Here is a 144,179-nt window from a genome sequence, read left to right as displayed (position 1 = left end):
CTTATTTTTCTTTTTCTCTCACTTAAGTAACCTGAAAGTATAGAATATCCAGAACTATACAATCTAATTTCTCCAACTCTACTTTTTACAGCTATCTAAGATAATAACATACTTCCAAAGACTTCTAATATATCTCTATCTACCTCTGCAACTTACTATTTTGTTTTTACTTAACCCCAGACAGCAACTAAGCACCACACAGCTGCTTGCTTACTCATTCACTCCACCCCAAGGGGGATAGGGCAGAGACTCAGAAGAATAAAAGTTAGAAAGTTTATGGGTTTGGGACACAAAAGGAAGAAAATAACACAAATGTTAATGATAACAATAATGATGAAAGAATTATAACATACAAAACAAGTGATCACAACGCTCACCACTGGCTGACCGATGGCTAGACACTTCTCAAGCAGCTGCACTAAGCCAGCTTTCCCCTCAGTTTATACACTGAGCACAACATCAAATGGTCTAGAATATCCCTTTGGCCAGTTTGAGTCATCTGTCCTGGCTGTGTCACTCACAACTTCTGTCCTTCCAGCCTTCTTGCTGGCAGAGCAGAAGAAGCTGAAAAATCCTTGACTTGGTATAAACACTACTTGGCAACTAAAACATCAGTGTGTTATCAACATTATTCTCATACTAAATCCAAAACACATCACCTACTAGGAAGAAAATTAACTCTGTCGCTGCCAAAACCAGGACATACTGGAAAGATGATGTAAATGTAAAATCCTAAGTAATGTGTCCTTTCTAAATTTTTTTAGTCATTTATTGTGTACATGAAAAAAAAAAAAAAAAGAAAATGGGTTTTATTACTATTTCATGCTATCAAAAGAAAACTAATGTAACCTGAAAAATCAGAGATTAATTCTATTCTATAATAGGAGATAATATAGAAATCCTGTTTAACTTTCAACTTAAAATAAAATCATTTTAAACAAAATTAAGTTTTACAAGACCAAAGGAGGTCATCTTGTCCATCCTCCTGCTCCAGGTGCAACTACAGAAAACATTAGATGAGCTTAGCTATGGCTTTGGCTAAATCTTGAAAAATTTCAATGAAATTTCACAACTCATTCCAGTGTTTAAGTGCCTTCTAAGCTGTCTTTCAATTTTTTTCCTTAATTTCCAACCTGAACCTCAAAAACTGCAATGTGTGGTCAATCCTTCTGTGATATCCTCTGACAGTACTGAAACACAGCTTGGCTTCCACCTGCCAAATGTATTCTCTACACTGCTATTACATTCTGCTTCCAGGATCCTTCTGTTTTCATTGACCATAAAAAATTAGCTTTCTACTCCAATTAACTCCACCTCCACACTTTTGGTAGCACCAAACCCATCACTGAATTGTTGGCTGAACCAAAAATTCCCACCTCCTGATTTTAAGATCCCTCCTTGTTGGTCATATGCTCTAAACTGCTGTCTCTCCAGTCCTTCTCCTTCCTTTCCCTTTTCTCTTACTTTTTCCACCCACCTTCCTTGGCTGTTGATAAAATGAGTTTGGTCTTTGACTGCACCATTCTCCTGAGAAGTGTTACACACAATATCTTGCCATGAACAAAAGGAATATACCTATATACAGAAATACAGAACCAGTAATCTTTATTTAGCCCAACCAATGTTTCAAAAGCCAAAGAAAAATAAACCAATTATTAGACAGTTAACACTCATAATAGACAAAAAAAATGCCTAATTATTAAAAAAAGATTTCATAAAAAATAGAGGGTTTGATGGGGTCAATTAATCATTAGCATCCTTAATTCTTTCAGTGTTATTGATGATTTTGTCCTCAGAATGAGGTTTTTCTTGGGTTACATATTTAGACATATAATATATATTTAGACATTATATGAGTTAATGCAAACTAGCGCTGCTTTCGTTCAATAGATTGAAAGTCTGTTAGCACACTGAGTTTATTTTCTAGTTTGATGTTGTCAGAGATGAGCCCAAAATGCACCCTCACTAAGGATACAGCAATGAGAAGTCAAGTAGGATAAGTATGGACAACTGAGAGATCCAAAAGCACATCTCTGATCAGAATTAAATTGCTAATACACACTCACAGGGTGTCCAGTTTAGCTCTCAGATATTAGAATAAATCCCTATGCCTGATTGCTGAAAAAGCGTATTCACTCATGTAAATGGCATACTTCATAGAATCACAGAATATGCTGAGTTGGAAGGGTCTCACAAGGATAATTGAGTTCAACTCTGGTCCTGCACTATCCCCAAGAGTCACATTATGTGTCCAAATTGTCCAAATGCTTCTTGAACTCTGCCTGATTTGCGTTCAGGCAATATAAAAATTTTAGCTAATCATGTAATAGCAATATAATAACAGGAGAAAGCTAATTGCAATTTGTATTAACACAGATAATAAGAGTTACTAAAAATCTAGCCTGTAGGACCCTTGAAATTCCTGATTTATCACACTTAAGAGCTATTAAGATTGATTAATAGTGTTCTCAAATGTATTTAGAATCCATATAAATCTCAATAAGATTTCTTTAAAAATTTTAACTTATGCCAATATTACATTTCCAAATAATGAAAGCATGTTATTTCATTCAAACCCCTCAGCTCCCAAACATGCTGCTCCAAAACTCTGTTTGTTTAACATTATACTTGAAATTTCTACAGTAGTTAAGTCAATATACTACCCATCATTGAAAAGGGAAAAAAAAAAAAAAAGAACTCCCAAACTAATTATGTCTTATTATTATGTATTCAAATGTTGGCATCAGTCCTGTGAATAATTTGGCACCTATGTAAAGGCTTTCTATGGGACAAACACTAGAACATTATGGAATATTATGAAAGTGTAGACTGTTTTCTATATCGATAGATATATATGAGGGAAGAAAAGACCTTCAAGAAGGACAGAGTACAGGATTGAAGTTCTGGGCATTTTGAGATTTTAACAAAAAAATTCAATCTTTTAAAAGTAGCTATGACATTTGGCACCAGAATGGGGAGGAGAACAAGTTCTTGAACACAGCTCTCTTCTACTTCATGGTCTGCACAACACATAAAAGTTTATTGAATATTTAAGCTAAACCAGTGACATGCAGTGTTGGAAGGCTGTGAGTTAACAGTATGATTTTTAAGAGATTGTCTACTGCATTACCTTTTATATTAACACAAAGTATATATTTTTCTAGAATTACCTTCGGTTGGAGGGAAATTTGTTTCTATAGTGATACCACATCAAAAAAAACCCAAAGACCATGCTGCAAATTAGATACCTGGATTTTCTTAAGCCATAAACACAAACAGTTGAATTTGTATAGAAATGCATCAAACTAATATTTTGTTTTAATATTTCATACAACACACATTTGTATATATGTATACGTATACAGGGAAGGCTTCAAGACCTCTTGTACTTCAGGAAATAACAAGAATCAAAGCAATTTCAGCTGGTTTCACATCACAGGTCTACAACATCCTTTTGTTTTCCTTCAGTTAGTATAACTATGCTTAATATGCAAGTAGAGACAAAAATTTTTAAAAAATCCACTAGCTGCAGAGAAAAAAGTATGATCTGACCAGAAGTCCAGTATCTAAGCAGAACAGAGAGGAATATAGTTTTTAGGGTGTTCATATTTTCAGCTTTGATTATTCAAACTATTCTATGAAAATAAGAGGCCACAAGTACAACCAATGCTCTTGAATTTCGTATTTGTTTCACAACTAGCAACAAGCAAGAGCAACAGGAAAAGGAGGCATTATGGAATTGGATTTTACTATATTCTTCCTGTTCAGAAAGTGGAGTCTAAAGCAATGCAGAATTCATCACCTTTACTCCTGGAGATCTATAGTGTATGAAGGCTTTACCAACTCTGATTTTGTAGTTTAAGCCAAGAACAAAAGACAGGTAAGTAGCACTTTGGAAAGATTTGTTTTCTTGGAAGCTGAGTGTTTAATTTGACAGCAGCACTCTTAAGCATTCAATCAGTTAGATCAAAGCCACATGGGTTTTTTGCAGACAGAAGATGGAAGCTTTTATTAAGATAGCTCTCCTATTGCAGAAATGAGAATTGAGGAGAAAATACAAAAAACACCTTAAGACCTTTTAGCCATAATTCCTTGAGGTGTATCATACACATATGTATGTGTACGATACATACAGGGGTAAGTACAGGTAGTGTGACTCAAGGTGACTTCAGTTTTTATAGTACCTGTAGATGTACCTGTAGACCTGTAGATGACATGCTCATATTTTCCCTCCAATTACGCTCAGTGCATGGATAGGGTTGATCAATTTTAGTGTGTCTAGTTCCTGTATTTGTTATGCTTTGTATATCAGAGGTGGCTTGCCTATCCAGAGGGACTCAGTACCTGAGGCCACCATGAATAAGACATTAAACAGCTGTTAAAGGACCCACTGATGATGTCTATATAGAGATGCTCTAGGTAGGCTTTTTGCCATAAAGAGGAGAAAGTTTTTTCTAGAATTGACAGGAAGGATAATTTTATAGAAAGCCAAATTACTCAACAGATTAAAGTTGTAAGAGGAAAACAATGTCTCAAAGTTAGTAAGCTGGGGCTGTAGAGAGGACAAGGAATAAAAATATTTTTCTAGACAACATATACGTGCAGAATCCTATCAAAAGAATTATGAAAATATAACAGATCCACCATATCCAGTATTTTCACTAGTTACACAAACAAATTAAGATGCAAAGATACGTTTAAAGATAACTAGGTATTCTATTCTTCCCATACAGGACTGGAATTTCAGCCTATTCAGGACTCATTATTGTTGAGGTTTATTAATTTCCCTCTCTTCTATTCTGTCTTTAATGTAAAGCATAACTCCACTGCCAGCAAGGTGCAGTCTGTGCTCCCTATACACTTTGTAGGTATGGTCTGCAGTGCCTCCCCTGATTACCCTTCTTCCACCAAGTTTGTGATAAGCCTGACAGGTCACCCAGGGCCACCTTCACTCAGTGCTGTCCACCCTATTTTCCCATCTTATTTATTTAGTTTTAAAACCATTTGCCTTCCCTTATGACTCTGATTGAGTTAATCTCTTCTGGACAGATGTTTCTGGAACTTCCTGGGAAGTTTCTCTAATTCACAATACTTATAAATGTATTATCTATTTCAGCACCTGCATTTCTCTGCTGTCAGCCTTTAATAAATATTATTTATGTGCTTAATAAAAGCAGAATTCTCATCTATTTCATTTAACATGACATTTTTATATGCAAGTCAAACTAGTAACTTCCAATAATTCTTTTGATGTGTTAAAATTACTTGATCAACTTGTTCTTGGACTCTTCACTACAGTTATGTAAGATCCATTTCAAATTATGCTCACAAATCTGGAAATACTGAGTTTGGTTGTGGAGGGTGGTTTTTGGGTTTTATGGGTTTTGTTTTGGTTTGGGGCTTTTTGTTTTGTTTTTTGTTGCTGTAGTTTGTTTGCTTGCTTTTTTCTTCTATCAACCCCTAAACACTCTAGATTTCCCCCATGTTCTCTTTTTTTTTTTTTCTCAACCTAAATAACTAGGAAAAAAAATTACCAGTAAATTATTTTTTCTTTCTAGTAGATAAACTGAGTTGCATGCTGAACATTTGTTCAAAAGGCAGTAAATGTTTACTGCATATCTCAGGTCTAAAATTAAGAAACTACAGACATAAAAGTTCATAAGGAAGAACTGTAACTGGAAAGATCAAAACCCAATAAGATGGAATAACTTATTTAATCTTTTCCTAGGCTAAGGAACAGAGAAGAGGAATAAAACACATCAACATTGATGAAAGTATTCAAGTCAAAAAAGGAGAAGAAACTTCAAAACAAGACTGAGCCATTTATGTCTAATTCCTGCTCCCACCATTCAGGCAACTGAATTCTGACTTCCCTTACCAGGTTTCAGATGCACAGAAAGCTGACCCTTAGTTCAGATTACTTAATTATACTTCCACTAAATTAATTAGCAAATTTACTATCAAATTAGGAGTTTTGAGGTATTTTGACTTGTTTGAAAAACAGAGCTGATGTGGGTCCAGAACACACAGGAAACATATCTCAGACACCAAAATCTTACAGCAAGGACATTTCTAGTTTCTAGACTTGAATGTTTTATTCCAGAATTCTACATAGTCCCCACACTGTGAGGACACATACCATCCTCAGTGAGAGGATGGGAGAGCCCATCTTATGTTCAGTCACAAATTACACAATAATATACAGTGGTTCTTACATCAGAAGTCTAATGTCGAAGTGTCTGACTGTAGCACAGCAATTCTTCCTGCTCTGGGAATCTACACAGAGCACAGCTAATTCATGGACAAGGGAAAAACTTAGTCTAGAGCAAGGTCTTCTGAAGGCCACAGAGAAAGTAGCACATTACTACCAACGCTTGAGACACAGCCGCTGCAGACAACATAAGAATCAAAATTGTTTCACTCATCATGTAAGAACTGATAAGTGATTTTGAGGTTTTGCTTATCCGTGATGCAATTTGTGACACACTATTCTTCACATATTATTCCTCAAATTGACAAATATGGTACTTGGCTGCCTTGTACATAGAAGTTTGGCTTTCCTTGGCAAAGGCTAAATTGTGCTTGCATCAAGCCTACTGGAGTCAATAATAGATACCATTTCTTGAGGCCAGTAGAGCATTTCTTGAAATGCAATGTCCAAAACTTGCTACAGTGTCTCACACAGTGACTCAGCACTACTAATGTAGATTGAATAAACTACGAAAATTGATTGATGCCTGACATTCCTATGTTGCCATCCCTCATTCAATGCATTTAGTGCAAAACTTGGCAACAAATAGTATGACTTCATGTGCCAATTATGCCTGTATTCCAAGAAATGGGTTTCTAATTTACCTTAATTAGAGGTACCATGCTAATCACCTGAAGCTATTTCAATCTTATTTCTGTCACAGATAAAATAATTTCTATTTCTATGTCTCATTACCACTGCTAATTCTTCTTTGGCTTCCATTTTCTTTCCTTTACATCAACATCAATAAGAAATTAAAGACATACCATGAACATTTCCTCTGCTTTTAGGTAAAATCATGCCATAAATTACCAATGCATCTTTATATGGGCATTTAGACATAAATTCATATCTATACACATACACAGAGTTCATTGTTACTTTCTTCAAGCTTTAAAAGTTGGTTATGCATTGGTTGTGTTTCAGATAAAGAACTGGTTGTGCTTCAGATAGAGTACCTCAGAGCCTTTCTTACTGAACCCAAAAAGGTTCAGAAATATGCATTTAAACAAGAGTGCTATATTAACATTAATATGTCTTTATAAATACACATCAATTTACATATAAAAACACACAACACCACGTAAAATACAGCTGGGTTACCTCAGGATATTACACTGAGGAAGCTTAAAATGCCTTACTTCACTGATTCATATACATAAAAACTGTAGAAGAAATAAACCTATTAATTGTTAACCCAACCTAAAATTTTACAATTTGTTATAAATTTACAGTATCTAAACAGCCTGTAAGCATTCATATCTGGAATTTATTTCCTTTGAGAGTTCATACTCAGAGTCAGCACTTCTTTGTTTTCTGATAAAAAAGCTGAGCAGTTTCAATGTTCCTGGATGAAGCCATGCTCCCATTGGAATTGAAAGGAAAGTCACCAGCAACTACAAAGAGCTGGAAATTATTTCTAGGGTTTTGTGGTTTATACCACCAACAAAGATTATGACTTCTGCTTTAGGTATTCATCTTGACTGCTTCATCTGTTTTGTAGTCACAAAAAGAGACTTATGGAGCTTTAAAATCCTGTGGAGATTGAGATGTGAAATAGGAATGCCACAAAAACATTTTCAATTGTAAGAATAAAGAAAGACTAAGGAGCAGATTCTCATTCCTAGCCAGATTTAAACTGGATAATTCTACTGGTTTCCATGTTGTAACTCCACTTTTTCATTGCTTTGACTTGTATCCTAGTCAGTTGCATCTCAGCTGCAAATGGTCCTTCTACCAAAAAATTCCACTATGGAATTCATTATTTAGATGGTCACCTCAGCTGTCCATAAAACAACACTCCAGACCAGCACACAGAGTAGGAAGATGTTTGCCAACAGAGACAACAGAGGAACAATGAAATCAAAGAAATGTCTTAACTTCCATACTTTCCCAGGGTTTGGCTCTTTACCCAGGATGAGGCAGTGAGAAGCTTACTTTACTCAGGATTCATGGTCTTGAACATGTTCCTGAAAATGGTTTTTATGGCCTGCATTGCTGTATCTATTGGCTGATTACTGCAATTCATACGGGATTTTTTCTTTTAGCTTCTGAATGTTTTATTTAATATTCACTTCATATATGTACATATTTGTGTGTGTGTCTGTGTCTGTGTATGTCTATATACTTCAAACAGCTAACACTTTTAGACCAGGACGTGCATGGTTTTGGGTACTACCAAAGAACTGATGCTGCACAAGAGGAGCTGACACTAGGAGGGAAACTTACAGCATTGGTTATGGTATGTGGCTGCAGTTATGTGCAGGAGTTGGCAGCATCATTCATTTCCAGATTAATTAAATAATAACCTGCACTGACATTTCACCATGAAGTAAGCATGGTACATAGAATGAAAAGTGTATTCTAGATCAAGAAACATTTATCTGTTTCATATATGATCAAGATCCATTCTGCTATTAAAAATCTTTCTATCCCTAAACTTCCAACTAGAAGTCTGTTCCAGGTCCTCACTCATTGATTACTAGGCAGGAAACTAGGAAAGATATTTTAAGTTTTTCCATGGTTGTTGTTTCTCAGGAATACTTTTTGAAAGTTTCATGCATGTACTAGAGAATTCTACTGAGAATTCCACATTATTTCAAGCAATCCTCCCTTCTCCATAGTTCTCTATCTCAAGTTCTGTGCAGCAGACACAAATTTGCACAATCAGAAGACAGATGCTGATCTGGCTACTGATTTTTTCAGTCACATATCCACTTTTAATGTGAATCATTGTAATAAAAGGGTTATCATAATTACAGCTTATTGAAGGCCATCTTGCTGTCAGATTGCTGTCCATTTGCCCAGAGAGATTGTGGAGCCTCCATTCTGGAAGATATCCAAAAGCTGACTAGACAGGTCTGAACAACATGCTTCAGGTGGCCCAGCTTGAGCAGAGGGGCTGGACTGGATGACCTCCAGCAGTCCCTTCCAATCTCAACCTTTCTGTGATTTTGTGATATCAGATTGGTGAAGCAGGGATCTGAAGATACTACATGATGACAAACAACAAAGAGCACTGTGCAGTTATTGGTTCAACCATTATGTGACAAAGGAAGTGGCAGGACTAGCCAAACCTACATAGATTAAAGCAAAATCCAATTAAATTAAAAATATGTATAATTAGTGGTACTTTTAATACATTTTTAATGTAGAAAATACTTGTACTCTATCCTTACAATAGCAACTTTTGAAAGTCTACAAAATACACTTGGAACTCACATGGCTGGACAAATGATCAGGAATGTTTTCCAGATCATTTGTTTTAATGATGGGTTTGAAACAACTTAAATGTAATCTCAGACATTCTTCAAAAGCCTGCCATAAGCTCTGAGGCTACTAATGTTTGCATGACATCATTGACATTACAATCCTGTCTCTCACTCAGTAACTAAATAAACTGAGGAAAACATGAAAAAGAGTTTTTACTAGCATCCTACTCAGGTGTAAAATTTCAAATTCCACTTCAAAATCTGGACATTAGCTCAGAGGAAAATACACTAAAATTCAAAATTCTTTCATGCAAACCTAGCCACACAAGTGTAATCAAGCATTCCTCTTCAAAGAAGTAGTTTTACACCCCTAATTATCCTTGAAACACCAGAGGAATGGATTTTTTTTCTAAAACTGAAACTTGTATCAGAATTTAACAGCCTCACATTTCTTCTTTTATTATTCCACACTCAAATGACTGAACATGTTTACTCAGAGTATACTGTGGGATTTTTTTACCAAAACCCAGATATTCTCATGGAATTTCCATATTTAAAATAATCATTTCATAGACATTAGTCATTATGAAATAGTCAATAGTCATTATGAAATGATGTCTCACACAAGACAGACAATTATAAAAAGAGTAAGCCTTTTGTATGAAAGTATTTCTATTACTTCCTGCATTCAACATTTTCAAAACAAAATGCAAAAGTAAAAGCAAATTCTCAATACGATTCATCCTGAATAGTGTTGTTTCTGTCCCCATATGATATTGACAAAATTTTTCCAAGTGGCATAAAGTCCGTATTACAAAAGCTTTGAGAAAGAACAACTTCTTTTTTTTTTTTTTTTTTAATTAGGTGTTAAGTACTGATCACAGAGGCCCAAAGCAGCATAATTAAGTAATTTCTGCCTGGCAGATCTAGACCCAGTTTAAAGTAACTGCAGGTGGATATATTTCTTCACTGTACCTACATATACAGTTCAAATTATCACCATAGTTTAAAATATTTTGAAATAAAATGTAACAGATTCATTGCTAAAAGAAAAGGGTATAAAAGCAGACATATCATTAAAACATTTAGCAAAATTATCACAGTGGCTGGTGACATCCTAATTTTTGCTTGATTTTAATTTACTTCTGGGTTAACAGTTTAAATAAAGAAAATGAACAATTATTAGTTACAAATCTTCTTAATATGCTTATACAAAAAAAAAAAGTACTACTGAGATGTAGTGAGTTTATTTAAATGCATTTTTTTCTAAAATGCCACCAATGTAATTTTTAAAGAACATTAAATTAATGGAAATGCTAAAAACCCTCAGTTCTGCCCCACTCTAAAAAGTATCATATGATCTTTTTATGTAAGTTAAATTCTCCAAAGCCTCTTCATATTTACTAATGACATTTAGGACATGCATTCTGAAACTTATTAAAGCAAAAGTACAATGATTAAATAAAAACAATTCAAGATGTTTATCAATCTCGCCTAAAATGGTAATAAACAATGAAATTGTTTTTGCATCTTCCATAAACATATGTATGAAACTAAGTTTAACCTGAGATTAAAATTCAACCTTATACATGAACTTCAGAATTGTACCTTCCTAATCACAGTAACAGAAATGTAATTTCACAAAAGATCATTGCACTAGTATTATATTATCAATCTCCCAAAGAATTAAACAGATTCCACTTTGTCAAAAATACTTCTGGATGCAACTACTGAAAGTAATTCTTAAGATGAGCTTTGAAGAAGAGGAGAAGCCAAATGTGTTTTCCATATGTAATGAAGTACAGTTGCTGGCAGCCAAAAACCATAAAACAATGAGATGTCACCACCAGAAGAAAGTACCTTCCCACTCCTTAGTGATACATTACAACTGTCTGTACATGAAAGAGACCAGGTGACTCATTAGCAGCAGTGTGAGTGAGCCCTTATAGCCCCCACAGGCTCTATTCTGAGAGTCACGGGCTATTGTCACTTGGAATCTAACACACTAAAAAGCATGGATAAGTCCTAAATCTGAGGGCTTTCCTGCCTTAAAATGGGAAAGCTCTCTTGTCAAAAAGTGGAAAATTATTTGTTACAGCGCAGGCAGCTAAAAGGCATCTACAAGTCTCTACAGCAGGATCAGCTGCATGACATGAATTTTCCATTCATGATCACCACAGTATGTAAAATCATCTTGAGGAGAGGGCCATAATTCATTTCACTTTTTCCATTCAGCAGATGGTTATTTTAAAATTTTTCAAATAGTCTTAATATTTTGAGATTATAATTGTTGACATTAGTAATTACAAGTGGGCCAAGATGCAAAGTTTTAATGGCAAAATAGGGCTCAACTGTGGACATATAAATGTAGATGACTCTTGCTCAATGGAATTACTCAAAGAAAATGAAAGACCTGGTATACCACTCAGGATATCACAAGAGAGAAAGAGCGAGAATTTACACGCAGGTAAGATATTTCTAAAAGTATTTTCTTGAACTCATAAATTTATTCCAAGTTTCATAATATAATACAGAATATGAAAAAAAATCTCTAGTCCTGTTGTGATCATATTTAATTTTATAAAGAAATTTTTAAGATTATTGAAATCTTGTGCAGATTCACTTTAAATCTTGTACATCTGTATTCTAAGTCTTAATGACTAAGACTTAAATATGTCTCTTCAATAGTTTCCTATTCCTGTAAAAATATTTGATCAGGGTGTACATATTTCTTTACCTTGTGCTTTTAAAAAGAGTATATCATCGCATCTGGAATACTCTTCACTTCTCCACCAACAGATGCAAGCAACAATAGAAGGAAAATGTGAACTGATTTCACTTTTCACTTTCCATAGTAACTTTATTAAAGTAGGAAGTTTAATCTTTCTGGTAGCTGAAATAAACTTGCCAAAGGTGCAATTTTAAGATTCCTGACCACTGCAATTTTATAATGCAACAGTAGGCTCTACATGTGGAATTATTTCTTTCACAATACGAAGATGATTTATAAACAATTATTTAGTGTTGCTTGCTGCTGTTTGGGAAATGAGGATTATATCTGAAGTTCCTACAAATGATAAAATTTGTTTTTCATCAGTTCCTCATTAACCTGGTATATTTTGGACAGCATATATAATATATCACAATGAAAAGTTGAAATGGAAATTTTTTTGTAAAAATGCAAAAAATTTATTTTCTAGCATGTCATTGGCAAGTATGCAGATTCCTATTTATGTTTTTGACTATAACCCTATAAAATATGGAAGGTCCTAAATATGCACCATTATAAATATTCCCTCTATCTAGCAAGTTACACAGAGAACACAGATTTTCAATAATCTAATTTCCAGAGCACTGAATATTTACCAATTTCTGTTAACTTTTCAAAATTGCAAATATGAAGAAATGTTCTGCAGAAAAAAATGCAACACCACATTGCAATTAGGAACAAAACCAATTACTAAAATAATATACACTCACAAAACGCTCAGAACACTAACAGAAGACTAACCAGAATTAGCTTCCTGGAACTTCTTAGCTCACAAAGGAAAAACAGTAGAGAAACTAGATTAATAGCTTTCTTAAAACGTGCTTTTCTTAAGTGCACGATTTGTACAGCCAAATGAGAACTTTAAATGTAACAAGTCAAGTAACAAGCTTATTTAGTGTTCTCTACCTCAAATATATATATAAAAACATTTGCATTAAGTAACCCAGGGGGTGATTCGACTGCATACATTAAATTTAACCAAATTTTTAAAACAACTGTAAGTCTTCTAAGGAGAAGTCTGCTATTTTTATCATCATAGAAACAAAAATTAAGAACTTGAAGGCATGAAATTTAGGATATGCCTGTACTGGGAAATGGACCATGATGTGGTTATCCCTCAGTTAACAGAGAAACAAGGCAGTGTGTCCACAGAGTTTAGCATAAAGCCACACAGTCTTACTTATGTGAGCTCACAAGCAATGTAGCCATGTTGGTTTGGTGTGACCTTCCAGGGAGATAGTAAGGTTGACAAGAGTATTAGCTCATTTACAGTGCTGGAATAAAAGTTTAACTGCCTCACACCACAAGCTGGGTTGTTAGAACTCCACTGATGAGTTTAAGCCTAGTGTGACTAAAGCAAGGCTGGATCCTTTGTGTGCATCTACATAAATATCACAGAGCCACACAATCACAGAATAGGTCAGGCTGGAAGGGACCACAGTGGGATATCTGGTCCAACCTCCCTGCTCAGGCAGTGTGATCCTAGAGCATGTGGCACAGGATTGTGTTCAGATGGCTCTTGACCATCTCCAGTGAGGGAGACTCCATAACCTCTCAGGACAATCTGTTCCAGTACTTGGTCATCGGTACAGTAAAGAAATTCTTCATCATGTCCAGGTGGAATTTCCTGTGTATCAATTTCTGATCATTGCCTCTTTATCTGTTGGTTGGTACCAGCAAGCAGAGCCTGGTTCCACCCTCTTGGTGCCCTCCCTTCAGATACTTATAGACACTGATGAGGTCCCCTCTGAGTTGTCTCTTCTCGAGGCTGAACAGGCCCAGGTCCCTCAGCCTTTTCTCTTAAGTGGATGCTCCAATCCCTTAATCATCTCTATAGTCATCTGCTGCAACTGCTCCAGGAGCTCCATGATTCTCCTGTCCTGAGGAGCCCAGAACAGGACACAGCACTCCAGATGTGGCCTCGCCAGTGCTGAGTACAGGGGCAGGATTGACCTCCTGGCAATGCTCTTCCTAATGCACCCCAGGACAGCACTGGCCTTCTTGGCCACAGGGGCACTGCTGGCTCATGGAGCCTGTTTGCACCAGGAGCCCAGGGCCTTCCCCACAGAGCTGCTTCCCAGCGGGCTGGCCCCAGCCTGTGCTGGTGCATGTGGTTACGCCGCTCCAGGTGCAGGACCCTGCACTTAACCTTGTTTAATTTCTGAAGGTTCCTCTCTGCCCATTTCTCCAACCTGCTGAGGTCCTTCTGAAGGTCTGCACAGCCCTCTGGGGTATTTGTCACTCCTCCCAACTTTATGTCTTCAGTGAAATTGCTGAGGAGGCATCTGCCTCTCCATCCAAGTCATTAATCCAAGACTGGACCCAGTATTGAATCTTGGGGGACACCAATAGTGACAGGCCTTCAGCTACAGCCTGTGCTGGTGATTATGATACTTTGGGATCTGCCATTCAGCCAGCTCTCAATCCACCTCACTGTCCACTCATCCAGGCCACAATTTCTGAGTTTGCTTACAAGGATGTTACTAGACACAGCATCAAAAGCCTTGCTGAAGTCAGGGTAGACAATATCTACTACTGCTCTCCACTAATACATCCAGTTAGGTTTTTAATCACAGAATCACATGTAGGTCAAGCATGATCTATCTTTAACAAACCCATGCTGACTGCTCCTGGTCACCTTCTTGTCATCCATGTGGGCAGAGATGGCTTTCAGAATGAGATATTTCATCACCTTTTCAGGGATTGAGCTGAGGTTGACTAGCTGGTACTTCCCTAGGTTCTCCTTCTTCCCATTTTTGAAGACTTGGGTCATGCTTTTTTCCACTCCTCAGACACCTCTGCTGATCTCCATAACCTCTCAAAAATGCTTGTGAGTAGCCTTGCAATGGTGTTCACCAGCTCTCTCAGCACTTATGGATGCATCCTGCCAGGGTCCATGGACTTGACGATGTTAAGTTTGCCTAGGTGTTCTCTAATCCAATGCTCCTTGATCAAGGAAAAGTCTTCCAACATTCCTTTACCCTGAACTCCTGACTCAGGAGGGATAGGGTTGGGGCGTCTCTCCCTACCCTAGTATTGACAATAAAGGGAAGTCATATATCAGTAATTTTAAAGTGGAGTAGTCTGCACAGACATTCATTCGTGTGCCAACAAGTACTGAAGACTAGAGATATCCATGAGGTTTCCCTGTCCCACTATCTGAACCTAAAAGAAAAGATGAAGAGAGGGCCCCACCTTCTTGGTTACAAACCCAACTTTTCTCTTTGAACAAGGGCCAAAGAGAAGGAATGTAGCTGTGAATACAGATAACAATTTCCTAAGAATTTTCCTCTCACCATCCCTCTGGTTTTTGAGGAAATAATCTTTTCAACAAGGAGACTATCACTGCATTCTCAGGATGGCCTCAGGCTTTGTCATTCCTAGCCTATTGAATTAGACAAATTCAGAGATATTAGAAGAACATATTCACTTTAGCAGTTGCATAATTTTCTATAAAAGCACCTATCTTAGACTGCATATACACACATCACTAGCTTAGACACTCTTCCAGAATTTACTTGGAAGTCCCTTTGGATTGAGCTGACGTCTTGCTGCTGAAAATTCTCTCCAGCATCTTCACAGCAGATATGCACAAAGCTGGTACTACTTTGGAGAGGAATATAGTGAAAGCCTCAAGAGTAATCATATCAGGAAAAGCAAATATGCAGCAGTTCTTTTTTAAAAAAAAATTTAAAAAAAAAACAACTGAATTATTTTTCCAGGAAAGACAGTAATTACCAAAAGGTCATTTTTATTAAAAGAAGAACATACTAGACATTAGACATAAAAGGTTCACAGCAGGTTGATACCCCTCTCTGTGAGGGAGAAAGCACCAATTGCTCAAAGTTACAAATGTCAGTGTATGAAAAAATTCAAAAATCTTCCACAAGAGTGCTGAGCAGACACTGATGCCAAGTGCATCTTCACACAGTTTACAGAATTCCTCATTCCAAATGGGGAACAAATGGGTCTTCTGGGATTGAAATGCATCTGATTATGTTCAGCATTGTTATGCTAGTCCTCTTCACAATGTATTTTTAGTTTCCTTTACATTATTAATTATGTGCCAAGTAAACTTGCTTTAACCCTCAGAGTCATACAATATTCCTTGGAGCAGATTTACAAAATTTGTATCAAAGATTCATTCCAATCCATTAAACAGGTCTGGACTGGTAAGCAGCCCTGAAATCATGACATCTCTACCATGCAGGTGAGAGAATTTTCTTGAAAAAATGATGCCTTGCTTTCCTCTATATTTGCTGAAGGAAAAAATCTTGACAAAGCAGAAACAAAAGGACTATATTAGAGCTTCAGATAAAAACAAAAGATAGAACCAACAAGGAATCCTAAACTAGTCCTGGAGGAAAAAAATTGGCATCTTCCTATAAGTTGTCCTGTTGACAGAAGAGATAACAATAGAGGAAAAATGTAAAAAGGTCAATTATGGTTGAAGCCACAGCTAGCAGCAAAAGCTCCAGGCATCAGATGTTTCAGGGGAAACAGAGCTCTGTACTTTTTCTTTCCTTTATACTCCCCTGAAGAGTTGACACATAATATACAGAAGCACTGAGGTTTGATCCAAGTTATTAAGAACTTCCTGAGCAGCCATGCAGAAGGTGAGAATGCCTGGACCAACTAATCCTTGAAATCTAAAACCAAATTCTCTACTAAAAACACACACATTTTTCTCAGTAACTAAATAAGAATCCAAAAAATGAACATACATGAGCCCCTAAATAGAAAAACAGTAGACAGAATGTCAGTTTTTCCTGATATTTCTGCCTGATTCAGGGTTTGTAAATCCAAATGCTTAGCTGTATGTGTTCCTTCTTTAAAGAGTGGAAGTGGGCTCCCAAACCAGAAGTACAGGTGAAGCTATCAGTCCATTGATGTAGGAGACAATAGGAGGTCAACAGTGAGATGTCAAGACAGGCAACATAATCAAGACCCAGAAACTAATGTGGAAGATGAACATGTAGAATATAAATAAAATACTACATCAAAAGAAATTTACCTCTGCTGAAGAGTTAAGAAGAGATGTAGTACCTTCTCTCTGAATTTCAAAAAAAAACAATGGAAAATTAGGAACATGTCCTGTGGTAATGTAGAGATTATAAAAGCCTAGGGTCTTATTTGCTGCCAAAGTTTGCAGGTCAATTTTTCATTTTATCCTTACACATCTAAGCTTTTCAAGTTAATTGACAAATACAGAAATGTGCATGAAAACTCACGAAAATCAGTTCCACTCACCTATGTGAAATATTTACACAGAAAATAACTATAAAAATCTTTCTTCAGACTTTCAAGATGTTAACATTTTCTTGAATAGGTTCTGAGAAAAACCCTATTGTATATCCACCTTTCCACAAGAAGCTGTTAGTGTATTTGTGTTACTCATTTATTGTATTATATAACATCCTGACTGTGGCTTTAGGTATTACTCCAGTAGGCTTTGCTACAATTTGTTATCATTTCATGACAGCCTCCAGACACAACACTGCTCCAAATGAAACAGATGGCTGTTTCCACTAATGCCAGTCAGAGCTAGGTCCATTGTTTCAATCCTGCACTTTGAGCACACAAAACATAAAAACACACTTGCCTGTATTTTAAAATCACTGTCAAATTAAGTACATCTACAAATTAAGTACATCACTGTCAAATTAAGTACATCTACGACTAACCTTTAAACAAAGTTCTGTATTTAGAAGTAGATCCTGTCTCCAAATATCAAGATTTTTCACCACACTATATAACATCCTAGTTAGGCCAATCAAACCCCAAGTTCTTGGCCTGAAAAGCAGACTCCATAGCCAAATAAAATAGCACTCGGGATCTGTTACAAATATTTAATGAAAAATTGTCAAACCCAGCACTTTCAGTCCTGTAACTATATCATAAAGGACTAAAATTCTTTTTATAATTTATTAAGCTATTTTCCAGTTTTTCTCTAAATTTTAACAAGTATTTGAAAATGGCTCTGGTATAAATTAATAATATACTATATCTTTTAAAAATAAAATACTTATTAAAACAATTTCCTTCCCAGAACACGGATTTAAAAATATATTTTTATAAGCCTGGAAAACTGCATCCACTCACAAAAGTATGTGTGACACTACAATCACTATTAGTCCATCCTTATGTGCAGTGATCAAGAAAGTCCTTTGTATCTTACATGCAAACAACAACAGGCGAATCCACTGATGCATAACAGAAATTTTCTCCCACACACCTATCAGAGCAAATTTTTTTCTGTTTAATTAATTTTGCTATTTTTTATTTTATATCATTATTGTTATGAAGTTAATATTCAATTTTTAATCAATTATTATTTCTTATTCTTGTTGAAATGCATTACATTTCTAATGTCATTGTCTTGCAAATACAAGGCATATTTCTTTTATATTCACCTAGTATTTACTGATGCTTCTTAATATTTTTTCACTACCCTTTCTTGTTTTAAGAATTTTTCATCTTATAAAAGTAAATGTTCATTCTACCCTTTCCTGCAACTTTATAGCTTTGCACTAGAATTGTGTGTGAATACACAATTTCTTCTTGTTTTCTTCTTTCCTTCTGGATTCTGTTCTACTTCAATTTCTTTTTTTGTTATGTTTTGTGAGTTTAATTGTATATAGCTATTTTATATAATGGTTTAGTAGTGTGGTGGGATAAATTTCTATTACTTTTTTTGAAGTTTAATTTTTACTCAATTCCCTGTCCAATATAAAAGCTTGTGATCTCAGTATTTTTTTCTCTGTAGTTTTGCCTGAGTAAGATTTCTCCTCTAGGTCATAGACCAATCAAAATCAGAGAAAAATCTTATTATATTTTTACCTAGTAAATGTATTTCTTTCAGGAAAAAAAGAATTTTCAAACAGAAAAAAAAAATCTTCTCTTCCTTTTTTCAAGGGCCAGTATAAAGTCAAAACCATGAAACTGTCAAGGTTTGACAGGCATGTCCAGTGCTAATGTGTCACTTTCCAAAGGTACCTTTTGAATAAACATATGCAACAAGATAACTAATATATTCCATATATAAATATAGGGTAGGATGGTGCAATTACCCTTCTCAAAATCTACTATTCCGTATGGGAGAACATAAAGTATAACTATTTTGGCATGTAAAAATCTAAACACTAATGGCATAAGCTCAAACTAGAATTGTATACATAAAGCAAATCCTTTGCCTTTGTTCTTATTTCATTTGAAAAAATCAGAACTTTAAGTCGTTGTAAGACTGATGGGTCACTCTGAAACAGCATATCCTTGGGCTGCCATCATTCCTATAAAATTTAGTCCATAAGGAATATTATATTGTCCTACACAGTTAATAAAGAAATTTTTTTGAGAGACTCAGACTGATGTATGTTAAAATTGAGAGGAAAACATTCTAAAGACTTTTAAAGAAGACAACTCTCCTCTATCCGCGTCCCCAAAAGCATGAGTTTCACAGCACTTTGCAAGAAGATACATAATACCCAAAAAGATTGAATTTAAAAAACAAATTGTAAAGATCTATCTGCATTTTTCATGAAAGATTATCTTTTACACATTTATGAGTACAGACCTCAGAGGCAAGTTCTACAGAAGATAAAATATAGGCTAACAGGAATTGCAATTGAAGTACCCTTGACCTAATGACAGACCAGGCTTGTTTATTATGTATGTAGATGAAGGAGTGACCTGGCTAACTGTGTTCCTTCAGCTGAGCAGATTAATTGAAAAGGTTTACTACCTTGGTTAAATAATACTTCCTTTCTAGCATGAAATTTCGTGGTTTTAATCCCTACAGTTTCTTTCCTAATCATCCCTATTTCTCCACAGTATTTTCTACTTTTCTCTTAACTTTTCTTTTCCCCTACTGCAGTGCTTCCTTGTCAGTTGAGATATTCCTCTTCTGTGCTCCTTCCCTTGCCTCAGAGGTCCAGTCTCACACATTAACTTCCTTTATTCTCTCCATTACTTATTAACATATAATGTCATCTGGCTCTTCCTCCTTCCAATGTAAACACTCCTTAGTTTCTGTGTCCTTGAAAGTCCTCCTGTTATCCACATTTGTTTCTCCAGTTACAGATCATCTCTCATTTACTTAATAACAAAGCATGAACTGTTTAGAGTCAGGTTTGGTGAGGGCTTTTTTGCAGTCCTCTTGTCTAACATACCTTTTGCCCTTGAATTTCACTGAAGCAATTCCTGATATTTTTTCCAATGATCTGTTCCTAGACTGACAATAAATGTGTCATCTGTACTTGCTTCTATCTATCAAGCTGCCTTCAATGCAGCTAATAATGTTTTTCCTGGACTTTAGATCTCTCTTGGATTCTATGTTTCTTCTCTGTCCTGATTATCTATTATCAGTCCCTCACAAGAGCATACCCAGTAAGTTCCCCAACAACATTTCACAATAGTCTTTTTATGTTTCTCTTTCCCCCACGTACAAATTAACTTTAAATAAAATCAAACCACTATTTCTCTAAGCACAACTCAGAGTTAAACCTCTCTTCCAGACCAATCTCCATGCCAGTCTAATGATTCACCATTATTTCAACTCCAACAAGATTACAAGGATCCTTATTTCTCCTTCATTGCAATTTTTGCTCAGACCTTCTCCATCATTGTAGACAGTAACTTGTCACTGTGACATGTAAACTGGAGATTATCTGCAAGTTAAATTTCCTTCTACATCATCACCTCTAGGTTATGTGCTAGTCCTACAATTTTTTTCTGCTTAGGATCTCAAGGATATGGTCTTCCACATTATTTTAAACAGCTAAAACATTTATCTAGGTCTAGGACTCATTGCAACCCTGTCCTTTTACCTCATCTGGTTAATTGCTTTTATCCTTCCTTTTTTTCACCATTGTCACCTCTTAATTCAAAATGAAACTGTGACTGCATCACCTTCACTTCATTTTTTTCACTGCAAGCTAAGAATTTTCATTACAAAATTTTCAAAGCTTGTTCCTCCATCAAGCTTTGAGCATCTTGCTTACAGGAGCACAACTCATCTGTGTCAGACAAAAATGCAATAAATAATTCCTTAGCCTGCCGTTACATTCAAAACAATCAAACAGCTGTGGCATGCTGCAAAGTGTTAACTGGTACTACATTAATGTATTTTTACTTGCATGGATAGATATCTGAAATTCAAAACTAAATTAATAGGTATCTTGGGAAAACAAAAAAGATTATGCTTGAGTGCCAAAGAAAATTTCTTCCAAAGAGTTTATAAATGTAATAGTCTTTGGGGTTAACTGTCAGGGTAGTATAATGTAAGAAAATGTAAGGTATACTGTTAGTCTTTGAAAGTATTAAATCTTGAAGGTTATTAAGAGAAAATATCCATGTTTGGTAGAGTTTTTTCACAGAATGACCAAAGCCTCCATACAGACTTACAGACAGAGAAATTCTTAAATGTTTACTCTGAGCAACATGACGAAGAATCAATTGGAGGCAAGTGGAGGGAAAATAATTGTGATTTAAAAATGTAAAGAGACAAATATTATTCTTTTATAATAATACTATTCTTGAAATTATTTACTATTTTCAAAACATTTCATATATAGTTATATATAATCTATATAGTTATATATAATCTATATGTTATATAGTCTGTATATAACCTCTCAGTTAAAAAAAAAGGACCATATTGCATCAGCAATAATAATTTTACTTGCATACCTTCAAAAAATAGCCCAAAATGGGCATTCAATAACAATTGCTAATGCCAAACACAGATTAAGATTCTTTGGAATGTAAAGATTTAGCTTTGGAAATGCTCAGTGTGGGACAGATGTGAAATTCCAATACTCTCAACTGCCCACACATTGACCATAGAACTGCTCCATAGCAGGAGATCATCTATAACAAGTGAGGGTAAGCAATCTCTGAGTGCTGTGACAAGCAGACACATAATGAATGTTCATGAAGTAATTTTTTAAAAAATGTATATATTCTTACCTTTTTGCAAACTCTCTGGCTCATCTGCTGGAGGTTTGGAAAATTTTCTAGTGCTTGTCCAAAAGAAATACATCCTTAAAAAATGTCTAGAATTCCATGAAAATAGATATTTCTGTTCACTTTATTTTCTCTGCGGGTTCACGTGGTTTTTTTATTTCCTTGCTCCATCTTTCTTACCTACATTTAATTCACTGTCATCCTTCCTTCCCACTTCCATCCTGTTCTACTTCTGACTCTGCACCATACAGTTTCCAAAGCAGTTTCCATGCACAGTTTCCTTACAGATACAAAGCTGTGCAGAAGCCTAGATGGTAGCTCTATTTCTGGCAACATCAGTGCCCTGTCAATAATTTTGACAAGCATGCAACACTTGACAAATAACAATTTCTTCAGAAAGTTGGCAACTCAAAAGTGTTCCATTATCATTATTTCTGCATAGAAAATAATTAAAAAACAAACCAGCAAAGAATGAAATAGCAGTTTGGTTTTGCTGCAAATACTTTTATGATTGATCTTTTCTGATATAAGGCAAGGAACAAAATTAGAGAGTGCTGATAACATCAGGCTACTGCTCATTATTCATCCTCAGCATCCATAGTGTTAATATGAGACAGAGACACATAAGCTACTCTGCAAATACTTCACTTTCTGAAATATTTGTTTGCATGAGATCTTTTAAAAACCTACTACTTAGCTGGAGGATGTCATCAACAGACCCTGAAAGAGTTGCAATATTGCACCTTTGTAGCACTGGCAAGTGATTTTCAATATGGACAGTTATAATCAGAAGCTGTATTGTTAACTAAGTCAATGTATACTTTCTTTTCAAACTGTATTTGGGAGTATTTGTATTGACTTACAGAGGTAAGACAAAAATGACATTTCATCATTGCTGAATTTCCAAAGCAAAGCAGTATTACATAATGTCCAGCTGAGCCACTTACTAATAAGAAACTCCTTGGAATTACAATGGGGCAGCTTGGATAAGGACACATGGAAATCAAAAAGGGTTGTCAACAGTTCCACAAGATTTAATTATCCACACATGGTATCAGATCTAGCTGTGCAAAAAATATTTTTTCAGCTGTACTGAGAGGAAAAGATTGCTGCCTAATTTGACTCTCATTTAGAAATATTCAAACATGTGAAAGCACAAAAATATCATTAATTTGCTTTCATTTACTTCAATTCCACAAAAGAATTCTTTGCCATTATCCATCAGAAGAAGGGTTTTATTTTGCTGGAAGAGTTAATTAACTAATTTAAAATATCTGCATTTCTTCAATAGTATGAGGAAATAAATGTCTTCAATGACAAGTGACAATGTTTATATAATCACAATTATAAGCAGACTATAATGGCAGACACAAATGGTTCAAGGTACTGAATACTAGTTAGACCTGAAGCTTTCTTCAGAATAAGATGGCAAATTATAGATTTTCTGATGATCTCTAGAAGTGTGTGTACATATAGAAAGTCTTACTTACTCATGTACCATACATGAGTGATGTGGATTCAAAATCAAAAGGACATAATTCACTCTTTCATCAATACTAATATACCATCCAAGAAATCAATTATAAAATCAACCTGCTGTGAGGAATTGATTTCAGATTCACATTATGAATTTTGGAAATAAATGAAACCAAGAGCTGATTTTTCTGAATTCTTTATCAAGCAAACTTGCAATAAAATCAAATATGCTTTCAAATTTTAGCTTGCAAATTCAATGATCAATGTTGACCTAGAAACAACCTTTCACATTTGGAGCCTCATCGACTACAGTTTTCTGAACAGCAAATGACAGCAAAAAAAAAAAAAAAAAAAAGAACCCTAATTGCAGCTAAAAGACAGACTTCACTAGTCTGTCTCTATTCTCATATTGCTAGGGAAGTAGGGGCATAAGAAAAAAATGGAAGAATGTTACAGATTTCAATAACTAAATAGGCTGCTTTATATTCTTGCATAACTAACTATAAAAATTACCAATAGCTCACTCCTAACTGCCCTTAAGGCCACTTTGTATGTCAGAATTAATCAATACTAATGCAGTGCACTTTCTTGTTTCTTTCTTTGTGATCCCTTTCCCCCCCCCCCCCAAAAAAAAAAAAATTGAGGAGTGTAGACTCTTTTCAGATTTACTGAAAATATGCAGCATAATGAAGTAGAGAACTGCAACAGTGTCTTCTAATAAACTAATAAAAGATACTTCATGAAAACACTCTTGCTATGATTGTAGCAGATATTTCATGTTACTGTAACATTTTTCAAGACAGACAAGAGCAAGCACACAAAAAGTGCAAAGAATGTCTTTTTACTCATTTATTACTTTAAAAATATGAAAACACTTTTTCTTGAGAGCTGAGAAAACATGTGTTAATAATTTGCCCATCAAGAAGAAAAGTCAGAAATTAGTAAATAAATGACACAAATGACACTCTAAAATGAAAACATCCACAAAACTCTAGTATGATTCAGCCCTAATAGCTGTTTATAGCAACATGTTTTTCTGTTTTCTTAATTTGTTTCCACTTAAAACTTTTTTTTTCCAGTTCCTGAATTTGCATTTTATAAAAAGAAAGATGTAGACTGCATTTAATGAAGAATAAACATATAGTACCCAGACTAATGAAAAGAAAAAAAAAATGGCTACTTTGCTGGCTTGTCATGGCTAGATTTCAATTTGCCATCTCTGGCATAAATATATTAGCATAAACAACTAAGAACTGATAAGTGCATTAGCATATGAGGAATACATGGAAGGCATTGAAATCACAAGCAATAGAAGAGATTATTAAACAAAGGCGCTGTACTACTGGAAGTGTCATTCTTAACAAAAAGTCAACAAAAAGAAGCTCTCCTTTAATAAGGAGGTAACCAAAGTGATTAATTTCCATACCAGAAAAACATAATTCAAATCAACATTTCTCCACAGCATTTTGGCACACAAATTTCTTTCAACATCAAAGTTTGTTAAAACTCTGTGGTTCGGCAATAGAGCAGCACAAGGGTGCAACTGTATACAGTGTTGTGAAGTAAAACCGTGTTCTTTCAAAAGAATGCAACTATACCAATTAATGCAAGGAGTTTATTTATTTCTAAAGATATTGCAAGATGTGTAATCAAATATTCTGATCTTGCACTTCTTTATCACAATCCAGGAGCCATACCTACCTCCATAATTATAAACTGAGTTGTAAACGCTGATTTTCTTCACTGAAATATAAAAACCCAGTTTACCAAAATATGCCTGAAAGTGAGACTGCGACCTGTGAGACTGTTTCATGTGAAGATAGTAGATATGCAGCATCTTCTTTTCCTATAATGTCTCCTCCCCAAATGAGTGGCTGTCACAAGGCTAGCCATGCTTAGCAGAGTTAAACAAAGAACACACCTATAAACAGAGCATTACACTCATTCAAGGCATAGTGTCTTCCTGAAACTGTCCCTCCCAGGAAACTCTTGGACCACCCATGATACATCCTATTGAGGAGCTATTTGTTATTGATGGACTCTCCCAGACTGCCAATGTATCATGACCACCTATTGTTGGTTTGCTTGAGGAATGCGACTCAAGCCATTCAACAACAACAGTAAGAGCCTCTATGAGTTAACTTAAAGGACTAAAAGCTCAAATACTGAATAAAAGATCTAACAAATGAATAAATGGTAACTAAATAACTGACTTAAGAGCAGCTTCCAATTCCATCTTCAGAAAGGATCTGTAAGCTAGAAGCCTAAACCACTTGAGTGTTTTTATATGCTGTTATTTAGTCCATGAGCCAACATCCATTGCAGATACCTTACACTCTTTATGTATGAAAGCCTGAAAAAGTACAAAAACTTCTGATTCATTAATATTGGCTGCATGTTTTTGCAATCTATTTACACTTCCAGACTCCAATATCACTATTAATAAAGAGCCACCATTGTCTTTGGAGTATCTGTCATGAGCATTGCTGTATGGTCCAGCTACACTCCAACAGGATATTGTTCCCACCAAGTACTGTATAGCTCTCAATCACTTTTCTGTTCACTTAGTTTTAACTGTAGCAGAATTTATTTTTACTTTCAGATCTTTCCAATTCTTAAATCTAGAAGCTTGCAACTTAGAAGCATGGTGGAAAAGAAAATGAAAGGATGCACATTGGGCATGGTTTGAATATCATCCATTAATGATCTCTAACTTAAATTTATCTCTCAGGAAGCCCTTCATTCTACATCTATAACTGATGGACCCTCTTATTTGTTCTCCTGCTGAACTGTAAGCCCATACTTTGGGTCCATCAGGCACAAAATAGAAAACATGCAACCAATCAAATAACGTCAGAAATAAAGGCATACATGGCTAAGTTGAAAGGCATTTTGCCATCCAATACATAATCCCCTACTAAATTAAATTAAGTGATTTTCAATACTGTTTTTTATATTCTGCTTATTGGCACAACTTCTTTGAAACCATTGCATGTTAAAACTCCCAAAATAACTCAATGGAACAAAAAGTGTTTACAGAAGTGGGACCTTTAAAACTATGACAGTTTTTCACTTCAGCTGTAAGCACTTTGGCAGGCTGGCCAGCTGTACTGATGTTAATCAAATGGACGTCAGATCTGATATAATATAGTTTGTTTACAAAAATTTTCATTGAAATAAATAAAAATCTGTCTTCTTTAAAGTTTCCCACGTCACATAAGTTAACAAAAAACCTCTTCCTCTTCTAGCATAATTCTTAACTACATAATTTAACAAATATATTAACATTTGTTTTCTTTAACTTGCTCCTGGAGAACAGTCCCTTTTCCTTTAGATTCTATCACATTCTCTTTTGTTCACATTTCCTTCTTAAAGAGGCCAGAAATGCTAGCTCTAGCTAATTGTATTACCTCTCCTGACACGCAAACAGAAGATAATATGACTCATTTCAGTACAAAACTCCATCACATCGGTCAATCTTAATATATTGGTTACATATTAAGGATATTTTCCTTGAAGTTTAATAATTACTTTTCCTTTTAAAATAACATATGTGTAAGATTTTAGCCATTCTAATACATACCACAGTTCCATAATACACAACCTGATTTAGACAACAAGGGGTTTATTAATCCAGCATTGCTTCATTTTCATAAAGGTTTTATTTTCCTCTGGATGGTACTGATCCTCTGTGGCTGAGAGATTTACAATGTCTGTATGTGCCTGGATAATACAGCCTGGGACTCAAAATGTATTTTGTTCATTAATTATTCCACCCTATGTCTATATGTCTACAGAAAGTAAGTTCATTTTATTGCTGGGTATTCCACCTTTTTCTGGAATATATTTTCAGATAGCAAACTCAAAAGACAAACCATGGTCTTACATGCCATATTGCATATTTAAATATTTTCAAGAGAAAATGATATGCTGTTTAAAAATAATAAAGGCATATAACTCACACTTGAAGAAAAAGTGGAAATATATTTATTTCATACAGACCTTTGTATTTTGAAATATTGCACTTAACTTCCATGAAGGACCTTATTATTTATCAGATGTTTTAAAACTCTTTGTCCATATTTAAAGTAAAAGTAACAGGAGCTGTTCAAGTCATGGGATAGCAATGCTTGCATAACACTTGGTAAGTCAGCAGGAAAACTAGCTAAACATGCCAGGCTAGCAGCTTCCTAATGGAGAGTGTATCATATTCTGCAGTGCAAACAAAACATTTTGAAGTTGAGTCATTCATGGACAGAATTTGTTCCAACCTTCAAATATAGAGTAAGTCTGAAGTTTGGAAAGAGAAGGCATTTGAAGTGAAAAACACTTCTTTCAGTAAGTATCATAGCTGCTTACATAAATTATTGATGGAAAAGCCTTCATTTCAGAGGAGATGCCTCTAGCTAGAACCTATTCAAAACTTTCAGATCACATCTAGATTACAAGCAAAATAAAAGACAGTCTTTATGTTCTTATTTCATACTAAAAAACCAGTATTCTGCATGACAAATAACGGATTTCAGAAATCCTTAAGAATTCTGTAATGAACTACAGCCTGGGTGTCCCTCACTAGGTACTTTTTTATCCTTAGGATGAGTACTAAAGGTATTTCTTTAAAACTACGCTATGAAAAAATTATTTTTCAACACTTTGCTTGTAACTATTATTTTTTGGCATGACAGACATTTATAGGAATCTATTGTTATAACTGATGTATTCCTATAGACTTTTGGACTGCTTCTCAAACAAGACAAAAAAATTTCTTAATTTTGTATCAAACTTCGTATTAAAACAGTCATGAAGACAGAACAGAAGGAATTCAACTTCTAGTTAGAATCACAGGAGAAAATGTAATGTTCTCCAGATATAATAAAATGCTGCCATGTATAGTGTGAATTTTAGTTTACAGTACATCTTCTTGGAAGTTCTCAAGATTTGCCTCATGGTTCTGTGTATTACTCCTAAGGAATTCTATCTCTAATTCTAATTCTAACTCCTAAGGAATTTCTAATTCTAAGAAATATGTATCCTTGAAAGGGTAGCATTTATGACATACTCTTCATATAAACTGTAATCTTCTCTATGCCTTTTCTTAGAATAATAGCTCTACAACTTCTGTTTCATTTTTTTTATTTTCATACTATTTATTATATTTGGCATCATACACTTATTTGAAAAATTCTTTAATATACGAAGGTTAGCTAAAAGCTGATAACTAGAATCAGATGTTGCTTTTAACTACTACAGACTTCTCACCCTCAGTGTTCTGTCCAAAGTCAAAGTAGGTAATTACATTTCAATTACTCTGCTCTACAAAGGCTCCTATCCTACACTCATCATGCTATCTCAAATCTAGAACTTTAATTGTAAAAAGCATCATCTCATCTTGTAATGGCATGCGTCACATTTCAGCGTGATCTGTTTTAAACCAGTGAAGATCAACTGGTGCCATTGCAGGCCCACTGCTAAGACAGAGCTAATGAAGGCTCACGGACTCAAACTGCCTACATAGGATCAGCATTTGTACAAGATATCCCTCACCTAAAACAAAAGATTTAATATTATATATAATTTTTCACTGCCTTCAGTAGGCCAGACTGTATAGGACTAGGGGAAAAAAGTCACATGGAAAGGCTGGCTTTCAAAACTTTTGAACTGCCATAGATATTCAGGAATAATTCTCCCTGTGGAATCCATCACTCATCCTGGGAAATATGCTATCAACATACCAATAATTTTTCTTTTAACATTTTTACCAGTGAGGAACATTTTTGTATTCATAGTAGATCTACTAATTTTCACCTTAACTATGAAGTTTTTGAACACTAAAATATCTCCAGCAAATTTCAACATTCTGAAAGGTCCCTCTTATTTTTTTTTTAAGTGCTTTAAAATGAGGAAAAACCCAAAACACAAACAGACTTAAAGATGAGTGAAAACAGAACTAATGGAAGACAGAGAAGAAAGAAGTTCCTTAAATCTTTAGATGATACATAGAGTTTATGTCTGAGAAAGCCATACTTGACAGACTTGTGTTACAACTCAGGAAACTTCCTATCCACTAATTACAATGCAAGGTCTAGTCCTAACAAATACTGTTGAATTTATGGCCATGAGTTTTGAATATATACTGTGAGACCATAGATTATTTTGTCTTGACTGTAAACAAGGGGGAAAAAATCTATTTCTGCTGAATATACAAATTTATAATTTGAGATTTAAAACAATGAGCACTCTTATCAGCTTTTGGATACACTAATAAAAAGCTTTTACCAGAAATTTATCTTGGCGTAACAGTGAGAAATAAGATTCATATTTTGCTAGTCAGTTTTTAGGACCTGTGTTTGTAAAAGTTGCACAACAAAGTAATTTTATTTTCCATTTGTTTTAAAATTTCATATTTAATTAAATTGCTAAATTTGAAAGTAAACATATTATACATGTATTAATAAAACTGTTTTCTCTAATCAGGGTCAAGTCTCTGTAGAAGTAAAACAGCTTTTTAAAAACCAATTTTCCTGGCACTATTAATTCAATGTAGAATTTCACAGATTTCACACTTTATCAAAAAAGTGCTTCGTTCATTAATTTTAAGGGCATTTTTAATGTGTCTAGGCATAATGGATATGGTACACATAGATGATAAATATATACACCTATTCAGACAAATCTGGGTAGAGCACAATTCCAGCTATTTCTTTAAGATTTAGCTGTCCTTGTCATTTCTCAAAGTCTCTGCATCAGAGCAACTGTATTTCCCTTGAGCAAGTTAAGTAATTTTCTAAATGGATGCTTGAGTTTCAAATTGTTAATAAGCAAAAGGCTTCACTTTGTCCCAAAAATTCTAGATAAAAGATAGTCCTATCTTTAAGCATTTTTGATACAAAAATAATTCCTTCACTTTAGAAAGACACAAGATAGAGACCTCATGAGAGCAAAGTCTATAGAGTCATGCCAAGAGAAAAACTGGCTTGTAAAATAAATTTTATCTTATATAAAGTTATACTCAGTAATCCATAATAATGAATAAATAGATTTTAACACATTATTTGGATTCAGAAAAGACCACTAAATGATAGGATTTGACATGTCGGCGTTAGCTGTAGGAAAACTTGAATAATCTGAATATTGTGAGACAGTTTTAATTCTTGTGAGCATTGGCTCTGAAACAGATTCAGAAAGACAAAAGAAAATAAATAAAAATCTTGTTTTCACTTGTAATCTTTGTGACGTGTCCTTGAAAGTGGTTTTGGAGCTGAAAACCCCAGGCATTTCAGGCAAATGATAGTCTCATCTTTATTCAACTCATGGTGAGTACAGGAAATAGAATAAAATTGAATAATTATGTTATGTTATGCCTGGAGTTATGCCTAAGAAGCTCTGACCCAGTTTGAGGCATGAATAGAGCAGCTATCTGCAGGCCCACCAACGAGGCCACAAGTGGACACACCCACAGCATCGCTCAGACAGGACTGCAAGGCCCAGGATGAGCTGAAACACATCCCCTGTGTCCTGCGCAGGGCACCATGTGGTTAGAGGCTCCAGAGAATGCCAGTCCCAGCCCTAGGAGGCCTGCACTCTCTGGATCCAGGCAGGAGCAGCTCTACACCACTCCTAAGTTTTCCTTTAGACAATGATGGCTGACCACTTTGAAGAAGAGCATTGGGCCAGTAGACGTCTGGCCTGATGAGCACTGTTGTTCTCAAGCTCTCTTGTTTTAGCTTTTTTTCCCACAGAAAACAGGTCAGGCATTTCTAAAACTGATTACAAGGAAAAAAACATCCACAGGGAAATGAACAAGTATTGGTATTGCTCACCTCAAAAACATTTGCAACCATTTAGTTCAGGAGCACTTTGTCTTTGAGCCTTGCAAGTGACAGAGATGCAGGCCTTTGACATCCTGTGGAAACCCAGATGAATTTGATGAACACAAACTTTAAAAAACCACACTTTTCACATGCTTTTTTGCAAATTTGTTCAGTCCTTCAAATCATCATATGACGATCGGACCCATCAGAAGGTTCAAGCACCTTCCCACAAAGGGACACAGCCAACACCTAGGCTGAAACATGATTAGCTATTCAGTCCCTTCTACTAATGCAGGGCTGGGAAGAAATATGAGAGATTTCCTCAGCATGTACTGCTAGGGAAAGGAGGAGATAGAAACAATAAAATTCAAATTTAAATATGAATTAGAAATTTAATTAGAATTAGAATTAGAATTAAATAGAACAGAACAGAATAGAATTAAAATGGATGAGACCTACAAGAATCATCTAATTCAATTCCCTGATCACTTCAGGGCTGACCAAAAATTAAAGCATGATATTCAAACATGGTGCGTTGACCTGTTCCTGTGTTTCACCACCCTTTCTGTAAATAAATGTTCCGTCACGTCAACTCTAAACCTCCTCTAGTCGATGTATCCTTGAGCCGTTCCCACACGTCCTGTCACTGGACACTAGGGAAAAGAGATCAGCACCTTCATATTCCCTCCTCATGAAACTGTAGAGCGCAATGAGGTCACTGCTCAGCCTCTTTTCTCCAAACTAAACAAGCTTAAAGTCCTTAGCTGCTCCTCACAGGGTTTGAAGATCTGCTATGATGGAATGACTGCAATGGTCCACAAGGGAAAACTGACTGTTGTCATCCACCTGGGCTCATTTGAAGGCCTTTGACAAGAGCCCACATGACATCCTCATCTTTCACCTAGAGAGACATGGATTTGAAGGTTAGATAAGGAATTGGCTGGATGCCAGCAGGTCAAGGAATGTGATTCTTCACCTTCACTCTGCTCTCAAGGAAACCTGGGATAATGCATCTAGCTTTTGGGTCCTCCGCACAAGAAAGATGTGGACCTGTTGGAGTATATCCACAAAATGATCAGAGGAGTGGAGCACCTCTCCTAAGACAAGCTGAGAGAGCTGGACTTGCTCATCCTGGGTGAAAGGTGGCTCCAGGAAGACCTTATTGTGGTCTTTCAGTACTTAAAGTTTTATAGAAAAGGAGAGTGACCCTTTATACATTTGGATAGTGATAGGACATGGGGGTATGGTTTTAAATTAAAAGAGAGATTTAGGTTAGGTGTTTGGAAGAAATACTTTCCTCAGAGAGTAGTGAAGCAATGGCACAGATTGGCCAGGAAAGCTGTGGATGCCCCATTCCTGGAAGGGTTAAAGACCAAGTTGGATGGGGGCCTGAGCAACCTGGTCTTATAGGTGGCAACCCTGTCCATGGCAGAGTGATTGGAAATAGATTGTATTTAATGTTCTTTTCACCCCAAGACATTCTATGATTCAGGTTGAAGAATCACATACATATTACATTGACATTTTAAAAGAGTCTTCATAATTGCAATTTTTCTTTCTCCAGATCTAGCTTCTCTCTGCAATGAAGTGTTGGTCACTCATTGCTTGGTCACAGAACAAAAAGGCAGTGGCAGAGTCAGTGTGATTTTCCCCAGCAGAGGAGAAGAAATGAAGGCATTAACTGTTGGAATAAGTCACAGATTTGTGTTTGTTTCTGGTGTGGTATGATATGGCATGGCATGGTATGGCACGGTATATCAGCAGGGAACTTATCTATTTCTTTCAAGAAATCTTCTTACATGGGCAAATAACTAGCTGGATAGAATACAACTACAATTCTGCAAAAAAAAAACATGTCACAGTGTCTCAGCAACTAGAATATTCCAGGCAGAAACATTGTGAATGATTTATGAAAAAGCATCAATTAACCAGTCCCTTGAGGTGACAAAATTAGCATTTTAATGCATGTATTACCATAATTTTTTAATATTTCAAACACCACTCAAACACCACAGCAACCAGTGGCGACTGCAGGTGTTGAATATTTCTATGAGATAAGAGAAAGGGGCACAGGATCCCGTTATCAACATGTACTTTTCCCTGCCTATCCCACCACACAGCACAGCCCTGAAAGCAAGAAGGCAAAACAAAAGTCCCCCCCAAATGCCAGATCAGCTCACAGGAAAGACTTGTTAGGGAGTGCAGAATCATGCACTTCTGGGACTGCTGTACTTTATGAAGTGGACTGAAAGAAGAGAGGCTCAAAAGGCAGCTTTAAAGAATTTCTGATTTGTGCCTTTCTCCCTTTATGCTGAACACAATTCAGATACAGCCAGGAGCTGGGCCAAGATATTTGGTGTGGCTATATCATACTCCAGCAGTCAGCTGGAATCATTTTATGTTGCTATTTTTATTTAGGACAGAAGTTGAGTCTGGTTTTCTTTTCATATTTAATCTGCTAGCTAAGACTTAGCTTTCCCTTTTCCAAAAGCCCATTTAGAATGCAGCTTATTCCACACTTCATTTTGCTTGTATTTCAGCTAAATATATTTTTAATGACTGAACTCTGATTTGTTATAGATCCACTATACATTTGTATCATGACTACCAATTAATTTGGCTTTAAATTTCTCAAAGACTATATAAGAAGGGAGAATCTTCCAGGAATGCAAATGCCTGAATTTTAATTGAAACGGAGGAAGAAGCTTTGTACCTGTTCTTCATGAAAAGCCCAGAAACTTTAGAACTGGAACTTCCCACAGAATGGTTTCTAGTATCAGCAAATGTTTAACTGCATTCTGTCAATGCTATCTGTTGAGTGAGTTAAATACAACACCTTTCAAGACAGAGAAATAAGATACCTTGACAGCTTCCTAAAGTGCTACATAAGATAATTAAACTGTAAATTCTATTTCTCTATGAAAAATGTAGCTGAACAAACTCCTAACCATTAGTCCTTTAGTTCTTCCTGTTTGGCAGATCTTCCTCACTTCAGCTTCTCTGGACAGAGGAGGAGACTGTATTCAAAGTATACTTCACAGAATACTTTTCTACTCCCTTCATGGAGAGTGAAAAGCAGATGCTCACTTGCTTATCCCCTTTCAATATTGTATTATTGGCTCTTACAAGACAGTTGTGTAGTGTGTAAAGGGAGCAAGTGAGGCTTATCTCATCTGGAAGCTTCCCTTTATTTCCTTTGAAAATATGGGGTTTTTTTCTGAGATATTGAACACACGAATTTTCAGAACTGTTAAGAGCAACCTCTGGTTCTCAGCAGCTCTGAAAACAAGGTCACAGGCATCTCACTTTTCCTATCTCTTTCTGAAAAAAGGCTTAACTAGAAGTTCAGAAACTATAATTCCTAACCTTGCAGCTTTCAGCTCTTACTTAGGGCTTTTGTTCCCTCCCTCTAGGCACTCTCTTCATCTCTCCAACATCATCACTTCACTCCATACATACGTTCTTCTCCTCCAGTTCTTAGTCTCCCCCATTCTCTCTTCACTCTCTATCTGACAATTTCCAAGAAGCTGTCTGTTCTCCAAATTATCCCTATGACTACAGTTAGTGCCTTTCCTTCCCACTCCCAGCCAATCCTCTCTCTTTCCAGTCCACAGGGAAGCCTGTCTAGATAGTTGGTAAACAAAACTCACACTGAACAGCAGAGTAACCAATTGTTCCCTACCAGACCTTTCAGGCTAGCAGTGCCATTCAATAAATTATCTAACCTTGTAAGAAGTACCATAAAGATTTTATGACAAATATGCTATGAATTGAGATGCTTGCCTCTGCAAGAATATTTATCTAAAATCATGTGGTGGACAGCTGTTTTTTGCTGGCAACACACTTAAAATGCATGGAGTATTCAATGATTGAGCTGAATTATATTGTCCTTTCTAGTTTATGGAAGGCTCTTTCCCTCTCTTTAAAAATCTGCCATGCTTCTTCATATGTTTTTCGTATTTATTTGCAATATTTTTTTGGTACAAACAATTTTTTGCACTAAACAATATCAACTCATATTTTAATATATTGATACACACAGTATTGGAGTTTGTCAGAAACTCCAAAAGAAATTATCTTTCTGCTATAAACAGCAACATACATGCTCAGTGATGAACTCAATTTTGAATTCTCAGGAATAGGAATAAATTCAGTAGGACTACCTGCTGTGTCACACTAGTAGCCAAGTTATCCACAGGCTCAACAACCCTTGTAGCAGGAGAGTGGAACAGCCCAAAGCTCTGCATTCTTTTCTGTCAAAGCAGTTTTTAAGTTGACAAGGGCCAAGATCTGCAGACATAACCACTAGCTTAAAGGAAAGGCAGCAGCCAAACAAGACATTGTAGCCCACTTTGAGAATCTCCCAAAGGTGGGTAGAGCTGAAGACCCTCTTTTCCCCCAAGATACTTAGACTGGCACTTATCTGCTTTGACACAATTTCTAAATCCATTTAACGGTTGAAAGTTTGAAAGTTGAACGGTTATGCATTTCTCCAAACCTGAAGACTATCTCAAGATTTTTAACATGTAGGCTTGTATACGACACAGTTGTATCAGTCAATGATTGCTAATAATTTTTTTTTAAAGCACCATCTTACATAAAAAAAACCCCTAAGTTTAATTCATGCCACAATGATTTGTTTGCTCAACAATACTCCAGGTGTTGTTATCTTTTGAAGAGATCTTTTTACACTAATTTCTACCTCTCATAAGCCTCAGAGTCTTACAGAATAAGAAAGAGCACATGCAGTTGCCTTGAACTGCTTTACATGAGTATCTTGGTACCACTTACAAGTTGATCTGTAATAACCCATGAAAGATTAGAACAAATTGCATTAAATGCTGTCCCTCCTTTTTTTAATAATACCATCACAATAAATCTGTACATTTGAGGATGAAAAAGAGAAGGATATTGAACATGACGGTGAATAAAAATAAAATATTGATACAATTTAATCAGACTGATACTTCAGTAATTTGAATAGAAAATTAAATCAGTTTGTTCATTCAGTTTAGGAAATTTCCACTCCCTATCTTCATTCACTTCACTCAGATTAACCAAATGTGAGTGCACAGATTTGGCTAACAGTTCAAGACAAGGACAGAAATATATTCGTCCTCAGAAAAGGTCAGCTGGAGGCTCTATTTTTTATTTTTTTTTTAATGCAACTGTCTCCTTTGGCTGAATGTTGGTAAAGGAAATATCTTCTCACCAGATATAAACTGCAGTACAGTCTTTGGCCCAAAGACAGTCTTCCTACAAAGACTGCATTATTCCTAAACTGTATAAGGAATATTTAACAAAAGAGAACAGGTTTATGAAATGAATCTGTTTAAGAGAGTTTAAGAATTGATATCAAGATGCATGAGAACATGCTGGCTTCTCTTTAAATAGGAAGAACATTAAATAGTCACTCTCTTTCTTGGTCATCTCTGATTTGTCACTCAATTTTAATTATACTGTGCTGCAGAAGGTTCTCAGCCAAGCCAGTTGACCAGCTGTGTAAGCTCAGCTCACCAAAAGCATGAAACTACCTCTCAGTGTATCAATAGGTTGCGAGCAATGTACACTGATTTCAAAGTCCTGATTCTGTCATGAAAAAATAACTTCCATCACAGCATATACCAATATTCAACTTCACAAAACCAGCACATGAGAACAGTGTCCCCATTTGCTTCAAAATCACAGAGGTTACTTATTGTTTCCATATTTGGAAGATAAGACTCACTCCTTTTTTAATTTAGACTGACTCAAATGTGTTACAGTTAATAATTACAGTTACTATAGTTAAACACTACAATAACCCTTAATGTATACTCTCTAAAATAGATTGAAATGCTACTAATGGTTTTGGTAAGATAAATATTCTTCCCTACTTAAGTTTTGAACAATGAGTGAAAACCAGGAAGTGACAATAAGGAGCCAAAACTGAGAAATCATCTTGAAAATTAAGATAAATGCAAATTTTCTAACTTATTCCCCTTCTCCAGCTTTCATAGCCATCATTTCATACATTATTGCAGAGTACCATATGATGAAAGTAACAATGCCCCCTTATAATAATATCATATCCATCCAGGGGTTTTCCCTCTTTTCTGGAAGAACACTTATGCAAGTGAGAGTTATAAGAACGGTTGGAATAAGCAACCTCATGGACAGGTGCTGGGCAAGCAACGACTGAACAGGAACACTGACTGAGCACCACACTTTTGGCTGGATGTTTCCACAGCAAAAAAATATTAGCTATAATGTCTGAATTTCACTCATCAGCCACTTTCTTTTTTCTACCCATTTCTCTTTCTCTTGACAGTATTTTCCTTTGAATGCAATGGGGCTTTATGCAGTGGCTGTTCAGAAGCCAATATAATAAATCTTAATTGCATTCATTCAAACATTGGGTGAAATCAGAATAGAGTCAATTTGAAATCCCTAACCAGTAGTAGAAATGGATACAAAAATCTTCCAGTACTGGAAACTCTGACTGCCTAAAACAAAGGCTTTCTTTCAAGGTATGGGATTATTCTTTTCTGATTAATTTATGGTTTTCTCCTTTTCTACTCTACATGCTTATCATTGAATTGCTTAGCAATTCCTAGTGCCTTGGAATGTAATTTCATGCTAAATTCTATGTTGGAAAGCTCAGGTAGGTTTTCGGGTTTTTTTGGTTTGGTTTTTGTTTCTGTAACTCCTCAAAAATAATTACTTAGAAAGCATTTTGCAGTGCATATCATGCAGAATTATTTGGTTAATCAAATTTACATTTAGTCTGTAAATTTGCAGCAGTTTTACATATTCCTTGCTATTTAGTAAAATGTTTCTGATAAAACCATCTTTGAAATCTTTCCCCACAACAGTATCTACAGGGGGAGAGCCATCAGCTGGTTCAAGACCACAGTCCGGGTTTCTCAGGAAAAAGCTCTTCAAGAAAAGGGTTTGTGGCTCTTGAACTTCAGATTTGGCTCTAACTATAATACTTAATTGACTGTATAATGTTTGATAAAATTCAGTATTAAAGGGTTTGTTCCCCAAGGCACACTCTCATACCAGTCTGTCTTGGACCCAAAACCAAAGCTTATTTTACATCATTTGTAGATTCTGCCCCCTTGATTAACAACTGATTTTCCTGAACTTAATTATTTCCAAGTCTTGATTCACACAACTGCTGCAATTGAGCATCTAGACTTTTACAAATTGAACTCTAATCAGACATTTTCCACCAAAATGCATTCCAGCAGCTGGACCACAGATCAGAATTCTGCAAGACTACAGTCAGCTCTATTCTTATAGTATACCTTTTTTGCAGAAATATGTTCAGTGCTAAACCTTGCACTACACTTGATTTGGGTGTAAAGTTTAATAAACCATACCATTTGTTTGAATATACCATTGTTGAATCCAAAGACCAGAAATACATAATGTTCACCCTAAGACAGCAATCAACAATTTCTCAGTTCAAACAATATATACATAAAGAATAAAACTTCCAGAAATTCTAAAATCACAGAAGTGTTAGCATCTATATTTACAAATGGAAGGACATATATAAATGTTACAATCCTCCTACAAGTAAAGGAATTTTATTTACTCCATAAGTATCTTTAATAGCAACAAGTACAGTCAGTGGTGAGGAGGCAGTGAAGCTGCTGTCCACTCTTACATAAATATATATAGTGACCATTGTTGTGTCTTTAAATTAAGGAATAAAAAAGTAGAAAGTATAAGGCTTCAATGCAAATTCAATATATGAGAACAAAGAAGGTAAATCCACAGGATTAAAAACAGCATACAAATAATTCACATGATAAACTAAGTGCAGGGAAGCTTGGGTGTCAAAACTTAGAAAACAAACCTCTTTGTATATATTGCTGCACTACAATTAAACCATTACACTGAAATATGATGTTGATGTAGTACTCACTACTGTGATGTTAGTGTAGTGATCACTAAACAAATAGAAATTGTTACTGCATAATGCCTAACTTCTTTGAAGCACTTTTCACCTATAGATATCTAAAAGGCTCAAAGCACAACAGTAATAGCTTTTCAAAATATTATGATAAAGCTACTTCAATAGCTATTCTGACACAGCACACTTAAAATAATGTTGATTTTTAAATCTTTCAGGCCTTTGAGTTATTTTACATGCTTTCATTACAAAGAGGAAAAAAAAAAACAATGGCTTACCCGTGGAGATGAGGGATTAAAACTGACATTGATTACAGATTCTGTGTGTCTCCCCAGTTTTTGTAAAAAAGTGCTTGAACGCATTTCATATATGTAAGCCTAAAAAACAATGAGTTGATATTTCAGTATTAAAAAAACCCCACATTCTTGAAGCATTAGATATAGAGTATAGAGTAGTAACATTAAATATATAGCCTACAAAGAAGTTAGAACATTTTAATCATTGGAGTTATCTTATTTAGAAGGTATTAGATTCCACTTAAAAGAAAGGATTTAAATTCCAAAGAACATAATTTAAAATATATTTTAAAAGGGTAATTTTTTACCTGCTTCTTGAAGTACACCCAAAGTTTATTTATTTATTGGGGAAAGAGTGCATTATTCTTTCTAATTTTATTTTTTTTAATTTAAGTTAATTTAAGCATTTGCTAAATTATCGCAAAATATAGAAATCGGTTCTAAGATATCGATTACTTTCATATCTGTTTAGCTCTTGTACTGCCCAGGGCATATCCTTCGAAGGCCTTTTTAATAAATACCTACTTGATTCCTTTAACTCTGTCTAGCCTCTGTTCCAGGTCAGCCTCTTTAGGCTTCAGTTCCCTTTTATGGAACGAGGAACAGAGAAGAGACAAAGTCAATAATACAAAGAACCAAGAGCACAAAATGCTCTGATTCACAAATAAACATGCTCCATCTTTTAACCAAGAGAACATATCACAGAGAGGCATGGTTAATGAAGCTGAAATTTTTCCATCATAACCTAGTGCCTTACAGAACTTTGCCAGAATTATCCATTAAAAATTAGTTTTCCATTCCAGGTCCTCAGTTTAACTTGGGAAGGACCATGTTCATTTTTGGCTTAATCTTTATGTCCCTCTTCCAGTCTGTAAGATAGATGTGATAATATTTCGTTATTTTTTGAACAAAACTCCAAAGTTTGTTAAACCCAGGTATTCTGGTAATTTATGCTCTTCCACACAGTTTCTAAATCAACCATTTGTCTCATACCTTTCTTTCAAAAATGCTGTGAAGCAGTCATGCAGCTTAATTATAATCTAGTGAGAGTGCATTTGGTGCTGTAGTCACACTTCTCTGCCTAAAAAGCACTCAAACCCTTACCTCCCATCTTTCAAGAAATTATTCTTAGCCCTGAGCTAGAGACTAGGCTGGGATGCAGCACTTTTCCAAACTGTTGCATTGTCACAAATTCATTGGATCAGAGGAAAGTCATGATAAACAGCTACTGGTAGAAGCCCACCTGTAGCTAACCACTGAAGCATCAGAAGTCATGGGAAAGACTACCAGATATGGGAAAGCCCTTTCCTCTGACCTTTACAACAAAGACTCTATGCTCATATTGAACAGCTGCTAGGCAAAACACACAGACCATGCCAGGGAACACAACCTGCCCATTGCACGTCACTCTTACAAACCCATCCTCATGGAGCTACTGCTAAACATCTTTCCAATACTGTATTCCTAGCCCCATAAATTTTAAATATTTAGGTGTAATGGTTCAACAGAAAAAGGGGCAGAGTCTCTAGCTACATGCAAGAATAGTTTATTACATTGCAGCAGGTATCATCTCTTCCAATAACTGAAAGGAAAAGTAATAGTAATTTTCTGAGTAATTTTGACATGCAAGACAATAAAATCTGATTAAAAGAAAAACATCATCATATAAAAGTGGATAAAACCAGCTTCTGTTTAAGTCGCTCTAGCCATAGGTACTTAAACTAGCCAGTGACAGTCTAAATTCTGAGAATAAAAGTTACCTTGGTTAAAGATTGAAAGCACAATTATTTTTTACTTCAAAAGTTTAAAAACAAAACATAAACCCCAAAGAGAATTGTATTTTAACAGAACTAACACTCATAAGAAGAGGAATTACTCCAGTATAAACATTCTTCTGCTATAGTCTGCCATTATTGTAGTTTTGCTGTATTTTCTGATGTCATCCAAATGGTTTTTCTATTCTATACTTACTAGATTATTTTAGCATAGTCTTCTCTACAGAAAAAAAAGAAAATAACAGAAACCAAATAATAAATTATACCATTAACACTAGCCACAGAAGAATAAAAAAAGCTTGAAAACATTAAATCAATGACAGAGGAAGAACAGATTTTCAGCAAACCAAATGTAATGAAAAAGAAAACAAAACACTCAAGGAAGCACTCAGCAATACCCAAAATGCGTATGTGCATATAATGTTTTAGACTTTAGCCAAAGTCAATCCCCTTTTTTAATATTAAGATGAATTTTGTCTAATAAAAATACTGATTCAGTAGATATTGGTATTTCCTTTCCAATTCTTGCTGAGGGTCAGCCAAAAGTAAAAATAATTTACCTGTACCAATAGCTTCCAAAGAAGTTTCTTGGCCCCATAACCACATACTTACTTGTATTTCCTTTCACTAGACATTTGAAGAACACTTGGAGTAGTCAGTTGTCAGTAACCCAGAGTGTGACAGTGTATTTAGCACCTTACAAGTATACACAAGCTTCTGCTTTCTTCCCTAGACTTGTACCAAGAAACAGGGAGGAAGGGCAAAAGGCCCCTCCTTGAGTGGAAGAATTTGTATCCAGATGGAAAATTACTTAATTCTACTGCATTGGTAGACAGAGTGTGCTAGATAAGTTGACGCTTTATCTGCAGAGTTTCACTGTAAATTCTTTTCTCCGTTTTCTCACATTCTAACTTCAAAGGAAACTTGTTCCCACTGCCCCCTAGTCCAACCCATGGCCATAAACATTTGTGTCAAGCTACTTACACTCCTACAGCCTCCTAATATAGGAAAGAGGGGAAAGCAAATTATAAGCACTTGACTAATAACAGAAGAATTCTCCTTGTTATCAGCTTTTGCACAGGGATCAGAAAAGCAACACCCATTTCAAGGAAAACCCTTTGTTGCTGCTGTGGCTTTAAGCTGAAGCACGTATTTTACAAACAGATCACAGGAAAAGAACACCACTAACAAACAAACAGAAAGACATTGATATCTAAGATACCTAATTTGGCCTTACACAAATAGAGAAGTTTTCCTCACATGTTTTGCATGGATTGGCCAATGTCATCACTTTTCTGTGATTTTTTTTGTCCTAATATTTCAAATGAGCTACAGAAGAGAGAAATGTTAAAGTCCCTTAACAGAGGGATAGAGTCCCTTGATAATCTGACACGTTTTTATAAAAGATATCTGCCATTATTAATAAGGCATTATTGGCCATTTGCTTACATCAGTGCCATCAAATTTGATGCATAAGCCCACAGTACATGATATAAGTGTTTGACTTGCACTCCACCACTCCTTATTTATATTGGGGCACATATTCCACTGAACCATGTATTTTTCCTCAATTTCAAGCTAAAAAAGCTCCTGAACTACTTACGCTAAAGAAAAATAACAATTAACCTGAAGCAGACATCAAGCATGGAAAGTTTTAGCCCAAAATGTTCTTACTTATAAGCAACTGAAAACAGAATTATAGTGGAAAGTGTTAGACTACCTTAACTATAGGTGTTGATGCCAAATCCACACATAATAAAACAGATTTCACAAGTATCCTAAGCATTGATTAATGCCCTTCAGTCCCAAAATACCTTATACACTTACCACATGGTAGCACGGAAAGCCTAATCAAGCCTGACACCAAAATGTGAGTACAGTACACCCTCTCAGAGTCTCTCTCCCTTTTAATGACTCTTATGGAGGCTGTCTTTCTGGTAGCCACAGGAAACTTCCTGCTACTGTAAGATCCCAGTTTCCATATGATTTCTTTTGACATAACTAAAAAAATGAGTGACAGTGAATATTATTTATGCTCTTTATTATTAAAATGGTTCATATTATAGATATCAGTCATCTTTCAAGATGTAGGGGATATTCTTCAAATGTATCAATCTTCTGGCAGTTATAGCTAACACATGTGAATTTTCCTCACTAAAAAAAATTACATAAACCATATCTGACTTCCCTCTCTAAGCCACCCTTCTATGAAGCTTCCAAATTGAAATTTTTGCCAATTCAGTTTCTATTTAATTTGCTAATTTTAAGGCCTAATGTATGTGATTGTTTTTGTTTGTTTTAATATGAAATTTATGCAGCACCGTGCACCACTGAATTTAGGTTGCCTTACTGTTAGAACACACACAGTGTTGTCAGAGTACAGAATTAGAAGTTGAAGACTTTATTCTAAGAATTCACATCTCACTATGAAGCAGCATGGTTGTATCACACCCACTTTGGCTCTTTTCTGACTGCTGCTAGGATTCTCCTCTGTATCAACACTACCAATAATTGCATTTCCTGCTTGTGCGCTGGTTTTGACTGACAGCAGTACTGAAAGATTCAGATGCTGCAAAGGACCTTCAACCAGATTTTTGTACCAGATGTACCAATCATACCCAAAATTCAACTAGTGTCAAGAATTGAGACCAAGAGGTACACATATAGAAAACACATATAGAAAGCCCTGTGGATATAAAACTATATATATCCACTTTTAGCACCTCACTGCTGTATGCATTCCAAAATGAACATTGGGTATCCATATCTACTTCAGCTTCCTGTTTTGTCTATAGTTGAAGATGGAGTATCTTTCATAAAATTAATTTATTTACCAAAAAAGTAAAGCCAAAAAGGCTAATTTCTCACAGTTCCTCCTATCTCTCAAAAACATCAGCAAAATTCAATGTTAACACAGTAACAAATTACAGAGTCATAAAATTCATCTGAAAAAAAAAAAAAAAAAAGTTGTTCAGTAGTAGTTAAATAACAACACATCTATAGCCATCAGAAAATCCTCCACCTCTCTCAGCTGCTAATCTGGTTTTGTGGTGGTCAGGTCTGAGGCATAGTAGCCTAGATAAGCAATAGCCTGAACTGACCAAAAAGCACACAAAAACAATTAATGTGCTCATATTCACAAAACTCTATGGTTCATAAAATAACCGACAAAGGCCGAGATTTTCAGTCATCTTCAAAGATAACATCCAGAGAGACAGTGAAGTAATAGCATACGCAAAGTCATGACTGTATGATCAAGAAAGCAATATTTATCTGTTCACTTCTAGCATAATGGGCCTAACAGCCAACCACGTTACCAAGGAATCCAAAAAACTCAGGTTCAAGACTGAAACAAAACTGTGTTCCTCTTTGGAAAGGGGTAGATTTTTTTCCACCAACAGGTGGCAGAGAGGCTATCGCAGTCTGTCATTCATTCTCTGCTATGGATTTTGTTCTGCCAAGCAATGTCAGTCCTGCCTTCCCCACAGTAAACATTACTAATGCTGTTTTTTCCAGATGTTTCCTGTTAAAGCCTATCTTAGTTAAACAGTATGGACACATAGGATAAAACCTGAATAATATATAATTGGAATACCAATCACACTGAAAACCAAAATACTTCAGATTGTTGCTACCACTGCATTCTGTTTTGCAAGCCTTCTGGTATGAAGTGTAGACCAAGACAACAAATATGATACTATACCAATATCATACATTTCTAAAAGTAATTTTGCAATTAAGAAAATATCCTTCTCTTTTCTCCAAATAAAGTATTAAACTTTATCATACATCAAATATACATAATTTAAACCTCAGCGATGCCTCCAAGATACCCTCCCAAGAGATATGAAACAAAGCATTCTAGACTATTAACTAGTCCTATCTCTTCCATTCACATACAACTATATCAGAATATCTTTGCAAACTCCCTCATTTGTAGTCTTTTACCTAACATTATTAGTACCTATAAAGTTCAAATGAAGTGGGCTATTAAAGGGAGAAAATCACCACATAATTTTATTGTTCACATTTGGGGTTTCCTGAGCTGTTTCTTCTTTGGTATCTAGATCATTTTATGCCATTTTTAACCTAATCAGATGCAATTTTTAAGTTTATCACACCACAGACACACAAGGATGGAAGTATTTCATATAAATAAGATCAGAGCAGCTGATCACAACAGTAACAAACTGAGGCAGGCCTCATCTAAACTCTTAGACAAGAGGAGAGAAGAAAGATACCATTGCTAATCTCCATTTTATAAATCAGATCTGAGCCACAGAAAGACTAAGTGACTAATAATATATTTATGGGGGTTGAGAATTACAATCTTCTTGGCAATGATTACATTAGGACGTAGTGCAGTGCAGGAGGAGTAGACGTACAGAACAAAAGAGTGCTGGCAGCCCAACTCCCAAATGTATTTTTCTGGTAGTAAAACATTACAGTATACTGCTCAGCAGCACTGATATTTCATTTGGAATATCAATCTCTGTAGCTACTTAAACTAAGTAGTCATCTGTAAACAAGTTTGTGTAAAGCCTGATGCAGAATCTTGTATCTGAAAATAACTCAGTCTGCTAACAATATCAGGTCTGGGTTTGCATCCATCCACCACTCACAGGTTTGCAAAAGTCTTTGAATTTGCCCCCAGACCAGCATCACTTTCCAGCATCACTTGCATAATGAGAACATACTCTAAAACCAATTTTGCATGAAGGTTAATATTCAGGGACTCACAAGTGGTTATTAGATTGATGCTATGTATAAGAATCAAATTGCTTTATCCTGTCTCCTGCTACTCCTTTCAATGATGATGCCCTATGGGTTACTGCTTCAAGCTTGGGTGCCTTCACAGTTGGAAAGCATAAATTTCATATTGAATTTAGAATGTTTTTCAAAGACAGTGTTGTAAGCAAAATCCTAGACTTTGCTGAAAAGTGTAAAAAAAAAAAGGAAGAGAATCTCATACATTACCCATGTTTTTTTTATTATTCATGCAGCAACCTGCTATGCTGAAAAACTTCTGGGTTTGTAATAGGGGTCAATCCGTGTGAGCCATGAACACAGGCTTTGAGATTTGGCATGGACAGACAGTTTTATCAGCACTAGGGTCAAAATGTGCCTCTTAGAGTCTACAGTTCAAAGAGAGCTAGCAAGAATGAGCCTGAAAACAATTAAAGAGACAAATATTTATTTCTTCATTCCCTACTTCATTTCTGGAAACATGGAAATTATTCAGAGAGCCCTAAGGTTCTCAAAGACAAAAATTAAGTGTCTAATTAGACATAAAGTAAAACAGCTAACTAGAACTACATGGCACAGAAATAAACAGAGTTATTTTTATTATAAAAAGTAGCATTTCACACTGTCCAGATATTTCTTGTCTTTTTACACAAAGATTGCTTCAGTAAACAAAACTTGGGTAAACAGTTTTAGGTAAACAGTTTTGTACAGAGTCCAGCAAAACAGAAATCTAAACCCAGTTAAGGTATATTAAGGTCCAATGTCCTTGATAATATCGATAGTCAGAAACCTGAGACTGTCCACTTGTAAAATGGTTAGAAATTACAATATTATGTATAGTCAATTAAGCAAAAGTCAACTAAATTCACTGGTAACCTTAGGCTGTTTAGGATGCAGAGACGATTTGACATTAGAAGTGTTAACATTTTATAATTTCTAGTCACAACTAATTACAGAAACGACAATCACAGTCCAAAACCAGGATTCTGGTTACCTGCTTATCAGACTGTCAGGTCCTACACAGGTCTTGGTAAAGGTTCTCTTAAGGAAGTTGGAGTAATCACTTAGGGAAACACTTTCAACCCCAATTTACAGTACAAATCTCACACTAACATGCACCAGAGCAGTTCAAATAAAACCACATGGCTACTTCAGCCACAGAGAAGCTACATCAAGCTCTTATATAAAACAGGTCATACACCCTCAAAGTAGATAAAAAGGCAGACAGAATTTTCATCTCTTTTTTATAATAACATATTTTGGGTTGCTGTTTCTATGTCCTGTAGGAAAGTGATCATTGTAGACAAAATACTCCTCTTTGTCAAATACTTCAGATATTGTGAAACACAAAAGGCAGTTTATGGTCAACGTCTTTCAATTGTATTCCAATTATGCCTCTTTTGGCTTTAAAATAAATCACGTTTGTTAACCACAGGATGGAAGAATTGCACTTGATAAAGTAAACTCCAAGATGACTGACTGCAGCTGCTTCTCAGTGGAAAGGTACATAACCTATTTCCAGAATGTTCTTTTTGAAGATAATGCTTTGCATCCACACTACTGATTTTTTATGCAGCTTATTCCAGTAGACATTCATTCATACAATCTTGAGAAATATGTGACTTCTTGATACTATTAAAACTGTCCCAGTTGCACATTAAGCCATCTGTCAGGATGCAATTAGTTGAAAAATATGAATGGACTATTCAGTGCAGCATTCAATTTTCTGTTTCAAAAGGAAGCACAGAAGTATATCCTGCCTCAACACTTCAAAGGGAAGCTTCCTAAAAAATGCCCCAAAACTGCATTTTGTCCTAACAGTACAGTATAAGCAAGAGTCCAAAACTTGACTCAGTTTTCTTGAGGGGACAAGAAGAACAATGAAAGTTCTCTACAGACATAGGATGCAAATTAAGCAAAATGCCAACCCAGGAGTCACACTAAAAAATATTGACTGTGCCCACCAGGGACCACATGCCAAATGGAGCAGGATGCATGCCAGCTATTCAGCTTCCTTTGATCATCCCACCACGTCCCAAGAATTTGGAGTTAGGACAAAATCATGCTTTCTTTTCTTGAATCAGCACTAATTCCAAACAAATACCTTAGTGCAAAAGATAAGACAAAAAGACCTTGTGACTGCACCTATTTTTATACAATTAAAAAGCAACTTTAATTAGTAGCCTTAAATAAATATATTAGTATATAATATATATCATGATCTGAGATGAATATTAGATGCATTTCTTCACAAAGCAAAAAGACCTTTTTTTGTATTGCAAGCTACATTTTGAAATGCTATTTACCAGAAGCTTGAAAAATGTTTTATCATGAAAATGTCAAGAACACAACACCTATTGCCAAACATCCAGCAATCTGCCAATAAAATCTCTAACCCTCACACATTATTTGAGCCAGTATTTCAAAACTAGCCAGAAGAGTAAATTCCTCTTGCTATGAATTTGAAGTTGACCAGAAACTCTGTCATGTTCTGATGATTAACCTAGAAATACCTAAAATAAATTTCAACAGCATTCCTACCCAGCTGTTTTGAAAGGATGTGTTTGCAATGAACCCAACCTCAGTCCAATTTCAAAGGCCTATAGTACAACTTAGAATCTTCCATCTCTTCACAAACAGCAAGACAAACATTCTGATAACATTGCCGGCATTACTGAGTTACAATAAGCGCAAACTCAAAGAGGTATCAATATACATTTACTCAGGATTCATCTCTAAATAATTAAATTTTATTGACATTGATTCAGAAGAGAATCTGTCTGAGGAGAAAACACACATACAAAGGGTCCAGAAGTGCTTATTCCAGTTGAATGACTTCTCATTTTTTATTCAGCTGATTGGTTGATAAGAAAGCCATACTAAAAGATTCATCATCCTGTATTTGGGAGCTTAAGTAAATTACTTTGCATTTGCTATAGAGTTCCTACTGGTCAGAGATATATATGATATATACACAATACATAAAACTGTGCTACAGGGAACATCATTCTCCTCATCCTTGATGGCACACGACAATTCAAATATTATGGAAACCTATAGAAGAATCTTCTAACAATTACTTTGAGTGCTAGGATTTAGCTGCTCTGGGGTTTTTCAGACAAAATAATCATGAATCATATGTAACTGCTACATGTGAATGAACTATATGGAAGTATCATAGATTCCAGTAATGCACATTAAGATGAATCCTAGAAGCCTCCGAAAAGACTCTTTTAGATACAATATGAGTAGTTCCTGCAGTTTAGGAGGAAAATAAGCTACTTACGTATTTGTCATCTGATCCACTGGCTATAAAGCGTCCACAAGGAGACACTGCAATTCCACATGGATAGCAGCGGCTACTGTGCCCTTCAAAACGACGTTCACACCTACAGAGAAGTTTCAGTGTTATTAACACCAACTAAAAATTACTTCTTTTACTGCCATTTTCATGAAATCCTCCTGGTCGCATGTTTTTTTTAGTCTACAAATTCACTAAGGCAAATCCACCAGTTAAGTTTTAAATATATTGGCAGTAGGATTTTCTCAAAACTGGAAGACACTGAAGAAAGAACATTAATGACTACTAATCAAATGAACAGACAAAATTGCCCTAGGACAATGACCTTTGGCCTTGTTTAGTTTATAGGGATAGAAACATCATTAATAATTAGAAAGGAGGAGCTGTGATGCCTATCAGTTAGCTAAGGGGAAGGTGTTGTGAAAGTCTGCTCCATGAAGATTTATAAATCTCCCTCAAGTTATTTATATCAAATGAAGATGCAGAATGTAGAATCACGACATAAATAATTATTGCTTGCTTTTCTCACACCCAAATCTGGATATAAATATCCAACCTTTGTTGCCTATTTACATTTCTACTACATACATTAATTTATTGTACATGGTAAGTGAAGAAAGACAATATCCAAACATTCCAAAGTGAAAAATATATATATCTCTCTCTCTGTTCCATAACTGTAGATAACTTCTTGCCTATCTGTGTTAAAACAGTCTAAAGGAAGGAATGGATTTAAAATTAATGCAAGGAATTATTTTCTTACTTTTCATGTCTATATTGCAAGAAGCATCATAGAGTAAGTTTAAAATAGCTGAGCACACTTGGGCCATTTAAAAATAACAATTTTTTAATGAGATGAATATCCACCTAAAACGCACCACATGGTTGTAAAGGACCATGATAGCTTTGCCATCAGCACAAAACTAATGTTAAAAAAATATTATTTAATGTTTTCCTCAATATTAAAAGACATTTTAATACAAGTTTCAACACCATTCAGAGCTGTCATTTACCTATGTATACCTCATTTCAGAAGTTTACTTTTATACCTTTGAGATATTATTTTAAAACAGACTTATAATAACCTATATTCTTCTTTTCTATTTATTATGAATGCTGTCAACCTACCCTTCTTACAAAACACATTCACATACTTCCCCATAATGGAGATGTCATATATTCTTCATTTTTAATGTATGCTAGGTCCAGGAGCAAATTTGAAATCTCCTACTAACTCCTGTGATATACACGTTTTCCTGGCCAGTGAAATCACAGAAGCTATGTAAATTCAACCAACTGATCCTATGTGCAGAAAGCTCTAAACTTTTATACCATATTGTTCTGTTGTAGACACACCTGTATGTGTAAGAATGTGCTAAATGCCAAGCTGGTTTCATTCACCCAGGTGAAACAGACATAGTTAAACAAAAACACTACTTTGTGACTGATCTAATAGCTATCACTTCTTAAAGCATAAAAAAGATATGTTTGAATGCATGAAAATACATCATTTTATAGAGCCTAACTCTGAACTTTACTGTATTCTGTATAATAAAACTACTGATATTAACAGACCTTTTGATCATACAGTAACCAGACACATCACTTCAGACAAGTTTTGTCCTGAAACTGCCAAAATAACCCAACTTAAGAGAACACTACAGTTCAAGAGAAGCAACTTATGAAGACAGCCAATTACTGTGACTAAGGTGTAAAAATATTTTTCAACTTCATTTTTTTCACATTTTTTTTTCAGAGACTTTCAGTAACCAATGGACACACTTGGTCTATTGAATAACCTGCCTCTGTTCAAGCTTCCTATTTACAGCAAAGGAGAATACTAGATACCTCAGTCTCCTCAGCATTTTCCTCATCAGTTAGGCATCCAGAATCATTATTCATTGTGTAGAGTAAACTTCTACAACTTAGCCTCAAGTCCCAGTTGCACTGCTTGCAAATTTCAGGGAGATTTTTTTTTTTTGAGTGCCTTTTCATAGAGAATTTGAGGAAAAAAATTCTCTTTAACCTTATACTTGTGAGATACAACAGCATTATGTGAAAGAAATTTCTTCATGAGAAAAATAAACAAAATTCATATCCACTGTCCCTCCCAAAGGTGTCTTCAGGTTCACCATTCTTCCTTAAGTAGAGCACTGGTCATCAGGACTACTTCTAAATGTTTAAGATCTCATTGTCAGGGCCTGTGTAAGATAATTTACTCAATGGGGTCTTCTTCACAAAAAGGACTCCTAACACTGCAAAAAACATTATTTCAAAAGAAACATAAGAACTAACAGGATTCCAAGGTTTTCACTGCTATACTACAGCAGTATAAAGCAATGTCTCAGTCATAGGATAGTGTCCTTTTCCTTGTGCTAGCGCACCCACAGTAATAACCAATACCCTGGATTCGATTTTCTTCATTGTTTTCTTGTTCAACTTTTCCATTATATCAGGATATATATTACATTACAAGTTCAGCTACTTCCCCAGCCTCTCAAAATCCTACTTAAAAAAACATTTTTTAAAAAAGTGTATTCCAATTAAACTTTCCACAGAATTAAGTTGACATTTTTTTTTACTCAATCTATTAACTCCAGATATCTACAGGTATCACAGCAATGGGAAAAAAAGTGGACAAAAAAATCATAGCATTATTAGATACATACTATGTGTATGATTTTAGTGTATTTTAGGGATTGTCCTCTTTCAGGCATTTTTTTTTATTCTACTTTTTTTAAGTAGGAACAGGTGGTGATTGAAATTATTTTGGATATTGCAGGCTTTACGTGGCCAGCTGGCATGCTCTCCAGCCTCCAAAGAATGCTTTTCTGGTCAGAGCTTTTCAGGGGTTACCATGACAAACATCTGGTAATTGCATGGGACAGCATACAGCCAAGTTTTCTCTATGTTCTTCATTGTACATCTTTTAGTCTGCATTCCAAAACATCTTTTTATGTTGCAAAAAAAAACTTGAATAATATTAAAAAAAAAAGTACAATTTTTTTCTGTCTTTGGAAGAGAAAGATACTGGAATGTGTGTCTCTTTATAAATAAGAGAATACTCTCACAAAGAAGTCTATTTCATTCTACTTGATGCATTAAACAAAACCAAAACTACAAACAAAAGTTTGTGTTTTGGTTTTTTTTTAAACCACTTTCATTTGTATTGTCACTTTGTGACAGTGCTCCAGTATTTGTTCAGACTCTTCAGTACCAGCAGATCTACTAAGGCTCTGCAAAAGTATAACTTGACAGCAGTAGTAGCAGCTACCTTAGATGTACTGAACACGTGGGTTTCATTTCATTGAAACACCAAACCCTTCACATAGGAGCTGCCGATGTTTTCAGCATAGCATCCAGCAGGGACCACATCCCTGTGTTCCCCATCCTCTACACTTTCAAGCACCTCCAGTCCCAAACTTGGAGGAACTCCAGACACTCTTTTATCCCTCAGAATCTGAATAACTAGACCCAAAAGCCCCAAGGGAAAGGGGAAAAAAAAATACGGCAAACGATGGGATCCTCATGTTCAGAAGAAACCAAGAAGTAACCAGATTCTGAGTATGTGTATATTTGTATCTTGCTTAGGATGATGTCAAGCAGCCAGTTCACAGTGAAGATGCAAACTGAAAATACCTCAAAATTCAAACTGCATGTCTGACTCTAAGTTCTCAAAGTGCAAAAGTGAGAAAAAGTATGAGATGTGTTCCCTGTGTCTGCGGGAATTCTGCTAAAATATGTTGCCGGAGGAGCTTATGATCTAGTGGCACAGCATCATAACACTATTTGGAGATTTTGCCTTAATGTCTAATACTATCTTCATACAACTAGTAGATTCTTTCAGAGGCTGATGGAAGGTGAAACTGATTTTCTCTGGGATCATACATCAAAGTATAATCATGCAGCTAAGTATTCTGCTGAAGCAATTCAGTATGTGCAAGTAGTTCAATGTTCCTCAAGTCTTCAATGTGGTCCAATAAGCACCCACTGCCTTTTTGGTTTTTTCTCAGGAGACGAAAAATTGCTATTTCAGCAGTAAACAGCATAGTTCAACAGCTGAACTTCCATTTCTCAGCTGATCAGAGTGTGAGTCGGAGGCAGGCAGCTCCTGCCACCATAGGGGTTAGTAGATTGGGTGTTGGAAGCTCTTCCTAACACCCTAACCTTGTCGCTGCTATTCTTAGTACCTGCAATAGCACCTACCACACGTACCTCCTCACACTACCATAGTAGCATCCCAGACTTACAAATTGGGCTGTACTAATTCTTCCCTGCTCTCTCCATTTCTGTATAGGTAAATAAGCACAGCACATCTGACAGCATAGCACAACTGTCCCTGTCCTGCCTTCTAAATTAATTTTCAATTTCAGCTGTTATTGTACATCTTGCTCTCTAGGTCAATATCATATCAGGTCCCCCAGCAAGTTTCCCATACCTTATCTTTTCTGTGGAAAGTAAAGAAAAAATGCTATTTTCATAGAATCACAAAGTGACATCATGGTTGAGGTTGTTAGGCAACTTTGGAGGTCATCTTATCCAACCTCACTGCTCACACAGAACCAGTGTGGCTTCACCAATGCTAAACAGAGGGGAGGTATCACCTCCCACAACCTGATGGCAACACTCTTCCTGATACAGCCCAGAATAAGCCTTCTTTGCTCAAGGGTACATTTCTGGCTCATGTTCATCTTGGTCTCCTTTTCTGCAAAGCCGTTTTCCACCTAGTTGCCCCCCTCAATATATACTGGTGTCTCGGGGTAGCATTTGGTGCCTTTGCACTTCCCCTTGCTGAACTTCATAAGGCTTCTGCCAGCTCATTTCTACAGACTTCCACAGTCTGAAGCAAGGAGCAGAGTTCATGGGTGGGATACCAAGGCTGCTCAGGGCAATTAAGGCCCAGTGGTGCAGCGAGGGTCCTCACAGTGCAGCTGGTAACTTGATTAAATACGCATCTGAAAATCTGATGTCGAGCCAGGTCACACAATTATTGACACAAAGAAGGATGAAGCTTTATTGCATGATGGCTTTAGCCATAATTTACTGATGAGCAGGGAAGGTCCACATCAGTGCTTAAAAGCTTTACAGGGGATCTGAAATATGCCTTGGGGAGGAAAATTTTACACTACTTCCCATTCTAAAACCTCTCTTGACGAAGAGGACTCCTTGGAATGACCCATGCAAAAGAAACTGCAGAAAACTGAACACACAATTTTTCTCATTAGCATCCAGTCATGAAGATATCTGTATTCATGTAACTTTGCTAGTGAATGTGAGCTGGTGCTACTAAGTGTTTAGTCAATATTCTAAATGCATTTAATGAAGTGAAGGGTGCAACCCTATGAATTTATAGTTTCCTCCTAACAGAATGAATGAAAGAAATTTCCTTTCTTCTGGACATTTCAAGCACAGAATTATCTAATCTACAAGTCAGAGGAAGTGAGAAACTAAAAGGATTCAGACTGGTAAAGCACAATTAAAAACTGTCATATGAAATTTAAGTGATATACGAACATAATAAAGCAGCTAGTATTTAGTCTAGTCTGATACTTCCTGTTGTTATGAGTTTACTATATAAGGGAGTTGGAATTGAATGTTCATTAATTCCTAAGTTTCTACATTCTTTCTATGCATTGTTTTTACAGCACTAGGATGCAAAAGTACATCTCACTGCCCTATATGTTCATGAGCACAGCCACTAAACACAGGTGGGACTGGCAGACAAGGAGGCTTAGTGTATTGGAATTTTCTGATATATCTGGCCTCTGTGGCTTAAAGGACTCAGCAACTTGTGTCATTCCAATCCAGACTTTTCTGAGATATTAAGTTTAATTGGTGGAGACAACAGGTACGGCTGAGTATAAATCAATGCTAGATTCCTGAATTCAGAAAGAGTAGCAATGTCTCCAAAATACATTCAATACACACAGCAGTATAAGAAAGGATGGTAAAGTTTCTTGTGTCTTACAGATGAATGACTCGACAAGGTTTCATCACAAAGAACACTTCAACTCCTCCAAAAATGTAAAAATGTATTAACTTTTTGTACCTCCTGATCATTAAATGCTTTTCTGAGTCTTTTTTGAGAATCCTGAACCTGATGACTATAATGTCCATCTCATTCAGATTTCCACATCTCAGCCTAACTCGTGTTCACTGCTTTCACCTTCGACATGAGAAAGTAATTTTACTTGTTCTCCAAGTAGTCATTCTTTTAGACAATACAGACTTAAATTGCTCTTCAAAATATCTTGGCAGTTGGTCAAAGGCCATTATCTTACTCTAAAGCATGTATTCATAAGGTCTCATAGTTTGTTATCCTAACCTGGAAGAAGAGTAGCCATAATTTCCTTCTCCCAAGAAAAACTATTTCCTTGCTTCTTTATTCCTAAGTCTGGTTTGTAGATCATCTAGAGCTTTTCTTAGCTTTAGTTATAAATGAGGAGAATGCAGGAGAATTATAAAAAATACTCAAAATCTTCAAATGAAACTTTACAAATCCATGCATTTCAAAGCAAATGGAGCAGGAGTCTGAGTAAATCCAAAAGCCACTAGCAGTGTCCAAGATTCCCTCACTTATTGGCAAGATGACCTGGCTGTGTGAGGTTGGCGGACAACATCAGAAAGTTAAAATACCTTTTCTTGTACCACCTTCAGAGGAACCCGTGAGACATTCTGGCACTTGCTGAAGGAATCTTGGAATGCCTCCAGATCATCAACAGTGAAAGAGACAGACAAATTCACAGCTTTATTCAGAAAATATTGTGAAAATTGAAGGTGCAATATAATTTCACCAAATTCAAAAACACAAGAAAGTTAAATGAATTTTCACTGGGAAAAAAATTGGAGCTTGCTAGTACGGGCTGGATAGCAAAATTCTTGTAGAACTCAAAGCAAAAGTATAAATATATTCAGAACTTATGAAGCTGTAGGCCAAGTTAACCTGTTTGAAGATTTAATTTATGCAGATCAAAAAATAACTGGAGCATCCTGCTATGATTCCTCAGTCAATTGTGAGAAAAGGAATGCATGTCATATGAAAAGGAACCATTATCAAAGAAACTGAATAAAAAAACCCTAAAAGTCAAAGGGAATTGTGCAGTTATTCTGCAAATTATTTCCCATGCTTTCAACAGCAGCTTTGAAGAGCACTGTGCTGCAGGGATTTTTTCCCCCTTATTTAATCAAAATTTTGTACTTTCGTACTTATTTACACAATTCTTAAATAAAGTAACAATGGACAGATTCTCAAGGGCAACAAACAGATTAAAGAAAATCAAAACAATTTTCATTGTGGACATGTAGGGAAAATATTTAGAACAAAATCAACAAACAAAGTGGAGATCTTGCAGTTAGTTTTACTATCCACAACACTGCCAACAGTATAAATGACAAGGTGGATTTACCTTTGCTATATTTCAAGAACACTGGACAAAGACACACTAAAAAACCCTATTTTGGCAAACGCAAAGCAGACACAAAGGTCATTCCAGAGGGACTGGAAACAGTTGTTGATATACTAACTTTACAAATCAACAACTTTAAGAGATTAAAGGTATTGGCCCACCATAAGGTTGTTTAGGAACAAATGTCTCCTGTAAGTACTCAACAGTGTAAGGGATGGACTGGATTTGATTGGACAAAACCTATGAACAAAAAAAAAAATAAGCGAAAGTGTTCAGTCTGTGTAACTATAATAGACCTAACACTTCAGCAGAGACTTATTCCAAGTTCAAACAGAGCTTTCCAAACTTAGATATTTAAAATTTATTTATGTGAAAAACACCTGGTGAACACATAGGAAAATTTGAACAGTTTTACTCCTTTTGAGAACTCAGGAACAGATTTTAAAATATAGAAGACGCAGTCTCTGGTCTGAGCAATGGTAGAAAATTTCCTTTTAAAAAATGTAGTTTGCTTTTCTTTTTTTCCTTGAAAATTGCTAGCAAGTGAAAAACAATTATTTATTTTTTCTATTTCTTCTCCACAAGAGTTAATACTACTGATCACTGCGTAATGTGTAACAAACACACACATATACATAGTACCTCACAAGCACCCTTAAAATATCTGTCATTAAGGACTTGAACTACTTTTTTGAAGCTTGGCTAATAGAACACAGTGGAGACTAGAATACCCTGACTTAGCCAAATTAAATATACAGCAAGAACATACATAAATTTTCTCCTTCTTCTCAAGACATATTAATTTAATTGATTGCCCAGATTTTACACTTTAACTATTTTACCATTCACTGACTTATATTAGTATTTAGAAACAAAGAGACAGATAAGTGATCTGTGAAAAGCTTTCTACTTTTTCATTACTCTTCAGCAACACAGTTTGAGCAGCTTATTAGAAAAACATAAGAAGGTAACATATTCCAACCCCAGCAGTCTCTAGTTTCATTACTTTCTGGCATTGAGTGAAGGTAACACAGCAATGATTTTGAAAAGAACACATATGCCCCCTATAGATTTAATGCATTCTTACCAAAGAAAGATGGAAATAAACGAAAAGCTCATTAAGCATTGCCCAAATGGAAAATTCAGTACCAGAAAAATTATATGACATCTTTCCATAGATATCTTTACATACACAGAAAGCAAATAGGAAATTACTCTTTAAAGCTTAAACATCCTCCTGCCCAATCCCCTTTTCTTTTAAACATAATTATTTTGGCCTCTACAACAGAGCTTGCCTCAGGTATTACTTTTCCTGAGCAATGGTCCCTCCTTGATGTTCTATTCATTTGTCCCAAGGCTTTCCCAAAACTGAAAGGTGTATAGAAACAGTGTAGCATTTAATTCGGAGTTTATGGTAATGTATCATTCAAACTTATAACACTACATACACGGTTTATAAAAATGTTGTTGCAATTGGCTTATATTTTAAAAGATAGGTCATAGATTTTACTTCTTTTAGTAGTAATGGCATGCTGTTTTAGAAATACCATTAGCATTCAATTTAGGGCATCATTATATATATATATATATATATATATATATATATAAATTAGATTTACAAATGTGGGTAAACATAAGTGATAAATCCTAAATATTTAATGGCTTCCACATAACTAACTATAATTGAGGAATGAGCACTTTGTTTGGTCTCTAAAAGCTAGTAAACTTCAATTAACCTGTAGCTCAGGTTCCACATTGAAACTTCTACTGATGTATGAGAGCAAGTATGAATTCTGAATAAAGACAAAGCATAGCTTTTTATTCCAAGGTACCTAATTCATTCTTACCTCAGTGTTCTTAAATCCCACAGTTTGATGCCATCACCTGCAGCTGTGGTCAGGAAAAGGTTGTAAGCTTCAGGTTGCTGAGTGCTGAAGGATGATCCCTGTAAAACAACAAATCAGTTTCAGGTAACTATTCTCATGGCATTAATTATTTATAGAATCATAGAATCTTGAGATGGAAGAGATCCATAGGAATCATCGAGTCCAACTCTCTGCTCCTTGCAGAATTCTGCCATATGATTAAGAGCATTGTCCAGATGCTCTTTGAACTCTGACAAGCTTGGTGCTGGGACACTTCCCTGGGGAATCCAGTCCAGTGACCCATCACCCTCTCAGTGGATAATTTAGTCCATCTAAGAAATAAACAGTAAATATTTGGTAGATTATGTGAAAAAAAGCTTGTCTGCACACATGCAAAGTATCAAAGAGGAAGAGCATGCAAAGAGCATGTAGAGGAAGTCCCATAATCCAGTCAGAAAAATGGAGCACGGCCTCGGCTCCTCTCAGTGCTGTCCCAGGACAGCCATGAGCCCTTTGATCCAGGGATGACACCCACCAGGACAGTCAGTGAGACAGGCTGTCTGAGACATCTCACAGACTGATGGGGATTACTGAAATCAGGCTGTGGGATCCATCATGTGAAGCAGGGGAAGATCTTTTTGTGATTGCACAAGACATTACAAGATGTTTAGGGAAGCAAACAAGGGCAGTGAAAGGAAGGGAGAAAAGGTTACTTCAACAATTAATTATAAGACATTGCTAGCCCTGGGCTAAGTGTCCAATTTCCACTGACTTCAGTAGCAATTGCATTCATTCATCACAAGACTAATTTTGGCTTCATACTTTTAAATAATTAAATCCAGTTTTAAACCTCTGATATTTTAACATCCACATTGGCAAATCCCAGCCTTTTTGCTGGCTAAAAACTTCTTTCTTCAGGGAACCAAACTGAAACAGTTAAAACACTTTCTTTCCTTTCCTTACCATTCACTTTCTTGATTTGGCTGAACACATCACAGAAACCTCAAGGTAATTTCCTGCAAGCAGTATTTGACTGCCAGGAATCTTCTATTCATTATGAAAGCTGGTGCATAGTTTGCTCTAAGAGATTAATTAAAATGTACTATGCAACACATTTCCCAACAAAGTCTACACATTCTCACATTAGCTCTGTATAACTATAAAAAAAAGAGTAATGCAAAGGACAGTACTCATTAAAAGTTACTGAGTACCCTTTCTGTGCTTTTGAAATATTTGCTTGCCATCCCTTGCTTCAGCCAGCAGTGGTCACAAGAGTCCAAAACAAAAAGTTCTACAGATACATACACATTTACTTTGTGCATTACTCCTTTACTATAGAATACACAGAATACAGGAAAAAACTAAAGGTAAGAAGTGCAATCCATTTGTTCCTTTTCTGCCCTGAAATTTTGTCAGCAATATACTTTATTAATACATATACTTGTACCTTCAAACTATATCTGCTTCTGCATATTGATATAGAAGACAAGAAAATATATACTAGTTGGGATAATATGCAAGCTGAATTTTATTTATCACTTTGTTTTTATAGTCCATCAATTTATGATAATCTGATGCAAAAAGTAGCAGAATCCCACACATTCTTCAAAGCATGCTTTCATTCTGATACACAAATCCCTTTCTTCTGTGCCATCAGCCTCCTCATCCACCACTAATCCCTTCTCAGCTTCTCTAGATTAACTACATTGCAACCTTCATACAAAATTCGGCCACAAGGAGGATATGGTTCTATAGAATCTTGCTTTCCATCACTAATTCCTTATGGCGATCTTACACTTTTCCCAACATTGTAACTATAGTTAGGAAAAAATTAACTGACTGAAACTTCAGTTACCCATTCCATTTTTCAGTCTTCACATCAAGTAGACTTCCTAACTAATGGACCAATGAAGTTTGAAACAAAGGTGTCTGAACAGAAAATTGAAAATTTTGCTGTTTCTGTTAAAATGAGTGTACTCTATAACTGTGCTAGCAGAACATAATACCATCCAAATATTTGTGGCTCACAATGACAGTTTTCTGTTCAAAGAATATGTTTTGCACCATTACAAATGCATTATTAACACTAAACCTCTGAATCTTTGTGGCCTGATCTAAATTGCCATCTATTTTGATATCTCAGGTGTTCCTAAACTCTAAGAGCGGAAGATGATTTTGATATGTCAATCAATTCATTTTACTATGTCTCTTAAAATTGAGTATAAAAAGCAACAGACTGTGATAATAAGCTTAATCGAAACACTGAAGGCTGAGATGAATTTCACACACACTGGCAATTGCTAACAATCTCTAGAACAGATTAAAATAAAAATTTAAAGTCAAAGTCATTACACAGCAAATTACATATACTTGCTTCAGGTGTTTCTGTCTAAAATAAAAAATAAGAGAACATCATGCTGATCATCTAGGTTTCCAGGACACCCTATGTACTTTATAATTTGCTAACAGGTTTGTCCAATATTTAATTGGTACATACTTTCCCTGTCATCTCCCATGACCCCCAAAATACATTTGCTTTTTTATTCATTTAAAGAGTAAATTTTATGATTATGCCCACTTAACGATTATCCAAGTGGAATCACAAAACAGTCTTGGAACAGGAGAACTGATTTGCATGAATCTAAACTAGAAAATGCACTTCAAGAATATACATACTGCAATCACAAATGAGTATTTAGTCCACACAATGAGTCTAGGAATAGTCCAAAGGAAAGCCTTCATAAATTTTGGGGTGTAGGCACTGCATCTTCAGCATGAACTGTTTCTCTCCACAGGTTTGTTTCCATTGAATCATGCCTCATAACTAGAGAATCTTAGATTCCAGTGTGTTTCATACTTTAAACAGGATGTAGTTTGCACACAGCATTCTGCACATTTTTATAAGTCTAATTTGCTCTAATAACTTTAAACTATCCAATGTAAAAAAATAGTTAATGTGTAATTTCCCTATTGACTTATCTAAAGTACTAGTTTTATATAACTGAAAAAAATAGAGAACCTTGATGTATAATTGTCCCCCAAAATGGTCAGTTTCCTTTGCTATACCACATACATCTAGGTTTTTTTTCCCCAAGTACTTGCCCACAGCTTTAGAGTTTTTCTTGATTAAATAACCTGAAGGCACCAAGCTGATCCAGCAAAAAGAAAAGCCAGAACTTTAAGCCTATATGTGTTACAAACAGTACTGAAATAGTTAGCACAATTTTAAGTGTTTTACCAGATCTCATCTATAAGGAAAACCCACAAAGAGTTCTACAACGGTAATAACAAGGACTGTTTTAAACCCACAGAAGCAAGTACTTTGCAACTGGGAATGAAGCACTACATTCAACCAGACCTAACACAGCAGGCATTCCAGAACATATGCTACCATAGAAACTACAAACACTCAAATCAGTCTTCAAGGAAAAAAATGAAGAGCAAGGGTGAGGGGTTTTAAGTCATCTATTCTATTGTAGTACTGAGAAATTTTTTTTTGGTTGCTGTTTCCAAAGTTTCAGAATAAATCACACAGTGTCAGATTGAACTTCAGAAGAGAACACTTACATAAGGAAAAATTCCTGTTGAACTACAGTATTACAGTCTAGCACAAGTAAGGCAAAAGATAATAAACACTTCTCTAATAGCAAGATCATTCAATCAATCTCACTGCTCCCTCCTTTACACTAGAGAACAAAGGAAATCTGTATGGACCTATCACACAGACTCATGTTCTTGCCCATCCTCCCCAGCATATAAAAACTTACCGATTACTATAAATTCTACTTTTAGCTTCTGATTTCTTTGTTAATTATGCGGTTGTGATACTACAAATGAAATTCAAAAAGTATATACCTTATTTTGGCAAATCTGATGGACTGCTCTAACATGAGCTTCCTGTATCACTGCTGTGCTGCAGCCTGCATTGAGGTCGAAAATTTCCAATGCTCGGTTGCTGCCAGCTGTAAGTACAATATCTGCACAGTTCTCTGTGTTAAAGTTAAACTTATCTAAAGGAACACAAGTGTATAGATGGATAAAAATACAGATAAATAAATACATATATAAACTCTGTTGTATTTATTGCACTATGAGCAACACCAAAAATCTTACAGCACTAGAAATTTATGTCTAAAGATGAAGTTCAACATCACAAAAAATTACAAGTTTTTTACTCTAATAGAAAAGGAGTAGTAAATCATCAAATGCTACTTACCTTAGCTGATGTACATGTCATTAAGTCCAAAGAATTACAAAGAAAATAAGAAATACAAAGGATACAAGAATAGAACTCATTTACTGCTGAAAGGCTAGTAATCTCCATTGCTGAAGTCATGGCAAATTTCTGTACCAATTTGCAAACACTCCTTTGTTTGTATCTGCAAAGAATATCAAATGAATGCTAGTGTTAATGAAATTAGTTATGATTTTTAGTCACCAGTAAACTCCCACTGGAACCACAAATCAAAATGCTTTCTCTCATTATTAAAAATTAAAGTTGCCTTATTGTTGAACTCTGTTAAAACTTGGTAAACAAACTCATTTGGATGAATAATCCCATGATATTCATATATAGAAGGCTGATTGTCCATCAACATGAAACACTGTATACTGTATGTATACTGAAAATGTTGAAGAGATTAAAGTCTGCGAATACCTATATTCAGAAAGCAGATATGCCACTGGTTTCAGTGTAGCATTTAATGTGCTGATGATAGGGTAATCAGGAAGAAAATGAGGAAGAAACAGCGAGGAAAGAAAAATTTCCACTTAAACAAAAGAGGAATAAGGAGCTGATCACAGACTGCCAAAGAAATTTTGCTTCCCAACATACACAAAACTCTTTAAGGCCCTGTGGGTTACCTGCCAGCTCCATGCAAAGGTGGCAAACATGCCAAAACCTCTAAAATGACTTCAGACATTTTTTATTAGACAACACAAAACTGTGTTGTAATTCAATATAATTAGAACTTTCTGTTTACTGAAATATATCCACATAGGCAACATGGATCTGTTCTTATAGTAAACAGAAAATAAAACTCCACGGATATGGATATGGATATGGGGGGCAAGGAAAGTGTGATTTTCATAGAAGTCACCTAAGGAATACAGAGTCAATAACAACTGTACTAGGTCTGGTTGGGATGGAGTTCATTTTCTTCATAGTGGCTTTTATGGTGCTGTGTTTTAGACTTGAGATCAAAACAGCATTGGTAACACACCAGGGTTTTAGACATTGCTGGACACTATCTGCACAGTGTTAAAATAAATCCTGTGTAACAGTAAATATTATACTTGCATTTTAGCATGTCTGTCTAATGAAAGTGCAGAAGTCCATGCATGACGTGCTGTAGGAATCATTACTGTTTCTTTCCAACAATGCTAAAAGTATGCAAAACTTTTCATTTGACAAAAAGCAATATGGTTGTCAGCCAGATCTCTTCAAAAGAAAAATGCTTAGTGACTTGGCTTTTGCTTTTTGTTGTTATTCTCTAACAATGATCTGCTGCTCTTTTAAGATGGACATCAGAACCACTTCAGTAGTGATGGTGAAGCAGAAGATAATACCCAGAGTTCTGCAATTTAATCCAAGAACCTTTTGTAGTTTCCACAAGTACTTTATTCAAATAAACTGGAAAATAAACTGCACCAGACTTCAACAGCAAATGATTTATCTCTATTTTGGGGTAAATCTACCCAAGCTAACTTTAAATAAACTGACTGATAAAATAGGTACAATCTAATGAAGGCCGTATGAAGTTTCCTCTGGTCCAATCTACCCTGCTGAAAGAGGCTGATTAAATGCAAGAACAATTGTTTGAATTGGCTGAAGTACCTTGCTTCTACACAGCAGACTGCTACACAGATAAATACCTCACAGAGCATGGTACAGGTAGAATTTCACATAGAAAGCAAATCAACCAACAGTAAACTGAGATGAAATTCATCAAATGCAAGTTATGAGAAAACTGAACTAAAGTAACAGAGGGGGGGATATAGAAGAGTACCCATTATTTAAAAAAAAAAAAAAAAAAAGAGGAATTTTATCATATTTCAGAAATTTTTTTTTGACACAATGCATTTGCTACATGTCTTATATATCTTCAATTCAAAGTGCAACTCATTTAAAATTCAGGCAGCTATTGTGGCACACTGAGCTGGACACTGTACATTTATTCTTGTCTCTTAGAAATTGAAGCTTATGTAGCAATTTGGATTACCTTTTTATTGGTTTATTAATATGCCCTCAACTAAGAATTAACAAGTAAAACAAACTAGGTAAGCAGATTATGGAAGAAAACAATGCATAATTCCATCTGACCATTTAATGTTTCAGTGAAGTTCCACATACCAGGTTCATGCCTCAACCCAGGAAAGCACTCCTACTCCTAAACATATTTAAGCTTGTGCTTAGTATGTTTTTCTGTGCAGCAGTAAAACTACCAAGGAAACAGAGGAAGAATCTAGACCAGCTTTTCTCATCTAAGGACGCAGTCCAATACTGTCTAATATCATGAACAGACAGGACATACCATTCACAATATCAACCAAGACTTCAGTGTTGTAGCCCTAATTCTTGTTCTTCCATTCAAAACAAAGATATTTTGGAAATAGTTTTTACCATTTGTTCAGTTTTTTATCTTCTGTAATATTTTTGCCCCCTCAGTTCACCTTACCACACACAAAATCTCAGATCAAACTGTTCAAGAACTTTCAGTGGTCTGTTAATGAGAAAGGAACTCACCGTTTTAGGTCATCCTTGGTTGTGTCTAGATGGAAACTTAATAGATGAAATTCAGCTCCACAACACAGCAATATAAATGTATCTATAAAATAAAACTGGGCAAAGCATGCAGTCTTATGGAACTTCTCTTTACCCTAAGACAAAAAGGAATTTGTTAAGAATGGATTCAAACATAAATATTTTTTGTATGAGATTCCTCGTGTTAAGGCAAAGCCTCCCTGTCATCCTGATCATAGGCCAGGAGGTTAAACTCTACATAGTGGCCCTTCTTATTTTTGACATCTATTACTCTCAAAAAAAAAATATTTCATTCTGCTTGAATTAGCTGGCAGTATATCTGTAGTCATTTGAAGCTAATACAATCTAGCTTCATACTCTGAACTTCTTTTTGAATGAGTGAGTGGACTAAAGTCAAGCAGAGCTGAGACAATAAAAATACTACATACAGACCAGACAATAAAACCAAAACTTCCAGACATGTCCACTAGTTGGTTTTTTTTTAGTTTTTTGTAGTTTTTTTTTTTTTTTTTTTGGTTTTTTGTTTTTTTTTTTAACAAGGTTGATTTTCTCTTTTCCTAAATTATCAGGAGAAAATCCTATTTTGGAGTCAATGGAGATCACTCAGATCATTATTATCAGTAGGTGTCACCACTCAGTAGTTCTAGAAATTGGCTCTTTCTACAAAGCATTTAGAACAGAAGTAGATGAAAGTACAAAACAGTGTTCTCTGTGTCCAAACAAATGGAAGTTTCCAGTTACCAGAATTAGGGTAGGTTCCTTATTGCAGACTGACCAGACCCTTAAAGTTCTGTCTTCTGATGCAGAAACTAACCACTTCCTGTCATGACTCCAGCCAACAGAGTTAACTGCACCATCATGACCTAATAAAAATAATGTCTTGCATTAATAAATTTCTCTAGAGTTACTTGTATTGCTTTAATATAATTATGCACAACATTAAAATACATTCCAAGTACAGGTTTCAAATGGTTGGATTCAAACTGGTAACAGTATACCAGCGATTGAAATTTTCTTCCACCAAAAAACACAGGAAAATGTCTCTCATTAATCAACAGACAAAGATAATTCCAACTCTAATTTTTCAAAGTTATTGGGAGAGCACTTTAAAGAAATATCCTTGAAATTAAAGTAAAGATTCAGTATTGGAAAAAAAAAAATCTGAGTATTATATTATAATGAAATTTTATATTAAACATGGTCTGGAAACCCCTTAAGACATCAAATATAGTTGAAATACTTTGGGGTTTTTTATTAACCTTTTATTACTGAGCCAGCTATTTTTGGCAAAATAAAATGAGCATGCCACTTCAATGGCTTGTTAAAAACAAGATTGTAAACTTACAAAGAAAGAATTTTAAAAGCCAGAAACAATAGTCAAAAGCTAAAATTATTAATTTGATCTAACATTATGTTGAAGCTGATAAAAAAGATCAAAAAAGAACATGCCAATCAAGTTTTACAGACTTTGATGCATGTTATTGCAATTTGCCAGACGAAGTCTGATGAATTTCATCTAGCCTTAAAACATTCAAAGTTCTTATGCTGCCCTCTTGTGCACATTTTATCTTTACTCAACATAAGTTTTATATTAAAAAAATAGTTTGCTTTAAATTACAGGAAGGCTATTAAATATATTGTAGCAACTGACATATTTCATTTTGTAGACATATGTCTACAAAAAGTATTATAAATTAGATATTTTAATTCCCAGTTACCAAACAGCTGTAGAATTTTCACCAGAAAACTGCACAGGTACTGCACAAATACACATGTAGGTATCATTCTTATTTTGTTCATGACAGAAAGATTTATTTAAAGGCTTTGATTTTCTAAAAATATTTGGAAGCCTTGAATAATCTGCGTTAAAGAAATAAAAAACAACATACAATACCAATCAAACAAAAAAAAAAAAAAGAAAAAAGAAAACCACAACAGAATATACAAAATGGTTTTCTAAAGTAGTAAGGAAACCGAGAAACTTTAGGAAAATCTGAGGTTTGGAAAATTGGAAGAGCCACGCAGAGCCTAAGAATCTCTGCTCTCCAGGCCCCACAGTCCCAAAGCACAGTGAAGGAGATGCCAGCTGGCTTGAAAGAGCCCAGTAAAATTCAAAACAGGCATTACTCAGAGCTCACCAGCCCTAGAACACATTGAGAAGAATAGCAGCTGATTTTGCAAAGAGACTTCTTCAGAAAGGCCATGCTGGCTGTAACTCTCCACAGCTGTTCAACATTACCTGCACTTCACTACAGGACACAGACACCTGAAGAGCCACCACTGAAGAAGAATGCAAAACAACCTAAATCTGTAACTCAACACTTCAGGGAACAAGGCTGAATAAATTAGGCTAACAGCAAAAATGTTGTTATACCATTCTTCTGATGCTGCCTTATAGAGCCATGACTTTTGATAAGCAGCAATATTCAGATGTTAATGCCACCTTGAAACTGGAATTTTTTAGCAGAATAGATACAATTTCCATTTCTTGAAAAAAAAAATTTACATTGTCATTGATTGCAGCTCTAAGTAAGAATAATGCATCATGGTTTTTCACATGATGCAACACATCATGACACACATGACACTTCTAAAACAAGAGCAACAAAAGTAGAAAGCAAACGGGTGACTGCATGGTAATCTGCATGATTTTCTGAACATATTAAAACAATGTGAATGAAACAAGCAGGCAGCTAATGGTTTGTGGTTCCTAATCCCATGCATTACTTTACCTGGCAGTTCAACATTTATGTTGCTTTTGGAAAGAACTACATACATGTTAGAATGTGGTTTACATTGCTTTTCAGACTTGTGCATTATTAAAAAAAAAAAGACACAAATTATTAAAGGCATCAATGAAGTAAGTCAGTGAAAAACTTAAGAACTTGCTATTGTAGAAAAAAAAAGACCCATTAGTCTGTCCACAAGACATATTTTCATCAATTTCCTCACACGAGAAGGATAATATCAGTAATGTTGCCTCCTTTATGTCACTTCTTGCACTAAATATAATGGAAATTACTCAAAAAGAAAAACTGTTTTCACAATCAGTTTTCAGAGTTATTTACTTAGAAATAATTCTCTAAAATATATTTAATTAGTCTGGTTTTAATAGTTGTTAGAGTCAGATAGTAAAAAACATTTATTTTCCATTATGAGCTTTCACAGAAAATACATGCAGCAGGACTGATTTAAAGTCATAGCATTTACAGTTACTAAAAATTTAACAGACTGTTCCTGTAGAAATTTACACATAATCTGGTGTTTAAGACTCATTTAAAAGCATACATGTTTACATATGCATACACTTTTGTAGTTTTGGATTTCTTCTTAGGAATAGTCCCTCTTTGTTTAAATGGCTATTCTCTAGAATTCTGGAGTTGCAAAGCAAACACATCTTTTGCCAAGTCATCACAGTAATTTTTGGCTAATAAACTATCAGAACATACTGCTACAATATACACATGCATTATTATTGCAATATATTGCCCTTATTTTTTCTTTAATTATTGTAATACATATTATACATCATGATGAAGATTTTAGTATATATCATCATAGATTGCTTCTTACCCCACAAAAAATGAGAAATGGGAACACCTGGTAGTCACTTTAATTCTAGGACAAAATTAAGCAATCTGAGAAATAAATTTTACATCTTGAATCATCAATACTTCCTCTCTCTTGTTATCAGGATGATGTAAGTGGAATCCATCCCATTTTAGGTCAAACTCAACCATCAACTCTACTCATATCTTTTATAATATAATTCATAAATTTACCTGAAAAAACATTATGCACACCAGTGAGATTGGAATTGAATATCAGCACAGTTTTGTCAGCTTGGCCACAAGCCAGCAGCTCTCCATCCCCTATAAAGAAGAGCATTTAATGATTTACATCTGAAAGGAAAAAGGAGCTAATATGCTGCTTCTTTTAATCATAAAAATCATTTATGTCACTACAACAAAACAAAACCCAGATATTCATTTCATATGTTTAACACTAATTTTTTATGAACATCACAAATTAGTGTTGTAGAATTTGATAGGATTTTGTAGGCAAATTGATTTCTTGTCCTGATATATTCTCTAAATAACAAAATTTTTTAACTCAAAAGAAAAGTCCGAAATTTTTGCTAAACTGGGGTTATTTAAGCCTGTGTGTGCATGCATGGGTGTGGGAGAGACAAAGAGAAAAAGAGAGTAAGATGTTTCTTGCTCAACCTAAAAGAAGATTTATACTTAAAACGTACTAGCAAAACTCTCTAGGGAACAGAGATGGTTGAATATATTTTAGCAAAGTTGCTGATTGCAACTAATTGCTTTTATTTCCTGAGGGTGAAAGTTGTTCTTGTCCTCAAAACACTTACAGATATTTAAGTTTTTAAATATTTTGAAAATATTTTGCCTTGCAGGGTGTACATTGACATAATTATAGACGTCATAGAATGCTTGACTGCTAATCTAGGAAGTGCTTTCTGCTTAATCATATTTACATTGGAACTGACTAAACCTATTGCAAGAGTCATTTATCCAAAGCAGTTAAGAAAAATGCCTCTCTTTGGATCACACAGAATTCCTTTTTTAATACTTCAATTTACAATAACTGAATAATATATAAGAAATATGAGTATTTTGAAACAGAACTTCAGTATTTAATACACCCTAATGAAACTAAGTAAATGTGTTAGAAAATAAATTCCTTAGTGAAAGAATTTTTATTTTCAAGTAGTAGTGGAAAAGTCAAAGAATAAATTCAAAAGGAAACAAGACATAAAACCAGAAATAGAATCCTGTTGCATATGTAGTAACAGCTTGCATGCTTTTGCAAGATAAAAAATTATGATCAAACAGTAGGTGGTATTGCCAGAAAGTTTTCTGTGAATTTATCCACACTAAATCCCCAGTCTTTAGAAACTATGCCACACAAATTTTGGATTTCTTTCTGCACTCTGATATGACTGCACTTTTTATAAAGCCTATACTTACCAGAATATTGAACACAAAAAATTGGGGTTGGTTTACAAGTAACAGATATCTCTTTCTCATATTTGATTGGAGGATAACTTTCCAAAGGATATTCTTTATTTTTACTTCAAAGAAGGAAAAAAGAAAGAAATGAGTACATCTTCATTTCATTTATTAAATAAGTGTGCTCTGGAAATTATTCTAAGCATCTTTATATAAACATTTGCTAGAAAAAATATGTCAAATCCAATGTAGGAGCCAAATTAATTTTACATTGTTATATTTAAACCACTCGTACCAGTAAGAGCTGTGAATTCACAAGATCAAGAATTAACATTGTCTGGCAAAAAAATAATTTCTTTAGTCATTTAAAGAATGTAAACTCTACCTTGTTTACAAGGACCTTGTGGCAAAATGCAATATTAACTAAAAAAAAAAAAAAGAAATTTAAATAAAAACCCACACAAAACTTAAAATACTAAGTAGCTTAACCTATATAAAACAGTGCTAAACCAAAGTTGAAATTATCTGAAGTACTCATGTAAAGGCTTCCTATGTGTGCAAGGTTTAGAAAAACTTAGTCTTGAGCTAGTAAGTGGGTTTCTTAACACTTTAACAGCTCTTTTAAAATGAGAAAAATTATGGCATCAATCATTCTTTACTTTCATGTTTGTATTACATAAAGCAAAGACTATATAATAGTAAAGAGAAAAAATGTGTGCAATATCCTCATTTAACATTTCATACAAATTAACATGAAAATGCCAGCTTTAGAAAAACATGCATTCTTTGTGATCAGTGATAAAGATTCCACTGGTGAATTTATACTATTGCACATACTCTGTTTAAATCCACTGGAGTAAGTTTGCATTAACTTTAGGTAACAAGATTTTTAGAGGTGAATGAGGGACATGATCTGAAATCACTTCTCCCTGTGCCACATTCAGTTTTTTTCAGACTACAACTGCAGCTTAAGAACATGTTGGGACTTAGCTTCCAACCATATTTAGCACCTGTTCTTCCTACCAACACAAATCTAAGAAAATAGATATGCATATTTTCTTTTATATGAAGCACTCAAATTTAATTCACAGCCTGATAAACCAAATCACTTGCTGCAGTGATAAATTTTATAGCAAATTTACCAAGCCTTAGCTGTAGTGGCAACCCTTAATAAAAAATTCCAATGACAGAAGCATTTTTAATTTGTTTAATTTGTTTAATTTGTTTTAATTTGTTCTTCCTCTAACAGAGTCATTATATGACTTACCATTTGCAACTGGTCTTCCACTTTGATGCCTCTTTTTTTTTCAGGTTAGTATTTGGAGCAAACATGGCCATTCTACGAGACAGAAAACATACACTCTTTTATGAAATATTAAACTTTGCATGGGAGAAACAGCTTTTTTCAAACCAAAGCAATCCTATTTCTTTCTTACTATTTTCGTCTGTGGGTAATGTCAATAGATAAGAGAATGTACACTTTGATGACAATATAAATGTCTAATATTCTAATGCCTGAGTTTGGACCTTGATACCTTGATTTTTGTGAGTTATTTGTTGAATAGTACATTCTGAAGGTCAGAATCCACACAAATAAAGTTCTCAGACAATTCTTTCTGCAAGCTGAAAAAACAAGTCCAGTCAGATGAAAGAATCAGGATGCCAAATATGGATTTCAAAAGAAAGTTGGCCAATGACCAGATGCTGTGAACATTTTGGTTTACAAAATGTTTTTTTATTCTTTGCTTTGATAACATAACTATTTTTCACAGGTAATTAATTTCACAGTCATGAGACTACATAGTTATGTGAAAAAATATCACAAACCAATAAGACAGGGAAAGCAGTTATATTTCTACTGACCGTGGTGCTGCTGTATATCCTGATGACTTAATTTTATTATGGAAAACCAATGGTTTATCCTTCTCTGTGTTCTTTACTGCTGTAGGAAAATAATTTAATTTACATTAAAATGTTTTTTAACATTATATTTTTACAGTGAAAGTAGATAGTTTTGCACAATCTTGATGTTTCTTTATGTTACAAAACACATAAATGACCAATCACCTTAAAATAATGATAACTGAGAAAAGGAAAGATATATGAACTGTTACATTGTATAACATCCCCCTCCAATTACATTAATAAGTAGGAACTTCTTTAAGCTTTGAAGTAGCAATATTCTTCTGAATCATTTTTTTCACCATTCATTTCAGTTAGAAAATGTGTTTTCTAACTGCCTCTGCTTAGACTTTGTATGCATTAGCTATAATGTACTCACAGCCTATATTTGGACTAAGGAATGGATCTAAAGATCATTAACAAGCTGACTGGTGGGTACCTATAAGTATTTGTGTTCCTACACAGCTCAGGTAATGTCTGTACACCCAGTGCTGTACTAGGAAGTCCAGTGGGAACCCCTGAGCTCCAAACTGAGTATTTCATATCAGCAAACTAACTAACAAACTAAACAAATAAACGTTACAAAGGGGGAAATTTTCTTGATATTCCAAGGGAAAAAACCCAGATGCATTGGGACACATTTACCCATGCTGAGGGTAGAAGTCCCATCACATGCCACAAACTATGCTTTCTCTTAATGCAGCAATGAGGCACAAAAAATGCCCTTCCTGAGAAGTTCCCAGTACCACACGCCTTAAGAGGCCAAAGGATTTTGTTACAGCACTTATCTACCTGATCATGAGATGTCAACAAAGGCAGCACAGTTGTCAGTGCTGGGTGTCCAAGGCAGCCTGGAATTCTAGATAAAACTCTGTAGATGTATTCTGAAAATACCATAAGACCTTAGAGATACAACCTTTGACATTCTAATGGGCACATTATGTGCAAATGGTAAGGATGAAAATGTCTTTTTAAAATATTTTTTGAGCTTCATTGTTGTTCACCAAAAAAAGCTACAAGTGCTGCAATGACAACTGGACATCAGATCTTCTCTTTTTTTAAGCAGTAGAATATTGAGACAAAAATTAACTTCCTTAACAGTCAGTATTGGCAGAAGATTATTCAGAACAACAAAATATACCAACATATCTGTTTGGTATATTTCATAACCAAAGTTAAGAAAGAAATGACAAATTATACAGAAAAATTTACTGCATGCTATGGAAAAAGAATGACTTACAAAAATGTAAACCTTCTACACTCTAACACATTTACAATTCACAGAAAATTCTCAAACAATGGTTTTTGAAAAAAGAAAAATACTAATAACCATAATTTTCAACTACATGTTTCATACATGTGTATGACATGAAACATTACTAGAAGTCTAAAATTCTTCCTACTGAAATAAAAATATAACACAATATATACTTAAAACAAAAATTAACGTATTGATTATATTAGGCACAAGCCAGCTGGACATCAGCTACTGTTATTAAAAATATAACTTTATTAATTTTAATTTCAGGATTGGTTTAGACTTACCAAGTATTTTATTAGAAGGTTCTTTCATGTTCTTCTTTAAACATTTACACAATGGAGAATTTGCTAATAAAGTACACCTAAGTTATAAAATGAAGCACAAAAATTTGATCAATGAACAAAAACGTCAGATTACAAAAAGGTGCCAAAACTCCTTTTTAGTTATTTGTCTGCACGTGTGTGTGTACACATGCAATAGCAATCAGATTTTAATGAAAACAAGTTAGGCATAGTGGATCAGTTACCATCTCAGATACCCAGCAGCACAGACAAGCCTTGGCCTTGACTCAATTCACAGACCATTGCTTTTACATACTGGATTCCAGTTTTGTGAATATTGATTGATGATTTTATTTTAAGCACTGAAATCTGCATTTCAGTGTATATTGCAGGAGTTTTTTCATCTTTAGAATGTCAGCATTTTCTCATAAATCATTTCTAGGGTCATAAAGGACAAGAAAGTAATAAACAGCAGAGATTCACCAAGGGGAAGTCATGCTTGGTCAGCTGGGTAAACTCCTGTGGTAAAATGAGGGGCTTGGCAGATGAGGGGAGAGCAGATGAGGATATTGTCTACTTTGACTTCAGTAAGCCTTTCCACACTGTCTCTCATAAGAACCTCACAGAGAAGCTGATGAACTGTGGTCTGGATGAGCACACATTGAGCTGGATTGAAAACCAGATAAACAACCAGGCCCAGACTGTGATGATTAAAGTCTAGATGGAAAGCAGGAACTAGTGGAGTAACCCAGAGGTTATAACTCCATTCCATATGATTCCATGGATATAATAATTCCATTCAACATCTGCATTAATAATCTGGATAAGGGAGCAGAGTGACTCTCACCATGTTTGCTGATGACTCAAAGCTGAGAGGATTGTCTTAAAGAGCAGAAGGTTGTGTTGTCATCCAGGGAGACATTTATTGTCTGCATAAATGGGCTGACAAGCAACCTTGCGAAGCTCAACAATATGAAAGGCAAAGTCCTGCAGCAGAGGAGGAATGAGCCCATGCAGCAATACGAGCTGTAAAGCAGACTCTAGAGCCAGGCTCTGTGCCCTAAATCCAGCAGCAGGACAAGAGACAATACACAAAAAAAGAAACACAGGAGGTTCTCTCTGAACACTAGGAAACACTTATTTTACTGTGAAGGTGATTGAGCACTGGCACAGGCTGCCCAGAGAGGTTGTGGCATCTCCCTCCAGTGACATATTCTAAAGTTGTTTGGACATTGTGATGGTCAAATGACTCCAAGTGGCTCTGCTTGAGCAGGGTGGTTAGACAAGATGACCTGAGGAGGTGCCTTCCAAACTCAACCATTCTGTGATTCTGTGATTTCTCCCTCTCATGATAAAAATGATGACTAAAGCATGATAAGAAAAGAAGTAAAATCAAACCATGTCCACAAGCAGCACTGCAGAAAATCATATGACACACTGTAGTGCCAAAGAGAGAAAACATTTAATAATTCTGTACCTGGCAATAACTGATAGACTTTTCTCATTTCCACATGGGAGAAAATCACTGTGCTGAGTTCTCACCAATGCAGCAAGGTTAACTTCCAACACAGCAATCATATCTTCAAACATCGAGGCAATCAAGCATAAAACCTGCAGCAATCACCATAAATTAACACTCCATTTACTTAATAATTTAAGTTCAAAACATAATGCATTTATAATAAAAAAATAAAATCAATTTCTGAAATTTATAAAAATTAATCAAAAATATCCATGGGTTTAGTCATGAAGAGCATTAAGTAGTAGAGTGTTTAAAGCTACCCTTCAAAAATATGTTTATGTTGCTTAAATGTGTTTTAACAAACTTATATACATAACAGTGGCAGAAATTCCAACATCACCTACACTAGAGACAATTCTGCAGCAAGAGTTGTGAGAAAAGAAGTACACATGGAAGAATGGCTTCAGCAACATGATGAGAACATACTAAGAGCTGAATTTAAACAAAATCCTTCTCTAAAGCAAAAGACTTCTACGTTAAATATGTAGCCTAGACTGAGCTTACGTCTGTAGGAAAACTGCAAAATCAAAAATGGAGTATACAGATAAGAATGCCTTCCATTTTCTTAAAATCACTTTTAGGGTCTTTCAACAGAAATTTTCTCACAACCCAAATAGTTTTGACAGATCCTTTAGAAGGATTCAGAAGTAGCACATCCTAACTTTTTTTTTTGAGAAACAAGGTATAACAATTTTTTTCCCCCTTAAAAGATTTCCTATGCTTCTTCAATTCTTAACATTCAAGGTACACCCAGAACACTGTAACAATTCACCTTTTCCTTATTAATCACTTTAGACTGTATATAACCTGTGAGAGCTTCAAAACAGCAGATTCCATAATGAAGAATCAACCCTCTTCAAAGAAATGACTGTGTAAATCATATTAAATAACATAAATCTGTGCACTAATCTGTTAGCAAAATATGTAAATATTTATTGAAAATAACTGTAACTGTTAACATTTATTAAAGCAATGTTTACTGTATACTGACCTTTCCATTACCTGCCTTCCTTGTTAATGCACATGATCTGGCAATCCAAATGCTGAGGTCACTGTAATCTTTACCAAGAAGAACAAAGTGCTATAAAATAATACCTGCATTTCACAAGAAAAAACCTATCTCTAAGACACACACAAAAAAAATCACTCATACTAATTTGACATGACCCTAATCCACTGTCTTCAGAGTGTATACTTCTATTTTACCCTGAAATTATAATGGAGTAGAATAACTTGTATTTAACACTTGTATTTAACACTTATGAACTGCAAAATTGAATAAAAATTCATGGCTAGCCACTACACAGATCTAGCAACAAAGTGTCTTCTGAGAAAAGTCACCAGGGCCAGGAAAACTTATAAAAACAATTAGCAAAAAAGTTTAAAAAACATTTGGTTTCTGTTGTATTCTGCTATTTCACAACCTAATTCTTACACTATTTATGTCAGATAACAGAAGCAATCATATTATCATGTAACCATGTATCTTTTAAACATACCTCTGTAAGATAAAACAGCTTCTAATTCAAAGTTTGCCAAATTAATTATTAACAAGCCAGTAGAGGTTCCTATCCAAAAATAGCTAGTATTCTGGGCAGAATATCTATTAAAACAAGGAGAAAAATATCTCTGAGTAGGATAAAGAAGCTTTTCTTATGATCATACAACAAACAGAAATAGGGTTTTTTAATTCTCATTGCCCAGTCCCAGTACAACAATAATAAAGCACACACAGAAAAAAAATTTAAAGCTTTTTTTTCCAAATCTGTAGCTCAAAGTTTCAAGCAAAATTGGTGAAGTTCTGAAAACTAAGAGCAGAACGCAATCCTTCATTTCATGTAAGTGCTTCATGGCACATCTAAAACTGCACAGAAAACACTTTTCTTCAAAAAAGTGGTTTGTAAAGATTTGGGAGATGCTGTAAAAGCATTGTATACACAGAAAGAAAATTCAAACCAAAAGGCAAATCCACTCATAGTTTACTTTTACCACTCTTATATGAACACCCAAAACTCAGGGAAATTCAATGTATGTTTTTACATAATTAAAGGATAGGAGAAAAGCCAGCACAAACTGAAGGGGAAAAGCACCAGGCAAGTCTGGAATGTCTGTCTCAGCCTGTGCTTAGTGGCAGCACTGTTGCAGTCGGGTAATGAAATCCAGCTTCTGCAAGCACCACAGAGTAAACCAGCAGGTTTGTTAATTTCAGTTACCAGCCTCACAGAAGAAATATATTATCAAGCATAAGACAATTGTAACAAAATAACAGTTGTCTTTCTCAAAAAAACTAAAAATTTTTTGATGCCACAATAAATAAAAACTGGCATAAACATTTTAATAAATTTTACAAATCGGCGTCAGTAGACTTATTAGTTTGATTTAAAATCAGACCACAAGAGTTGAAGTAAGGATATGGAAAAATATGAAGCTGTAAATTTATTCCAAAAAAAAAAAGGAAAAAAAACCCCCAAATGTATACAGTCAAATCTGTTAAGAAACAGACTGGAATAGATAGTTTCATTTCTGGTTTGTGATAATTTTACATGATGTTAATAATTTTATTTGTGATTTGCACTACTTTCATTACAGCAGTAACAGACTGATTTAATTTGCAAATTCTTTGAATTATGTATAAAGTGTCACTAACAAGTTATTATGAACACCATAAAGTGATATATCCAGGAAGTTTAACTCACTCTGACTTTACAATAATAAAATCCATTGTGATGGGATTGCTCAATGTCAAAAAGCTTAGGAAAGTGTGAGATGTCTAATTCTGGACATCAGTGTTCCAAAAATGTTTCATTGCTGCTTCTCACTGCAGGCAGGAAAAGCAGTATATCAGGGATTGCTCAAATGTTCAGACAAATCTGAAGCACCTGCTAAAACCAACACACTGTCTTTAAAAATAAATAGAAAAAAAAATTTATAAACACAAAACTCTCAACCCAAAATATAATGGAACCTAATTAACACTAAAAATTTAATGACCGTGGTTGTTTATAAGCAGAACAAAACCTTCAACTGTGATGTGATAGCTGAAACAACAAATAGACCTTAGATATACACCGTGAAGCAGTAACAGGTGGGAATAGGAAAGTGATTTTATCTCAATTCAGAAAATTATTTCAAATAATCTATCATTGTGGATCCATTTCAGGCAACCATGTCCCAAAAGGGGATTGAAAAATAAATAAGATTGAGTTTCAAAAATTTCCAAAAGCAAATGTTAAAAATGTTACACAAAATATGCCTTCTACAAGGTACAAACTATTTTATCCAGAAGTAACTTGTTCATGAGCTGTAATTTGCCATCCAAGAAGGGAACATGATAGTGGCTGGCACTGGACTATCAGAGCAAAAAACATACTAAAAGCCTGTATATGAAAAGGGAGTAATTCAGACTAGAAGTAAAATTGAACGAGTCAGTGTCATGGTTTGACCCGGAAGTGAGGTTTTGGGAAGTTATAGTCAAACCAATCAGTGGCCAAATTTCAAATTGGCAGCTAGTGTAGCCACTGGGGACTTAAATACGCCTCTGAAAACACACAGGGGTTAAAAGCAGAGCACTCCCAGAGAGACTTTCTCTTTAGAGTCCGGCAGGTAAGCAGATCTGACCTTTCCCCCCCCCAGCTGTGTCTGGGTGGGGGGGGGAGGCCTGCGGCCTGAGAGAGATAAGCTGGAGCCGCTGCAAGATGCAGGGGTGGAGGAGTTCCTAAGATAGTTTGAGCAGCCCCCCGGAGAGCAGGATAAAGCGGTAGGTCGGGAGGAGAAGGGGTGGGCAAGGTGCCCAGCCGCTGCCAAGACGGGCTGTGCTTTTAACCCTTTTAGTGTTGAAACAATAGAAGCTGTAAAAACACTGATCCTCCTCAGCTAAAAATTTAAAAGGGATAGAAGAGGAGAAAGATGAAGAAGGTTTGAGTAAGTGAAAGAATGCCAACAGATAGAGCACCCGAGATAGAAGAGATGATTGGAGTGGCTTTAGCCAAACTTTTCCTCTAACATAGCCACGGGCAAAGCCGGGTTCTTCCGTTAATGCAAAGACTGCACCTTGAGAGAAGCAGTTAGCCAGACGCCAAGAATAATAAAGCCGCGAAGAAAAGCCGAAAAAACAGAAACTGGGGGGAGAGTATAGTAAACCCTCAGTCTTCAGCGAAGGATCTCTGTTCCTGAGCCCCAGGCCCCAGGGGACTGAAATGAGAGGGACAGGTGTCCCAAATAGTGGGAGGTGGCCATCTTCTTAGAACTAGGCAAAAAGCATTCTTAAAAACCTAAAGAGTAGTTCAGATCCATAGACAGTAGTGACAGCACTGGACATAGAAAGAAAATAGTCACCATAGCAGATTTCTCTTCGAGCAGCTGCCGTGTGTGACATGGAAGCACAGTTCAACTGTGTTTCCTGGGGAGGCCCATGGTGCAGGAGAGAAGCTCCTCTCTCCTGGTAGACCGGGGGGTGCTTGTGTAAAAAGAGGGTATTGGGTTGAGAATTAATGTGTTAGAGGGGATTTGAATGTTAGAGGACTGGGGGGAGGAGGAAGAGTGTTTTGAAAGTGTTCTATTGTAGACTGTTGTGTGTGTGTAGTTTTTTTTTCCTTCCCTTTTGTGTCTGTGTAGATTAATAAAGTGTTGTCTTTTCCCTCCATTCCCAAGTTAGAGCCTGCTTTGTTCTGTTCCCGGGTCACATCTCACAGCAACCATTTTGGAGAATGCACCTTTCATAAAGGCACTAGCACTGTGCCAGAGTCAATCCATGACAGTCAGTTCCTGGAATAATTTCACTACGAACATGGTGGATTCTTTATTGCCAGAAAACTTGTTATTTTTAAAGATCTGCTACTGTTCAAATCAAACTTACAGGTGTGATGAAGGCAAAGCTTTGATGCTTTGAGAGTGATATTATACAAGCAATAAGACAGACTGTAATAATTCATTATCTGACCTTCAAGTGCTGTCACTGCATTAAAATATGGCTGAGATGTGCATCTTAAAAGTCACCACTTCCTTCCTCTAAATGGTGGTACTTCTAAATATGCAGGCATTATGAAAATAACCATGAATAATTACTTAAATTAACATAAAGACAACCAAAATTGTCCAGGACTGCAGGATATTTTTCTTCATTTATAATCAAAAGTTATTTATATATCTAACCAGAGATTAATCAGTTTCATCTGAATAACCCACGACAGAGCAAAGGTTAGGACAAGAGTTTTCTAAAACATGGTGTGACTGAGAAATTTATACAAGTGACAATCATAAATTACAACACAAACAGGTTGTTATTTGAGACAGTTCTTGTGGGAGTGTCCTGAACAGATCTCCAGGTGCCTGATAATATGGTTAAACTTCTCTTCAGGAAAGAAATGCAATGTAAGGATTAATTCTACCTCGCTAACCAATTCCATGGGAATGAGTAAAAGCATCATATTCTGAAACATCTGTCCCTCTGACAGAAGTTTGACTGGAGCAGATTATGTAGTTCAAAAAGTATTTAAACTTGGAAGACAAACTGACACAGTCACACAGTGGCTGCATCAGATATTTCTTTAGGAAAGCAAACTCAAAATAAATTTGATTTATTAATTACTTTTTAACTCATCTTTCCTGATCAGCTGGTATGAATAGATGTTACAATGGATATTCTCAATTACATTTTTATAGAATTATTTTTCAGAATAAAACCCAGTTTTAACTTCGTATCAGCTTATGTACGTTATCTTCCTAAAAGCAGGCCACTAAAACTTGCAGATCACTAAAAACATTATTTGATTTTCCTATTGCATTTTTTAAAAAATACAAATTTGTAGTAAAAATAATCCAAGAACCAACAGAAACTCCAATAAACGAATTTGACTCAAATACTAGGTGATATTTTAAAGGACTTACATGTTTTCTTCATTATGGAAACATACAAAAAAGTCACAATGCTCAATTAAGAGGATAGGCAATGATGTTTCCACTGATCCTTCTGGTCTCATGCTGTCTGTTTTGCAAAGCTTGGAATTATTTTGCCCTTCACCTAAGAAAGTCAACAATACCAGCTATCAAAATACTACAAAATAAGGGAAACAGGATTCAAAGAAAATTTGTAGTAGTCATGAAAAACTAAGACCACACTCAAGACACTTGTATTTCAAAAGATGGATATTTCCTAAGTCCCAGTTTTCCTCGTTATTATGTGAGGTTTTTTCACATACCTAGAGACAAAATCCAAAGATCCTACTTATGAACTGAAAATGAGTTTGCAGATTTTAGATGTTTTCATCTCAAGAAGTGACACTGGAAGTCATATTCCAACAATTCTTAAATATGCTGAGTACCTTTCCACTTAGCCTGAAAATTGTCTTGAGACTAAAGTTACAACATAATCCAAAAGCAAGATGAAAATCCACCTCAGTTCCCTGTTCCCAAGGAGTCTCCAATCCATTCTGCATGTGTAATTCATACTCATGAACTACTAGCATCAAATTCAGCATTAGGCACAGACGTTACATCACTCTCTTTCAAATGTGAAAGTCAGATCTATAGATTTCAAATAATAACAAGAAATGTAGCAGTCTTTCTTCGTAGGTTAGGACTTCAGGATTATGGAAGCTGGACCGCTAGGCAGGTAAGAATACAACAGTCATTGATCCAGAAAAAGAGCAAGCAAGGAAAACCAGATTTCCCTTTCCCTAGGAAAGCCACAGCAGTGCTGAGGGGACAGGGGTCTGCACCTCACCAGTGAGCAGGTGACCTCCTATTGTACCAAGACTGTCACCTACTCATGGCCATCCTGAGGGACAACAAGGGAACAATCAAACCAGCCTGATACCAGGGAATCACCCTGCTGGGGTTACCAGGGCAGCCTATAAAGACTTATATGTACTCCATGTTATACCACTAGAAATATCGCAGCCAGAGAAATACAATATTACAATGTTATGAGGGTACTGGTATAGACTAAAAAAATATATGAAAAAGAAAAAAAAAAATAAGAGAGAATCATAGGAACTTCAAAGGTAACTGAGAAAGAGTACTCGGTTTTGACAAGGGATTAATTTTTAGATAACTGGTTCTGTTCTCACTGAGGCCCTGGACAATGAATTCAATCAAAACAAATACTTAATAGTGCACATAATGCAATGTTTCATGAACAAATGCACTGGCCAAGAATTTATTACATACATACATACATGCATAATTCCTTCCAGATACACCAATACCCAACCACATAACAGCTCCAGTAAGAATTCCATGCCACAGTCTAAGACTCATAAGTTTACCACTTACAATAAATTACCATGGTAAAAAAAGCACACACTCAGTAGCCAGTAACAACTAGACTATACCATAAACAGCATTCTAGGAGCATTGTGCTACCTATCTCTTTGCCAGATTTCCACACTTTATTACAGAATTTCTCTTGCTCTTTCTTTAAGTCGATATGTGCTACACAACGGTAATTATGATCACTGATTAAACTGAAGATCCAAAGCTGCAAGAAAAAGAAAATGCTATTGCAATAACCTTTTGACACTAAAGATAAAGCTTACATGAATACAAACTAAAGATCCAATATTTAAAACAGTAGATGTAATTAGTGAGCTTTTGTATATAGCACCTCATTTTGCAAAAGAATTCCAATCACATGTATCCCTAAGATTGTTAAAGATAATCAAAGCAGCAATGATCAGTTTGAGCTGTACATCTAATTCCCACATGTTTATATGTTTTTAAAAAAGCTCCCTATAGACTATTTCTCACAATTAAAAATCACATGTAACATGCATGTAATTGCTCACTGGATCATATGCATGAATTTCATTTATACCTTTCTCAGTTTAGACACCACTACAGTTAAAGCTTTAATTTTCTTCAGAATTACTGAACAGTAACATTGAACAAAAACATCTGGAAATTATCATGCAAATATATTCGTACCATTAAAGAAGTGGTGAAATGGGTATTCACATTTACCACATTTTTATTAGAATTCTCACATGCTGAAATCATAGCCTCTTCCACTTAATTGTCATGCATTTCTTTTTTTTGGCTGAAATAGGAGAATCCTATTTTTCACCTTTTTTCTTTTAAAACAGATATATTTATAGCGTCTCAGTGTGCTCTTCTTAAATAATCACTGATTGTGCTCTTAAAAGTTTTCCTGGTTTTCAGAAAAAAGTTTATGTGTTGTAATAGAGGTCTTATTTACCATTTATGGTTTACACTAAAAGCACTGAATTATGCTTACTAAAATAACTCTTTTAACAATTCAAAAAACTTAGGCAGCTTGTGAACCTTTTTTATAGCCAGAATAGTTGACTCTTGACATAGAGACTGATTTTAATGAACACTTCTTACCTGTCCCTCCGCACATCCAGTGATAATCTGTTTGTTTTCTTCATCAATTAGCAGACTTAGCAAAGGAAATGCTGCTCAAGAAAGAAAGATAAAAGCATTTCTAGAGTAGACACAAGTCAGATATTTAATTAAAATACCTGATTTAAAATCGAATCTTCTTATTTATAAAGTCAGGTGAAAATAGCCCTTACTGCAGTTCTCATGGTTGCATAGAGCTCTGTGTGCCTCAGCCTTTGTGCTGCTGAGGGCTTTCTGTTTGCAGGTCTCTGAACTGCCCGTCACCTAACTGCCATGGCAGTGGTTTCCTGCACCCTGTCACCCAAGCTGCTGTGGCATGGTTTGCAGACTTGTTTATGAAACTATCCACTGGGAAGCAGACTTTAGAGGAAAAATTATTTACTGTTGGCTTTGAAGGATAGGATGTTTACTGTTACCTTGTCTATAAGAATTATTTTCACTAAATCAACCCCAAACTTCTAGAATAATCATAGATTATTATTTAGAGATAGAAGATTTTTGCTATGCAAAAATACATTTAAAAATAGAAAAATTACCTGTTATTATTCCTGACTGATATATTAACTGGCTGGTAGAATAGTCCCACACCTTGCAATAAAAAAAAATATTAAAAATATATAAATATAGGTATCTACTTAGATATCTATGGAAAACACAATTTTCACAGCCACCATATGGTGAAAACAGAAAAATGCAAGCATTGAAAGTGATGTTCTTAGGAAAGAATTTCTTTTTCAGCACCTGTTTCCATTTATGAAGAGTTTTGTCCAACTGATAATCATCCCTAGTGAAAAAGGCAAACTCACATGATACGGATTCAGAAAGTATCAATTTTTCTTAATTTGATCTCTCAGTGATTTTAGCTAAATTTATGAAAAAACATACACAAAAAAGAAGAGAAAAGAGGAGAGGGGTGCATTGCATACAGTAACCCAGTCCAATAATCCCAAAAAGGAAAATTCAAATGTATATCAGCAGACTCAAAGGGAATTGTTTCCTTCAGCTCAGCACACCTGAAACACTTCAGTTACAGCCAAGCTGATCAAAATATTTTATTTCTATTTGCCAGATAATAGTAATCACTGAAATTAATACTTCAGTGTGGAAAGTTCTGAATATACAAAACCTGCATTGTTCTTTTAAAAAAGAGTAATTAATTTTTGTTATAATTTCCCAAGCAATTCGAAGAAAAATGTCCTTATCTCCATAAAGTCAAAGATATTTTTTACTTAATCTTCAGAGCATATTTAAAGGGGAAAATAAGAATACTTCACATATTCACTAAATTGTTCTTTTTTAAGTTCATCTCTACAAATTCCTTGCCTTAAAGGTTCTGTCTTCTGACACTGATATGAGCATATTTTTCTCCCATGTGCAAAACTCAGCAGCAGTCACTGGAGACAGATGTCCATCCAATTCAGCTAGTTTAGCTTCATTCTGTGATTAATCAAGTCAAAAATAAAAAAGAATGGACTTCAACATAAAATTGACAATTATGTGTTTTAATAATTAATAACTCTTGCTAAGCATTGTCAGATTTGTTTTTGATGTATAATTCAGAAAGATTTTTCTTATTGAAAAAATCTTCTGATTGACAGGAAGTCCTGTACACCATCCTGCTGGCAAAGTCACTGCACATTACTTTTGCTTCTTCAGACTGAATGATACAGGAACAGTTTTTCAGATGACCTAAGAATATTTTCTACTTTTAAGTTACTTAACTTTTAAGTTATTGAGATAACTTATCTCAATAATTTAAAAGTTATCTCAATAATTGAGATTGAGAACTTTTAAGTTATTGAGATACTGTTTCATTTCAACTCCTTAAACATAGTATTTTATCTGATATAGGATGCATTATCAGGTGTCAGTTCCTATTTATTTTATGACACAAAATGAATATTTTTGCTTAATTTTACTAACATTTCTGTATCATGATTTGAAAGTGAATAAGTAAAAGAAATACCAGTACCATGGCTACAAACAATGCTATCTCACCTTTGCACTTAACATGTAGATATGATTTCCAGCACATACTGCCACTTGTTGATCATCTGGACTAAATCTTACATGAAGCACCATTCCCAAAAGAGTTCCTATAACAATTCCTTGAGGTCTAAATCCTGCAGCAATTGTATTGTTAATGAGACTCAATGAAATATAAAAATCTGGTGCAGTGAGATTCTTAGAAACTTTGCATAGCAGTTACTAACCACAGAGCTGTCCCAGTTTCTGTCAGGAATATATACAGAAAAACAAAGTTTAAATACAGCAGGGTATTAGAAAGAAAAGCATAGAACTATGGACCACCAGAATTCCTCTATGGGTCCTGTTGCCTAAATACAATCTGTCACTCCTTATGATATTAATAATTCCCATCAAATCATGCATTCTTGCTTCCATTGAAGATTGCAAAGGAAATGATTTTTGGAGCAGGGTGATGTGCCCATGGAACCCACTAGTGCCACATTCATTTTGGAGGTAAGAAATTGTAACTGAAGCCCAGCAAAATACAGCTTTGAAAAATACTTCTTCTGGGAGAATATGCCAGTCGCTCAGACAAAAAGTAAAGAGGATTTTCTCTCTCTGCTTTTAATTTTTCTGTGGGAAAAGGCTGAAAGAGAAAGTACACCATTAAATATTTCAGTCAGATAAGACTAGATCTGAGAACAGGTAATGTTTCTATCCTGCCTTCATGATTTCATTCTGGTCATCTCACTGGTTCAAGCAGATTGGTTTCTGCTGATCCCTATTTTACAATGCTGCCTTTAATGATGTGAGGATAGTTTGGATATGTCATTAAATTTTAGGATTTCATAGGGAACAAATTATCTAGAATATAAGCACAACTACAGGCATCCTTTCAGGCTTTCATATTAGATGGTGTGTAGTCTTTTTACAATTTATTAACAAGTCAAGGTCACACAAAGAATTCCTTAACTACTTTGACACAGTTTATAAGAAATAATATGAGAAAACATGCCAAGAATGTGCAGAGGACAGTCTGTGGAGACAAAGTCTCTACTACAGCATCTGCTGAAGAGCCTGTAGATGGAGAGAAAATGAAAAAATCAAGCAGCAGACAGTCTGGATGCCAAATGCATTTGTATCAAAACTACACACACTATTTATCTCTCTGCTACTTTCTATTCCTATCTTCCAGTTTTATTTCCTCCAAATTCATAGTCCCACTTTATTCCCAGTTCCTGAATTACCCATTGATTGTCTATGTTACTCTTACATGTATGAAAACTTAATACTGACCTTCATTTATAAAAAGCACTGATATTGTTAACTTTTCTTTACAACATTAGTTTTCATATTACATAGATTTTCAAATTCAAAATGGAGCAGAGTACAATAGAACTCTCTCAAATTAAGTCATCGGCAAATCTCCAATCATAGGTAACAAGGAGGAAACTTTTAATAGTGGGGACAGTACCATGCAAATTTAAATACTGTCACCAAAAGGGGACAGACTGCCACTGGGAATCCAGTGAATCATAACTCTGGGGATCTTGCTCTTTTTTTTTTCCTTTTTCTTTAATTATTCTTCTACTTTCCAATGAATTTAAGCTTGCAGAGAGGTTAGCACTGCTCCCTAGAATCTAATGCCATTGGTTGAGGCTCCAAACCAAGATGGTGGTCAGGACACTAAAATTCCTATTCTCTGTGTGCTATGTCCCCACAATGCTCTTTCACTCATGCACTCTTCTCCCAAATCAGATACTTGCATTGCTCGGCCTCTCTCTCTCTCTCTCTCTCTCTCACACACACACACACAAAAGCAATGTTCCAGAGACAGAAGGAGAGGCAAAGCAGGATACAAAACACTAGTTCCACAAGTATTCCAGAAAAGGAAGTACTTTGGCATTGCATGTTTAATTATGCAGTACTGCTATGATTAATTTTTCTTCTGTCCATTTTTTTCCCCAGTGGCACAGAGTCACTACCTCTGCTGCGCTTCTCTGTGTTTGCCCCAAGCACAGCACCTCGGCCAGCTCCCGACCCAGCCCAGCACCGCCGTGGGGCCGCCGCCGCCCGGGGCCAGCGGCTGTGACAGAGACAGGACTGGCTGTGATGCCGGCCTGGTTCAACTCGGCATTGCCGAAGAAGAACAAGAGATAATCACAGCATTAATATGGCTGTTCCTGCTGGTGCATCTGAGTGACTGGGGCGTGCTTCTCAGAAATAAAACAATCTCATTATAGAAGGAGCCGTGGGAGAAAAGGAGGTGTTGGGGTGGCCTTCCACAGTTGCTGTTGCTCAGAAACTGGCTGGACACTGGTCTGAGTGATTGGTGGTGAATGGCTGCCTTTGCATCACTTCTTTGCTTATACAGATGACACATATATATTATAAAAACAATACTCTACCTTCTTGCACTTTCTGCGTACATTCATCAAGATTCCACACTATCACACGTTCATGAGAGGCAGAGCAGACAAGAAGTGGATTGATTTTATTTCCAAATGACAATGCAGAAATTGAGTAATGATGCCCTGACAAATATAATGGCTGACAAATGTAGATAAAGAAGAGTTAAATTAATAACATCAAACAAAGATTATGAATCATAAAAAATGACAAATGGAACAATTAATTTTTATTTACAGCTTCAAAATCACCTAAACTACAGTGTAGCTGTACTGGTTTGGCTGGGATGCAATTAACTTTTTTCATAGCTGCTCGTGTGGCACAATGCTTTGGATTTTGTGACAAAAACAGTGATGATAACACAGCAATGTTTTGGCTGTTGCCAAATGCTGTTTGCACAGCATTGAGGACTACTCTTTTTGCTCACTTTTTCTCATTTTCCCCATCCCAATAATAAGTTGAAGATGCATAAGGGGCTGGGAGAGGACACAGCTGGAACAAATATTTCAGTTTGCTGAACTGGCAATTCCCTACCATGTGATGCTTTGTTCAGCAATAGAACAGGGGTATTCCATGCAAAAAGGTGTTGAGAGCCTGGGACATTGACTCTAAGATGGCTGTTGCTCAAAACCTGTAGTGGGATTAGTCTGGTTGTAGGGGGTACCTTGGTATAGCTTTTTCCTCTCTCTTCCCTTCACTCATTAAACTACCTTTGAATCTACCCATGACGTCTCACTTTTTCCCCTACTATGCTCTCACCTACCCTGCTGGGAAGGAGTCAGCAGGAGACTGGGTAATGGTTTAGGTGCCAGCCAGGGTCAACCCACCACAACAGCTTATTTTATTCTTATCACAATAAAAAAGTTCATAAAAAATGCTAGTACCCTTCCATAATTGAAGTGAAACCTGACACTTCTACATTGCCCTCATTTATTTATAAAGTAGTTTAAAGTAGCAGCCTATGAAGGGCTCTATTCTAGCTTTACCTGAGCAGTGGCTGTGTTCCAGATGCACAACCCATTGAGACTCACAGGGAAAGCGAAATGGTGGTGACTGCACGCCAGCTGAAAGAGCGGCTCTGGCAGTTTGCCTTTAAACAAGTGTTTTTCGCAGACAACGTCAGGATCACGTTGGCTTCCTCCAGAGGCGAAGCCGGCCCCGGCGCCCTCCATCCTGCGGCAGCGAACGGCCCCGCGGCGCAGCCGACCACCGGGGCCGCCTTCCCCCGCCGGCTGCGTCCTGACCGCGGGGGCCGACGGCTCACGGCCCCGCTCGGAGCTCCCTCCCGCTGGAAGGCGGAGAGCCCCAGCTCCGGCCTCGGCCTCGGCCCCGGCCCCGGCTCCGGCCCCGGCGCCGAGTCCGCCGCGCCCGGCCCGGCCCGGCCCGTAACCAGGGCAGCGCCGCCGCTGACGGGAGGCCGGACGGGACAGCCTTCGGTCGCCCGCAGAGCGCGGCGGGCCCGCGGCGTCAGCCGCTGTCCCCTCACCTGGGCAACGGGCCTGGCGACCGGCGACAGCCGCCCGGGCTGCTTCCTGGCTCTCCGCAGCGATGTCCTGGGCTGCACAGAAAGCAGCATGGCCAGAATGTCCAGGAGTGCCCCACTCTTGGGACGCCAGCTGGAGCACTGCGCCCAGAGCTGGGGAGCCCAGGACGACACAGACAGGGACCTATTGGAGTGGGACCTTAAGGAAGATGTGAACATCTCTCCTGTAAAGACGAGGGGAGAGATTTGGGGTTCTTCACAGAATCACAGAGTCAGAATAGGTCAGATTGGAAGAGACCTTGGTGCGTCATCTGGGTCAACCTCCCTGCTCAAGCAGAGTCATTCTAAAGCACATGGCACAGGATTGCATCCAGACAATTTTTGAGTATCTCCACATCCATATCTTGAGAGAGACTCCACAACCTCTCTGGGCAATCTGTTCCAGTGGATGGTCACCCACACAGTTCTTCCTCATATTCAGGTGGAACTTTTTCAACCTGGAAAAGAGAAGGCTCAAGGGGCACTTTATATGTGAATATATAAAGTGAGCATATAAGAAAGACAGAAACTTCTTACCAAGACCCTTAGTGTCAGGATAAGGAGCGAAAACATTAAACTAAGAGGGGGTTGATTTGGATTGGTCAGAGGAAGCATATTTTTTACAGTGCAGGTGGTGAGGCACCAAGACAAACAAACCTCCTGTTTTCCCCAAGTTTGTGGATGATGCCAAATTGGAGGAAGCAGTCAGAAACAGGCTGACAAGAATTTAGTGGAGTCCAACAAGAGTAAGTGGAATCCCATGTGTGGCACAGAGTAACTCCATGCAAGATGAAATGCTGAAGGATGGCTCTCTGGGAAGGGGCTCCCCAGAAAAGGATCCAGACATCCTGCTGGACAAGCTGAATATGAGCTACCACGGTGCCCTTGCAGCAGAGGCAGCCAACTGCATCCTGGGCTGTGTTAGTAATAGAGAGTAGCCAGCAAGTTGTGAGAGTGATCCTTCCCTTCTATTTGGCACCTGTAAGGCCACACGTGCAGTGCTGTGTCCAGTTTTGGGGGTTTTGGTACTAGAAAGATCCTGACATACTGGAGCAATTCTAGTATAGAGCAAGAAAAATGGTCAGGGAGCTGGAGAAAATGATGTACACAGAGAGGCTGAGAGAGCTGGGTCTCTTCAGCCTGGAGAAGAGACAGCTGAGACTTTATTGTTGCCTACAACTACATAATTGGAGGATACAGGAAAGACAGAGAGACTTTTCTCAGAGGCACTCAGTGATAAAATGGATCCTGGGAAAACCCAATTAGGGTCATATGAAATCAGTATTTAATTTTTTAAAATATCATGACAGTGGGTGAATATCAGAACAAGTTTCTGAAGAGAGGTCATGGATCTCTATATCTGGTGTTGTCCAGGAGTCAAATGGACATGACCCTGAGCAACTTAATTTAATTAGAACTGTTATGAACAGGAAGGTGGACAGGAGGAGTCCAGAAGTCCCTTTCAACCCGAGTTATGATTTTATGACCAAGTTTTTGATCTGCATCAACTTAAACCATTTTGGTGCAAATCAGCCAATATCAACCTCAACTGCTTTTCAAACAGATACTTTCTATAGGGATGTCTTAATCATGTCTGTCTGTAATTAGCACTACAAGAATTTCTGCCTTATATAAGCATTGGATATATATTATCACTGATAATGTAGTCTCCCTGTGCTTGTTAGTTTTGCCTGGAGAAAGCACCAGTCCAACTTCCCTTTAGTGTGTGCATGTGAATTTGGATAAGGCCACTGTATTGAGAACCACCTGCAGAGAGGCTACTCAGTCCACTGCACATGACACTGTTTATCTGAACTGCGACTCATGGCTGGGAATATTAGAGGAAATTTTATTGTTAATATGCTGGTGACAATTTTCATGGGCGATACAGTCACGAATATGTTATGGCAGTTTAGTCACTGGTAAAGAAAAATAAATGCTGACACAGCAAAAAGGGTGTTGTTCTGACATGAAAACAACCCCTGGGAATCTTAAAGAACTTATTCTGAAACATGCTGTGTCTCTGTAACTGCTTCTAGACAGTTAAGTACTCTTTTTTACAATTTTCACCTGACTTTATTTTCACCTTTCAATGTTTGTACCTACGACACTTTCAACAATCTACTATCCATAACAACTAGTAGCAATCCAAAGAAGTATCAGAAATTTTGGACTGATTTCTTGACTGATGATTATTAACTTGTAAATATGCAGGAAGAATTTTATACCTCACCACACCCCCATGAAACACCTCTGACAATGTCCTGTTCCTATGCAACACAATGCTAAAAGACCTTGGCTCCACATATTCCCACACCTTGGGTACCCACCTATTTCAAATCACAGAATCACAGAACCAATTAGTTTGGAAAAGACTTCTGAAATTACTGAGTCCAACCTATGACTGAACACCACCATGTCAACTAGACCATGACAATAAGTGCCATATCCAGCCTTTCATTATACAGTATAAACTATATTGTCCAATCACCCTTTCTGTGAAGAATTTTTCCTAGTGTCCAACCTATAGCTCACATGGCAAACCTTGAGGCCACTACCTCTTGTCTGGCCTTGGAGAAAAGACTAACCTCAACCTGGCTACAGCCTCCTTCCACATGGTTGTAGAGAGTGATAAGGTCTCCCTGAGCCTCCTCCAGGATAAACAACCCCAGATCCCTCAGCTGCTCCCTACAGGACATGTGCTCCAGACCCTTCACCAGCTCCATTTCCCTTCTCTGGAGTCATTCCAACATCTCCATAGATTGACATCTATGTGGAAAATGAAAGACTGCTGGAAATAACAGTTCCACATGATATCATATCATATAATATATCATATCATATAATATCATGCTTTTGTTCCAACACTGTATTTGTAGTGTCTCAATACTCAATCATAAGAACTTTTAAAAATGAGGTCTAGCAACTATATTTTAATGTTTTAAGCAGAATAAAAGTCTTTATACGAACAAAACTGATTTCAAAAAAGCTAAAATTTATCAGAATCTGAATTTGGCGGTCTTATGCAGCCAGTTTGTTTGAGCTAGGAATGAGGAGAACAAGTTACATGGGTTTGTGAAATTAGAGGGCTTTGAAGATAGAACATTAGCTCAGTTAGCACAAGGCCCTTGGGGTACATGCACAGGCTGCCTTGAATCTATTAGTACACAATGCACTCCATGTAGATTTTTTTCACACTTTCAAACTTTCACTCTTGCTTATGATTTTAAGCAGCTCAGCAAAGTCAAGGTAATTGCTGAAATCAATGGGTATTCAAAAACAGTGCTGGGGGGGTTTTTTCTGTCATACTGCTTTGCTGTTCTGTGATTTTAGATCAGATTTATGTCAACAGGCAAAAAAACTGTCACTAACCCACGGAGGGACACCTATCCTCCAGCAAACATCTTACATCCAGTGTCAGCGCAGCTGAAAGACGCCTACTCTAATTCCAAGCTTCCGTGGTGAAAAGCGCTTCACACGGCCCGCCAACCCCTCCCCGTTCCGCCCTCGGTGCCTCCCCGCCTTCCCCAAGCCCTACCCTCAGCCCGCCCGCCGCGCTCTCGCGATACCGGGAGGGCGGCCGTGCCCGGGACGGGGCGGGAGCGCCCGGCGGTACCGCCGGCGTTCGGGGACAGCGCGGCGCCTCCACCCGCCCCCGGGCTCGGCCGGGCGCACTGAGCGGCTCCCGGGGCGCGCAGGGGTAGCGGCGTTCCGCCCCGCGAGCCGGCTCCTTGGCGCCGGCCTCCTCTCGGTCGCCGCGCTGTTGCGGGCCCCGCCCCGGGGCGGGGCTTTCCCGCGGTGCCCCGGCCGCGCTGCCGCACGTCCGCGAGTCCCCGCTGCTCTTCCTCGCCGTGGCAGCGGCCTTGCCGGAGCCGGAGCCCCAGCCCCGCGGCAGGTCGGAGGTGAGCCGAGCCCCCGGAGCCCCGGCCGGCGGGGCGACATCGGCCCGACGCGGCCACCCGACGGGAGCGGCGCGGAGCCGCCCGCTTTCCCCGGAGCCGCCGCCGCCCCCGGCGGGGGTTCCGTCAGCGGGGAGGCGGGGGCGAACCGGGGCGGCCAGAGTTCCTCGTTCGTAGCTCTGTCCAAGGTCTCTTGGAATCGCTTCTCTTCCAGAGCGCTGGGCCAGCGCCTTGACACTTTCGTTCTTTCCTAGATAACTTTAATTATTTTCTGGTCAGATGTGGAGCTCCTCCTGCGGCTCTGCTCGGCTTTTTCATCACTACTTCGATGGACAAGTGACAGGTAGCTCCCTCTTACGGTCGAGACAACAGACTGTTTTTTCCTGTGGTTGTAGAGGGAGTTCTGTCAGTCTGGCAGGTTCAGTAAATGCTGCACCTCGTTCTTTTATGCTGTCTTTGCAGAATTTTGACCTTGCAGTAGAAAGGCCTCTGGGGCAGAAAAAGTCAAACTACGGATACAGTTGGACATTATTTTCTATTTTTTTCTCCCAAGGATCCATTCAGATGTAGAACTTTTAACATTTAAGTGACATCTCAGTGGAATGCAGTTTGCTTTGATGCTAGCAGGGTACAAAACGAGTTACAGGCAGCTTTTTGGTTTCAGGTAATTGTAGTGTCCTTTTGGAAGGAATGAGGGGATGAGAATCTTCCTCTTAAACATGAAGGTGTTTAGGCTTGTGGCTCATGTGATTTGCATGTCAAATTCAGTCAGCTGTATGCTTTGGAAGCCTTCAGCAAAGTTTGGAAGTTGCGGCTTTGCACACAGAGACTTAGCGCAGCTATTCAGAGGGCTGGAGTGTGGCAGGCATGCTCAGGCTGCCCGACTGGGAGCATGCAGCAAGGAGGGAATAGGCTTTTAAGAGCCTTGATCTTGCAGCAGTCCTTTCCATCTTCCCCTTGTCCCGGTACTTCAGCCTTATCTTCTGTATGCAAGTGCTGTAAAGAGCTGAGCGTTTGTACTGTAACAAAACCTTCTTGAAAGTAAATACATTTTTTTCAGGGACAATGTGCCAAATTTGGTCCTAGAAACAAGCCATACATCAGGATCATGAATTAAAGTATTACCTCATTAGATGATTTGTTTTTATTTATAACTCCATCCCAGTGCAAGCTGGAATGCCTACTGCTTCAAGTCCACATCCAGATTTGCACCTTTACTGTCTTTTGAAGTTGAGAGGATGAGGATGGGAGAACAAATACTTTGCCCTAATTACCTCATATAAAGTTAAGCATCTTCAAGCATGCAAAAGCCTTCCTTTCCTTAACTGTTTTTTGGGTTTTTTAAAGTGAAGCTAAAATCATTATTGGGTTTCATCCTTCTGGGTGACTGTCAAGTTTGGCATGCATGCAGGCAGAATGAAACTAAAGTCTCTATGTCAGTTCTGTTGAAAGAACACTGGCTTGATTAATTTCTGTTTAGCTTTCAAAAGATGTAAGCCATTTCATTCTGACAAAGTTCTGAATCTTAGCACTGGTTTCTGTGACTATTAAAAAAATACAAGTTAATGAACACAATTGAAGTTAAATTTGTATGGACTAGAGAGGATTTATAAGAATTACCAAATTAAAAAAAAAAAAATAGATTACTTCCAAGAAGGGAATATACTAAAATCTGAATTTTACTTTATATTCATAAGGTAGCACAAGACACAGGAAGAATCCAAATACAACTGAAGACCATGGCAACACACTGGAGAAGAATCCTCACAGTATTTGTGACAGCTCAAGTACTATTTGTGGTAAATGCCTTTGAGGAAGAGGATGTACCTGAAGAATGGATTCTTCTTCATGTTGTCCAAGGTCAGATTGGAGCAGGAAACTACAGCTATTTGAGACTAAATCATGAGGGAAAGATCGTTCTTCAGATGCGGAGTTTAAAAGGTGATGCGGACTTGTACGTGTCTGATGTGACACTTCACCCCAGCTTTGATGAGTACGAGTTACAGTCTGTGACTTGTGGCCAGGACATCGTCCACGTGCCTGCCCACTTCCGCCGCCCCGTGGGAATAGGGATTTATGGCCACCCCTCTCACCTGGAGAGTGAGTTTGAAATGAAGGTGTACTATGATCGAACAGTTGTACAGTACCCGTTTGGAGAGGCTTCTTACAACCCTGAGGAGATGGAGGCAAACCAGAAATACTCACAGTCTACAGAAGATGAATCTCAGGATGAGGAGTCTGTTTTCTGGACTATACTTATTGGAATCTTGAAATTAATACTTGAAATCCTTTTTTAAATTGATACACACTGGACTTAAGCCACACTTCATCCTGTGAAATTGGTATGAATGACTTGCTGTAATACTCACTATGTTTCCTGAAGATATTCAGGTTACATTTCCAAAACCGGAAAGGAAGTGGGGAGAAAAAGCCATATTTAATTTTTTATTGTAAATCCTCCCCAATATGTAAAACGAGCAACCAGGACAGTATTTGCAGTGCTCTTCAGAGATCAGGGCTTAAAAATGAATGTACAGTTGGGATCTTGTTAAATTCGCTTAAAATAGGTGCTTAGGAAAATCAATTCCAATTCAGTATTTTCTATTTTTTTTTTAATAAAGAAAAATGAATAAACTACTGCACTTCAGTCCCTGTCAATTTAGAGCATATTTAAAAATAAAACCTGCTTGTTTTCTGAGCAAGCATCTCCAGTAAAACTAATCAGCAACATGTTTGAGTGTATTCATGAAGTTGAGGAGCTAGCTTAGGGTGAAGGAAGGAGAAAACAATCAATCACTTAAGGGAATAGATGGTCTGTTATTTTGACTGCGTGTGCTCTACATCACACCAGCCATCTGTCCAGCAGAGGTTGATCCAGTCACTCATCACCACTACAAATCCATGACCTGAATCAAGTGCATGTTGCTTCTTTGCTATTACTGCAGGGGGAGGGAGACTTCAGCTGTTGTTACTTGTCAATATGACATTTTTGTCTCATTAAAAACAACACAACATATAGGTATCTCAAACTTGAGATGTGCTTTCTTACACTTCTCTTGATAGCTTTTTGTGATTTTTTTTCTTTTTCAAGCACATATTTATGAATAAGTCATTAGCTTGCACACAAAGTTTCTGCTGAAAGGGATTTGCAGTATATTGTAAGAAGGTCATCTCATGCCTACTCTTCCTTAGAAGTTACTTTTACCAGGAATACTTTTCACTTTGGTTGAGTATTTCAGAATAACCAGTTGCTATGCAAATGAAGTACATTAAATTGCTCTGTAATTTTCTTTTTACAGAGCTTACTGATAAGTGCACTGAAATAAACAAGTATGTTGCTGTAATTTTATACCAATGCATGTATAATTTAAATTTAATTACTGAAAAACTTTTCTTTTTTGAGTGGTAATTTGGCTTGCCTCTCTCAACACCTGACAGGACATTAGTGACTTGTATCACAAAAAATCACTATATAGACAAAGTTTATTTAGTAAAAAGAAAAAAGTGGTATTGCTCCTCTTATAGAGTAGTTGATTAAATAGCACCAGAATATCACTTCAATTTGTGCAGTTAAGTTTCGGACAGCAAGTTTTTGGGGCTTTCTTATCCCTCCTTGCTGTTTTTCCCCCTTCTTCCTCCTCTTCTGGGTACAGGAGGGTCTTTCTGACAACAATCACAAATCCAGCGACCTAAGAAAAGAAAATTATCAATTACTGGGAAACTAAGTTTGTTACTCTCTTACTTATTTAGGCAGCCCTTCACCATTCTGTTAGGTGCTTATCTATTGGCAGTATTTCCTTTAAGTGAACAACAAATGCTTTTAAAATTGAGCATCTTTTCTGTAAAGCAGCACACATAATTCATGCTCCCTTGCAGACTCATAATGTGTAACCACTGGCTACATCAATCTTCATGGACCACAAGAAGTGCCAGCACCCCAAGGAGGTGGTTATTAGGTAAGAGCTTTACAAACAGTGCTCAAGCTTGCCAGTCATATTTTCAGGTGAATGACTACAGTTCAAGGCTATGAAGTTACCCAGTGCAGAAATCAATGGCAGCTGGAGAAGCATTTAACTTTTTATTACAACAGCTGGAATCAAAGGCTGTTTTGGTAATTTTGTAGTTTTGTAGATATATAATCTATTTTGATTATATTCTTAGGTCAGCCTCAAAGTGAAATCAGCCACAGAACCTGTACGGAAGTGACAGCTAGCTGCAGTGCTTCCCAAAATGGAGCATTACAGTGTGTTTTAAGTACTGTCAGGGAATACTGTCACTGCCACTGAATACGTATTCATGAACTTACCATGGACGTAGAATTACATGTAAAGCAACAGTACCACCTGCTATTTTTCTTTCTACTGCTCCGAGTTGGCCACATGATACGAGTGACTTGACAACTGAAAGCTACTGGCTTGCCTACCTACCTGTGGAGGTACTTCTGTTGCAGTTTTGATGTTTAAGAATAAAAAAGGGAATTAAAGGGTTTAAAGAGATGTTTACAAATATTGAGATTACTATTTCTTTTAAAAGCTGAAACAGTACAATTAATGTGAAAGCTATACTCTAGCAATATGCAGCAATACAGTTTCTTTTACAGGTTTCTTCAATGAAAAGAGGTAATAATTGTCAGTATTCTGTGGATATGGAAAAAAACATAGTTCTGAGTGAGCCTGTTTGGGTTATGCTGTAAAAGCCAATTATATTTCCTGCACAGGAATTGCGAGGTTTAACTGTGCACAACCAAATATACAGAAATAAAGCTTAGTAAAAAAATCAGGTCCTATAGTGTGACTGCTTTCCTATAGTGTTTCTTACCCTTCACACTTGTTTTAAACTATTCTTTCAAAAGAATATGTATTAATTCATTACTCATGTATTAACTCTGAGAATGAGCCCAGGACTCATAGGAAGTGGGAAGGGAACAAGTAACTCTTACTTTATTACCTGAAGGGATAGCATCAAGCCCCACACAAAAAGTGTGATAACCACGGTCACATACATCACAGAACATCATTTCTTCTTCATGGTGAGGCTGCCCACATATGATGCATGTTTTACACTCCATACATTGCCAAGGGTAAGTCTTAATCATAGTAACAAGCTCCGGGGTCATATCAAGGCAAGAAGGGTGGCCTAGATTAAAACCAGTATTATTACTTTTATGCCTGAAATGAAATTTAAAATTAGTTAGACTGTTTGCTTTTACCAAACATGAAGCTTAGCTCACCTCCAGGACAGTGTGAGCACAGAGAACACGAAAGAGAGATGGGGTTGTAACAAAGGAAAGGAAAGGCAACTGAACTTTTGCTACACATGGAGTACACTAAATATGTTCACAAACATATCTGGATCCTTAGGAATCGACTTAGTGGAGGTAGATACTCACCACTGTTGTCACACTGGGAGCAATGTATAAGAGCTTCAGGTTTTCCTTTCTTGTTGGACTCCTTACCCTTCAGACAAATTCCACATATAGCATTTGGAATGACCTTTGGCTGGAAGGGTAGAAGAGGGCTATAAATTCATTCCAGAAGAATTTACAGATTCAACAGGAAATGTCATCTATCTCCTTAACTATTAAAATCAATAAACTATCTGTCAGGATGTGTGAACCCTAAAACATGTGACAATCAATGACAAGAAGCAGCACTGAAAAAATAATAGATTTAACTACATAAAATTTTGCATTTGTCATGCAAAGTGAGTTATATGCAAATCCAATTGGATCAAAAGCATGTACTTGCCTCTTCCTATTAATTCATCAGCTAACATTCTCCTCATGGCAAACTAAATGTGACATAGGGTGAAAAATTTCAGGAAGATTCTTCCAATATAGAATACTCTTTATGAACTTCTGTGTGGATTTCCTGTTTATGAAAGCAATATATATATATATATATATATATTTTTTTTTTGCATTACATTTGTCCCTAAATATAGAAAATTAATTATAAAAGCAATAAACTTGATTTTTTCTATCTTCAGTTTCAAATTGTCTGGTTAGCCATGCAGGGCTGTATTTCTTTTACCGTTCCTTCTTGTATCCAGTCATAATCATTTAAGAAACAAAAGCCTTGCATTTGACTAGAGATTTACTTTTATAATTTTTCTAAGTTATCATCTAGAGTGTGTCTGGGTCCATGAGATCCATTTAAAGGGTAAGGAAAATAGTAGGCTGTTCAAATGTGGAACATCTGCCTAGGTATTCTGTGTGTCAAACCTGTAGCTACAACAAGAGTTTCATCCTGATGAGGCCTGAGGAAGAATTACAGCATTCTGAATTTCAGAAACATGGCAGTAGTCACATTGTTGAGCTTTGACTGCTGCATAATTAAATTAGTGAGAAATGTAGTCTACAATTCATGCAGTATTCACTGATGTTAAACTGACTAGTGCCAGTTTTAAAAAACAATGTTTCTGCAAAGACCCAGCTAGCAGAGGGAGCTGAAGGCTCTAAACAGCCTGTCAGTAAGAAGAATACCAGTCAACTACCAACCACTCGTGGGGAGAAGAATGAGGTTTAATTTTAAAACAAATTTAAAAAGTGAAAACACTAACTAAATAAATCAATAAAATTACAAAGATCTTTTGCAATACAACTTAGCTTTAAGTGTGTTTATTTCCCCAGGCAGTTTTTGACAGCACCTAGCAAGGTATTTAGTATCTTGACTCATTTTTAAAGTATCAGGATGCATTGCTTTAAGTTTTCTGAAGTTTTCAATGTGCTTTTCATGTCAAAACATGGCTATAGCCTGCTTCAAATTGTTCGGTCTAAGGAGTTTTATTAAAGAAAGCAAAACATCACACCAAATGTTTATAGGTAACTTCCTTCAAAAGATGACAGAGGCATTCATTGACATTTTTTTGCTTATTTATTTTAAAAAAGCAAAGTCAACCTGTTTTATACATAAATATAATAAAACAGTAAAAGAAGTCTAGCACACAAACATCTCTACAAAATAATAAATATAATGGAAGGAAAACCACGCATAAACTCTTTTACTGTTAACTATACTACGTGTCCTACATGTATACCTTTATACCCTGCTCCTCCCAACAAAAGTGGCACATGCTTAAACCTTGTCAGTGTGGCAGCATTTACCCTTCCATTGTTTAGGCTATTTTTTATTTTTAAATTGTACTGTCATCTAAGAAACCAAGCCTTTCTAGAATAGCAAGCAAATTTTTCTAATCAGACTTCTGGCTTGTTACAGATTTGTATTTTACTCCCTTTAATACACAACAGCACACTCCCCAGTACTCCAGCCAAAGCGAGCTGCTTTTTGGACACATCCAAGCATTACAGGTGTGTGCAGTTCACATTCTGATACACGTAACTCTCAAGGTAGACATTGCTACAGATGCATTTATTAACAATGCTTCCATCTAGTCTTAGTTCACTAACCTGTATTCATTAGGAACTGTGCATATTGAGGGGGGGTGAGAATCACAGTCTTTTAAGAATGAAGTTCCAACAGTATGGAAGTATTTTTACAAAAACAAAACAAAACAAAATTTTAAAAAATCAAGATTATTCACATTTTAATCCAGTTCCATTCTACCACCATAAATGGCTTTTAGAAATGCTATTAAAAATCTGTCAATTCCAAATGGGAAGTCACAATATCCCATCTCATTAGAAGTAAATTTTGCTTTCTATATTCCCATCTCGTTGGGATAAGATACGAGAGAAAATGAATGCAGGGTCAAAATGATGACTGCTGTGTAGGTTTTCAGTTACATGCTGCTGTGCTGCAGCTCTCAAAGTAAGCTTTCCAACTACACCATTTTTATAACATCCTATTCTGAATGCAAAGTGTTACATTTTCATATACAGTGACCCAAAACAGAAGTGTTGCAAAATAAAGATACTCAATACATTTCAGTTTTATGTGCAAAAAAAATCTCTTGTACTTTTAACAGTACCCTGTGTGTGCAATTGTAGCAGTCAGTCCTGCAGCAACAGACTCACTACTTGTAACATGACAAAATGTAAAACACACGCTAATCGTTCTTTGTTAAAGAACTGACAATAAAAAAGACTCCATATAATATACAGTATTTCTTTTACTTGAAAATAACTCAGTGGAAATGTATGGAATCCTGTAATACCCATAAGGTGGCTATACATATATATATGCTGATGCCATAGCAATTATCCCTCAATTTTAACTACATGTAACCAAAAGATTAGTGTCCTACAAAAATAGTCCAATATTAGAGAATAATCTAGAACAAAAGTATTACAAAGATTTCACAGGGAAACATTTTGAGTCAGTTAAGCCTTCGGCTCAAAGTGCCTTAACATGTAGGCACATATGTTAGGTATATTGTTATCTGGTGTTTTCATAGACTCACAAACAAGAACCATTCTGTCTTGCCAGTTAAAACAGCTCATGTAATTTGTCTTATTGCAGTATTTCAAATGTTCCCACAAACAAGAAAGCCAATCCTCTCACCCTCCTAACACATCATCACCATCCCTGACTTAGCAACAGCCGGATGGTTGATGCAGGCAATGTACACTGACATTGTACAGATGTGGCACTGCAAGTTATAGTAAGACCTTGTTACTGACAGAATCAGTGATTTTGACCCAGTAAGTAATGCTGTGGGAATCCATTTTCAAAATGTAATGCTGTTTACTACTACAGCTCTTCTACAATTTTAAGTTCAAACCAAGCTGCTTTGGTTTGAACTTAAAATTGCTTAAAATCTGCTCCACCAGTTCTCTCTCTATGCATTTATAATTCATATGGCCATTAAATAGATTCAACTAACCAAACACTTGGGCATCTTGCAGGTAAGTGAAGCTTCTGTAAACTAGTGGCACACAATTTCTAATGCCAAGTTAAACAAAGTTAAAACAAAATTTCAGCCTTCGTCTTTGGATTTCATGTTCATGGGAATACTGAAATGCATTCTACTATCTACAACTTCTTGCAAAGTTACATCTAAAAAAAAAAAAAATATATATATATATATATATATATATATATATATATATATATATATATATATGTGGTAATCACATTCTAAACCTACACAGTTCACACATTTCCTAATAAATTCCTGAAAACAGAAAATGCAACTGGAGCTTGCTGTCTGTTATGAACTTGTACAGATACTGTATATAGAGGAAATTTATCAAAGCTGTCCAATTGTTGCTGGAAATTAACTTCTTATTTTAAGTTATAGTTTATTTACTATTAACTTGGTAAACACAGATAGTAAATATTTATAAACATAAAATGCAAGTCATCAACAGCTCACTTGTGCTGAGACAGATTCTTAGTATGTACAAACTTGTCACTGACAAAAATGTTCCCTGCCCTGTAATTGCCAATAAGCATTCCTGACTGGTAAACACTCAACCGTACCTTAACTTAGTGTTTTCCCTCTTCATGGATCTATTCCTGCTCCCATTTAAGTCAATGGAAAATTCTCATTCCTCTCAGTGGAACAGGACTAGACAATTACCTGCTTTAAATGTGTTACAGTTTATTCAGATTCTATCTCAGTATGCAGAATAGTAACATATAAACAATGCATGTCAAGATTGGGGTCTTAGGTTCGGCAATCACTGCGTGATAGCTGAAATGCCTTAACATCCTCACCAAGTTACTAGTTTAGATAAAAGCATATTGCCACAAACATACTACATGGTATGAACTACACAAAAAGCTATTTTCCAAATACTATTACAGGGGTTACATAGTGTGGCCTATACAGCTGTAGTAAGCTTTTTGCCTTCCATCCTATACATCATAACATCCCAGGATAAAAGGCTGTATTTAAAATTAATGTAACAATATGCTCAGCCATACAGCTGCACTTTATAGGACTGATCTCTTGGTATGCTGCCATACAAAACAGGAAAAAAAGTAACAGTGAATGCTTCAAACTGGCACATACTTCTGACTGCTATGTTAAAGCAGACAGAAGGATGTTGAGTTCCAATGATAAATCCACAATGGATTCTTCTAGTGTTACTGCCTATGAATCTAAGAAGTTAACCCAACAGGAGGCCATTGTACAGCTAGGGTAAAGAAAAGCCCCACGCAAAATATAAGCAAAAAGGAAATAAGAAAGCAAACAGATGGAGAACACAACAGGAGAACAGCTAGTGAAGTACAGCAAGCAGAAGTTCCACATTATTAAAAAAACCAAATACTTCAGGAAGAAGATGGTGAGTAAAATTCAGTCAGGGGCTTTTTTCTTCTACCTTGTACCCAGGAACTGATTTGGGTAATACAGAACGTTTGGAACCATCTTTTCTTGGAGTAGCACTTTTGTCTCTTGTTTTTTGTCTTCCCTGAAAAGAATCCTCCTGGTTGTCTGTGGCGCAATCACCTTCAGATACATTGCCAGATGAATTGTCCTATAATAAAAATACCATAGCTATATTTTTTTTTTTTGATAGACAGACAAGTCTTTCCTATGCCCCTTAGAGTCAACTAAGGTAAGAGAAGGATATGTCATTCCTTCTGCAAAAGCATGGGGTTTATCACAATCTAGAACACCATTGTTCACAACATTCATCATCTGTTTTTTCTGGTTTAAGAGACTGGCATCAGCAGTCATGTTTTTGCAGTTGGTCTTGGTACCAGTGTGGAGAGCACAACACTGTAATTCTCTGAAGTGTTTTCATTAGAAGTCAGCAAGAAATCAACTAAATGCAATATGCTGTTTACAACGTAAAGGGCCAGCAAAAAGTTAAAAGTGCCCTTGTCATACATTTAAAGCATACCAGTACTGCCATGAATTAAACATGTGAAGGTTTTTTTCTGCCACCCTCACCTACTGTTTTCACCAGGAGCACTCTAAGTATTTAATTTGGACTGCAGCAGAAGAATGCCATCAATGGCAGAACATACTTCCATATTTAATACAGAACCAAACAACAGAATTTATTTTTCACTAAAAGCTTTTTGCCTTTTTTTTTTTTTTTGAGGAATAAGGAGGCAAGAAAGAGGGGAAGAGGTTTAAAGATGGTGAGAGATCAATGTAGGCATAATTAAGAGCAGCAGCACAAGACTTTTCTCAGAAATAAGTTAATAAAGGCTTCCAAAAAGCTCCAGAAGGAAGCAGTGTGATTACTCACATTTATTACAATAAAACCAAGAGGCCAAATAACAATGGTGCCCTACATTAAAACACACTGTAAAAACACAATAGTAATCAGCCTGTGCCCTAGGGTCTAAAATCAAAACAGACAAAACAGACATAGAGCAAATGGCGGAGTGTAACACAAAAGCAGATTGAACTATGTGGCAACAAGAAATGGTATATTTCACCAATATTTTAGGGGAAGGGTTATTTAAGTCAGACCCACTAAAACACTACAGAAAAGAAAACTGCTACCAACTCCAACAATGGAGTGGGAGGAGGTGTGAAAAAGGAGAAGTTATAAAGCATATTATGGCATCCACCAGGGAGATCTGACAAATGGTAGGTAGTCCAAATCTGACCATGTCCCACCTCTGTGTTTTTTCTGAACTATATGCCCCCCGCAATGACTACCTAGCTAAGAACCCCTGATCCCATAGCCAAAACCACTTCACAGTAATCTGATTGTCCATCTTCTGCACTTCTCTATGCTATTCAAACTCAGGGATATTTTTCCTTCTGCATTCTGTCACAAAATAAAAAAGATTTCTTAGCCTCTGTGAAAAATCAAAAACATAGTCTGCTTGGTCCAGTTACTTTTCTTTACTATTAATGAGAACGGAAGTTAATGGAAAAGGAAACTGGGAAAAAATGGTTAAATACCAAATGACCAACTGTAAAAAAGCTGGAATGTGATTAAACCAAAAATTTGAGTTGACATTTAGCATGCTATGTTTATATGATTTCTTCTTCTCAAAAAAAATGCAAGCAGAAACAGTATATTAAACACCTCTCTCTCCTTTTGTTAACCTACAAGCTGACCTTTTCCTTTCTTCAATTCTAAGTATCTTACAAAATTCAAAGATAAATATTTGCATGACAAAATTTAGAATTGTACATACCTACTGTCAAACATGTTCATCAATCATGCTAGAAATTGCTAAATGCACTGTGACATTGCACTGCTGTTAAAATTAGCGTTAAACTTCTGGAAAGATATTGTCACCAACATACAAACTGCACCAATACAACAATGGTTCAGTTGTACTCAGCTAATTTGAATCTCAGCTGGCTCTTGAGCATTTAAAGCACTATCAAGGTACATACCTGAAAGTTTCCCTTAAGTTTTAGCTAGCAGTTAATTTTGCATTTGCATAAGTGGAGAGAACACAAATATTTTTTAAAAGATGTATTGTAAAGTAAAAAAACACAGTGCTTTTTACCTTCTTTTAAAATTGGAATGAAGTTACTGTTTCTATACTTAGTACTTGCTGCTTCCATATCACAAAAAAAAGTTAGGAGGCTATCAACACCTTTGCTCTGGGGACAGAGTCTCTGGGACTTCCAACAGCAAAATATACTTTGACCTGAACTATAATGTTCATTCTCCTCAGAAATGCCAGCAACTTCCCCTTGGGAAAAAGGTTATCAATAAGAGCTGCATTGGGAAGTTTCTTAAAAATTTCTTTAAATAAAACAAAACAAAGAAAATTTTAAAAAATTAATAAAAGGTCTGAAATGTCAAATATTTGTTCACTTTACTCTGAAAATGGACCAAAACCAGAAAGCAATGGAGAGCAATGTTATGAAATAAACAGAAATACTAAAAAAGGTCTTCCCTTCATTTTGAAAATATTAAAAGATTCTAAGAAACTAATTAACCTAACAAAAGTCAAGGAAAATGATTTTTTTGTTCAAGAATACTTTCAATGTCTCACCGAATTGCCTTTGGTTTTCCTTTTTTCATCACCTCGCCCTTCCTCTGCATCATCTGAATCTCCATCACTGTCCAGCGTAAGCAGCTCCGGATCCAAAGGAGGTTCATAAAGAGCTGTGTTTAACGGCAAGTAACGAAGTTCATCTGGAGAATATCTGAAGTTAAATAAAATGCATTCATTCACGTGTACTTTATGCGTAAGTATTAAGTCATACAGTACACACAGGGACTTTAATAGAAAACAGTCTCCTTTTTTCAGGAAGGCACATAAAAACATACAGTTCATGAAAACAAAGGAAACACACTAATTTCTCCTCCCAAATGTGATGCCATGTATACTACTTGTCTTCTTTGTAGAGCAGATACTCATGGAACATAATTTGCAAAGTTTTACCCAATCCATGTTACTATGCCAAACAGACCATACACTTTTTTAATCAATGTACAGTGCCCCATTAACCCAGGGCACACAAGCATGTCTAAAGCAAACAACAGAGCTGTTTAGCTGATTATTGAGAACAAAAAAATGCAAGAAAACAAGAAAATGTAATTTTGGATGAATGTAAAGGTGTAATCTCACAGCTTATAGCCAGATACAGCTCAATATGCATAACCCACCCTTCTTTTTAACCTTAAAGACTAAGAAAAAAGTGGAAGCCCTCTGACTGCTGAGGACAAACATTGTAAAGAACAAGATACTATTGTGCTGCATATTATGAAAGGCCATGTCCTTCACTGAGATGGAAAAGCAGTTTCACTAGCAGCTTACAAGTGCAAAATAAACATAACATGAAGTAATTTTAGTTCAACTGATTTAATAAAATTGAAGTCCTTTAGCAACATCCTGTAACATGCAAATTTGGGGTGGGCTGTATGAACATGCACTGGAAGGAGCAAGGCACATGCAGATAAAGAGCTTCTCGAGAGAAAACCAAGCACATATAGCATGAATACCACCTCTATTGTACAATAGTAAGACTTCAGAAAAATCTTCACATCTGTACAGATTTGTTCAACGGTAGCATGCTGGGAGTAAAATCTTAAATTTATGTCAACAGACAAGTAACACATTTTTCATGAAATGTAAAGGTGCAGCTTGCAATGTCTTTCTCTCTCACTTAAAAATCCACCATCAAACTTAAACCACAAGACTAAACTTTTAAAGAGTTTCTAAAAATTCAAAATAGAGCAGCAAGACTCGTGATCAGAAGCCAGCGTAACAACACTTTGATACAAAAACATTCATTTTAGCACACATGCAGAGGCAGATGATAAGTAAACAGGAGGGTGGCAAGAGTGAAATCAATGTCCCTTTTTACTGTGGTAAATACCTGAGCAGGCCACATCTCAGGCACTGCAATACATCAGCAGAGACAGTGCTCTTGCAGTCAGTACTGTTTTCTTAACAACGGCTGTCACACTATGCATCTTTGAAGACTATCAAGTGTATAAAATTAAAATTAATTTGAAACCTTAAAGGAAAGACAGTGAAATGTTTTCCACCTGCTAGATGGAGACAAAAGAGATCAGTGCAACAGAACTGGCAGTTGGAATGCTTTTAAGATACCTTTTGTAGTACTCCTGGAACTGGCCGGGTATGAGAGCCACTGGATAAGGACTAACCTTTGTTCTCTCTGTAGGCAGGACTTTGTATTTTCCTTGAGGCACCTGGATAATCTGCATTGTTTAATATAAAACAACGACATTTTTGTTTCACGTACAAACAGTTGAGCCTTCCTCACCAAATACTCCTCCAAGTACTTTTTTAACTTGCCAGTTTTACTGAATTGGATCATCTACCACAGTTCTCCCATGAGAAATTCAACGCATTAAAATTCTAAGAGACACCAAAACAGTATCATGGATTAAATCCAATCCCTAAGTATCTAGTGGATTGAACAAAGATTAAGTAAAACCCCTTTAATGAAATTAAAATCTAGCAATTGAAACAGTAAACATTAACCTTTGTAACTGGCATCTTTAGCAAGAACTACCACTGTTGCTCCATATTGCTTTAGAGTAGAAAGAACGTGTCCGTCTATTTCTGAAACCAGTCCGTACTATAAAAAAAATCCATTAATAATACAAATACATAATACAATGGAAAGGAGAAGCTTACAAAAAAAGCCTTCCTTCTCTTAGAAGGAAATAGACGTAATTATCCACTATCTTGTCTCTAACAACATGGTCAATACAAGAAAAATGAAAACTTTCCATAATTGTCTGCCATGTAACAATTTGCAGAGAAAATTTTTGCTTTACTGCCTTTACAGAAGCAGAACAGCACTGCTTCAAAATGCCAGATAATTTTTTTTTTGATCAAGCAGAGAGGCATGTAACATATGCAATACAAAAATAATATAACACCTAACAAAAAGCAAGGGCATAGTATTGACAAGCACACTTTTAGGTGAAAAATAGTTTTCTTTTTTACTTCAGGTATTGTCAGGCAAAATTTTGGAGGTATTCAAAAGAAAAATTAGCCATTTATATGAATAAACAACTGTCTTAGTTTTATGCTACTACTATCAGAATAAAGACATGATAACAAAATAACACTGAGATTTTTAGAGCTTTCTGAGACAAGTATTTTCAAGTTTAAAAAGTCTGCAGGTTAAATATATTTAGATTATTATTTTTAGCAGTATTGCCATTAATCACCCCCCTGAAAATAGTTAAAATGGTAACAAAACCAACTTCACTAAAACAAGTAAGGAGCTCCTTCCTCACAATTGGTAAGAAATTTAAATCTACCTACATGTGTCTGTAAATCAAAATAGGCTCTTCTTTCTTCCATCCGTTCTCGGTTTAAATTGCTGTTGAATTCTGCAGCTTTCTTGGCAGCTTTTTTAATATATTCTGGAACTTTACTAGCTTCTACCTTCTGTGTGTTCTGCTGCTGCATTTGCTGGAATAAAAACAATTATATTAATTCACATATCACATAATTCACATATCACATTTCACTATCAGTTCGAGAAGAACCTTTTCTCACACTCCCACTGCAGATTTGGTTCACTTAAGTGGTAATTACTTACAGAATACTCTTTGTAATGATCTGTTATTCGCTGCCGTTCTTTCTCTTGCAGTATAACAGAATACTCAGCATGTTTGGCAGGGTATTCTTTAATCATAAGATCAATTACTTCATCACTACGCAAAGCTGTTAGACCTAAAATAAATAAAGTAGCAATGATGCTATCTGGCAAAAGTAACTGTAGGTTATTTATATCTCACAATGACCAACTCAAAGTTTTTGAGTAGCTAAAGACAACAACCTGCTGTGCACAATGTTTTTTTCTCCCAAGCAGCAGCAAACTTGTGCCATTTAGCTTTCAAGGCTGACTAGCACTTTGCTTGTACCCAAGGCTCGTGTCATTACTTACAGCTACAGACCCCTTCACATTGACTCAATCACCTACTTAAACTCACTGGTGAGGCAGAACCTTTGTTCTAGATGGGACCTCGTGTACTGTTAGTTTCAGTTTCCAGTGCTGCTGAAGTTTCATTACCCTGCAGAACCTGTACTGAAATTAAGAGGTTTACATAAAGTCTCTATGCAAATCATTAGGAGAGCAATTCAGAGCAGCAAGCTGCACGTAAGACTCCTGACTCCCAATTAAAGCATTTCATGCTCAGAAGTCAGAATGCCTCAGTTTGCAGCTACAATGCAGATGTCCTCCCCTGAAAGTTCCAACACAACTAATCTCCAGACATGGACAATAACATAGAATGATTTATGTCACTACCACTGATTGTAATTTTAAAAACAGGGAAAGTTGGCACACATCTCTATTGGATAGGTAAGGCAGAATGTAACATTTTACCTCCATATATAAAAATTAGATACGGTTCTCTTATGCATAGTTAAGCTAAAAAAATAGCTTACAAGTGAGAAATAAAGATGGTATACTAAAGATTGTTAGCATGTAAAATGACATTACATTTTCACAGACCCATGATACACAGAAAAAAACCCATGGCAGCATAATTTAAACTCTAACATGTCCAAATCACATATATCAGAAGAGCAAGAAAAAAAGCCCTTTCAATATAAGCCTCAGAAATTACATCAATGCATTTCAAGTATATTCAAGTGATTTAAAACACACTCTTCTAATTTCTAACATAGAAGCTGAACCATTTAAGATACACTCATGTCTGCTGGCCTCTAATGCAGCAAAATAAGACTAACATATATAGATACCCTGTATATATATATGCAATATATACCACCATGCATATATGTACATATATGAGACCACACTATTATGGTGGTATCTTTTCTAAGAGAAAAAAAAAGGTTCTACAAGTTAATTTAGAATACAGCAAAATCCCCTCTAAGTAATTAGAATACATCCAAAATATATTTCTTAATAATAAATCTGGAATACTGATACATTATGGCCAATTTACTAAGCCAAAAATAAACCAGTTTTAATTTCAGAACTTATGTTTCCAGTTGAGAGGGATGCAATTCTTCTCTACCAAACTGGACCCCCTTTTTCAGAATGCCATACTTTTTATACTGTAGTAAGAAGTCTAACAACTTGTTTCTTACCTAGTGTGCATTGAGTCTCTGTGATAACATTTAGTTCTCTGAGGTAGAGTTTCTCCTTGTGAGATAAATCTCGCCTTTAAAAAAAAAAAAAAAAATAAATAAATAAATAAATAAAAATGCGTGCAGTAACTGAAACTCCCCCATAAATACTGTCAAAGTATTTAAACAGTTTTGTTTCCAGGCAGCTAGAGCCTGTATTATATTGCTATTCCAAGAAACATGACTTCATACACTAATTTTACATTTAAGAAACAATGTAGGGACATGGTAAATTTTCTTGACCTGCCTATAGTTATGATTTACAGAAAAACAAAAGAAGCCTGATATATAACTTCAGATGCAGAAAATTTTACCAAGCACTGAAAGTGCAGTATTTTTTCTTTTATCATGACTCTTAAAAATAAATTCCCCAAGAAAAGAGCCAGATTTGACAATTCTGAATGATGAAAGCTCAAATACTAGAACCTCCACAAACATCTTTTTTAGTATTTTTCACAGTGTAAGAATGTTGCCACAATTCAGGAAACAGAATAGAGATCCAGTTATCTAGTAACAAATCATCAACAAATCACTAAAAATAAAACTGACATCAGTTTTCAAACTGTACATGTTGATCTAACCTCAAATCAGACTTGTTTGCAAATTTTCAGTGTCAATACCACAATGTCTTCTATTACTTTGAAAACCAGTGGATACATTATATTTCCAGTAATGAAAATATGAAGTATAATCCAGGTCTACTTTTCCTGGGTCCTTTTTTTTTAACAGTTAGCTCATCCTATAACCAAAGAAGCACAGACTACATCCAAACTGTTCAAGGACACAAGCTTTTAGAACAAAAACTTTAAAAATAAATACCTGGATATTTTCTTTTAAAGGAAGTCACACCTAAATATTCACTGACTTGCTCCTGAAGCATATAGTATTCTCCTGTTTCATCAGGTGGCCATTTGTATTCTATCAAATTTTCAGCAGGAAAATAACTATATCTAAACATAAGAACAATGTTACAACAAATCACAACAATCTTTAATAATACTACTGACATCTCTAGAAATTCAGTAATTCCCATTTATATGTCAATGAACAGTAACTACAAAGTTGGACAAGCACTTTAAAACACTGCATCCTGTTAACCCATTTCAAGTCACTTTGTTGTATCCAACTTCACATTTATTTCTCTAAATCTCCATTGATCAACATGCTAAGGGACAGAATCTGAAGAAACTGATATCCATCATAATGGAGAGGACACCAGAAAAAGCAACTACTACAGAGTCAAAATTCATTCAAGTATGCAATGTCTCAAAAACACGTAAACTGTGCTTCTGATTGTAACATTTTGTGGCATTCTAAAATAAAATGCCTTAAAATATGCTGGGAGCAATAGACACCTAGCTATTTATATGACATCACCTCAATTTGTAAACATGTATAACGAACACACAAGTAATAAATAAAGAGCTAATACTTAAGCATGCTGAACAATAAAGTCAGACTTACAATAAAAAGTAGGAATTGCAAAAAACAGTATTACCCAACGTCTTGACTGGAAGTTTCACAGCTCCGAGAACTGTCCCCTGAGCCCATACGCCGTCTTTTGGATGGCTGGCTGCCATCATTGGAATTTTCTTCTGTGTCATCCTGAAATGAAAATAAATATTTAAAAAATGAGACTACTCCAAAGAAAACGTAAAACATCAAAAACATTGCAAGGCAATGTTTAAATCCACAGTTTAAATATACTTGAACTGCTAAGCCATTCTACGATGGTCTTACCTCACAAAACAGTCTACATAACAAATCATTCTTTGTTATAAACTATCTGCATGACATGTGGTAGGCCAGCAGAACTGGGCAGCTTCTCACCTGTGGCAGAGGCAGAGCTCTGAATAGACAGAGCTGTAACTCTGACCACCAAGTTCATAATTCCTGACGTAAACTACTTCTTGCACTTGACCAGACTAGCACTCCACACCAAAAGCAAGTGCAAAGCAAAAACCCCTACTACTTGCTGACAGCTGATGCTTACAAAATCAGGGGAAATTATTACTGAAAACAACACAGGAGTTTATAGGTATACAGTTAAAATAAAAGGACTATCTTTGCAAGCAAGTAGCAAATACATGTCTCTTGAGATGAAAAAATATACAGAAGAAAAAACCCAACTTGGTATTACAACAGATACAAAAGAGAATAAGGTTCTTACAAGGGAACATTCAGACAGGTGTCATTATTCAGATTTCATGCGATCAATATAATGAAAGGGAATAAAGTATGAAGAGGAGCAAAAAAAGACCAAAGCAAAACAAGAGTTCTGTAAAATCTAGAAGACAGTGACTCAGTTTATGTTGCATTTTTCACTGCTCTGTTGTCCCATAATGCTGTGCAACTCCTACCTGCATCATTAACAATCTCAAAGCATATAGTGACCAACCCTGTCTGATCATAACTGAGATACAGAAAGCAGAAATCTTTAGGCGAATTGCCTACAGTGACCAGTAGTTGAGTCAAGAACAAAACAGTTCTTCAAGTAATTGAATTTCTGAAGTGGAGCAGAGTGACAGAATTAATTTCTTAACTTCTGTGAAAAGTTTAAACAAGAGGAATTAATCTGTCAGAAATAAATGGCTCAAGCCCAACTATACTTACTCATTTAAAAATTACAACAATGATTATTAGGTCTACCTTTGCTAATGTCTTTCATTCTAGTATGTTTAACAACGTATGACTTGAAATATCAATTTAAAAATATTCCAGCAAACAAGAATACATTACTTTTACTAAGCAACATTTCACAATGTTATAATCAAGACAGGCCATAGACAAAAAAGCATTTTTCTCCAGGACTTTTGGCTTATTTCTTCTTTTCTTCAATTTTTTACAAATATTTTTCTTCCTCTTTAAGGAGCAAGAACATCTTTCACACAGTAGTAAAAACTGAAAAGCAAATTTTAATGAAACTGTTTTCTTTGCACAGCCATCCTCAAAAAAAAAGCAGTATGCAGCATCTCCACCACATTGCCAGTAATGCCACTTCTTAGTATTGCTGAGACTATGCTGTGTGAACTGAGACAAATGAAGCAGCAGCCCCAGTCAAAACAACATTGCCTCAGAGTATTTTGTGACACAGACGTCCCATCAGTACTTCACTTCTACTTCCCACAAGAATATTCATGCGCTCCAAATTTCTTAACTGCTAGACAAACACCTGAACAGGGCCAAAGCAACCCTCTGGTATATCAAAACTTCCAAGACTTCAAATGTCATTAAAAGACAGACCTCAACCTGACAGTTTGGTGGAAGTGACGGATATCAGTTTCTCATTTCACTTTGTAATTTTTCATTGATTATACCCGGTACTATTACAAAGTATGAGTATCCACAACATAGAGATCAGTGCTCTCTATTTCCATACTTGCTTCCTTATTTGCTTAAAATTTCACGAAATTCAATGACACAAGTTCAGTTTGTTGCAGATGACTTAGTATATAAAGCGAAAACATCTGCAATCTAAAGGCACAATGCCGTTCAACCACCTTTACTGTTCAAAAACAGAAAAAAGGGGATAGCTCTGTGGCTCTCTTTAGATGAAAAGTCAAGCACTGTCCAAAAAAGCCCCTTTCTCCCTGAAAACGCACGTTTCTGTAAAAAGCTTGTCAGTCCTTACGAAACATGGTGACGTTACAAACTTCTGGTAAGTCTGTCACTCTTAAGATCGACGTAACATTGCTTTATTAAGCGATCGAGAAGCCTGAACTGCCTGAGACTATTTCAAAGGGCGACTGCCGATCTGCGCTGGGAGTCTTTGGCGCCACAAGTGCCCGCGATGCCTGGGATGCGCGGGAGCAGCCGGAAGGGCCAACGCGGAACTGCCCGCCGCCAGACCTAAACTTTCCCGGCTGCGGCGCTGCCGCGGTGAGGACTCAACTGCCGCGCCGCCCCCGGGAAGACGCAGAGGGACTTTTGGGAAGGAGGACGGCCCCGGGCACCCAGCCCCAGACCCGCGCTCAAAGTTCGCCCCAGGGCGCGGGAGGCCGCCCACCGCCGCCCGGCTCCCCCAGCGGGCATGAGGTGAGCCCGGGGTGGGCGGGTCGGGTCGGGTGAGAGGCGCGGGTCAGGGCGCCCAGGCGCGGGGGCCGCGCGAGGCCTCCCGCCGGGGCGGCTGTTGCGCCGCAGCTCCGTGGCCGCCGCCACCCGCTCTCACCTTGAGGGACTGCGCGCCGGGCGTGGCCGGGTCGCTGTCGCAGAGACGCGGGGACAGCACGACCGCCATGGCCGCCGCCGGCTGAGCCAACAGGAGCGACGCCGCCGCCGCCGCGCGACCGGGCCTAGCGCTGCGCCCGCCGGCCCCGCCCCCCCGAGCCCTGCGGGGAGCGGCAGCGGCCCCTACCANCCCGCGCCGTCGGACCGGCACCCGCACCGACCCGGCGCCGCCCCGTGAGACCAGCGCGGGGCATCCGCCGCCGCCGGTGCTGCCGCCGCCGCCGCGCCCTTCTCTTCCTCCTGCGGCCGCCGCTCGGGCGGCCGCGCGGCCGGGCCGCGAGCGCGGAGCCGAGCCGCCGCGGTAGCGCTTGGGCAGGAGCGCGGGACGGAGGGGCAGCATCCCCCCAGCAGCGTGGTCAGCGCCGAGCGCAGGAGCTGGCACCCAGCAGGGCCGGGCTGCTCCGCTCCGCCGACAGGCTCCCGTCTCCGGGAACGTCAGCCGGGGACGAGCTACGTTTGTGAACCATCAGCCCCCGCAGGAGGGGGGTTCGGGGGGCGGGGGGCGCACTCGGAGGAGCCGCCACAAGCGCGCTCGCCCCTGCGACGGAGGGAGGGTGCGTGCGGCCGCTCCCCGCCGCTGCGAGCCCGCTGCGCGCCGGACCGCGCCGCCTGCCGGTGCCAGTGCCGCCGGTACGGGCGGGCGGAGCTGAGGCGCAGCCCTCCCTCCCCGCCACGGGAACGACCCTCGTCCCGGGTACCGGGGCGGCGCGCTCCCGCACGCACGCAGCCGGGCTCCGGGGGCGCGCACGGCCCCGCGCCGGCGAACAAAGCACACGGCCGCATCGCAGTCCCTGCGCCGCCCCCGGCCAGGGACTCCCTCGGCCTCGCGTTTGCGCCCACCCGCGGCCCGGGCTGCTCACCGCCTCTCGAGGTTTGCCCGGCCGCCGCTCCAAAGGCGCTCAGACCCAAGCTGGCCACGGGGCGCTGGGAAGCACCGTCGCCCCGTCTGCGTTTGTTTTCAGCTCCCAACAATAGAACAGACGTGGCAAAGACACCAGCGCTAGATTTCTACGCACAGCAGACCCAAAAGCTGATGTCTACACACTTCACAGATCTGCGAGTCTCATTTAAAAAAACACAATCGGTGCTGCCCTTGCCAGTTACAGACCAATTCTCAATAGCCTTGCGATTGATCCCATCGTCCTCTTGCCACTGCCACCAGAAGCCCCTAGACCAAAGCGACCTAACTCGCTCAATTCAGTATTTGTCCACCAACCAGACCGTCGGCAATACTTAACCTAAGGTTGAGACCCGGGGAACTTAATAACCGAATTTACACTTCATTCAAGGCAAACAGCTGGAAATGTGCACAAGTTTCTAGGACTGCAAAACACAGCTTCCCTCCCAGCCAAGTTTCTAGGCAGACTAGCATTTTATCATAGATACCAACTATGAAAATGAACACTGCTTCTTCTTACAAAAAGAATGCTTTTAAGAAAACTGATACCTGCAGCTGCATATAAGCATTGGTGAACAGTCCTAGGCACTCAAGAGACAAGCAACATTCAAAATTTTGCAATGTTTGGCCTTACACCAGCTGCTCCCACTTCCACAGCAGAGCATTACAACAGATGAAGCCCATATGTACTCAACCATAAACATTTCCAAAGCAGTTTTGTTTGTTGTTTTTTTTTAAACATAGCAAAACCGAGCAAAATTATCTCCTGTATGTCAGTTTGAATGTGTCAACACCAATAGGACAAATATGAATACTAAAATAATGATGTTTTGAAAATTTTCAAATATACCATGTATTGTGATGCACGAATGCAGCTGTGACTTTCAGAGTATTAGTCATAATAACAAGCCATTACCAAAGCCAGTGCAATAAATGTATCAGTTTCACATTTAGCTGAAACCCAAGTGTCTCTTTGTGCATCCCAGAGGCATCTGCTGGCAACCTAAAGGGATAAAAGAGAGAAAGTTACAAGTGAACCTCTATACAGCAGTTTTACTATTTATTTTTAAAGAACACCCAACATTATCTAAATGCTAATTAACCATATTAGGAGAGTTAAAACTATTAACAACAATGCAAAAGTTGAATAAAATTAACAATTCCTATTCAATGTTAAATACATGTTCTTGCTTCACAGTAAAGCTCCCACACATATAGATCCAAAAATCTCAGCACCAAATCCCCAATTCTCTCTTCACTTTTTACAATTTAACATACAGTAAGAGCACCCCTTCAAAAGCAACTGAATGTCAGTGTGAATAGACATCAGTTTTGGGAACATATACAACCAAGAAGTCACATCCCCCACTCCTCCACCTCCAGCTTACTCCAAGGTACTTGTAAATTTATTGGACTCTCAGCCTTTTTGATAAAATTGTTTTCAAAGCTAAACTGTGTGAATTGGTGGCTGGAATAAACATATTCCTTGGGAAAAAAATGTTAACTTGGACCACTTCACCAATCTGTCTGCACCTACAGCTCCTCAGTCAAAGCACCCCTTAAGAGACAGCGTACTGTGAGATGGCACCAGAAAAGCACGTAGATGCAGGCACCTCACAAACTGGATTTGGTACTGAAGCTGAACCCTTCAAACATTGTTTCATGTAACTCACTAAACACAGGTTGGTTTCAATCAGACTTTAACAACTGATGATGAACACTCCAAAGCAGAAGTGCTCTTTCACACTCTACTAGACAGATAAAAGCATTCTAAATGCCAATGGGAGGTCCAAGCTAGTTGGAATACTAATTTTATACACCAACACAGCAAAATCTAGAATCCTTTTATTTTAGGTCTTCCAAGTTCAGATGACTGGTGTTAATTTGAAGTCCCAGGAGCATGTCTGGTGGCAGCTGCAGTTACCATCCCTTTCCTTGCCACCCTTCTGTTCCATGACACCCCACACTACAACAGCATAGCATTTTGCATGGAATGTGAGAAACCAAATGGAGATCCAAGTACACCGGACAAAGAAAAACAAAATTCGCTGAACTCATGCAATTGTACTGGCACAGCAGACAGTGGAAACAAGTGGGTGACAGCAAAGTGCAGCTGGGGCTGTTTACCACTTACTGAACCCATGAAGACAACAACCTTCAGAGAGTTAGGCAGAATCATAGCAGCACCTTGAATTATCACCTGGGATACTATTACCCATAAAGAACATAAAAGCTTCAGGAGCACCTCAAACAAGTTAATCTGCTGAAAATGAAAGAACACCTAGGAGATAACACACAGTTCTGAAAGTTGTTTTTAATTTTCAAAAGGTGTAACATATAATATGTTTGCTTACAATCATTGCCTGATTTGCCTTTTCCACAATTAGCACTGATACCACATACTTATAACGGTCATAGTCCAATTCCTTCACAGCATTTAATATTTCTTCTGAGACTGAAGCACACAAGAAGGGACTAGAAGCTCCATCATATGTGGCTTCTTGTAGTTTATTCTATCAAAAACAATTTTGAAAGATCTTAGTTTTCATCCTAGTAGTCTTTTGCATAAAACACCCTTAACAGTAATTTTCATCACAAGAACATGAGAAGAACTGGTGAGTTGAACAGTCAGTACAGATGATGGTCTCAAACAGCAAAGGATGCACTTCTTTTACTCTGAAATGTTTTATCTGTTTTTTTAAAGGTGACACACAACCAGTCTCCATTGGATTGGCCCAGCCAATCTCCATTTAACAATCAGGAGTGTACTCTTCATTATTTGGGCTCAGTTCACTGGAAAACAGTGCTACAAGTATCTGTTCCAAATACCCAAGATATGTCTTCCAGACAACAAAATTAAAAAGATCTGGTTATAACTGTTAAAAATATCACTAACAGCTTTGGATTATCTCAACAAATTGTTTTCTTTCATATTTGCTTGATTTGTGTATGCACCAGTCTGACTGTCAAGGATACCAAGTAATTTTATGCAGGTCCTGTGATATTAGCAGAATTAATAGAAATCCACAAATTTGATGTCATGATCTTTTGCTAACTGGACATTTTGTGGATTATGGTACTTTGAACTGTGCTGTAGCTCAATTTGATTTAAAAAAATTCAAGAGTTTATGAAGCTTCAGCTCCACCTAAAGAGCACATGCTCAGCAGTGACCTTGCAGAGGCCCTTCTGCACTTTGCAAAACAGAGTACATTCACATTACATTCAGGTGCCAAAACTCAAAAGACTGCAGAGATGTACGCGTGTTTAAGTTTATGCAATATTCACTATTCCGTAAATACTTCTTCCAGACAAGCTGCTTTTGCCATGAGACAAGTAACTTAAATAATACTATACCGTTAGTATCGCTTGAGCTTTGTCTCTTAATAAACCATCCTGAACTTTAGTACGTGGCTCCAGTCTGTACGTGTTACGGTTTTTTGGCTTTGCCTTTCCTTCTGTTGGAGCCGTGCCTGAAGCATCCTGAGGTGCTTTTTTTCCTTTTGACTGTACAAAAGAGTAAGAAAAAATCCACATCACATGTCAATATTTTAGAATTTAAAGACTCTATATAATACTTTATGGTTTACAGCTAAGAGAAAAAAAACCCCAACAATTAGTCTAGGAATATATTAACAAAAACCACAGAAAGCCAGAAGCTGGTTATCATCTTCTGGCTGTTTCAACACTACTGTTTTGCCTGAAATAGGAGAAATGGTTGACTTCCACTCAATTTTAAATTATTTTCCAGCAAAATCCAACTGAACTTTTCATTAAAGCTCATCAATCAGATACACCATATTACCACACTGAATCCACTCCCTTTTCCAAGGAAAAATACACAGATATTAATGTACCCATCCAAGACTGTTAGCCACAAGTTCAAGCTTCTCATTCAAATAGCCTACACAATACCCAAAATACAGACTTGGTTCATTTACTACTTCATCTCGCTCATCCTGGCTCCTTGTTACTAAAAATAGTAGGTTATGTAATGATGATTTAATTTGCTCATTAAAAAAAAAAATAAAGGTTCCAGTGTGCAAAGCTTTGTAATTTTGCTTTGAACTTAAAACCAGATCTCTGAAGATCGTGTTTTCTCCCCATCCAGCTGTGTACTCTATCTCTTCAACACACATAACAAAACTTGTCCCTCTATGAATGCAAGAAGTCTAATGTTGCAAAAAAAAAGTCACCTGCTGTCCACCATGATGGCTTAACACAGAACTGTAAAATAGCAACAAAGACAGAGACAGAAAAACACAAGGAACCAATGAGATCATAACAAATGCCACAGGTAATGGTCTTCCGTACCAGCTACTTCCTAACAAACCACTTCTAAGTTTCACCAGTTTTTCAGTCTTGGCTCCACTTCCTGACTACTGCTAGAACCTAACATTGAGAGAAAATCATTGGTTCCTTTCCAAGAGAGCAGAAAAGAACTCAAAGGTGAAATAACATCACAATGCAAGGCTTATGCTAAGAAGTACAGAAAAAAAGTCACTTATGGATAATATAAAAGTCTAATGAGAATTATTTTAGAAAATGCACTACTAAAGGGCTCACAACTCTTTCCACCTGAGGAGTTTTAAGAACCAGGGAAGAAATGCAGTTTCTTCTCTATGAAATCACTTGCTTGCACATTAGTTCTGTCAACAACTATGGACATTACCTAAAAGTGTCCTCTAATTCCTTAAAAGCAGTGATGTTGGCAGCCTTAGTGCAAATTGCCTGCTGGTGTTTGTTGAACTCTGAATAGCACTTACTCTGAATCACAAGGACCAAACACATTTGCACTTAGCCTGTGGACACTCATTATCTACTAACTGCAAACTCAGATCTCAAAAGACTAAAGCCCTGACATGCTCATCATAAGTCACCTAACAGAAGAAAAACCACCTCAAGTCTTGCAGCTGAGGTCTTCAAATGAGCACTCCATCCATGTGAGTAATAATGAACTTGTGAAAAAGGGTGCAGTCCAAACAGTGATTATTTGCTGACATGGTTCAGCTTGAGCCACACTACCTTCAACCTCTATCACTAATGATGGAATAAAATTCATGTCTATAGCACACAACTTCTAACAATGGTGACACTTAAAAGTTTACCTGATATTTTTAGTGACAGGAGTTTTCACAATCACTGGCAAAAAGTCATTGCATTTACTAGTGAGGCAACTAAAAACCTTGATTTCTCTATAGATGTGGCTAGTAAATAAATCTTCTGCTAGAAAAACTTCTGGTAAATAAACCTTTTTCTGCTAAAACCCCAAGCTGCAGCACAATGTTGCAATTACGATTCTGTAAAATATTTGCGCTCACTGCGAATAAAACTCTCAGAAGTTCAAGAACTGACTAGATTTGAACACTTGACCAAAAATGCCTGTTCTTAGGCTACTCAACTTCAGTACACTGGCTTATCTTTGGACATATGGAAGGAAGTATGCTAAGAGAAAAAGAAAGCTTTTGCTATTTAAATGAAATTCTGTTTGTTAGTAAGTCCATTTTAACAACCAATAGGTTTCAGTTGTTAAAACAAACAGGAAAAAGTTCTTGTTTATTGCTTCAGAAGAGGGTATGGCTTCTAGTTTAGAGCAGCACCCCGAGTTGGAGAGACTGCCCCACCAAAGGCAGGACACCCCTTCTCTTTACCATCACAGCAGCTCGGCCTCCCTGAGCCAGCACACCAGCCGCAGGGCACGCGTTACCACACCTGACCAAGCAGAAAGAGCGCCAGCTATCCCAAACCGGGCGCTAACCAAGAAGGAACAGCATTCCTAATACCAATTTTCACAAGACCACACGCGCCTTTTAACCCGTCTTCTCCACGCCCCAACCTTCCCTCCCAGCTGAAGAGCCGCAGGCCCGGACCACTACGCCCGCCTCAGTCAGGTATCACACACCCCCGCCCCGGAGCCGCTGCCCCCTGCCGCTCCCGGCGGTGCCCCAACCCCGTCCAGCTCAGCCCCCTAGAGCCCCCCCCCCTCGCCCTGGCGGCCGCTCACCGTGTCTTTATCCTGGCGCTTTTTCCCTCCCTCCATGGCTGTGGCGGCGGTCCTGCTGGGCGGCGTGCGGCGGCCCGGGCCCTGAGCGCGAGCCGGCCCGCGCGGGCAGCGGTAACGGAGGCGGCGGAGGCTGCCATGGCGGGAGCGGCGCCGCCAGGCCGGGCCGGGCCCGGCGCTGCGGCCTGCGGGCGGCGCGGCGGGGACGGATCAGCCCTGCCCTGCTTCTGCCAGTGCCAGCCTGCTTTGCCTGCAAAGGTCACCGCCCTGCCCCTGCCTGGCCCGTTTTACATAAGTGATAGTAGTAAAGGATGGCAGGGGTCGTGCAGGTTTTGCTCTGGCCTTCTGTCTCTGGCCGTGTAAACTGAAACGGGAAGGGGAAGAGACAAAAATGAAGATTGACTGAATGATATGTCTTGGGAGCATTGTAGATTTTTAATTTTTTTTTTCTTTAAATAGCAGGTAGGTACTCCTGATGGCAGCTAATAGCGGTTTCCGGTGGGAACTGTTACTCTTGCTTAGTGCTGATAGCTATATAAATATTTTCTCTCCTTGAAGCCATGAATTCAGAAAGTACATATGTGAGGGTCAATTCTGCCGCCTAATCAGAGAGGAAAAATGTTTTTAATTCAACTTTAATGGCATATTTATCGTTATTATTAGTTGTGGTCCTTCATTATCAAACAACTTCTTGTCTCTCTGATGAATGAAGAAGTGTGACTCTTTTAACTAAATCAGAAGCATTTTCATCCTTGTTAATATAGGCAGTTTTATCTGTGCAATTTTTAAAATTTAAATGTGTGCTTCTGAATCAGTCCATTTTTTCTGTTTAGACTAATGTGAAAATAGCATGAATGCTTAAATTACACTAACATTGATACAGAATTCACATGTTCTTCCCCTGCCTCCCTCCAAGGATCTTGCTGGTTTTAAGGACTGATACTCTTGGTTTACTTGAAGTAGCATCAGTTTCCCTGCAAGCTCAGATTAGACAGAACATTTATGTACAAGCTGGGATATTTTGCTTCAGTCTGTATTGCCATGGTTTCAGTAGATATAACCATTCTGAAATAAACCATCCTGACCTTGTGAAAACAGAGCAATGCTTTCCATCAGTTTTATTATGGTGACTCTGGTAGAGAGTTCCTTTCATCACATGTGTGAATGAAACTTGCATTGCAAACCCAAACAGCATGTTTACAGACACTGTATTACTGTCTGCGTAGCTGTGCTAATGGGTATGTTTTAATATTTTTTTTTGTTCTCATGTGCTTTCTTGTTACAAGAATTCTTTCTGTGTATGTGTTTGTTCTAGATGGCGTTGCCAGATTCGGTCACTACTTGCCTTTCTCAACCTGTGCGTTATGCGATTTGCAAACTTGGATTTGAGAAGGAAGACACCTATGATATTAATAATATTTTATCTGGAAATGGGGAAGTATGTTGGCAAGCTGTTACAGAGCATGTGTGTTATCTTGAATCAGGTTGGTGTTTACCTGCTGTAGTAGTGATGCATGTAAGACTGATGCAGAATTTCTGTATAGCCCATAGCAATCCTAGCTGAGTTGTGACAGTTTGTTACAGTACACTGTTAGCTCTGCTGTAGATTAGAGTATGTAGAGTTCATATCTACAAAGAGCTTTAAATTTTTCATCTGTGTTTGGTATTTGGCTTTTGCTGGCTCCTAAGTTTTGTGTAATCTCTGCTACCTAAGTAGTTCCTACTTTGCCTTCATCTTGGTTCCCAGCTTAATGTGCCTGTAACATAAGGGGTTCTGCTTCTCTCCAACCCCATAACTGTCTTGTTCTGTGCTCTTTATATTCCTTTTGTACTAAATTTAAAAGCCTGGGGTCATCAATATTGCTACTGTTGCTTCTGTTTGTGTTTCCCAACTTTAGGTTGTACAGAAGTATGGTCTTGTTTCCCTTCTATGTGGAATAATTTGTACTTGGTTTTTAACCAAAACAAAGTATTTATGTCCTGATGAATTAATTGAATTTTATTTTGCCAAATTTCATCATGCGAGCTCTGTTATTAATTTCCAGAGGTGGTAGAAATATCTTTCAGTAAACTGTAAGAATTTGTTTTCCTATAAAAAGTGTGCCACGAAAAAGAGGCAGTGGTACCACTCTGTAAGGTACCGCATCCATCTGCCTTCTTTAAAGGCCATAAGTGGTGCAATTTGACTCTTGCTAAGTCTGCACTAGCTTCCAGATTGATATATGGAATTTCTATAGAAATTCTAGTGGGTTCTTCACATTTCAACAAAAGCAGAACACAATGATCCTATTTACTTTCATATTTTCTTGTGTTAAGTTTTTATTGGGGTAGAATTTTTGGGTTGTTTTTTTGTTCTATTCAGAGAAGGTGCTTGATCTTACCTAGTTTTGCATTGCAGTTTTACTTTTCAATACCTTTTCTGTGTGGTGTTTTGGACAGTAAATTGTATTGTATTTGTTGTGCTAAAATAGTCAGGATAAAACTGTCTATGCTAAATATGTACACAAACTGCAGCAGGTTTTGTCCCTAGTGAGTTTTAAAATATTAGACCTTCAAGAAGGTTGGTACCCTAATCACCTTCTGTTTTTCAATTTAAGATCAAAGCGTGGATTATATCAAAAGCATACGATCATTAGGACCTGTCTGTGAATCTGTTAATTCGTACTTCAAATCTCTGACCAAGGAGCAGTTTGTAATTCAGTATGTGTCGTGTTTCCACTGGACAAACTGCACAGAGGTATGGAAATTTCTGTAAAGTTTGCATTTTGGCACCTGAACTCTTTGTGGAAGTTTAATGTGAGAACACAGAAGAGACATCCATGAACCAAAATGCTTAGAATTTTTAACTAATTGTACTTCTCTGATAGATGGTTGCTTGTAATTTTTCTGACTTTGTAATTAGATTTTGTGTTAGACAGCATGAGGAGCTTTGGGCCTGTTCTAACATTAGTTTGTAATATTTTGTTTTTCTGATAGTCTGTGCCTAATGCCAGGTTTTACCTTGTAAAGTTATTATGGATAATTTTAAATATCTAAGGCACTAAATGTCAAGAGGTACTCTAGGGAAATTTCTCTCCAGGTAACTACACTTTCATTTCTTTGGCATAGTTTTCTTTCTACATTTGCATAGCAACTATCACAGAGGAATATTTACGTTTCTCTGTGCTATTGGCTATGTGAACTTTCCTCTTGAATATTGAACACAACAGTCTTCCTCTCCCCCATCATGCAGGTATTTCTGGACGTGTTTGATGTTTTACAATCTACACAAGCTACAGAAGTTGCTCTTGGCTTAATGAAACTAACATCATGCTTGGAGCGAGCCTTGGGTGACGTAAGTGCCAGCATGAGGAGTCTATCTTGGCTTTATAAGATGGGAATGAGCTCTTGGATTTAATTGTACATTGAAAAAAGTGATATTACCCTGTTCTGTAGTAGTACACTAATAGCCTGCATGCATTTTGAGTTGGACAGAGGTTCTTTCCTGGATCCAGTTGTGTTGATGGAAACATATGTGGGGCTCCTTCACCAGTGCTTGTGGAGTTGCTTGTGCATGTGCTGTTACTAACTAATTTAATTGGGAAAGAGAAATGTTTGATTGATCACTGTACACAGTAGGTCTTTATTAGTTTGATTTATTTAACTGAAGTAGGGTAGCATAGCTTCCACAGAAGATCTGATGGTGTATTAACTTCTGTGAGGGTGACATGCAGTTGGAAAAACAGGCGACTGGATAACTTCTTTCCTAGGGAGAAACAGCTGCTTAAACAGTTTATGCTCCTGGGCTGTTTTACAGGCAGGTAAATTAAAATGGGTAGTTGTTCAATATCTGTGAGGAGCTCTGGAGAAGGAAATGACAGAGAAAGAGCAGTGGGATAATTCACAATCCAATTTGCCCAATTGTGGGGCATGGTAAATTTTTCAGTAAAACAAATCACCAAAGATTGGAAAAACATGTCAGGTAGAGTGAGTACAAAGAATAGAAGGTGTGATAGCAGTTGAAACTTGAGATGCTAATATTGTCCAACAAGGATGAAATGTCCTTTAAATAGCAGTCTGAATCAGAAGATGAACCACAAATCTTCTCCCTTTCAGAGTGACAGACCCTATAAATTTGTATTGTAAAAACAAAATACACTGTAGAGCTCTTGGTAGAGCTTATCCCCTTAATTAGGTGTTCTTGTTGTGCCTAATTGGTTTTTGTGGGATTTTTTGGAAGAGAAAAGCAGTATTAGTACAGACCCTGTGAAAAGCCTAACTATGGTCACATTAAGCAAAATATCCACTCTTTCCTGATATGTTGTCTAAATTTTAATTTGTCGTGAAATTACAGAATTTAAAGTCTTTTTAAGGATTTGGTGGGTTTTGTTTGATTAGTGTTTTTACAATAATGAAAAAGGTTATTGGGTAAAATAGTCAAGGTATATATTTGAAATACAAAGAAGTATACTAAATTACTTATCTGTTCTGCTCTTTTTTTCTTAATAGGTGTATTTACTTAAGGGTAACGATTGTCCTTTCCTTCTAAGAGACTTGCTTGCATCTGAGCAGCTTGCAGATGTCTTTGGACAAGCTGTAGTAAGTACATAGTTTTGAAATAAGGAATAACTACTGGGCTGGTTTTCTTCCTACTGAATGTACCTTGTGTTAATTTGCATTAAATTACACTGAATTTATACTACAAGAACTAAGAGCCAAACTTGATCTCATTTTTTTGCCTGTCATAACTGTTTGGGATGTCTAATAACTAGTTTGATTCTTCCCATATTATATTCTATATCAGGTACAAATAAGCTGAGAGATTCTCCTTCAGAGAATACTGGGAATTGCAAATTATGAATTTCTGTTACTGTGACAAGTGGTGGCCAGTCATCTTGAGAGTAGACGTTGTAGTTTCTCAATAACTTCTGAACTTTTCTGCCAGGGAAATGTAATAAAAGTAAGAAGGGTAAGAAAGGCAAAAATAATAGATTTCTTCATGCAATAATTGCTTTGTTTATTAATAGATGAATGTACTGAGGGTATTCATTGGATCTCCACATGGTCTGAACCTTCGTAATGTTTTGTGGCATGGGTTTGTGTCACCACAAGAAATTCCTGCCAAGTAAGTTACCAGGAAAAGAACACTCCTTTTCTTACCATCAGACTTGTGAGTTCTTGGAGAGTGGTTAGTAACCATTTACTTCTCTAATGGGAAAAAAAAAAATTTCCTTGCTGCTTCTTCTGCTTCTTTTGGAAATGGATTTCCACGGAATACTTCAGCCATTACAAAGATGGCCAGTATTAGGTCCAGCAGGTTTTGTACTATTAGGGAAAACACGAATTTTTTTTTTTTTTTTTAAAGTCAGGACAGTGAGGAGTAACTTGTAACAAAAGACAGAGGAATAGTGTAGAAGGAGGAGCAACAGCAGCCAATGTACAGTACAGTGATGCTTTTTTATCTAATTCTACGCTTTTATTTTTTTTCATGCTTGTGAATGCAATTCATTATTCAGTGCTCCTACTTAGATGAGGAGTGTATCTTCTGGGTGTTCATTGAAAAAGTAAAAGAACCCCTTTGTTCCTAACTCACAAATGTTGGTTCTTTGCAAAAAAAATTTCTTTGTATAAGCTTTTCTAATATATTGTGGTCTTCTCCCTAGATACTGTGCTATGCTGCTCTTTTTAACTGCAGGATTGGGTCAATTGTTACAGGCCTATCTTCTGCAAACCAAAAGTGTTTTAGTACATCGATCTTATGTGATCTTCATTAGCTTAGAGGAGCTTGATGCATTTCCAGGCAAGTATTTAATGACTAGCAAATTTTTTTTTTATCCTGTATTTGCTATTGTTTCCTTGTCCAAAAGTGCTGTTGAAAATAATGTGTTTTCCAGAGTTCCAAGATTAAATCTTAACCAGAATACCTGCATACACCGTCATTAGGTGAACCAGCCATGCTGGTGGGGCAGCTTCTTAATATGTAGACTCTGACTGTTGAGTAAAGAACTACTGCATTCTAAAATAATTTTAACACACTGAAACATGAAATATGGATGCTTCTAGAAGACTTCAACTGTATGTTACATTTTTTGATTATGAGAATTAATTTCACGTAACAGTCATCTAGTTTGCCTTATGAAATCTAACTTCTTTTAGAATCAATGGATTACAGCTGCAAGGGTCCCAGCAGAAGTGCCCTCAGTCTTTCAGGGAAGGTAGTGTTGAAACAGAGTAAAAGATGGTGACACATCTTTATTACAGTAATGCTCTTTTCAGGGAAGGATTTGAAGTGTCAGATTAAAATCTTCTCCCTGTCCACAGACCTTGTTTGGTTTATTCCCACTATTTTAGGGTAATAATAGCATATAGGAAATCTTGGTGTCAGTGGTGATCATGGTCAATTTGTCGTGCATAATCAGTGGAACATCTGTCGAAGAAATTGAGACAGGGCTTTTGGGAACCAAATCAAGTTGATAACATTCCAATATCGATGTAGTAGAAATCCTATAGATGTTGATTGGCTTTGAAAAAACACCTACTGCAATGAAGTTACACTTATCATTTCAAGTTTTCTCTTGGCTAAGACATTTATAATGTGAATTTATAAGTGTGGGTTTCATTACATGGCAGCATTGAAGTATGAAGTGTTAGTTTATTATGCTGTATTTTCAACACAGAAAATTGATAAAATAGGAACAACATGCTCATGTTCAAGTGTTCATACTACTGTATTTCTATTTCTGAATATTAATGATTCTATTAATCATTTCTATTCTGGCTGAATAGAAATGATTCATTAATATTATACTTTTTAAAAGTTATCTGAAGTATATGGAGAACAACTCAACAGAAGCTGGGTCCAGTTGCTATGTAGTCTTTCAATAAAAAGCAAACATGACTCCTTTAACTGGTTTTACTCTGTAATTTTATATTATCACCACAAATGCAATCTTACATATTTAAATTCTGATCTTAAATATGGCTACTGTTGTGCTTGCATAGTTAAAATAAATTGGATGACTTTTAAATCTCCCTTTAAAAAGATTGAAATAATATAATATTTTCAGTGAAATAGTTAAAATTCATTTGTGAAATGTAGATTATATGTAATTTTTCAATGTTAGTTTTTTAACTTGCAGATCTTAATAATGAAATCCTTTCCATAGCTGAAGAACTAGTAAAACTGTCCCGTTTTGTATTAAAAATTATGTTACCATTTTGGGTTGCTGCTTTAACAGCTTTCAAGCAAAGCAGGTAAGATTTTTCTAAATTTTTTTTTAATAGAATCTAAAAAAATATATATATTCTTTATTTTTATAACTGCATTTCCAGATTCCAAGGCTTTGTACTAAATTACTTCACAGCATATAATTATGCTTTGTTATGGTGCTCTCTTAAAAAGTTTGAGTTATGGCTTTGTTTTGTGCCAACTAAGATTATAAACTCTATTTTGAAGCCCAAAAAGAGCTGTTGGAGATGTAGCAAAAAAGGAGAGGTTTACAAAGCAAGTGGAAATAAATCTTCATATGTTAAATCACACATATTTTGGATTTTTAAAAAAGTGTATTGTTTTGTTTTCCTCTCACATGCTCCATCTTTTTGTGAGTTATTATCATCTCTAAGCTTGAATTCAGTGGTCAGTTTCTGTTTGGCACAGGTAGTCATTTATTGTTTGGTTACAAAGTGCATTACAAAGTAATTTTGTCAGGGTTGTTTGACCCGAGACTGTAGCACTGAAATGGTTTATATTTATAAGGAATAAAAACACCCTTTGGATATCTCTGTTACTTTTTCAGGTATGCTGACAGTGTGATTCTCTTACTTCCTCAGCTGGAAGCTGGACTTAGATTGCTCTTCACTACAACTAATAAATGTCCAAATAGATTGCTCACAGCAGAGGTAAACTTTTGTCTAAAGTCAATTTTGATTTAGTGCTTACAATATTTGCAAAAGAGTTATTCTAGAAGTGTAGTGTCTGTAACCATTTACAGATTTACCCCACAAAATTTCAATCAATTTTTGAACATTATTTGCAAATCTCCAGTTGAGATTCATGAATGCCTTTAATATTTTTTTAAATGTCTGCCTCTAAAAAGTACTGAAAATGTAGTAGAAGATTGAAGTTCAGAAGCAGTAGTTTAGGGTGAAAAGCGGGACATGGTATATTTCTTTTAAAAAACTCAGCACAAAATCCCAAAGTGCCTTTTTTCATTCATAAGGGGACTTTTTTGCTATTCATGCACCTCTGGTATCTCATGCAAATGAATAAACTTAAGTTTTGTATACATGACTAGTTAATTGATTTTGTTTGAAAACCAAATAATATAATTTATTTTTTGTTCTAGTCTTCTGCTCTCTACACCACTTTCGATGAGGTACTGTGATTTTTTTAAAGTATGTATCAGTGTCAGAATTTAAACCGTGAGTGTTTCCTATTATTAAGAATGCACTTTATTTTGTTGAATATGGCATTATTTCTAATTTTTTTTTCAAATAAAAGATGGTGGACAGTAAACACTTTAAATTTGGAATGCTCCAGCAAATATCAAAATTAATACAAATTGTAATGAAGGGACAATTTTTTCTAAATGTTTTTATCTTGAAATTCATCACTCCTCAGAAACAAACATTCTGCTACATTTCCTAGATTCAGTTATTCAAAATAAATGCAAATAAATATTGCCAGCATAAATCCTCAATTTTACAAGTTGATTGGAGTATTTCAAGTTGTTTGTCAGTAATAATTAGGCATCTTGATTCTAGAGTGGCAGAAGTAATCACATCAGATTAGGAAAACTACTTTAGTTGGTGTTTCTTCTTTGATTGTATGGTCTTCAATAATTTAATAAGTTTCTATTCAAATTTTATTTTCTAGATGCTAGCAAAGCATTTGGATAATGAAGAAGTCAACCAGCTACCTGTAGTTCTTGAGGAGCCTGCCATGGAAAGTGTTTTGAAAGTGTTCTAGGGTTTCGTCATCGTTGTCTTTTGTTTGTTTGTTTCTTTTAGTAATAATCTTTATGATATGCCTAATTTCATATAGCTTATGTTCAGCAACTTAGAACCTTAGAAGCTTGCTAGCCTTTTTTATTGTGGAGGATAAAAAGTTATACCTGACAAGCTATATTGCATTAGGCTATGGGACTAGTTTTCTTTCTGAAATATAGTAAGTGTCTCAGAGATATTTGTCTTTAGACTCCTGAAGTTCGGCTGAATGGAGCAGGAGAAGAACTGATGCCTCATACAGGGAAATTTCAAAACTTATTTCTGATTGCTTGTGAGACAGGCCTTACACTCTCTGGGCAGATAGCACAAAAATGTGGCTCACAACTACCAGAGCACATTCTGCATCTTACTACACAAACAGATTGTGAGCAGGAAAACTAGGGGGGCTGAGTTTAGAGGTCTTTTGAGAGTATAGGGGACATCTGAGGTTACTGTCCTGTTGCCAGAGGCAGTGCGGCTGTGAAGGTCTGGGACACAAAGCTGATGGAAATCTGTTGTTAACTGTCACAGTATAGAATGTATGTTGCAAGTTTAGTTTGTACTGTTTTTTTTGTGAATATCTGAACACCCCTATAATATAGACATGGTCACATACTTGTCTTTCAGAGGTATTCTATACACTGAATATGTTCAATTCTGTATGAATACACATAGAATAGAATTCTGTATAATTGGTGTGTGCTTCCACAGGACTTCCTTTGGGATTTCTTGAACCACCAGGAGGGCCCACGTATAAGAGATCGTTTAAGCCATGGAGAGATCAATCTAGAAACATTTCCCAGAGAAATAGCTAACCAAATAGTTGGATTTGCTATTACTATTCTCTGCAGATTCTCAGATAAGAATATGTTTTCTCTTAAGGTATGGACCAATATTTTGTTCTTAGATATCTTTCTTTGGTTATTTTGGATATCAAATATGATTTTAGATAGTTTTATGACTGTTTCTTGACAGCTGCTTTTTGCGTAAATGAAATATTCCTCCAAGTAAAAAATTGTGAAAGTATGGTTTTGCCTAGTTGTGTAGTGAAATAAGTACAGAAAGTTTTCCAAAATGTTGCCCTTTCTTGCTGTACCTTAATTTGTTGGCTTAACCAGTCCTTATTCAAAAGGTTGATCCGTAAATTATAATGATTCCACTTAATTTTGTCAAATTGTATTGATGAACTAGCCTGTTTATCTGCAGAATTATCTGAAAGGTATGTAGAACATCTGTGGCTCACCCACTGAGGTATATAGTGTGTAGTTATTGAGATTTTCTTTTCCTGAGACACTGTAAATAATAGTGCCTTGCTAATGGAAGTGTTATTTGTATCTATACTTACACTATGAATTTGTAAACACTTTTTGCCTAGCAGTATGTTTCTCAAAATCAGAAATAATTGTGTTTGCTCTCCCCAGTTTCCTGTTTATATTTGAGATTACTTCTGTCAATATCATGCAGCAACCTATGAGATAAATCTTCCATTTATTAGTTGCAGCTCTTTTTTAGTTTCTCAAGATGTATTGTGTGCTGCTGCATTATTAGAATACTTGGTTGCTTTTCTGTCAGCTGCTGTCAGGCTTCATAGTTAAAATATGTGAAATTAAGCTTTAACTCACTGTGCTGATTACTTCTTTCAGCCCTTGGACATTTTGAAGTGTTTAACATCAGTGACATCAGTGCTATAGGTGGCATGCATAAAATGAAGTCTAAGTCTGCATGTGATTAGGACAGCTTAGAGAAACTGTTGTGTATTGTCTGTGATCTTGTAAATCAGGAACACATGGTCATAAAACCACTGATGAGCTGTGCAAGTTGCTACCAGTCTCGATTTCATCCAATTTCCCGACTCAAGAAACAGGTAGGTACTTCCATCTGTGACAGCACTGTGGTTCTTAAAATTGTGAATCCTCAAAATTATCTAATTCTTTTCTTCATGCTTTGATTGTCCTAAAAAAAAGCTGAAATCTTACTTTCTCTTTTTTTCTGGTTTATTTTTCAAAATATAAAGGAAATCACAGTTGCTAAAATGAGATATAATTATGCACACTCCTGTTAATGCAATTAATAACGTATTTGGGTTCTAGATCACTAAATGGCTTTATTCTTATGTGAGTGTTTGCTTTTCTGTAGTTTTCTTAATCTCCATATGCTTTTTTATGTCAGGAACACTGTTGGGTCCTGTCTCCAGGATTAGGCTATTACTAAGTTTTTTTACGGTATTTTTTTTTAGAAGGCCAGCTGATAAGATTCTGTCATGGTAGCAAAATCTGCTTTCCAATGTCATAGTAGTTCTCTGCCAATCAGTTTAATGAACTGCTTTAGGATGTTTCTCTATTGATTTGAGATTGCAGTAGACGTACCTAGTTCTTTTACTTTTCAACAGCATGCAAACAGTGTATTATTACAAAAGTCATGTTAGTTAATTTTTTATATTTTTTTAAAAAAGAGAATACTAAATTAGTTTGTTCAGATAATGTTTTAGCATGGAAGTGTACATCAAGACTTTTTGCCCTAACCTAAACTTTAACAAATGAAGTTGGCTTACATGGTTTTTGACTAGTGAACAAATAACTTACTGCTTGTTGCAGTTTTTTTTCTAAATGGGCCACTAAGAAAAGTGTATCAAGGTCTGTACTTTACAAAACATTTTTCATGATATATTTTTGAGGTGCTGGAATGTATGAAGAGCATCTGTTTATGGCCTGAATTGGAAACAGTGCCTGAGGAACAAGTACAAAAGATTAAAGGGTATGTATGTGCTGTATAAGATCACCAGATACAAAAAAAGCAAATAATTTCTTATTCTGAAAAGAACTTGGTAACCAGTGGGAAACTTTATATAAGATATTAGTTAGAAAAAGAATGTATCATTCTATCTTCATTTGAAAAGGAGGAAGACATTAATAATATCACTGGAGGATATATTGTACTTGTTTAGAGCTGAGAGAAGAAAATTTAATGCATCTATCTTATAATCAGTGTACTGTAGGCATTTTATGAATGGGGGATAAGGAGGGGTTCTGAATATTGCTAACAATGAGAAAAGGTTGCTTTAGTTGGAGAAAGAAAATCATGCTTGTAAGGTAGAGGGAAAAGAAATTACATGAGAGCATAAAAGTGGATGCTGAATACACTACTATCCAAAAAAATCTGCATCTTGATCGATGCCATTTAAGAAATTATGAGTACTAAACCATTTTATAGTGTCAAATATTATTTTTTTCTCTCTTTTTTTTAAGGTTAGAAGGAAACGCTGAAGCTAATACTTTAATTTTGTTGATATCTGAAATTATATCTCAGTTGCAGCATTATATGCCCCAGAATTGCTGTAGTTCAGATGATCCTATCAATGGTGTCCTAACAGAGAGGTGAGTTTGATGCCCTCCTGGTTCCTGCTGTCAGCTTCTACTTGCAGCCCAATGTAAGAATTCTCAAACCTAAATTATCCTGTCCCTGTTTGCAGAGAAATGCTTGAAATGTTGTATGCACTTTTCTAGTGTTGCTGCTGATTTAATCTGAAAATTTTAGGATTGCAGCTGAACATCATCTTCAAAATAAGGATGAGACATTGTACATTTTGGAATTACAGTAGAGATATTACTTGGAAATTAGACTGAAAAAAACACCATTTTTTTCAGACCACAAAAGCAAAATACTTTAAATATTTATGTACTTACTAGATTAGGTTGGTTTTAGCCTGGTTTGTGCTAAAACTGCATCAGAAAATCGTTTTAGTGTGCTTGGTGTCACATCTGTGTGTGGTGTTCAAAATGGCAATATGCTGCTATGTAATTGTATTCTTCATGCTTTAATATCAAGATTCAGAAAGAGAAAATGTCTTGTTATACTTGGTGTCAGACTTGGAGGTATGTTAATTCCAATTATGTCTGATTTGGAATAATAATCAAAATAATTTGACTTTTAATTGCCACTCTTAGAGCAGCCTTAAGAGTCCCACGACTGAATGAATATAGTGGAACAAAACACTCCTAATCAAACCCATTAGGCATGGGTGGCATAGAGCAAAGAGGATTCTACACGTTGCTTTACTTATATAACATGTGGGTCTTCTGCTTCCTACCCACCAATCTGCAAATTTATTATTTGGGGGACAGAAGCCTAATTATTGATGTGTGTGTTAGACCTTTTCTTAGAGTTTTGTGTCTTTATCACTTCAAGTCATTAATGTTTTGCTATCTCAGGGATAAACTGAGCATGAGGGAGATTAACAAACACTTTTATAAGAACAGAGTGTTTAAAGTGATGTGTGACACATTAGTGTAGCAGATATGACAGCAGGAAGATATTTGTGAACTTCAACAAAGCATGATCTGGTGTGATGTTGATTTAAAAAATGGCCTCACCACCTGCATTTTACGCAATGTTAGGTCTGCTTCTTGTTCTGCCCAGAAGAAAGACCACACACTAATGGGAGTACTAATTAATAGCATTTGTTTCAGTAAGTTTTATTATGGTTGAGGTTAATTCATTGTGAGTTGAGCTATGGGAGGCTCCAACCACAGCTCTGCTGTGATTTGATGTGTTCAGTGTATCATTTCATCCAGGCAGTTTTGTTTATTGTGGCTGTGTTTCTTTGATCTGAAATGAGAAACATGTTCATCATAACCAGTTTTGCATTTATATTCAATAAAGTGATATAAAACACAATCACTACTCCTACTACACAGATCCTTGCTTTTTTTCAGTCATGAGGGAAGGGCAGTTTGTTTCCAGGCTTTCTGAATTAAAACACGTACTTAATATGAAATGTATCCTATGTTAAATCCAGCTAACAAAAGATTGACGTTAAAAAATCCCTTTCTGTTTTGGAGGCTGCTGGTGGAACTTTGTGATACACGCATTTGCACGCTGTATTCCCCACGACCTGTCCTGGAAGTAGTGGTGGTACTCCGCAAAATAAGCACGCAGTGCCATCAAGTGTCCCAACAGGTTATTGCCGGCGCTGGGCTGAGATACACGCAGTGGCTTAACAAGACTCTGCGTTCTCGCCAGAGGCACAACTATCGGCGAATGCTGAACAGGTTGGCTGCTGGTTTTGCTTTACGCTGTGGTTAGATTTGTGAGAGAATGGCTGCACGCTGCTGTTGCTGCCTTTCCGTGGGTTCACTTGGAAGTTTAAAGTCAACAGTGTTCACGTGTTCTTGTTAACCATTTCAGAGTCAAGTGTCAACCAGATTTCTATCAAGTAGCAATATTGATATAACAAGAAAATCTCAAACTGGAGAATAATTTAAGGGGCATTGTTAGATTATGTCACTGTAAATTGCAAGCTTTCAAATTAAGTATTGCTTGAATGTTAGATTGTAATTTTTTTTCTAATTTCTGGCTTTTCCTATTTAGGGATATAAATGCCATTCAAGTTTTATCTGACTGCAATAGTTTAATGGATTTGAAGATTTTATCTACTTTATTTTACTGCTTTTTATCATTACACCTGAATCAGGCTCTATAGATAGAAGAGATTTTAATATTCCATTAATTTTTTAGTAATCACAGGGGCTTTCCAGAGTTATAAGTATTGTGTTACTGGCAAGGTAATGTTCCTAAAAATGTTAACCATATTATTTAAGAAACATAGCGTAAACTGACACCTGATGATACACATTTGTGATTCAATTAAACTGTAGTTTATTATCTGTGGATTAATGGGTGCTCATGAGTTTTTCTTTGCAATCTTAGATATATGCCTTCTCTGCCCCCTTCATTTTCAGTTTATAGTATTTTTATTTTTCTGGGATTTGCACTGCCTTTTGCTGAGGGACATTTCGTAGTCTTTTTTCCTCCCTGACTCTGCAATATCCAGCAATTTAGATTGGGTGCAAAAGTCTTAATATTTTTTTTAATAATAATTATTTCTTCTTAATTTGGTTTTAGTTTGGTTTTTTAAGTATTTTTATTTTATTTCTAGCATTAAATTTTTGTCTCCAGTGTTGCGACTCATCTTACTATTGATTACGCTGGAGCTAGTCAGCGTTCATTCAGTTTGTAAGAAGAATCCTTTTGATTATCAGCAGTATCTAAAGTGAGTACATAAATTTACTTTATGAAAATAGGAATTGCCCCAGAATTCAGTTTTGATCTGTAGAGATTTTTCATCATTATAGTCATAATTTTACCTTGGACAATGTTCACTCAGGAGCTAAAATAACTTTCTTGAAGTGTAGATAGGGAATATTAATACATAAAAGTTGCATTCAGTATGTTGCTGACTTTACTCCTTGTGTGTTAATTAACAGCTGGTTGGATATCACATACATTGTGAAACATTTGATAAAGAAAGCAAAGGAAGCCATTTGGGGAAAACTCTGTCACACATTTGGTCACTGTGTTCTTTTTATGATGGTGTTAATTGCAGTTCTGAAGATCTTCCCATCTTAGTGTGAGAGGGAGGGAGTGGTTCTCCAAAAGTAGAACAAACCTTAATGTATTGATCAACCAATCCTCTTGAGGGAGATTTGGAAACTTGAAGATGTTTGCAGCTTTAAGTCAGGCATTGCAATATTCTTCTCTTCTCTTTTTTTTTTAATTTTTCTTTTTAAATCCTTAAAGGAGTTTTTTCTCTAATGTTATTTCTCATAGGTTTTTGAAGTCAGTATTGCAGTACACTGAGAACTTGGTGACATACACAAGCCCTGACAAAAACAAGTGGGATGAAACCGTGGAACTTACAAAGAAGACTTTGATAAAAATAAGGAAAATCAGTGACAGAAAGCTAATGTTAATGCATCTAGCTACATGAATGAAATGGGCTTACAGTTGTCTGGACATTGTTATATCTAAACAGTTACAGAGACCTCATATTTAATAATCTAATTCAAAGACAAATTTCATAAGTTATTTTCAAATTTTGGATGCAAAATTTACACTTTTTATCAGAAGGTAGCTGCTGATACTGGAGATTAATGATCAAGGCTCCAGAAAATGGGTTGTTTGTCAAATCCACTGAAAAAGATTTACTGTGAACTAAATCAGGACAATACAAGTTCTACTGTAAATATATCTTGTGTTTTGTACATTGATTTTTTAAATTATTTTTTGTATTTTTTTTCTTACTGTACTGAAAAATACCTAAGAAAAAAGTGTGAATAAAAGCTCTGGAAATTTTTAAATCTGAAAAGTAATTTTTTTATTTTGGGATACATCAGCTATTATGTCAGAGACTGTGATCAACAGGCTAAGAAATGATGAACTTTTATCATAAAATAGTGCTCATTGGCATCTGTGGTTGTTATTAGTTGTAAACAGTCTGATTTTGCTCTGAACTCTGAGGCAGAGCTGGTAACACAGTAACCAGTTGTTTTTAGACGAGGATTTAAAGGAACAGGATAGATACTTCTGCAGGGTATGTGTTTGTTTTGTTAAATTTCTCTTCTCATTCCAAAACATATTTAGTTAGTTAATTTCATACAGAATGAATGTGAACACACACATGCACATGCTCACAGACATGTATTCGCTGTGGTTTAGAAAGTTATCCTCTTATTGCACACAATATTAATTTGAATATTTTAGTTTTTCAAAATAAATTCTCCCACTTTTTTATCACCAAAGAGTAGGACTTCAGAGGAATGCCTAGGCTGAAGAACAGATTCACAGAAGACCACCAGTGTCTCTCCATTTGCTTTCTCCTATGGAGAGTAAAATCAGAGGGTAATGTCTGGAGAATGTTTGGCTCTACAAAGGATTAAAGATTCAAGTTACATTTTAATAAGCTTCTTTGCAGTGTTTCTTGACTGGAAATCACAGCTAGAGAATTACTAGTTTGGTATATTCATTGTGGGGGATGGATATAAACTAAGATCATATTGCTTCCTTTGTGCTACTCTTGAAATAAATTGTGTGTGTTTGAAATTTAGCTTTGTCACTTCCCAAAAATTCTTTTGTTGCCATGAAAATAAACTATGTGAAGAAGTTTGAATTAGAAAAAATAGATTAAATCTAGAAATAGAGAATAATTAGTCTAATGTAGTGTATAAGCCTAAAAGTTCAGCTTTTTTAAAAGTCTGAGTCAGCAGATCCTAATTATGTTTTTGGACGTTTATTTTGTACCCAGTGACTTTGCTTGGATATATTAACTTCTGCTAAGTGTGTCTTGGTAGTCACACTTATGATGACATTTGCTTTGATGGTGATAAGCATTCTAAGACAAAAATCATTTAAGTTTTATATATTCATTGTAGGAACAGGATCAAGAAATTACCACACAGTCATGTTTTGAAAGTACATAAATGGCTGGCACACTTTCTCCTTTTGAAAGTGCATTCATGTACCAAAAGGCACCTAATAGACTGCAGAAGTGTATTTTCAACAACATAAGTTCTCCTTTTGTTGCTATATTTAAACTTGGGTTAAATGATCTTGCATTCAGTTTACTGCATTTGCTTTACCTAACATTGACAGTTTCTTCTTTCCTAATTAGTGCCACAGATGTGATTTGCTGCTCTAAGTTTATGGTAAGAAGCATGAAGGATTTCTGGCAATTCTGTCAAAGATGCTTTTTCAGTTTGTTTTCCTACCTCTGAAGCTCTCTGATGGGAACACTGCTACCATCTATTGTTAAACAAATCTGGAACAGGCTGGGACAATCCAGTTAGTTATTCTGACTCAATGCTGTCATTTACCAGAAGGGCTTATGCATGCAGGACTTATGGCTTATGACAGCTCTACATGTAATTTGCATGCAGGGCTTACGGATTTTTCCTGCTGTTAAAAGACTTGTGGAATAGAACTGTAGAATAAAGTGTATATCCTGCAATGCACATTGAAGAACAAATGGCAGGAGATGTGATGGAGGTCATTTGGTTTGTCCTTTATCAGTTACTCATTTTTCCACTTCAGTTACTCATCTTTGCCATCTCTTCAGAATCACTTTTAAGACGTAAGAGTCTAAACTCCAAACAATCAGCATTCCTGAGACCAAAAGAAGCTTGGAATAACTATGTATCTAGATATATCTAGAATTGTACTAAAAAATGTTTTCTTCCAAGTGTGGTATTTCATCCAAGTATTAGTTGGATCTGATTTAATTGTTGGCCTTGCTCCCCAGGGTCTGTGTTTTCCTTGAGGTATTCACACAGTAAATCTAAATATCTATAAATCTATATAAAGATTTGGAAGCTGCGGCACCCCATGAGGAAAAGTGTTGAATTATTTTGTTTACCTAGATAATGCTAATGAGGGAGTGATGATTCATAAGTCAGTTAGTCCAAGTTCAATTCATCAGTTTATGAGAGAGTCACAGAATATGCCAAGTTGGAAGGGACCCACAATGATAGCTGAGTCCGAGGTTAACTCCAGGCCTTGCACAAATCACACCATGTGCCTGAGAACACTGTCCAAAAGCTTCTGTCAGGCTGGTTCTGTGACCACTTCCCTGGGGAGCCCATTCCAATACCCAAAAACCTTCTGGATGGAAAATATTTTTCTAATATTTTGACAGCCTAAACCTCTCCTGGCATAGCTTTAAGCCATTTCAACATTTGTGATTTTTGGTACTTTCTAGGGAGCATCAGGATCAACTACAAGTTCGCTGAGGTGGGCATTGCACAAGTACAATGAAATATTTTTCACATCTGTGTGTGAAAACAAAGCTTGTTCTTTATGTTCTTTGAGTCATTCTCTAGGGTGTGCTTTCAATGGCGATAGGAAGGTTGGAAACAGAACCATGTGTTCTTATTCAAACATAACACCAGCAACTAAAAGTAATTAAAACCTTCTTAGGGTTGTCATCACTACTGCATTATACAGAAACGTTTACGTAAGAGACAGAGCCACAAATGTAATTTACTTCATCTTTTAATACATCCCATCTAGCGGTTTTCAAGCAGCCTGATGGCTTTTGAAGTGAACACATGGTGGCAGTGTTTGGTAATTCAAAATAGCACTCCATGGTGACATTCACTTTCTTATCTCTTTTATTAGGCTGTGTATAAAAAAAAAAAAGAAGTTTTCTTCTGATTTCATCAGTTTTGTTTATATGTTTCTTTAATGTGTCTTCTGTAGAAACTTGTTTTCTCATTGTTTCAGATCACTTTGGAGAAATTGAACGCATTTGAAAAAAAATTTTTTGCAAACATTTTAATAGTTAAATAGAGGTTCATCACATTTTCCACACTACTTGCTGAGGACTTCTGGGATTTGTCAGAAGTCCATCAGCTTCCCCTCTCCTTATGTAATGTAAAAGAATGAGTTATTCAAATTTAATAAATAATTTAACAAAATATTGGTTTTTACAAAACATAAGTATTGATATTCCTAAAAGAAAAAGTTTCAGATTGTCATTTATTAATTGCTATGAGAGCACCAAAAAAGGTTTTTTCTCAAAAGCAATGTATATCTTTCAAACAAAAATCATAATTGTCAAGAGATATGTTTATTGGGAAAATTTCACTAAGGTCTCAGCCTTATTGCTGTGGTAATGATTTTTCAGTCTGTTGTAACTGAAATGTGCTACTCATATGCTGCCCTGTGAAGAAGAGCTAGTTGAGCATTGCTTGTTGGGTGGCCTTAGAAAACCTTGTCCATGGTAGCAATTTCAAACCGTGCAGAGAGGTTGCAGTTAGAAAAGATTTTCATTCACATGATGTGATTTTTGTGCACTGTGAAATCTTGTGTAGAAATGTTGGAACATCCCCAGCAGAGCTTTTTTTTTGCCTACACATCATGAGTGCCTCTGGTCCATGTGTGGTGTATCACCTTTTTTTCATAAATTAGTCTGCAGATGCAGAGCAGATTCCTGGCTGGTGTAAACTATTCCTGTTCTATCTTCTTTGGGGCAGATCCTTTACTCTGGTAAGGATCCTCCCCACACTGTTTCAGTTTCCCTTGAAGGGGGTTGGTTTCTAGCTGTACGTCTTTTTTCAGCCTGTGTATTTTCAGGGGACTGGAAGAAAGAGCCACACAGTTCAGATAAATTTGCTGTATAACAAAACCTCGTTAATTTAGTGGTTTACATTGCAGGGAAGTGAGGATCATGTGTGGGACTTCACAGCTACAAAGCAAATACTAGATTCTTTAATATCTTTGTATTTCTGGAATAACTTTGCCTATAGTCGAAATGAGTTTCTTTTTGAGGTTTTTTCAGGGCAGCACTGTAAGTTAGAACACCTGATATTTGCTTTTTAAAAATTTTCAAGGATCAATGGAGATCTCTTATTTAAGAAGTCTTTTAAGCCATATAGATTTTCAGATAGAAATTGAAAGGAAAATGCCTGTTATTTGTCCTCCCTGGGCCTCAGGCAATAGGATATACATGGGTAGTGAATACTATGTGAGATCAAACTGGCGTTTTTTCTGAAGGTGAGAATCCAAGACAATACATACAATTAAAGCCAACAGCCTTGCCTACCAAAAGGAGTCCATGCCTTCTGGCATTCTCCACTGAATACCTCCTCTGTTCCTCTCCCATGTATATGCATCTCACAGTTTCTCAAAAAAAAAAAAAAAAAAAAAGCATAGTAGAACCAGCCAGCGCCAGTTTGTTTCCAATGTTTTCTTTTCTCTGTAAGGGATTAGTTGTAGTAACAGATTTCATGTGCCAGAAAGTGGGTGAACATTAACTATTTTGTCATGCACTGATCCTTCCCACAGCCCTGCAAAATTTGAAATGCGGGAATGGTTATTCATTAACATTTCTTTGTGTCTGCAGGAAGTACATTTACTATGTAAACATGTTTTATATAGAACATACAGCTGTTTTGAACGAGCACTCAATGAAACATAAGAGTACAGTGCCTACACTGCCACTTCAGAAACTCTGAGATACCACAGCATTGTGTTTTGGAAGAGTGAACACAAAAACCCTTGGTGGAAGTTTCTTTAAAAAGCCAAAAATCTTTGACTTGCTTGATTGTTTTTGTAGCTAAAATGTATCTGCACACTGAACTATTAATGTGCAATTTTTAGAAGTGGGGGGAAGGGGGGAATGTGTTTGTGCTGATTTTAGTGGAGATCTCATTAAAGAAAGAATAATCAAGCACCATCAGATAGTTCATTTTTCATAGACTATGAAGAATATTGCCACCAGAAAGAAAAAACAAAAACTTATAGCATCCAGAAAATGCGCCTAGAATATCTAGAAGAATCACATGCTGTTTGTCCTGAGAATGTCAATTGTAAATCTGTGAGGAACTTGACTAGTCCTTGGGTAATAGGTGGAATTGTCCCAGATACACCTCTCTGCAAGCAGCTTCATTGGCTGAACTTTGCTTTAAGAGCATTTTATGGAATTGGGATTTTCTGAAATGGTGAGGAATGCTTCTGTTTCCCAGGCAGTCAGAGTGTTTTGGCTGTGCTGCTGCCTCTAGGTAGCTGAAGCTGTTTTGCCCCTTCAGAGCTGCAGGATGGTGCATGGACCAAGGTACTTCTCAAGCTGTACATTGTAATCATGGGCTGTACACATCGGCCCTCCCATATCAAGGCCACCATTCCTGAAGGACTCTAAGGCCGAGAAGCATAGGTGTGCTGAAGAGAGGGGTTGTGGACAGCAGGCCAAGCCCTTGGACAGCTCTCCCCTATAGAGGGCAGATGTTGAGGCACCCAAGTTCGCCAATATTCGGACCATGGGTTGCTATGCTGTGGGTTTGTGTTTGGCTTTTAGGTGTGAGAATCACTGAGGCTGGAAAGGACCTCTGTGATCATTGAGTCCAACATTACCTTGTTCAACACTAAACCATATCTTCAAGTGCCACATCCACATATTTTATTTTAACAATTCCAGGGATGGTGAATCTATCACTTCCCTGAACAGCCTGTTACAATGCCTGACCATTTTGGTGAACAAGTCTTTCCTAATATCTGGCCTAAACTATCCCTGGTGCATCTTCAGGCCAATTTCTTCTTGTCTAATTGCTTGTTACTTGGGAGAGAAGATCAAGTCCCATCTGGTTACAATCTGCTTTCAGGTAGTTGCAGAGAGCAATAAGGTTCCTCCTAATCCTTGCGCAGAAAAGCCCAAGATGGAGGAATGGAGTCCTGGTTGTCTAGCCAGTCCTACGTG

General features: G+C 36.7%; 5 protein-coding genes across 9 annotated transcripts; 2 read left to right on the top strand and 3 right to left on the bottom strand.

Annotated features, from left to right (window-relative positions):
• Positions 1-32,320: 32,320 nt before the first annotated feature.
• On the bottom strand, positions 32,321-89,903 carry WDR27 (WD repeat domain 27). Its single transcript, XM_041468763.1, has 24 exons — positions 89,204-89,903; positions 88,217-88,358; positions 85,839-85,963; positions 85,164-85,277; positions 84,377-84,428; positions 83,823-83,896; positions 82,842-82,956; positions 81,366-81,498; positions 76,979-77,082; positions 76,471-76,538; positions 75,435-75,568; positions 73,961-74,037; positions 72,377-72,455; positions 71,781-71,852; positions 70,532-70,635; positions 69,323-69,412; positions 66,282-66,403; positions 65,523-65,656; positions 63,059-63,156; positions 62,633-62,754; positions 58,760-58,857; positions 49,492-49,594; positions 39,667-39,765; positions 32,321-32,383 (listed from the first exon to the last, which is right to left on the bottom strand). The coding sequence occupies exons 1-24, from the start codon at positions 89,387-89,389 to the stop codon at positions 32,321-32,323; spliced, it is 2,508 nt and encodes an 835-aa protein (XP_041324697.1). The 5' UTR covers positions 89,390-89,903.
• Positions 89,904-93,502: 3,599 nt separating this feature from the next.
• On the top strand, positions 93,503-96,280 carry CUNH6orf120 (chromosome unknown C6orf120 homolog). 2 transcript variants are annotated; one of them, XM_041468995.1, is made up of 3 exons: positions 93,503-93,641; positions 93,893-93,981; positions 95,336-96,280. In XM_041468995.1, exon 3 carries the CDS (start codon positions 95,378-95,380, stop codon positions 95,933-95,935), a length of 558 nt encoding a protein of 185 aa, XP_041324929.1. In that variant the 5' UTR covers positions 93,503-93,641; positions 93,893-93,981; positions 95,336-95,377; the 3' UTR covers positions 95,936-96,280. The 2 variants fall into 2 exon arrangements, with proteins under 2 accessions (XP_041324929.1, XP_041324938.1); XM_041469004.1 differs by lacking the exon at positions 93,893-93,981 and having other exon boundaries at positions 93,515-93,641.
• Positions 96,281-97,103: 823 nt separating this feature from the next.
• PHF10 (PHD finger protein 10) lies at positions 97,104-115,425 on the bottom strand. 3 transcript variants are annotated; one of them, XM_041468966.1, is made up of 12 exons: positions 115,236-115,425; positions 112,566-112,672; positions 111,887-112,017; positions 111,029-111,106; positions 109,506-109,639; positions 109,226-109,375; positions 108,035-108,144; positions 106,469-106,622; positions 103,867-104,022; positions 99,028-99,136; positions 98,586-98,774; positions 97,104-97,327 (listed from the first exon to the last, which is right to left on the bottom strand). In XM_041468966.1, the coding sequence occupies exons 1-12, from the start codon at positions 115,302-115,304 to the stop codon at positions 97,242-97,244; spliced, it is 1,473 nt and encodes a 490-aa protein (XP_041324900.1). In that variant the 5' UTR covers positions 115,305-115,425; the 3' UTR covers positions 97,104-97,241. The 3 variants fall into 3 exon arrangements, with proteins under 3 accessions (XP_041324900.1, XP_041324909.1, XP_041324917.1); XM_041468975.1 differs by lacking the exon at positions 103,867-104,022; XM_041468983.1 differs by lacking the exon at positions 97,104-97,327 and having other exon boundaries at positions 98,665-98,806.
• ERMARD (ER membrane associated RNA degradation) lies at positions 114,067-138,271 on the top strand. 2 transcript variants are annotated; one of them, XM_041468944.1, is made up of 18 exons: positions 114,067-115,102; positions 123,507-123,675; positions 124,789-124,928; positions 125,424-125,525; positions 126,680-126,769; positions 127,198-127,295; positions 127,834-127,970; positions 129,310-129,424; positions 129,967-130,069; positions 130,516-130,545; positions 131,046-131,114; positions 131,867-132,037; positions 132,936-133,019; positions 133,830-133,909; positions 134,401-134,529; positions 135,994-136,203; positions 137,091-137,204; positions 137,762-138,271. In XM_041468944.1, exons 2-18 carry the CDS (start codon positions 123,507-123,509, stop codon positions 137,919-137,921), a joined length of 2,001 nt encoding a protein of 666 aa, XP_041324878.1. In that variant the 5' UTR covers positions 114,067-115,102; the 3' UTR covers positions 137,922-138,271. The 2 variants fall into 2 exon arrangements, with proteins under 2 accessions (XP_041324878.1, XP_041324884.1); XM_041468950.1 differs by lacking the exon at positions 114,067-115,102 and adding an exon at positions 121,976-122,081.
• DYNLT2 (dynein light chain Tctex-type 2) lies at positions 117,030-122,386 on the bottom strand. The gene is made up of 4 exons (XM_041469018.1): positions 122,195-122,386; positions 119,548-119,697; positions 118,547-118,705; positions 117,030-117,195 (listed from the first exon to the last, which is right to left on the bottom strand). Exons 1-4 carry the CDS (start codon positions 122,228-122,230, stop codon positions 117,085-117,087), a joined length of 456 nt encoding a protein of 151 aa, XP_041324952.1. The 5' UTR covers positions 122,231-122,386; the 3' UTR covers positions 117,030-117,084.
• Positions 138,272-144,179: the final 5,908 nt, after the last annotated feature.

This window comes from Pyrgilauda ruficollis, unplaced genomic scaffold (assembly GCF_017590135.1).
Source record: "Pyrgilauda ruficollis isolate IOZ18807 unplaced genomic scaffold, ASM1759013v1 scaffold101, whole genome shotgun sequence".
Lineage (NCBI taxonomy): Eukaryota > Metazoa > Chordata > Aves > Passeriformes > Passeridae > Pyrgilauda > Pyrgilauda ruficollis.
This window is presented reverse-complemented; position numbering and strand designations above follow the sequence as displayed.

What these genes read in the sequence shown, in the direction of transcription:
- ERMARD (XM_041468944.1), top strand. Translation starts at nt 123,507, where the DNA reads ATGGCGTTGCCAGATTCGGTCACTACTTGCCTTTCTCAACCTGTGCGT. An exon ending in TGTGTGTTATCTTGAATCAG is followed by an intron (nt 123,676 to 124,788) that starts GTTGGTGTTTAC and finishes TTTCAATTTAAG; the next exon opens with ATCAAAGCGTGGATTATATC. An exon ending in CCACAAGAAATTCCTGCCAA is followed by an intron (nt 127,296 to 127,833) that starts GTAAGTTACCAG and finishes TCTTCTCCCTAG; the next exon opens with ATACTGTGCTATGCTGCTCT.
- PHF10 (XM_041468966.1), bottom strand. Translation starts at nt 115,304, where the DNA reads ATGGCGGTCGTGCTGTCCCCGCGTCTCTGCGACAGCGACCCGGCCACG. An exon ending in ATCATTACAAAGAGTATTCT is followed by an intron (nt 109,376 to 109,505) that starts GTAAGTAATTAC and finishes TTTTTATTCCAG; the next exon opens with CAAATGCAGCAGCAGAACAC. An exon ending in GCTTGATGCTATCCCTTCAG is followed by an intron (nt 97,328 to 98,585) that starts GTAATAAAGTAA and finishes TTCTTTTCTTAG; the next exon opens with GTCGCTGGATTTGTGATTGT.
- DYNLT2 (XM_041469018.1), bottom strand. Translation starts at nt 122,230, where the DNA reads ATGGAGGGAGGGAAAAAGCGCCAGGATAAAGACACG. An exon ending in AGCGCCAGGATAAAGACACG is followed by an intron (nt 119,698 to 122,194) that starts GTGAGCGGCCGC and finishes TCTTTTGTACAG; the next exon opens with TCAAAAGGAAAAAAAGCACC. An exon ending in AAGCTCAAGCGATACTAACG is followed by an intron (nt 118,706 to 119,547) that starts GTATAGTATTAT and finishes TGTTTTTGATAG; the next exon opens with AATAAACTACAAGAAGCCAC.
- CUNH6orf120 (XM_041468995.1), top strand. Translation starts at nt 95,378, where the DNA reads ATGGCAACACACTGGAGAAGAATCCTCACAGTATTTGTGACAGCTCAA.
- WDR27 (XM_041468763.1), bottom strand. Translation starts at nt 89,389, where the DNA reads ATGGAGGGCGCCGGGGCCGGCTTCGCCTCTGGAGGAAGCCAACGTGAT. An exon ending in TGTGCATAATGTTTTTTCAG is followed by an intron (nt 66,404 to 69,322) that starts GTAAATTTATGA and finishes TATTTTTATTAG; the next exon opens with GTCATGATGGTGCAGTTAAC. An exon ending in AGGAACCTACCCTAATTCTG is followed by an intron (nt 65,657 to 66,281) that starts GTAACTGGAAAC and finishes TTTTTGTCTTAG; the next exon opens with GGTAAAGAGAAGTTCCATAA.